This window comes from Microchirus variegatus, assembly GCF_963457635.1.
Source record: "Microchirus variegatus genome assembly, chromosome: 10".
NCBI lineage: Eukaryota > Metazoa > Chordata > Actinopteri > Pleuronectiformes > Soleidae > Microchirus > Microchirus variegatus.
In genome coordinates this window covers 22903271-23014243 of record NC_139811.1, presented here as the reverse complement: position 1 = coordinate 23014243, position 110973 = coordinate 22903271, and the positions used below count along the sequence as shown (strand labels likewise).

General features: G+C 40.8%; 6 protein-coding genes across 7 annotated transcripts; 3 read left to right on the top strand and 3 right to left on the bottom strand.

The window, feature by feature from the left end:
* The first annotated feature begins 12078 nt into the window (after positions 1-12078).
* On the top strand, positions 12079-52383 carry plekhh3 (pleckstrin homology, MyTH4 and FERM domain containing H3). The gene is made up of 13 exons (XM_083896115.1): positions 12079-12683; positions 18594-18649; positions 29775-29869; positions 33884-34066; positions 35280-35437; positions 38684-38807; positions 39586-39883; positions 43638-43845; positions 44015-44142; positions 45650-45770; positions 46568-47056; positions 47181-47372; positions 50150-52383. The coding sequence occupies exons 1-13, from the start codon at positions 12549-12551 to the stop codon at positions 50318-50320; spliced, it is 2358 nt and encodes a 785-aa protein (XP_083752241.1). The 5' UTR covers positions 12079-12548; the 3' UTR covers positions 50321-52383.
* On the bottom strand, positions 26370-26990 carry LOC310933011 (uncharacterized protein; the record flags this gene model as incomplete). The annotated part of the gene is made up of 1 exon (XM_083896434.1): positions 26370-26990. One exon carries the CDS (start codon positions 26988-26990, stop codon positions 26370-26372), a length of 621 nt encoding a protein of 206 aa, XP_083752560.1.
* Positions 52384-53240: 857 nt separating the features above from the next.
* Positions 53241-63023, bottom strand: tubg1 (tubulin, gamma 1). Its single transcript, XM_083896290.1, has 11 exons — positions 62923-63023; positions 62445-62557; positions 60706-60873; positions 60544-60616; positions 59318-59420; positions 58359-58485; positions 57395-57481; positions 56902-57051; positions 56619-56771; positions 56365-56526; positions 53241-54355 (listed from the first exon to the last, which is right to left on the bottom strand). Exons 1-11 carry the CDS (start codon positions 62969-62971, stop codon positions 54158-54160), a joined length of 1383 nt encoding a protein of 460 aa, XP_083752416.1. The 5' UTR covers positions 62972-63023; the 3' UTR covers positions 53241-54157.
* Positions 63024-63497: 474 nt separating this feature from the next.
* Positions 63498-78326, top strand: retreg3 (reticulophagy regulator family member 3). Its single transcript, XM_083896687.1, has 16 exons — positions 63498-64015; positions 67128-67234; positions 68367-68397; positions 68515-68641; positions 68755-68839; positions 69361-69498; positions 70196-70275; positions 70911-71043; positions 71140-71685; positions 74971-75071; positions 75162-75251; positions 76400-76511; positions 76750-76895; positions 76980-77033; positions 77733-77792; positions 77875-78326. The coding sequence occupies exons 1-16, from the start codon at positions 63765-63767 to the stop codon at positions 77929-77931; spliced, it is 2118 nt and encodes a 705-aa protein (XP_083752813.1). The 5' UTR covers positions 63498-63764; the 3' UTR covers positions 77932-78326.
* A 1251-nt stretch (positions 78327-79577) lies between these two features.
* On the bottom strand, positions 79578-85801 carry mlx (MAX dimerization protein MLX; the record flags this gene model as incomplete). 2 transcript variants are annotated; one of them, XM_083896263.1, is made up of 8 exons in its annotated part: positions 79578-81252; positions 81695-81896; positions 82557-82656; positions 83040-83142; positions 83251-83360; positions 84160-84249; positions 84379-84418; positions 85756-85801. In XM_083896263.1, 8 exons carry the CDS (start codon positions 85792-85794, stop codon positions 81196-81198), a joined length of 741 nt encoding a protein of 246 aa, XP_083752389.1. In that variant the 3' UTR covers positions 79578-81195. The 2 variants fall into 2 exon arrangements, with proteins under 2 accessions (XP_083752389.1, XP_083752390.1); XM_083896264.1 differs by having other exon boundaries at positions 84379-84415; positions 85756-85794.
* Positions 85802-89473: 3672 nt separating this feature from the next.
* On the top strand, positions 89474-105876 carry fmnl1a (formin-like 1a; the record flags this gene model as incomplete). The annotated part of the gene is made up of 25 exons (XM_083896622.1): positions 89474-89659; positions 93444-93527; positions 93751-93837; positions 93914-93987; positions 94793-94876; positions 94959-95108; positions 95611-95719; positions 95825-95901; positions 95999-96092; positions 97988-98062; positions 98538-98648; positions 100680-100829; positions 100923-101024; positions 101511-102084; positions 102175-102299; positions 102384-102586; positions 102724-102958; positions 103057-103125; positions 104367-104447; positions 104533-104662; positions 104750-104913; positions 104987-105088; positions 105196-105291; positions 105599-105713; positions 105812-105876. 25 exons carry the CDS (start codon positions 89474-89476, stop codon positions 105874-105876), a joined length of 3342 nt encoding a protein of 1113 aa, XP_083752748.1.
* Between the last annotated feature and the right edge of the window lie 5097 nt (positions 105877-110973).

The window sequence follows — 110973 nt, the reverse complement described above, 5'->3', positions numbered from 1 at the left end:
CAGTCCAGCCCGGGGGCTCAGCGGGCCGGACTGGAGCCACTGGCAGGCCGGATCCGGCCCGCGGGCCGTATGTTTGACACCCCTGTTCTAATCTCATTCTACTTTACCACATATTCTTCATGTTGTATTGTTGTTTCAGCCACATAAGCTCTCATCAGATTCTATTTTACTCCTTTAAAACAACCAGGTGACTCCTGCGTGTCAAGTCATCATTGGTTGTCGGCGAGCCGTCTTTACAAACACCGAGTTAATGATAATGTATAAGCGCTGGCGCATATTTTGAAAGTTGATTTCTCTTTACATAAGAGACAGAGGTGGTGTGTGCTTGATGAGAGCCACACAAAGACGACAGCACTGCCACCTGCATTAAGTTGAAATACTAACAACAGCTGTGGCCGGGTGGAGAAGTGTGGAGCTGAGACACTTTTGTTTCTCATGTTTGCTGCCAACACGAGCACACACACACACACACACACACACACACACACACACGCACACACACACACACACACACACACACACACACACACACACACGCCCAGAGAGAGAGAGAGAAAGTTCACAGAGAGCTAGTGATATAGACACACACACTCACACACACACTCACACGCACACTTGTGGGTTGTGTTATGTTCACACAGCAGACAAGCCGCAGTTATTTAGTCTGCCTCCCAGTTTGTTTGCCCACTGTCTTTTCTCCTTTGTTGCTCTGCCTTGGGCTTTGTTTGATACTAACTGTAGCAGATGACAGTTGCAGCTGGGTGGATGATGAGAGAAGACGAAAAAAAGGGCTGTGACAAAGTACAAAGGTGGTCAGGCTGGATGAACTACAGTGCTTTTTTTCAGAAAACAATTCAGCTACGCGAGAGAACACTGGGACGGCGTTTTCGTGCGTCTGCGAAAAGGTCACAAGCAGATAGAAGTTCCTCTGACCCCTCTAGTTGTGCGCTGTGCACATACACATATTAAGATATCTAGTTCGGCACGCCAAAACCGTGTCTTTCCCCCTCCCCAGCTCCATGGAAGTAGCTTTGGCAACACTGCTGCAGAACAGCTTGTCCTCTTAACGCTGGGCTCCAGTCCACTGACGGACTGCAGGTGGGGTGTGAGGTGGGACATGTGGAGGACAGCACAAACTGAACTGTACTGTAGGAGGTGTGTGAAAACAGCTTGCAGTAATATCATTGAAACATTCATTTCTGAAGACTTGAAACCTTCTGAAAACTTCTTAGGATCAGATTATTCCTCAGCATCCTCTGGTGAAAAAACGAGATAAAGATCATCGGAGTAAATATGGTTTCCAATGATTAACCATTAGTGAACAAGCCAAGCCACATGCCGAGCACATGGGGAGGGAATTTGCAGTGCACAAAGTGTGAGTGTGTGAGTGAATGAGTGTGTATGTTTGTAGTAGGGGAAGGGTGCAGAAATAAACTTGCAGCCCTCCTCCTCCTCCTCCCCCTCTTCCTCCTTGCAGGGTTCATCCTCTGCGTCCATGAATGTTGATCTTGGAGGTCACGGCACCTAGCAACAGCCTGGATCAAGCCTCCAAAGAAACATGAGACAACACACACACACACACACACACACACACATACATAGGGTCCTGCTATCCTTCCAGGACTCTCATTAACGTCCATTCATTTGGACAGCCCGAACAAAGCGTTATTCCTGTCCTCAGTCATAACCAGTTAATGCTTAACCCAAACCTGAACCTAACCACAATTCAAATCTTAGCCTTGCACATAACCTGTTCCACAACACATGCAGTGTCTATATATACTGTATATATCCTACGCACACACGGGTTAAACTAACTGTGCTGGAGAGATACATTTTCAGTCTTTAGTGCACATGTGTCTGTGTGACACGTCTAAAAGACGAAGTGCAATTTCTTGTTTTTCTACTTGTGGTCACACACAATGACCGTGTGGACGAGTGAGACATGTTGACAGTTCAATTAAAGGGCATTATGCGCACACATTTTATGCAAAAAAGCATCGGGATGAAAAATCTTGGCCAAGTTGCTTTCCTTTGAACTGCATGACAATGATGAGAACGCTTCCAGGACGTCTCCATAGTCTAATCATGTCTCGCTGTGACTGTAACTATGGATAATATACATCCATTGCGTGCAGGGCCACATTGTGCGTTTTGTGTGTGTGTGTGTGTGTGTGTGTGTGTGTGTGTGTGTGTGTGTGTGTGTGTGTGTGTGTGTGTGTGTGTGTGTGTGTGTGTGTGTGTGTGTGTTTGATGAATTTCTGGTGAATATAAATGCCAGATTGTGCTTCAACTGAAATAATTAAAGTGTAAAAAAAAAAAAAAGTTCAGAGAGGATGTGTAATTTTCCATATGAGTGGCTTTTCATTCATTGTCTCGGGAGCTTCGGTTTTCTTGATTATGTGAGTTCCTGTTTACAGTGGTGTTCCTGACTGTGCATGATTCTGCTTCAGGGTGGTTTTTTCTTTTCTCTCCCCACCCCACCCCCCCAGTAAAGACACCCAGATACACACTTGCAAATTGGCCCAAATGAATCGTTTACTCAGTTGTTCTGTGAAGGGCTGCTGCCCAGACTGAGGTAAAGCAGTGGGCACTTTTTCCATATTCAGTAATTATACTGCTTGTACTGCTGAGAGCTGCTCTCGAGGCTGATATCTAAACACAGGAAACAAGAGCGAGACTGAGCACAGGCGCACACGGCTAGACTCCTCCACAAAATAGCAAACAGTTTCCAGTGATTCTGCATCTCCTTTCTGATATGTCCATCATTCAGTCACCAATCAGCTCTCCATTATGCAGACGGAAATGCAAGCACTTCTCTGCATTTAAAGCTGGACGCATGTGTTTTCTGTGCAAATGTGTGCTTGCACATGTTACACATGGAAGTCCACAGAGACGCCACTAATCCAGCACAGGTTCAGATTTTGGCTATGTGTCATCAGTTCTTTATCCAGCCTACTTTCACACAGTCAGCATCCTAAAAATAGCCGTAGGACTCTTGCTCTCTGCTCAACCTCCCTAACTGTCAATAAGTTATCTTCTCCCTCACAGTAACACTCGCAGCCTTTTAACCCATAACCGTTAACAGCACAGCCTTCCAAACAAACGCCACCAAGTTAATCATAAGTTATTGTAATTTGGCTTGACTTGAGCATGTGATAATGCACCAAGGTTCAGTAAAACAAAGGGAGATTTAGAGAAATAAGCTAACTTTTTTTGTGTTTATAAATCTGTAACCACAGAGACTACAGTGTCTTGTTGAAAATCTGCTCTTCATTTCCTTTTTTGTGCATAAAAATACCAGACACTGAGGGCACATCTCGGCAATTTGTTTGCGTTGTCAGTTGTTGTGTCTCTTGTCCAAGTTTGAAGTCTCAGCTCTCCTGGATTTTTATCTGCCCAGGTTGACTATTCATTTTTTATCATCCCATCTTTCTTATTCTCGCACAACTCCTCCTCCTCCTCGAACCTTTGATGACAGTAAAAGATAACTTCTGGTATTGTGTCTGCTCCTATTTTTCCACATGGAATGTTTGCCTCTTTCATACAGTTTTAAGTGGATCGTGGTGTAGGACTTTTAATGATTGAAATATGTAACTATGTGAATTTAATGGACGGTCCTGACATTGTAACCACACATCTTTTGATGGATGTAAGTCACTATACCCACTTACACCAAATAAATAAAATAGAAATAGTCAAGCAACTATGTCACTGCCTTATGAAGTTTCCTGACATAAATCTGCCATTGGAGAAGTAGTTTATTATACTAATGTTTTGGGATGAAAGCTCTGTGTGGAAAGGTCTCTTCTACCAAATGAGCACGGGAAGACTTCATATGGGTCAGATGGCACGAGGCGACCTCTCCACCTCTAAAACACTACTTTGCATAGCAGCCATTTTACTTCAGCAGGTGTTACTGATCACATTAATGGTGACTCTGCTCAGTTCACGTAACTCAAGACAGTGCGCAACATGCACCCTGAAACTACGGGAGCTAAATGGAAGCATCTTTAAAGGTGCCAAATGTAAGAATGTGGCCAATAACAGTTACTACATTCAAATTCAAAATACCGAGGTCTTTTAGGTTTTGTTTTCTGACGTAACTGGCAACCCGTGGTTGCTCGGCAGCTGAGACTCTACTGACTGCATCGATTTGTAGACGGCGGTAGGTGGCGCCACATGCCAAAACATGATTTCAAAACATAAACATGATTTGCAGTCTGCAAAATATTTTTTTTAATGCAAATATTTTGTCTGTACTGTTGTTGTTGGTGAGTTCAGTTTGTTATATGAACATTATTCCTGAGTCTCTGTGACATATTAGGAGGATTTTTTTTGGCCATTTGATTTAGATTAAGAATACCTTTTTTTTGTTTGTTTCAGTTGTTGGTAATTAACTGAACTGCTCTGTGATTGGTCAAAGTCTCCAGTCATGATTTCAAAATGAGAAAAAACAGCCAAGAGCAGGTCTACTGCAGTCTACTTCTCTCAGATCACTTGATTTACATCGTAATGATAAGTTATTATGGCATTATTGATCAATAAGACCAAAACTATCCTGAAACGAACAACCAAAACATACGTGCTGAACAATAGCCAGAAGAAATGGCTGAGCCCATTTGATGCAGCTCCATGTTTTGCTCTTATGTGGAGGAAACAGAAGTTTCCCTGCATTAACCAATAAAAGAGCGAATTTTCTTGTTCATGGTTTGTCTTGTCTTCTCCTTAAGTCATTCTTGATGCAGGAGGGAATACATGAATCAAAAGGTTTGGCTCATGAAAATATTCGAGTCCCCAATCATACAGAGTCTGTACGGCCTAAAATAACTTTCAAATTGTTTTAGATTGCTTTGCGTTTTCAGTCATACTCCAACCTGTTTGCAGCGGTCTCGCTTTACTAGCGCAGCGTTGCTATTGCCTCCATCTGCTGTAACCTAAAACCACTTCCTTTGTGCAGCATGAAAATGTCAGGCGATACGGGATCGAGTGGAGCTGATGGGCATAATCAGTATTGTGTGAAATCACGGTTTGAATGTAACAAATATTTTTTAAGGTACGCACTGCATTTTTAAAAAGAAACAATTACTAGGTGCTATAATATTCTTATTGTACCAAAGAAAGATGCTCCAAATTTAGAATATCAGGAGGAGCCTCTTTGCAGTGCAATTATTCAGCATTTTTGTGTGTGTGTGTTGACAGGCTGAGCCAGCATGCAAAAGTCTGGATCAGTAAGGGTTACTGTAATGAAGCTAGGCCCAGAGGGGAAATGGAGAATGTGGGGGTTAACTGGGGCAAGAAGGTCAGAAGTTGAGCTGGGAATTTTGTTTTCCACGGCCTGGTGTTCCCTTCGTCCAGGCCCGTGTGCCACACAGGCCCCAGGAACAGATGTGCCCACTGCCAGTGTTAGAAACACCTCCCTCCCTGTGGTGTCCCTAATACTGGTAAACAATGTTCCTGAGGCATGTCAGGACAGAACAAGGATGACAGAAAGTTCTGGACAAGCTATCGATGCGAGCCCAGCTGTGCTCACAAGAGTGCTGCTGTCTCTCGTCATTTACACACCCTAAAACAATTCCTCTTTTTTTTTGTGGTTGGATATTTGTGCAGTTCAAAGATGATCTTTCCTATTTCTTTATCATTTGTTTTTCATCATCCCTCTTCCATCACGATCTCAGCGCGTTTTTCACATTTATAGCCACAGTCTGTCACAAACGATCCACATGCACAGCTGGACGTTTCACAGCTGGAGCTCGGGGTCAAGTTGTGCAGTAGTTAAAGGATCCTATCCCATTACATGGCCAACAGCCGTCAAACAGCACTCCACTGTTCACTAACCCGTAGCTCAAAACCTCTGTTGGACTTCAACACACAGAGCTGGTAGTAGAGGAGGCCATGGCACTGCAGGACGAGGGTTAAGTTCAATGCTGGACACAGCAGGGAGGACATCCTGTCTAAGTCAGGGGTGAGGGGTCACTGAGGGTCACTTCCTATCCTAAATCCTCCGTTTTGGGTTGTCCAATATACTTAAGCCCCTTTCACACAAAAATGACCTGCTATTTAAGGATGAAGGTAATTGAAAAAACCCTCACTGATAATGATAAGGTGGTAATGATGATGTTATGTTCGTCCTTTACTTTGGCCTCTCTCCATAAAACTAACGTTCAGAGGATTCGATATAACAAATGTTATAATAAAAGTTCTATCCCAAGTTTTAAAAAGTAAGGATAACTATATTGTCCTGGAAATAACACATTGCTGACAGAAATGGAGAAGAATATACTGACATTTGTGCTGACTCTGATCAGAGACCTGAGAGTGAATGGGGATTTAGCACATCCCCACTGGTAAAGAGGAAAAAAGCTGGCCATAAGCCCTGGCCATATTTTCAGAGAAAAACACCTAAAAGACATCATCCATCCATTTTCTACTGCTTAAACCTCTGTGAGGGTCACGTGGGGTGCTGTGCCAATCCCAGCTGACATAGAGCACTAGACGGGGTACACCCTGCACAGTTCGCCAGTCCACCTCAGGGACACATAAAGACAAACAACCATTCACTCTCACATTCACATCTACAGTTCATTTAGAGTGACTGATTAATCCAGATCCCCATATTGCATGTTTTTGGACTGGAGGAATCCAGAAAACCCATGCATACACAGGGAGAACATGCATACTCCTTGCAGAAAGGCCCTTGTTCCAACCGGGGATTGAACCCAGGTGTCTGAGGACATCTAGAGACCTCAGAGAATCTATAACCAGTGATAGAAATATTGTGTCTGTTACTATGCCTGAGTAAATCGGAGTAAACCAAATGAGAAAAGCGAAATTTCTATATCATCGCCTGTATATTTTTATATTTTTTTTACAGAGGATAACACCATGCTAACAATGATTCCATGATCCCCTTCAGTGTGATGATAATTCAGTAGCTTCTCCCCATCCAAAGGACTACAAAAATGGCTGCACCACGGATGGATTTATGATGATATAAATTATTGTTTTCATCGAGTTTGACATTCGAAATGAGCCCAATCAGGATTTCAAAATCTAAAGCCATTTCTAAACACTCATTTTTGCACATTCAGACTGGTTTTGTGAGAATTCGGGTCTTTAACTTTTTTTTGCAATATTTTTATAGAAGGTTAGGGTCTTGACCAGTGGGATATTTGTGGACCAGCATAAAATATTCTGAAAAAGCTGTTGTCTTAAGACTTCTTATTGAATTAGTTCCCATGTGTGCTCATAGGCCACATAAGATGCCTGATTTTTAAAATGCAACCTCAAACGCAAAAAAAACCCAAAACATTTTCTTGAAAGATTTGATCGGTCGTCACACTGAGAGAACACTATGAAGATAAACTTACATACAACCACATGCAGGGAGCCTCTTGGCAGCCCTGACTTCACATCTCCTTCTGTTGACAATCAATCTGGTTCACCAACATAAGAGTCTGGCTGTGATGCGGGCTAGAGTGAAACAAGATCCTGCAGGCAGGAACTCAAAGGGAAAAGAGAGAGAGAGAGAGAGAGAGAGAGAGAGAGAGAGAGAGAGAGAGAGAGAGAGAGAGAGAGAGAGAGGCACATAGAGAGAGGAAGACTGGAGGGAACGGTGCTCTGCTCTGTCTCAGATCATACTTGACATGTGTAACATGCGTCTACCCCACGTCTCTGTTGGAAACCCCATACGCCAGTTCCAACAAACGGTGTTGTTGAGGAGTGGAAAGGAGGAAGCGGGTGAGACCAGCATCAGTAAAAGACAGAGTTAACCAAAAGCAAAAGAATATATAAAGACATCTGGTTGAATATTTGTGCTTCCATTCAAGTCATATTTTTCTTGATGTGGAAGACAGCAGTGATGTCTCATCATCATAAAAAAAACCTTCAGCAACTTCTCGTGGACTCCTCTTCCTCTTAAAGTGTGTGGCTTATAGCTCTGTCTGGCTTGTGTTCACGCTGGGAGCGCGACCAAATCATCTGCTCTACTCCTGATCCGGTGCCTCAACCTGACACACTGTATCAGGTTATCAGTGTGTGTGTGTGTGTGTGTGTGTGTGTGTGTGTGTGTGTGTGTGTGTGTGTGTGTGTGTGTGTGTGTGTGTGTGTGTGTGTGTGTGTGTGTGTGTGTGTGTGTGTGTGTGTGTGCGTTTGTGTGCGTGTGAATGGAGAATCATGTGTCATCTCCTGGAAAGAGGGAAAGAGAAGGACAGTGTAAGAGATTGAGTTTAAAGGAAAGGAACTTGGATAATATCGACAGCATAAGGATATTGATGACTCATATTTAAGGTTCAGTGTACTGCTTATTGACAGGACATATATGTTGTAAGTGTATAATGACTTTAAAATAACAACATGTTTGGTTTTCATAGCCTCGGTTTTGCTTTTAAATGCACTTTAGGGAAAGGGCCTTGCTGTGCACCGTCTCCTTTCTCCAGCAGCCCCAAATGCACATACCAGTCAGAGCATGCGCTTTGATGCAGAAGCTTACTGCCCATATGATCTCACAAACATCTTTCTGGTATGCAAAGGCCACCGTAGTTCCTTCACATGCTCGGGAAAGTTAAGGTTTGTTTGCAGCAATCTATAGTTACTTACTGTAAGATGCAACCTCTCTGGTTCTTTAAGATTATGATGGTTTGCTTTTGCTTTAGTGCTGACTTCATCTATAGCTGAAATCCTATATGAATAGAGGGCTTTTCCTTTTCTTTTCTTTTTTCTGTGATCATAGCGTGGGCTGGCTGAGTGAGTGAGCTCTAAAAATAAAACATATGTTCCTCCAGGTCTATGGGAGCAGAGGCCCTCCTCATATTGTTTTGGGATATGAGGGAGGACAGGGAGGATCTGGCCTGCAGAGAAAGATATACTGCTGAGTGTATACAGAGCAGAGGCAGAGCGGAGGGGGAGGATACAGAGCTGAGAAAAGAGTTGAGGAGATGTTTTCCGTATGTTCAAGCTCTTTTGAAATGTACACCTACATAGTAAATGTTATTGTTCAGCCTCTACTTGGTCTTTGTGCAGAGTAAATAATATACCATTATTTGTAGGCTGTATGGAAATGGGCTCTGTTTCGTGCAGTAATAGCAGACCTAACAAATACATTGTTCCTACTGGTCACAAATCAGTTTGAAGTGATTTTTTTCAGACCCATATTAAAAACATTTTCAAAATAAAAACACCACAGAGCACAATGACAACTGTATATGGGTATGCTGTTGGCTCTTCCCTAGTGTCTTCACACAGGTTTAAGAATCCAGTGTATGTCTGTTAATTTCAGTGTGAAAGCAAGGCTTCGGGGAGCCTTTCTGTGTATACAGTGGCAGAGCAGTGTCGGGTGGGTGCATGAAGCATTTATCCCGTCAAGCTGCTGGACAACCACAGTAGAAGTCACCTCTGAGACGTGTCTTTGTGCTGACCAAAGTGGTTGCGGTCGTCTCCACATCTGTCATAAACCCACGACTTCATGTGTGTGCAGCATGGGAGTGTCATGAGATCCAAACACAACGCTATACTGACAAACACACAGCAAGTCATGAGGAGTTGGTACACTTTCGGTTCTCTTTTGTTACACGTGTCTATACTGAGGCTGAAATGTGGGGCGGTATGTTTCTGCGCGGTATTGAAAGGGTCTGTCTGAGATGAGGTGATGGGTGGTCGGGATTACTGTCCATAATGCTGAGTATACAGCCAAGCTGAAAAGGTGCATCCATGAGCCTTTTATTATCGACTCACAAAGCCCTCAGGGCACAGGAGGGGGCAAGGGTTAAAAGTATCTGAAGGGAGAGTGTGTACTTATGTGCGCACACTGAACTCACGGCGTGTATGCATCCAATCCGACGTGTGTATCCCTCAAGCTAAAGAGCTCTTTGCGGTGAGGAATGAGTTAAAGCCAGCTGACTGAGATGTGTGGGGGGAGTTTGCACAGAGCAGGGGAAATGAAGGGATATTAAGGCAGAAATAAGCATGAGCGCCGAGGGGACTGGATATATCACGTGTCTGGATTTAGCACCAGCTCTCTTACCTCCTACTGCTGTATCTTTGTCGACTGTTCAGCAAAGTGGAAGAGGAAAGAGTGGGGGAGGAGTGTGTGTATGTGTGCAAGGAAAGCATAGGAGTTGGTTACAGGGAGGGAGAGAATAAGGAATACACATGTTAAAAGAGAGCATGGAAATGTGAATAGCTACTTTGGGTATTTGATAAAACAATCTTTTTCAGTTTTGGTTTTTAAAATCAGCCATCAGTCATGTTCTGATGTTCTCTCACAGATACTGACAGCACTCCTCAACCTGAAAGGAAAAAGTAAGCAAAGAAAAGTAAACTGAGCAGTCAACTATGTTAATCTCACTCTACATTGAACAATATTTATTCACGTTTTGTTGTGAAAGGGAAATTCAGTTATTTTACTTCAGTGCAGTGTTAATACATACAACCCTTGCACTGACCTGTACATAAGCAGATCTCTGTATACATATTTAAGTTGTCTATAAGTTATATTGAGTTGTCTCATGCACTAAAGCGACAAAGCAAATTCCTTGTATGTTTATTACTTACTTGGCAATAAAACTGTTTCTGATTCTGGTTCACTATAATGTGTCTTATCAACTATCCATCCATCCATTATCTACCGCTTTATCCTCCACCAGAGGGTCGCGGGGGGTGCTGTGCCCATCTCAGCTGACATTGGGCGATAGGCGGGGTACACCCTGGACAGTTCGCCAGTCCATCGCAGGGCCACAAACAACCATTCACTCACACTCTCACACCTACGGTCAATTTAGAGTCTTATCAACTATATATATATATATATATATTTACTGCGGGTGAGTGTTTTTTTCGTCTGAAAAAAATTGCACACATACCAGACCAATCCATGCTCCCGTAACATCCAGGCTGGACTACTGTAATGTGGTTGCCCAAGAAGAGTGTCAGAGGCCTGCAGAGGGTCCAAAACGCAGCAGCTCTGTTTTGACTGGAGCAGCTAAATATGAGCATGTTGGTCCTGTGCTGACCTCTCTTCACTGGCTCCCTGTCCAGACCAGTGCTGATTTCAAAGTGCTACTCCTCACTGACTGACTGAAATTTAAAACATTCTTGCACCCTCATATTTATTGGACATTATACATGTTTATCTCAGGAGAGTGGACCGTCTGGTAGTCCTGATACTCAGAAATAAGACAGTTGGTTCTTATACATAGTGCAACAGAGTCCACTGTATTTTATCAGTCTTAAGTGGTTTGTGTGCGCTGTTTCACCCATTTTTTGCCCACTTGGTCCAGTGAAGAATATATTTAAGATGATTATGATCCTGCTGTGTTTGTTTAATTCACATTCTAATACAGAGTTGGATTAAATTTGACCTGTTTTTTTTTTTTTTTTTTTAATTAATTTTCTTTTTTTGTTATACTTGACAGAAACACAATAAAGATAACTGCAGGGCTTTTATTTTCTGTGAAGGAAGCGACTTTATTTTTTTAATTCCAACTTTCTCTGTTGTTTTTCTTTTCTCGGTTGAAATAACACTAACCTAACTGGACTAAATCATAAAAAAAAACCTGTATATTCTTTGGGTGAAGTGGCCCTTTAATGGAAAGCACTCCACAAGTGAATGTATTATTATTTTTATTAATACAATGTTACACTTCACTTCATTTATGCACTGAAAAATGATTTTTTGAGTCAAAATAAGCTTATAAAATAAATATAAATCTATGTATATAAATATAGGCTGTACTCAACCTCTACCTGTATGCATGTTATAGCTGCCAGAGTAGCTGCAAGTGCAGACTGTAGTTTGTGAGGACTTTAACTGGGACTACGTGGTGATTTGGATGCTTTGATTACTGTCATGTAGTCTACTATACAGCCTAAGCATGGGCCACATGATTACTGTCAATGTGGAGGGGGGCGTGTCCTCCCGGGGAGTGTCCGTGCTCAGCCAATCACATTTTTGTTGCGATGTCCGTGGGCGTGGCCTCCGCTCTCACACTACCCTGTTCCAGCTGCAGCGTGCTTTTGTTCAAACCCAGACAGTCGGGAGCTTCGCTTGAAGGTGCGTTTTACACACGTTACTCCAAGAAAATGTCTTCATAGCAGCAACATGGCGTGGACTCGGCTCGTTCAACTCGACGACGTACTTTTATCCTTCGCACCGTGTTTTGGGCGCCAAATAGTTGTGTTTTAAACTTCCACCGCGGGTGACGTGAAGTTGTTCAAACGGGGGAACATCAAGGTGTCGAAGCAACTGGAAGCTCGTCCTCGCGGGAAGGAAGAGGAGGATTCTCCTTTGAAGGCACGTCTCTGGACCGGAGTGCAGCTGCTACCATGCGCTGTCTCTAGACATCTGACGCTTTTCTCAGACAGAGAGGAGAGAGTGAGCCGATGCTGCCCTTCTTCATCCTCCTTCTCCACTTCGCTGGACATCTATGGGAGAGGGTGTCCTGTTCGCTCCCACGCAGCTCTTGTTGGAGTTACTCGCGCCTCAGACTCCACCGTGAATGCTGAATTCACAGACCTAGATAATAGAGAGCGACTCACGTAACCTCATTTGAATGCCTTTGCAAGGAGTTTGTTGGTTTCTGTGCTGCAGGCAGGGCTTCAGTTTGCTCGGACGGGACTATGGGGAGAAAGAGGAGGAAGAGTCTTTTGAATTGCGCAACAAGGAGGACTCGGCTCTCAACGGACGGGTAGGAACTCCCTCCACCTGCACTAGTGCATCAGCACCCATGCATTTAGATACACATGTGCATATCTAAAAGTGGTAACTGTAAAAAGAAAAGTGTTGCACATTGCACCTTGAACAATTCATAAAACGGGGTCAACTCCAGGATAATTCCAGTTTGGTAACAGATATGGCCTGAGTTCTTGATAAGAACATGATTACTCAATGATTGAACAGTAAATATGGATTGGTTTTTACAAAGGAATGGCTCATTAAATCACATGAGACGGGCTCCTCGTTCACTGATGCAGGACACAGAATGCTGCTGCTGTTTGACTGATGTTTAGAAACACACACACACACACACACACACACACACACACACACACACACACACACACACACACACACACACACACACACACACACACATTCATATATAGTCTTTTAAGGACCCTGCATTGACCTACATTCATCTGGACAGTGTAACCACATCCTTATCCACAACTTTAGCCATCAACAGTAACATCAACATCAACAGTATGGTTTTACCTACTTTTTTGGTCCCCCCTTGTCTTTCTATACTTGTGGACACAATGCATACCCTAGCCTAGCTCCTTACCTTAACCTTAAAGGTACAGTGTGCAGTATTTTTGTGGGCCATTGTTCAGTGATTACAAAGTAACATCATCTCTTAACATAGTGTAAATCAAATGATCTGAGAGAGTGACTACACTTACAACCAAAGCTAATTCTGTACCATGACAGGAGACTTTGGCCAATCACAATGTAGGCATGAGAGTGATAGAATACTTTGACCAGTCACAGGGCAGTTTGGAGAGAGTGCAAAGTAGAAGTTCGACATAAAGAACTGTAGGTTGAGTAATGCGTAAAGAGCCTACCTCAATTCAAAGCTCCCACAAGTTGCTACTTTACAAAGTGTTGGACAGTAATCGCAACAACATGTGTGTCAGTATGCTTCAGGGATGGAGAGATTGCCTCGGGGGATCTGTCGTGTGTAAAATTAGTGCATCTGTCCTGATTAGAAGAGCTGCTATACCAAACCATGCAGATGAAATTCAACAGTCAACTATGTCATGTTTCTGACAGTTTTGCTTACTGTAGCTTTAACAATCACAAGTAAATGCCTAACCTAAACCTAATTATACCCGTAATCCTAAAACCAATTCCTAACCTTTGAAAAGCTCTTTGAAGTTGTCAGGACTGACCAAAATGTCCCCTCAACCAAAGTCTAAATAATGGTCATTCTAACATAGAAACACACAAATGCCTGTTGATCTCTCTATAGCTATGAGAATAATAAGACATTTCAATGAACCCTACCCTAACCTTGACCATTGCAGCTAAATGCTAAGCTCATAACCTAACTGTAAAAGTAACCACAACCCTCGCACTGCCTTTTGGATCTGTGTGGACTGAAAATGCCTAAACATCCTGACACTGATGCTTTCCATTAAAGCATTTGTTGAAGCAGTCATAGAAAGATACACACAGTCACACACAGTGATGCAAGCTGCAAAACCCAGTTTGTTGAACTGATCCTGTGTGTCTGGCCTCTGTCCACTCAATTGCAAATAAGACTGTAGCCTTGTCTTCTCTGTAATGTTAGTCATCTGATCAGGCACAGAGAGTTCAGCATTGTCCCATCCACTTGTGAGGGTGCATTGTTGCCTTGAATTGAGGTAGGCTCTTTATGTACGACTCAACCTACAGTTCTTTATGTCGAGCTTCAATGAAAAGTCTAATTTCAATATTTATAGGGATTTGCTTGTAGTTTTCCTTGTCTTTTGCCTCATCAGTGATCTTGCTGTGATGTGATGGCTTACACTAACAGCATGGTTGTTCAGCTGAAAGTTAATAGCCTACCTGCTGGAGCCTGCCGTCTATTTATTGACCTATTTATCCGTTTGCGTACAACACCACAGCAATTTGCATGAAAACGTTGGGAACAGATGTTTTGTACAGTTATCACCTCAACAGAAGTCTAACAGAGCCAGGAGCAGCCAGATAAGAGCAACATCTGTTGCCAAATGGTATCCAGACCAGAGAGATCTTGGTTTGTACCACTCTCCTTCTTGGCAAACATCCCCATCCTAGTCATAATCTGCTCAGTGGTCAGAGGATCCCAACAGTGTTTCATTATCTGCTGTCAGTTCATAATCATAGTAACATGACTTTTAAAAGGTCGACGCACCTTTACCTGTAATTTTCCTTAAAAAAAATGCAATCATGTTCACAATTGCAAAATGATTTAGCTTGAAGAGAGTCTGCATAAAGTGAATCACCAGTTGTTACGTCTGACTAGCCCAAAACATTCCAGTCCAAGCTGAGAATCCACTTATGCCACAATTGTTTGGATAACTTTAAACAATTAATTTGTAGTTGTATGAACAAATGGATACTTGAATAGGACGAATAGTTTTCACGTACATTTAACAAAGAGAAATCACTTTCTGGTTTGCTGGTCATTAGTCACTAGTCTTTGCCTGTTGAGACAAGCTGAACTTGGTGTTGTCACTCTTAATAACATTGATTAAAGTAGAGGAAGGGATGATTTCCTGAAACATCTGTTTTAGGAAATCCCACAAAATGAATTACCAAAAGAAAGCACAGTCTTTATGTTTTAGTAACAGGTAATGTATGCTTGTCTATAGAGCTACTCTCTCTTTATTGCATCACTAAGGCTTCTGGCCTTGGTGCCATTGATTTCTTGCTCATTAATATTCATAAATATCGATTCATCCTAAACCATATGAATAATAGTCTTTTTCGATTAATCAAAGTTACATATTTGCCTTTGAGGTGCATTCAGTGTAATCTATCACATTTATTTGTATTAGCTCTGTTCGTTTCTGTGATTGGAGGAAGCCTCTGATTGACTCGTGTAACTCACCATGTTTTATAAAACTACCAAAAATACATTTTGTTCTAATAAAAGGTTTTGTGGCATTATTGATTGTTGATTTCCTGATGGTTGCAAAAAAAAAAAAATCAGTCTTCTTCCACAAATCCTGCTTTCTTTTGATCCGTGTCACTGGGTGATGCCGTGCATTGTATCTCTGTGTCAAAAGTGCATGTTGAGCCAATAATTAAGACACAGTTGAACTACGCTAAGCCAATATCATCAGCTGATCCACTGTTACACAATTTCAGTTTGTTGTACTCCCCAGATACCCTCCCTTTTAGAATAAATAGAGCTAGCTAATAGAGATACTGTTTGGCTCTCCATAGTGTCAACGTAGGGGGTTGGGTAGAGGGTTGAAGATAGTCTACCATGATTCCTGGGCAACCCCCTCGGGACTGCGTTCCATCATTTATGCAGTGAGCTCCATCCTTCCAGAGCTTGACAAGCCACATTTTCAGACAGCAGGTCAGACCTCCCTGGGTGTGTGTCTGTCTGTCTCTTGTGCCTTTTGTGATTCTGAAACACTCCATTTAGCAGGACTCTGTGCAGCTTCTGCCAGGGATGACCACAGCAACCCACGGGTCTGGTGGAGTCTCCCTCGCTGAAGACATCCAAAACCTTAGCCACAATCGGCACAGTTGTTTTCCAGCTTGCTGCCAGAGGATGCCACAATTTGTAGCATCCACAGCAACAAAGCCAGTGGCAACACACTTGTTTCTTGCCAGGATTGCGCTTACTGAGGTTGGAATCATGAGTCAGTACCGAGTTTGTGGAGGCTTGGTCTCTAAGAGCACAGAGCCGTGTCCGAACCCTTTCCTTGTATGTTTACAGTCCTCATTCAATGAAACAGCTCTCCAACAGCTGCCCAAACAGTAACACTGAGCTGAATGCCGCCAGTGTCAGAACAGAAAGACTAATTTTAGGAGAAGACATCCGTCATTCTCTCTTCTGTCCATTTTTCCACTGAAACATAATTTACATGTAGTCACGTTTACCAATGACTTACTGCCGTCCTGGACAGTTGTAAGTGTGGATCAGAGCACCACAGTGTATTTACAAATAGGCACAGTCTAGCTATGTTCAGAGTGGCTCCCATTAACCATCACTACTACTGCCCCCTGTCTTCAAAGGTGTTATGGTACGCTGGTTTATATTTGGTTTCCGTTGCATCTCTGCCTCACCACCTACAGGCCACACATCTGGTCTTCAGGCTGACACTGGCTGAGCCCAAGCATTTCCTCCTGGTTACTCAGCCTCCCAGGAGAGCTGAAGGGTGAGAGAGAGAGAGAGAGAAAGAGAGAGAGTAGACGGAGGGAAAGCGAGAGCGGAAGTCAGCCATGGAACGAACACATCACAGCATCTTTCCCTCCATGCTCTGTTCTAGTCTGGAGTGATTCATCCTCTGCCCGTCCAAAGGTAGAGCTTTTGCCAGAGCTCTGCATCGCACGCTATCCTTGTTCCTCATCCCTCAGCCAGTTAACTCCATATAAAAGCTATTTTTCTGTAAATTGTCACATTTTATTGGGAATTACATAAAACATTTTAACTTGATCAGCTGGACACTTAAGTTCATAGTTTATATCATAGATTTACAGCTTTAAACTCATTGATGTGATTGGTATTGATTTGTTATTTACAGTCATGGCAGGCTGTCTGAATTTTATTCTCTGGGACTGTTGGCTTGGCTGAATCATTTACGGTTAAAAGAGGGGCAGGGAATTACCGTACGCTTTCCTCCATTCACAGGTTGCTTTTCAGTTATTCTTGCTCGTCTGGTTTGACATTTACAGTATCGTTTCCTTAGTTAAACATTAATCCCGTCTCATTATCAAAACCCTCATCCTTTCCCCATTTTGATTCAGAGTCCATCTGTTTTGTAAATGTAACACAGATTCCACACTAGCCTATACTTCATGTTTTCGTTGTTAGTTTTGAGCCATCTAAAAAGAAGCTGTGGACAGTTTTTACAGGACATGGGCTATACTTAGGCTAGTTTGCCCAGTAGTAAAGTGTGGTGTGTGAACTCTTAGGGGCCCGGAGCTGACCTGGATAGTGTTTCAGGTAGGCCAACACCCCCAAGCTCTGCCGTGGCAGCCGCAGGAGCTGGCTCAAGGCTGTGGCTCAAAAAGTCAGGCCATGGGACACACAGTGCTGCCTCGCACAGCAGGGAATCAGTCCAGATTGCCAACAGGCTCTGATGTCTGATGGGGTTTTTCAAAGTCAGGGAATCTAAGGACTGGAGTTTACGTAAAGGAAACATCGTCCACTATTCTGGTTATTAGAGGTCCTGGAATCAAAAGTTAATCGTTTCCCCCATGAAATTAGATTTTTCATGTCTAACTGTGGTAGTTTTACTGATAGATGGAAGCATGACTTTCCGTACAAGACTGATAGCCAAGAAGGAGGGAATATGATCTGATATGATTAGCTGGCTTGCAGACATGATCTAAGTTTTATGGCCCTCAGATAATCATCACATCTACATATTTTTTTAACAACCCCCCCCCAGAGGTTTCTGTGCCCTTCTTACTTCTTTTCTTCAATTTAACAGCCTTTTGCCATCAACTCGTGCCCCTATAAACATGGATTGAAAAGATGAAGGCAGCTGGTCCCGTTATGAGAGCAATTCCAAAGACGAAGTTTATTTTTAGGTCAACTACCCTTCTAAGAGAAGTGACTGATCGCAATAAAAGCATTTTGGGGTTTGCATGCAGCTACTGCACAAAAGATTCCTCTGTTCCCCACTCCTATATTAAATGAGCCTGTTTTGCATGCCATATTTCTCCCCACCAGTTCACCCCTTGCAAGTGAGAGCCAAGCATTACAGGAACAGAGCAGCTATGTGCTGAGACTGCCAGGAGTGGCTGCATGGTCTACTGTAATATGGCCACTGAAGGCAAACCATTGAGGGACCTCTACAACCTGTGGATGTGTTGTAAGGACAGACTAGTGTTTGTGTTGCATTATCATCCATTTACCCTCTTTTCTGTGTTCTTTTTTTGTTGACAGAGTCCAGCTGAGGTGACTGTTTCACAACCAACTCGCACAGCGAATGGAACAAATGGGTAAGGAAAGAGAAGAACTGCCCCCAAATGATTTTTTAGGAACTAGTAGTTCCTTTTTTCTATACTTCCTCTCAGTGCTGGGGGGGGGGGGGGGGGTTCTGTATATATCCACAGCCTTGCTTGTGTATAAGTACAGGCCTATCATGTCATTTTTCACTTCCCTCTGCAGTATATGTAATATCATATGGCTCTTCTCATGTGCCTAGCCATTAAGCATGTGCTAATTCGCATAGCTGCACTCTCACTCACATCAGTACCCATATTAAAGTCATGTTTATATTGACAAAAGTTCTAAAATGTCCATGTTGTGATTGTATTTTAATTGCTTGTGGTCATGGCATTGGCCCTTTTTGCTCTTTAACCTCTTGACATTTTCAGTTTTTCCATTCAAAGGTCAGATTTGGCTGTTGTTAAGGCCCGCACTGGCCAATATTGTCAATCTTCAACCTAGAAGTTTTCACCCAATTAGTGTTGTGACATTCTCCAGCTGACTCTATCCAGATTCTGCATCAACAAATCCAATTACTGTGGCAGTTTGACTGTACATTCAAATGCCCAGTTACAAGGGACCACTGTGGGACTCACATAATGAAATAGTCATGTGCTTTACAAGTGAATGCTAGTGACAGTGAGAAGGAGTGATTAATGGAGGGCTTTATCCAGACCATTAGTCCAGGACTGTGATCTCAGACAGTGATGCAGCCAGGCTCCTCTGTGGTATCTCTAGTATCATGCCCTTGACACTCAAAGTCAGTGAGTCACAAACCTCCTCTTGTAGGATGATCATACATGCATGAATAAAAGCATGTCTGCAGTAACTCTCAACAAGAGGGAGAGTTGCCCCAGGAAGAGGGCTGGTGAGAAGGGAAGGGAACATGGAGAAGGAAAGTGTGGAGGGTGACTGGGTGACTCAGACCTTACAGTACCTCAGCAGCACTCCCAAAAGAGGTGTGGCTCAGAAGTGAGTGTGTACGCGTGTGTCACTTTTACAATATAGTTGTGGTGCTTTTGAAGGGAGTGTGTTAAAGGCCTGGCTGTAATCATCATGCAGAGATTAGAGAGTGCAGCACTTGTTCATTACCTGGCCAGCGAGTAGAGACGCCCAGGATTTCAGACATTTGAGGGAAAAAAAGCCATGTCATGTTATTGTTATATGGTCATGTCACACCAATGTATCTTCAGTCTCATGTAGCAGGGCCAGGCAGCTCTTTACTAGTACACACTTTTTTATTGTATCAGTGATTTAAGCTTTCCAGAAGGAGGCATGTTGACACACTGTTGGAGAGTAGGGACTGATGTGGAGGTGCTGTAGTGGGCCCCTAATTCTCACAGGTGTCTGTTTGAAGGACATAATGCAGGCAGGCAGCATAAGGTCTCCCCCATCTCGTGTTGCTCTCAGCCTGCCTCCTTGCCGTGTTCACACTCAGATCTGTCTTACATCATCACTTTTTTAAAAAATCCCCCACTGTCCTCACTCTTAGCCAGGGCATAGCAGAGTGCAAACTAAACCAAAAGGAAAGTGGACACTTAAGGATGTCTCCATCTCTTCATCATTTGTTCCATCTGCTTTCGCATTAGTCCCTGCCCCGTTTTTTTTTTTTTTTTGATGGATTTGACTGTCAAAACTTGACATCTTTTGCTATGAGCTGCCAGGCAACTCTAAGTGAAAGAGACCAGTGTTTGATAAAGTGTTTCATGTGTGTGTGGATATACAGTCGTCTGCACGAGAGAGGGGGTGAATGCATTAAACATGTGAGTGTCTGCGTGCAAAGCTTAGAAGTGGGCCTCTGGTAATTGCCTGTCTGAGTGTCGGTCAGCCTGTCTGTCAACCGTCCAAACCATCACAAATTGATCCCATTTACAGCATCAGCAAATAAAGACACTTTTAATTAATGCCTTCTTCAAGTGTGAGTTCACTATCAAGGTGACTTCATTTGTACTTTTTAACAAAACTCTATATCATAAGATTTCTTTTCTGATCAGCACAAACTCTCCTCCAGTTACAAACTCAGACTTCCTGTCTCACAACCCCCCCCCCCTCCTCCTTTCTCAAAACATGATTTTTTTTTCCCTCTCCCCTCTGCCTAGTCCAGAGTTTCTTGGCAGTGGTCTTGAGTAAACAGCGTATTTTTAGCGGGGAGGTCATATAGGCCCAGTCTTAATCACCACATTCCCATTTTCCCACCAGCCCAGCTTCAGCCAGAGGCCCAGGCAGTCAGTCCTACACACTGTGGGGGAGGGGGTCGAGACTAGAAAGCTGGATTTCTACAAAGAGAAAGTGTGATTATTCAGTAAAGGCGTGTATTTTTTTGATTAAAGCTGTTTCACATGGGGTCAAATCAGTGTAACATGATTAATGCTCGTCTTTTGTTGGCAGTATATGAGGCAGCTGGTTTGAGTTCATTTGTACTATTGCCCTTTTGGGAACCATCTGTCTGTTTCATCTATCAGATTTAGAATTTCTGTGACGTGCTACAAAGCGCAAGGGTCATCTTAGCAAATGTGCATCTTCTTGTGGTCACAAGGACTTACTTTGTTTGCTGGGACTGGGACGTGTCTCCCACTGTTGCTCCGCTGTGGTCATCCAAGCCCAGGAGCAAGGACACAGCTTTTCTGACTGTAATTAGCATCTCTGTGTTCTGATTAGGACTGAAATCAATTACTCAACACCTCTGCAGCTACAACCACACATGGTCACAAACTAATCAACCCACTATGCTGCCCCTAACTTGGTGGATTTATGTGCGCCATATTGTCAGAGCTGCAGATAATATGCTCACCAGTTGTGATGACTGAATTTCAGTATTTAGTAATAGCCCACAATCCCTAAGATCTATCATTTCCCCAGCCAATGCTTCTTTAGCCAGTTTATCAGACATTTCATTTCCTGAGTGTCCAGGGACCCACAAAAAATATCATATTACAGCCCGTTCTCAACCCTGAATAGGCAACATAAGATTTCAACAACCAGGGGGGCTGTTGCACAAAAGTAGAATTAAGAAATCCAGGATATCTGAGAATGTGAGGCTTAACCTATGCTACTGAGTTCATCCTGGCTTAGTCTGTTGCACAAATGCAAAAACCAAGATGAGAAGGCCCGGCTTGGTCAAGCCAGGTGTAACTAATCCTGGTAAATGCACATTCACAGCTTTTTGAAGTCTGGAGTTGAACTACTCCTTACAACTCTTTAACACTTACAAAAATGTGTATACTTACTAGGCTAATATGAAATAAATATTGATCAGCCAATGCCAATACTTCATGTTTTGTTCCAGTGTTGAATTTTTTAGAAAATATCGAACACAGATGAGTTGGGGTGACAGGTAGTGATGAATGTGTGAGTACTGAAAAACTTTGTTTCTCATTATTTACACAGGTCTCTCACTTTTAGATAATTTCTAGATGACATTTGCGCACAAGCAACTGTACGTGATGTTAATATTTGCTGTAGTTTTATTATAGAATACACTGTGTGAAGTTATAAAGGGAAACATTTGTTTCTTTCTCACACCACATTTCTTCTTTTCTGACTTCCTTCTGTTTGGCAATTGCAAGGTAACTTACGTAGGAGATGATCTTTGCAGACATCGTTTCAACTTCCACAAACAAATACTTGTGATGTCACTTTTAGGAAATTTTCCAGCTCTTCTCTAAGAACAGACACGGACAAACTAGTATTTCTTTTTCAAAAATAAGTCCACGTCATCAGAGAACCTAACCTCCTGAGCAGGGGTTGATTTTTATTTTATTTTAACACATTAAAAGCTTTAGCAGCAAGCAGCGTGATTTTAAAATGATGCTCCTCCCCTGCAGTCGCTGACTTTAGTCCTCAGGGGGAGGGAGAGCGAGACAGAGAGTGGGGTGCTCTATGTTGATGTCCTCTTGCTCCTTTCTCTGCGCTGCTTAATCCCCATGTCAAATTGTTTCCTGCACCCCACCGTCACAGCCTCTGCTGGGGCTTCTGGGAATCTGGGGGGTGGTAGTGTGTGTCTGTGGGGGGAGGGGGTGGTGGTGGCTGGGCTGCTGGACAGCTGTGGAGAATCAGAGCTCTCATCCTCTCATCAACAGTGCTCAAACAGTTGCTCCAGACTACATTACATATGTCCTTTTCTTTATTTGTACGCCATGTTTTTTTTTGCAGCTGGAAAGACACGATCAATTGAAACATGCCAGCACAGATGTGACTTGAGCCATACACTAGTGTTAATCGCACCAAGGTTGAGAAAGGACAATTGTGGTCCTTCTCTTTGTCTCCCCCCCCCACTCTGAGTTCACTGAAGGCATGGTCAAACGTTTGCAAGAATGAAACCTTTGACCAATGAATGATATTTAAGATAAGATAGTCCTTTATTTGTACCGTAGTGGGAACATTTACATTGTCACAGGAGCAAAGATGGTAAAGATGAAGGTAAGTATTATAATTAATGATAAACATAAGAATAGAGGTCAATCAATATTGGTTCTATGGCTGAAGCTGATACTATCCCTTATAGTCTGTCTCTACAGCCTACATTTTATGTCTACACTGCAGTGCACTGACATATTTAAAATTAAATGAAACGGGTCCATCAAATGTATTTCTGATTCATTTTTGGATAAAAAGTAATATATATAATAATAATATTCCAATGAATTAATAATAAAAGATGCCGATTATGAAATATAAAGGCCACATTATACTTCTCCGACTGTGTATGCGTTATCCGACTGCGTCACCGCGGAGACGCCTCGAGCCTTCATACTTCTGCGTCATGGTGACGGACACGCGCTGCAATTTCCCGCTCGATCAGTAGGGGTCGCTGCGCAAGGTTGTTGTGCTTCAGGCTACAGTGAGCAATGGTGTCCGAGAGAGAAAGACTGTTGTTGTTGAAACAGTGGCCGTTTCTCACTTTTCTGTGTGACGGAACGCAGTTTTAAGATAATTTGAGGCGAGAAATTGGCCATTTAGAGTCTAAGCATGTGCCATGTGTGTTAAGATATGACATATTTATAGTTTGGCAGCGGCGTTATCGGCGGGGATCAGCTCCGCCTCTGTGGACGCTCGGTGTGCACTGTGAGCCGGCACAGAGCAGCTTCGCTCGGCCTGTCCTGAGGACCAATCGCAACTCTTGCCGTCTCCGTTGTCCCTTGACGGAGTGACGGACACTTAAAAAATATTTCGTGCAGTCGGAGACGACGCAGAGGCTCTCTGACAGGCTCTGCGTCGATGCAGAGGACTCTGCGTAACCTACGCAGAGCACTTTACGCAGAAGTATAAATTGGGCTTAAGTGACAAATATCATCACATTGATCACTGTGTGCTAGTCCTAGTTCTGTGTTTATGTTCAGTAACTACAGGAACTAGTATGCAACCAGGCAATGTGTATGTTATGTGGTTTGTGTGCCTATGGTCATCTATTTATACATCTTCTGCTATCGAGTTAGTTCTTTTTTTTTTTTTTTTTTTTTTGTGGCCATAATTTTTTTTATAATGTCTCAGATATGGGGTACTTCCATCAGGAGATGATAGTTTTACTTTTGTGTTGTGGTCTCCAGCCAGTCTCCTGTTTTTGGACATTTGCCTGGCTTTTTGAACACAATGCGCACATATTGACACTGCCAACAAGGCTACACTTAAATTGAAGGTCAGACTGGTTTGTGTTACTAAAGGTCAATGCTTGGGTTTGGACCTGTGCTTTTGTCCTTGTGTATTCCCATGTGCTCCCTCTGAAGTTAAAGATGAGGATTGTTCGAAAAGTGCCAGAAAAACATGAATTCTGACTGTGCTGACATTAAAAATTATAGTGAGCAAGATTCTTCCTTTGTTTTTGGTATTTTATGGCAGTTGGCGTCCACATCTATCTCCTAAACATGTCCCTGCAGACGTCCCTAATAGTCTACAATGCTGTGCTTCTGATTCTTTGATGTTTTACAGCAGTTGGCATCCATAATGTTGCATAACTGGCCACAAACTCATCAATTTCAGTGTTATTTATTTATTTCAGCCATGTCAAGTGATGCTACAGTACTTATCCGTCTTCTTCATCTTTGGTACTATTTTGTATTATTATGTTTGAGCAAGCACATTCTTAGCCGTATGTACCACATATTCACAGTGTCCTGTGGAGTTTAAAATTATGGCTGTGTGCAGCATCAGTTGCTTAAACTTGACCTATAAAGCTCCAGACGTCACATGACTCAGTTTATTTACATGGTGGCAGAAAAGGCATCTACAAAAGTAAAAAAACGATGCCAGTGCCAGTTTCAAGCTGTCACAATTCACTGCACATTTAAAATCCAAGGAGATGGAACAGTATATCACAGAACCTGACATACTGAATAATGTCTGACCCTTATAATGGCCCCCAGTACTTTCAGGAGTATGGAAACAGCCAGAGTGGACTTTGTTCCAGACCTGTGGTATTCCAACATCTTCAACTGCCTGATATGTTTTCCCTCAGAGAACACTTTAGACATCACAATAAAGGCAATGAATCAAACAAAAATATCAAAGCTAGTAAGTGTTGGATTCTGTACCTGATATGAAGTGATACCAGCGGAATTCATTGCCTGTGAATTCCCATCACTCCGTCTTCTGTTTCCACCACTACTGCCTCCAGGGGACTTAAGGGATCAGATAAAATGTTCTCACCTTTTGCTTTTCCCCAACTGTTTTGGTATCCTGTCCTAGGGCACAACAGCTATCGACTGCCTTCACTTTTTTATGAATACACCTGACAAGGAGATGAGTTGACCCAACATAATGTCCTGGTGTATAAGTCTATGAATTTGAACAGTGACTTTTTAACCTACCTAGATGGTTTAAAGAAAATACATTTTGTTTTTTAACTGGAAATATTTTATTTTTTTTAACAATTATTAACCACATTAATGGCTACAGCAACATGTAGGCAGTTGTTTGGCAGATGGCATCTGTAATGTTGCATTGCTGCCTGCTATCCCCTCCTTTTCCTTTGGTGTTTTACAGCATTACTGCATCCTCCTCTTTCCATTACCTTTCTCTTTCTTCTTTGTGCAAATAGTCCTAATGTCCTACTAATCGTTCAGGTTTGAACTATTGGTGCTTTTCCATTAAACACTTCTTGCACTACTCGGACTAGAACTATAAAATGGAGAAGCACGTATTATGTTCTTGGCCGTTTAAAGGTTGGAAGTAGGGCTCAACAATTAATTGGTTTAAAATTGTTGCATACTTCAGATTCTTGCATTAGAAAACAGAACAGCTAATATTTTGATGGCATCTCATTTGGTAAGAATCACATTTTAAATCTATTGAAGCTTGACTTCTAATTTCTGGCAGGCTGTACACAGAGATGTAATGCTACCGTCCAGTTAAAGTTCTTAATCCAAGCTTGACTTGTGAAAAATGATTGCAAATCAAATAAAAAAAATAGATTGTTCTTCTTTCGGCTTTCATACCACTACTAGGCAGTTGCTCGTGTCTGAGCAGTAGTTCCATATCAGGTCCTTTGGGCCTCAATTGTTGCTGTTCATGGGGTGACGATGTCTGATGTTGCTGTTCAAGCCCAGGGCAAAGCGGACGAGTCGGGGACACTTTGTGCAGGGCAGGGTGGGTGGAGAGCGAGGAAGGAGAAGCTGCTCTCTGCGTTGTCTCGTTGTTGAGACAGCAAATGTCCTTTGAAAGTTGTTAGGTAAGAAAGAGGTCATCGGATGTGTTGAACTAAAGGTTCATTGACATCGACACAGAAAATACAAAACATCATGTTTGGGGGGCTGATTCTGTTTGAGGGTCTGTCTGCTTCCTGGACTGCTGATGCTCGATGGGCAGATAAATTTTAAACTCTTGCGGGAGCTCCTCCTCAGGGTACATTTGGTCCGAAAAATAAACCCTCCTGATTCGACAGTTGGCGTTGATCTGCACACGCTGTGTCTCGACATATTGAGTGCCGTATGTTTTCCTGGTGAAGTCTGCCAGGTTAAACTGTATGTGGTTCCAGCCGTCGCTCAGGTTCAAGGGCATGGTGCAGTTGAATGGGTTCACTCTTGTCGTGCTCACATAAGTGCTTGCCCGAAAACGTCTGCGGAAATTTTTATCATCAATCACCTGGACTTCAAAGGTGAAGTACCGCTCGAGGTTTTTGATGACCATCACCATGAATGGCAGTCTGATGCCCAGTGACATCTGTGGGTCCGCAGGACACGTGATGTAGGTGGTACTGATGTTGACCCCCGCGATTTCCAACACAGATGAGTTAATGTCGGCGTCTGTGATTCTCTTAATATAGCCATTTTTCACCTGTGCTTCCCAAATCTGAAGAGGTTTACTGCCGACACTGTACAAGATCGACAGAAGTCCACTTTGGAAAGTGTTCTGGAACATCTTGAAAATGTTCTTGACCAGCCAGAAATGTGCTTGTTTGCCGTTTTATGGCACTTGATATTGCAGTAATGGCGCATTACTGCCTCCCTCTGAACCGTTTGAAATGACATCATGAATTTGCTATGAACATCAAAGGAAGCACTGTCACAATTTCTGTTCCCATGACAACTGTTTTTTTTTGATACAATTTGCATTGAAATGCTGGGTAGTTTTAATTTAATTTAGTTTTAATTGTACAGCATCACAATTTTTCATTTGAATCGAATCAAATTTTGTAGTGACAAATCACAACATACATTATCTCAAGGCACTTTATATAGTAAGTATTACCATGTTTTAAAATGGAATGACTGGCAATAAGATGTGGTTCCTCATCGCTAAGAGACACAGTAAAGTCGGATAGAGCGTATTCGTAGTGCACTGACGTGCATCTGTCTACATTTCATTTGTCATACATGACATTATCTTGGTCCAATTCTGCACATGGACTAATTACTGATGGAAATAATGATAAGGCTATGAGGTTAGAGGAGGAAAGCAGTAATGCAACATTATGAATGGCTGCTAGCCATTGGCTGTTACTTTTTGTGTTCCATGTCAGTGGACCCAAGTTTGTTAGGTGTTTTTTGCTTTGTTTTTCATGGCATAACAAAGACATCTGACATTTGAGCAATATGATGCAATTTATTTAGGAATTGTAGTGGAAAAAAGGGAAAGTTACTAGGACATTATAAATGCCCCCCAATAATACTTAAGTGAAAAAAGAGTATTATTACTTTGTTGCATTACGTCACTGACTGCCCGTCTGCATGCATGTCTCTGTTATGTAGCAGGGGTTATTAACAACCTCAAATATGAGACGTCCTCACATGGCCGCGTTTATTTTAATGCTTCTAAGTGTGCTCTGTTGATGTGCAGACTGACGGAGATCCCCATACTTCAATGCTATAGCAGGCAGGGAGCATTTGTGTAGTGGCACTGCAGCATGGGCAGGAGTAGAATTAACCCCTGAAACTTTTCTTGGGTGCTTCTTTCTGCAGTGGGACATTGTCAGCTCCCGGTAGGAGAATCTCTGAGGAATGTCTGCAGGTACAGCTTCTGAGTCTAGTTCTGCTCGAGATTCTGTATTAGGACAGTCTTGTTTTCTCCACTGTCACCCAGTGACCCAAATAACATTTTAATGGAACATAATTTAATTTAATTAGAATGAGGTTATATGCACATGCAGAAAAACTGACCCTCCATATAGACTCACTGGCTACTTAATCAGGAACATCTGCACGAGTGCTTGTTAACGTTTATCAGCCACATAGATGCTCAAGAGCAATAATCCATGTAGGCATGGTTAAGAAGACCTGCTGAGGTTCAAACGGAGCATCAGAATGGGGAAGCGAAATCATTTAAGTGACTTTGAATTGTTGTTATTGCCCGATGGGCTTGATCAACAACCAAATCTTTGATTGATTGCCTTGTTTATGCCAGAAGTCAGAGGTGAATAGCCAGGTGACTGCTTCAGAAGGCCATTTTTGAATGCTAACATGTCAAACCTTGAGGCAGATGGGCTACATCAGCAGAAAACACCGGGTGTCTCTTCTGCCACTTTATTGGGTGGCATGTGTACCTAACAAAGTGACCAATGACTATATGATGCCATCAAACATTGGATTAAATCCGAGAATCCAAACCAGGATTCATAGGTTAGGTTTAATAAAGGTGCTGTTTTCGAAACCTTGTCACATGGGTGACTTGATAGGCTGTGGTGTTAGTCAGGATCAGGTCAGAGCACTCAAAAGGGAAGTGGAAAGATAAGACAACACTGATAAGGTTATATTCAGACTTATTGATTATTGCTCTCTTCCGTGAGGAGGATCCTTCCAGGAATTATCAGCTCAGTAATGACACGAATCAGCTGGTGTGGAGAGAAAAGGTGCCGAATATCCCTTTCGGGGGGGGTCGATTCATTTCCTGAGCTGTGATCCCAGGAAGAGGAGGACAGGAAGGAGAGGTTTTGTCGCTTGTACTTAACAAACATGCCAGTTAGACCCAGGAAATGCAGAAAGTAAATGAGTAATTGGGTGAATAAACTGGGGAGATAAAACCTCTGAACAATCTTACAGACTGGAAATGGACCTTGGCCTGAGATAACAAAGTCTGAATTCGATCACAGCAGCACCAGATGCCGAGGATTCACTGCAGCTGGAAGTAGCTACAGATGTTGTCGCGAGGCATTAACAAAGCAAAGGAAAGGACAGTGGTTCAGTACATTAACAGATGTTTTTGATGTCTATGGTTGTAGCTATCCAAGGCTGTGACCCCTTGAACCCCCCACCTTCCTCTGACAGGCGTGAGCTGGTTGACGGGGAATCAAGCCGGCGTCGCTCTGTCACATTTATTTTCAGTTGCCCACTCAGCTCGCCGACCACAGTGATAAAGGAGACGGGAGCTGTCCACAGTGGCGTGGTATGCATCAGTGCGTGCTGGTGCTCTTGCGTGCTGCTAGGGAGGGAAAGTGGGATAATGCTGGAGGACAGATATTTGTGGCACTTCTTCTAATCCACCCCCCCCTTGCGTGACCCCCACCTAAGAGTATCAGAGAGACTTGCTGTTGACACAGAGTCACATTTGAGAGTGGTGGTCACTGGGTGGGTGTGTTGGGGTTATTTTGCAGCCAACTGCGTGTCTCCGTGCCAATTAGCCATCCAATGGGGTAGCAGCATACAAGAGAAGACTTGAGGTGAGAGGGAAACAGAGTTATTTACACTCTCTTTCTGCTCTTCCACACAGGCACACTGTGTCAGAGGGACATGAAGAGATGAAGACCCTGATCTTTGACAAGAATAAAATGGGCTTGGAGGAGGAACCTGAGGTGCTGGTCAAAGGTGAGTCTTATTTACAAAATAAACATAACACCTTTTTGTTACACTGTTTGGCTTTGGATTGATCAGCTGATGAGGCTAGTCATATGGCTGAAACTATAAATCAGACCTTTGATCAGTACAAGTACAGCTTTGATAAAAAATATTATCTGATTACCAGTTCAAATGAAATGCCTTTTGTGTGTTGTACTATGTTTATGATCTATTATTATATTACTTTTATAATCGATAATAAAAGATACATTTTTAATGATATAATTGTAGCCCCACATTGTCCCTCACTTAATAATAAATAGGTTCATGGCACGGCCAGGCTAGGGCTGGTCATTTCATTAAGTACAATAACTGTCTTCTAATAAGTACTGTCGCAGCTCCATGCTGTGCTGTCGCCCTGTAGCCAACCTCACTTTGACCACATGTGGCCCACAGCTGCTCCCACTCTCCCGCCTCTCTCTGTGTGTTCAAGTAAGGACAGCTCCTGGCATCAAAAGCCCCCATCTTGTGTGTCTGATGCTTTTGAGGAATGATCTCATAGGATATTTCTGTGTTTTTCTTCTCTTTTTTTCTCTCTCTGTTCTTGTCCTGCTACTGAAGGGGAGCAGTAAAATGCCAGCATTTGGATAAGTTACATGCCGTTTGGAAAGGGGCAGTGATATTGCCTAATTCTGACAGCAGTTACTATGCGGCTTTAGCTTAGTGATGCAGCCCGTTTCCCCTCCAAAACAGTGGACAGCTACTTTCCTTGGGCCATTGATTGCATTGTCCCCTGGAATTCTAGCTTGTGCTCTATGCTCATCCTTTAACAACTACATCACACTATAGCAGTATGTTCTGTTTGAGTTGAATAAAGGTATGTTTTCAAGAACCCCTCCATTTGGCTCTTTCCCTTTTGTTCAGTAGGTTTTTCTTTGTTATTTTTTTCATCAGGACATCCTGAGGCTACAGGATCCAAATATAGGGCATCAACATTCAGCAGAGGGCGAGTGGACAGTTGAATGCATTGGAGACAGAAAGATGCAGATACTGGTTTATTGACAAACCTTTGTTGATTGATGGATAAAATGAACTGCAACTCACAGCTTTTCATGCTCCAATAAACCACAATTCAGTCTGTCAAAGTGTAGTGGTGTGCTGCTTGTATGTGTAGTTATGATACAGAAGACAGAAGAAGTTGACGTTACAGCTAACTGCTAAGCTAATAGAGTACGCAGATTTGTTCATTATTTTGCAAACTATGGTGAGGAACCAGAAATACTTCAAACTTGTGTCCTTCAGTTTCATAGCAAAAACAACATTAGAGTCTTAATTTTGGGCCAGGGGTGCATTTGAAGTGGATATAAGGCCATATTGCACTCTCACAGCATCCTGAGGAGGACATTGTGGTAATAACTTCACACAGTCTGATGTGCTTCTACCCTGTATTTTAAATTCAAATGGAATGGGGTTTGAAGGTTTCAATTAAAACTTTGCCACGTTTTAATGGATATCCCAATTTCAGTTGAGAAGTGACATCCTTATTCTACTGTGTCTGGTTTCTTTGTTAATTCCCAAAATATGAATTTGTCAAAGATCCAGCTGACAACAGCCAACAGCCTAAACAGGTTTCTTGTAAAATGTCAGCATGCAAAGGCCTGCAGAGCAAACACATTTTAGAGCTGAAATAAATATGTGTTTTGTTTTGTGTGGCCTTGTTTCAGCACTATTTGTTTAAAAATCCATGGTTCAAATATTCCCCTGACTCGGAAAGTGACGGGAGGTTTGCAGTAAAAAGACATGGATAGATTGTCTTCTCAGTCTGGGGGCAGGGTGTGGGTGGGGTCAGGGGTCACAAATGAAACAAATTAAGGGCGAGCCATAGCCCCCAGGGGAGGCATTAGCCCACCACAGAGATGTGATCCAGATGGGGGACCAGGGTAGGGGTACACACTGGGGCCCTGCTGCTGTGTGTTCAGTCTCATCACCCCTTTTTAAAGTTCCAAAAAAGAGCAACATCTGCGGGACGTCTCCTCTCTGTGAGAGTGGCATCTAGGTGGCAGACCTGCTTTTCTCACCCAACATGCTCAACACCCAGGCTTTTATTTATCCCTTTCACATTGGATTGTGATGGTGCCCCCCTCTGATGTGGTGTTACCTCCATGGTTTTTACATTGGGCTATTTCGGATGGGTTCGTGGTGAGTTCAAACCTGGCACTTCTATCACATATCGTATTGAAGTGTTCTCAAACAGGAAGCATAGCCTGTGAGACTGGGCCTTCGTGCCTTCCTCTTTCTTTATTTTTATTTCAGAGCAGTAGCGGGGGAGTGGAGGACTTTGCGCTCTGTTGAAAGCCACTTTTTAAGGCAAGAGGGAAAAAAAAAACTGGTCGCACAGGTGGACAGGTGGTGCACAGATTGCTAACCACAGAGGAAGTTGTGATGCTGGTGTGGCGTCATTGGCGCTTTCACATGGTCGGAAGTTGAAGGTTCATTGCCTAATTGTTCCTTTTAAAACCACTCTGAAGTATGCATGCACCAACCATATGGACTCGTATACACAGCCACCTACGCTGCACTGTATAGCAGTTGCACCTCCCAGGTAGTCCTGCTTTGACTTTGACCAGGTGGTAGGACCAAGTGCCAGTCTCTTCAGCAGCCCTCTGGATGACCGCTGAACCCCTACCAGTCATACTCTGCCCTACTCTGTCGGTTTCTCTCTGGGCAGCATCTGGACAGAGCTCTGCCAGACTCGATTATTTATCTACCCCAAGATTAAATATTTATTAGGAACAATTTGCACACATAGTTTAAGGAGGAGAGGAGGTTCACTGTTGTTTGGGAACAGTAGATCTGGGCTCAAGCAGTCTTTCCAAACCCTTAGGACTTTGGGAACACAACAGCCTGACATTGTAGAGCCAGGCCTGGCAAGATCAGCGGGCATGTCTTAACCGCTGGCTGAAGGCATGACTGCTTCACTCGCTTTGTCTTGAACTGTCACACAGTCCCAGTACCTCTCTTTCTCTTTCTCTCTCCCTCCTTTTCTCACTCTGTCAGCCCCTAAAGTGGTAATTATGTTGGCTGCATGCAGCTTTTAAAGCCTATGCCATTAACTGGCTGTATTTTTATCCCCTACTATTTACCCCAACAAGGCAGTCACATACAGTCTGCTACAAACTTTATAGATAATTACATGCCTCTGCATTTATTCTTAGTGAAGACATGGTGTGGCAGCACTGGTTTAGCAGCTCCACGACTAGCCCACCTACCATCCAGACCCTTTGAAGGGAAATTACTGTTTTGGTATGTAGTTATTGTGCACTTGAGGCTTTGTCCGTTTGCAAAAATGAAAGGAGTGGCAGAAAGTATCAACGTGATTGACGACTGCTATCAAAATTCTCCAAGCAGGGGAAAATACAAGCTATAAATCCATATACTTTGGACTATATTTCATGTGTTAATTGTTATCTTGACTGAAATAAAGTTGTAGCATATGTATTTTCATGGAAAAAAAGTTTTGTTTCGGAAACTAAAACCATAGTCTAGACATGAGTATCAAAAAATGTCTAAGAACCTAGCCTTAATGAAGAATGGAGTTTGCGCTCTTTTGTTTGCTGTGATAAATCTTGATAAATCTGCAGATTCATATTTTTTTTTTAACTTTTACTACTTTTTAACAACTACTCTTTAACAAGTGATGTTTACCATTGATTTAATAGTTTTATTTGAGTTCTGTCTTGACTGTGACACCATTTATTTAAAACAAAAAAAAACTAGAAAAATCTCTGCATTGACAATAAGAAAGGATGAATAGACGACTGTGTCTGTAATTTAAGAATAAATTCATAGATTAGATTCATTTTTAATTGACTAGTTACATCCCTAGAAAACAGTAACACAATTTACAACACTGTGTCTTCTGTCCCATCTACCAGTCAAGTAATGATTTAATGAAATTATCATGGAAGCCCTTCTCTGGGTTATTTAATTTTAAGCTTTAGCAGTCACATGATGCATGTTTTGTGTATGTGTGATTTTTGAAAGGTTGGCTGTTGCGCGAGGTGCGGGGAAACTGGATTAAGCAGCGGCGATACTGGTTTGTGCTGAGCCAGGACTCGCTGGATTATTACAGTGGACCAGAGAAAGGAGCCCGCAGACTCGGCACACTGGTCCTCACCAACCTCTGCTCTGTCATCTGGCCCGACAAGCAGACGTACAAGGAAACAGGTGAGCAATACACAAATGTAGATAACGAAACACAGACGGGGTCATGCGTGCCTGAGTCATGCCCGCTTAAACTTCCCTATAAACTCTGTAGAATCCATTTGCATGTGTTATTTCCCAGTGTGGTGAGGAGACATTTTGAAAAATTCCTCAGAGGTTGTTTTGGCTTTTTTTGTCTGTGACGTATTATGGTCCATTTCCCCTCCTAGTCATTCTGAGTAAGATTGGGAAGCCCCTGCTGGGTTTCATCCAAAGCTTGGTTCAAGGTTGGTCTTGAAACCTCATATTTGAGGAATCAGCGTGGGCATCCCCGCTTCCATTTCTCGGATAAAAGAAACAAAAGTCTATGACTTGGAAGAGAAGTGTGTTCATTGAATGGGAGGGAACACAGGAATGACTTGTCCGTTTCCTCCCCAAGTTAATGTTTAGCTCAAACACACCGTTTACTGTCTGTCTGCCTGCCTGTCCGTCAATGGAGGGGTTTATGTCCTGCTGACTTCACCAAACCACTTAAACTCTCCGAACCATTGTACAAATCCAAACATAGTTCTTACTAACTTATTATACCGTGGGACTTTTCTGGACAGAGGTGTGCTTTTCAACTGTGGCTTTGCCACGCACTTCATTGGTTGTTCCACGACTAAATAACTTTGTGTTTCCTTCTAAACCACTTCCTCTTAATAGTTCTGTCTGTGGCATCACTGACCCTTCACATGAGTGCACCAAACGGGTTCAAAATCAGCATTGACAGTAACACCATCTCATGGCATGATTGTATGTCCCCTGAAAAACCTAAACAAAGAAGGATGTGGTGTCAAGTGACTTAGCAGTATAGTCTGCTGACAGCCACGATTTTTCAGGCTGCTCTGGGTACTCTAATACTTCCTCTGCACAAGGAGGAAGCACTGCTTACACACTTATTGCAGCATGTCACGAGAGAAGAGAGGGGTTCAACACTTGTGCTCCCTCATTATGTGCAATAATTGTTCTTGTTTTGTTTTGGCGTGGCCTGAGGTTGCTCTCAACGTGACCTTTGATCCCTTGTGAAACCATGAGAAGAAGTCAGGAGGAAGGAGTCATGCCAGATATGCAGGCTTCCCCTTCCAGTGAACTTGTCATAGGCCTCTTCCCCATTTACTTAAATTACATTTAGATGCATCTTGAATTACGATTACCAGTCACGTAAACTGCCATTGTTTTTGTGTGTGTGTTTCAGGCTACTGGAGCATCACAGTGTACGGGCGGAAGCACTGCTACAGGCTATACACCAAGCACTTCAACGAAGCTGTGCACTGGGCGTGTGCCATCCAGAAGATCATCGATACCAAAGCACCAGTGGAAACGCCAACACAGCTCCTGATCCGAGATATCGAGGTAGACCACACGATGTACTTTGCCAACATACTGTACATATACACGCTGTTGCTGCCAGAGTAGCAGTAAGGGTGTCACTATACACATGCTCAACCTTTGTGTACTTCCTCACACTGACAAGTGAGTGTCGGTTGTATATACTGAACTTGGACGTAGTTTTAAGGCACAAGTTTGAACTTGAATCAGAATTTCAAATAAAAAGCTAATGCTGGACACTATTCATCTTCAAAAATAAGAGAAGGGACCATTACCATACACTCAAATGCAACTTTATTAGGTACATCTGTTCAACTGCTTGTCAAAGCAATTATCTAATCAGACAATGGCATGGCAGCAAGTCAATGAATGTAGGTGGGTTTACATTGTCAAGACACCTAATAAAGGGCTTGCTGAATGTACTTTCAAGTACCCCTAAATGTTGTGGTTACGATGGTGGGGTGAGTTCCAGGTCACATACAATGAAGGACATATTAAAGACAGCAAAGTTTAGTTTGAAGAACAAGCCTCTTTTGAAATTCACACTTTGTTAAAGAGCTACACTGTGTGTACACAGTGTAACATATGTAAATTTGCACATGGAGTATCCAAATTAACACACAGCAACTGTCATAGGGCTATATAATATTTACTCCTCTGCTTTGTTTTTGTTACCATGGAAACCATGCAACCACATTGAGCCAGGAGTCCAAAGTTTCCTGCACTTGACTTTCTCTGTAGAATGACCTCATCTTAATCCATCAAATGACAGATCTGTAGAAAGCACTCAGAGAGTGCAAACCTACACCAAGGTTGCTCCGTTTCCCCACTGTATCAGTACACTGTCCCATTTGACAAGCTTAACAATCGTTTTGAAAACAAACTGGATCTGGAGCACCACCAAAGTCTGATAATTTCCTCCTTATCCCATAAACTACATCCCCATAAAATTTCCTCTATATGTGTCCTTTACTTTTTGAGCGATGCTGCTCACAGGCAGACACATGTAGTGGAAAACATAGCCTACGTGGCCGAGGTAATGATAGCGATAGGTGAAGAACAGATACCACAAGATAACCGTATGACAAGTCATTCGTTGCGCTGGAGTTTTTAACTTCCTCCTTTACCTCCTCACACGGAGGGAGTGTTTTTATAAGTGACAGTCATATTTTTAGACCAGGGGTTGCTGGAGAACACGGCGTGCTGGAATCTCATTGAGCAGACGGATGACTTGTCTTGCATCAGTCTGTCCCTGGGGTGAAGAGAGGGGCAGCTAAGCAGTCTTGTGCCCAGCCTTCTGTCTCCATAATCTCCCAATAAGATTCTCTAATCACAAAAAAAATGGTTAATCTGCTCGCCTCCGTCTGTCTGTATGCATCGCAAAGAGGGGGAACTTGTTTTTAAAGTGCTCCTTATTTGTTGTTTCAGCATTTTCCCTCATTCTTTCACATTCCCTCCCAGCCTGTCACTTTTTCTCTCTCACTCTGATCTTCACACACAGAGGAACACCCTATCAAGGCGAGGTGTTGTCCCTCAGTAGTGTGAGATTAGAACTGCTGCTGCAGAAATCAAAGAGGGGAAAAACAGAGGAGTCTTTGTGCGAACAGAACTGCACGCTTTTCTTTAAAGTACAGATTCATGTTCCAGCCGCAGACACAAGGGAGAGAATGGGACGGCAGTTTTAGCCTTGAACTTGCAGCAAAAGGCCATGTGTGAAAGAGAGAAAGACATGGAGAGAAAAGCTGAAAAGCAGATGAGCAGGGCATAAGAGTTAAAGTCAGAGTGCAGCGACGTAAGTTGTGAGTTTGGATCATCAAACCAAGTTTGATGTCTGTTGTGAATTTTCACTAATTTTCACACAAACATCCTGGTTCAACTTTCATTCACTGCATTTACAGTAGTTGTTCTGCACTCGGGGATGGTCACATTTCAGGTGCTCTCCGTTTTAGTTTGACCTCCAAATAAAGCACTTGGATAATCTAGCTCAACTACTGGCTCATGGTTTATGACCATTGGCCTTGTTGCATCATTTGAGCTGGCTTCAAATGATAGTGTTAGTATGTCACACAATGTGAGCTCAATTCATCCGGACTTCAAATTCAAATTGGAATAAAGGTATCTATGAAAACATGCATAGCCCAGTTGCTCTGTTTAAGAACAACCTTTTCTGACTCTGGCTCTCTTAAACATGGAGTTTAAGAGACAACAATAACAATAACTATTGTTATTGTGTTCATGTCAAAAAGTATCTTTGAAAAAGCTCTATCACACCTTTCAGTCACATCATTCCAATCCAAAACAAAGTAGGTGGTGACCTTAAACGTTTAGAAATGTGTATGTTAATGTTTATATTTTATTTTCTTTGCCTTATTTTCAATAATAAGAAAATAAATTGTGAAAAAGTATGCAACGTAATTACACCCTTGTGTTTCGCTCATACAAAGCTTGGCTCTTAAGTTAGCAGGTGCTGTAGCTCTGTCTCCTCTGTACAGACATGACAACAGTGTCAATCTCCTCTTGCAGCATTTGGCAAGAGAGAGAGAATATGCTTGTTTCCTAAAGTGTAGAACTTTCTGGGAAAGACCAAAGGGAATGAGAGAGAATGAGAATGTCTGGGAGGGGACGGCGGTCTATCCATGAACATATACAGTTTTTGAATTTCCTCCTGGTTCTGTTGCTGCGTCCTGCTGGACGTGGCCCGCAGAATCTCATTCCCACAGTTCAAACAGACAAACCTGTCACCAGTGTGTACCAAACACTTCAGAGGAATGTGTCAACTTTGCCCCACTAAAGATGGGGAGGGTGGGCTTGTCTTGTAGCCAGAGTGAATGGGTTGCTGGATTGAGGTGGTGGTGGTGGTGGTGGGGGGGGGGGGGGGGGGGGTAGTGGCAATGTTACTAATGAGCAACAGGTGCTGGAAGCCATCTGTACGACTGGAAGGCATCTATCCACATCGGCAGTGAAAGACACACACACACATGAAACCCATTGACACAGGCGGATAAAATATAACGTGTCAGTCATGCTCGTGTGCTTTGCTGGGTCATCACTTGACCTTCTTGCTGCTTTGAAAGTTGCCAGAGCCGCATTGTGAGTGACCCCGGTGAGATCGACCCTGCTCAACCCCTGACAGACAAACTGCACACTCAATCACCCGCTTGCTGACTCGCCGTCAGGTCGAAGCACAGGCTCACCGAAGACGTATAAAAGTTTGTTCTTTACTGTGTCGGATGATGTTAACTTCACAATTGGTTCCCTTGTGTGCTGCAGGAGAACAAGTTCAACCCTGAGGTGGTGGAGCACATCTACCAGCACAATCCCATCTTGAAGTATACCCAGGGCCCCCTGTACGCACCGCTGCTTCCCTTCCCCTATGGCAGCCTGGAGCACACGTGTAAGTGGTTAACATCTACATGCCGTACATTAGCATATAAGTTGTGTGTGTAACTATTTACACAGCATTTTTAGGACATTCTGATTGGTCCATTGTAAGTCAGTCATGTTTAATTAGCAGGGCTGATGAGCAGTGATTTAGGATTAAGTGCAATTCATATTTTGACATGTTAAAAATGTTAATTTAAGATATCTACAAAACAATTTAAGTCGCATAAGTACAAAGAAATACAGATACCTTAATTATTTGTACTTCCTACATGATGTACACCTTTTTCCCATTTGACGAAGAACTGTTGCAAGTATCTAGAACTGAATTTCCATATGAAACAATTATGACTTTCACATATCAACAGCTATTTGACATTATTTCTGAAGTGTTTCACAATCAACAAATACATTTAGATTTTTATAAAAACGACTCCATGCTGAGATTCTAAAAAGATAAAACAAGTGCACATTTTGACTTGGGTACAATATGCAGCCACTTTATGCAACCGCAGGAATATGGGAAAATAAGCTGTGTAATATGTGATTACTGTGCAGTTTTAAATTGCTGAGGTATAGAATTAAGCACAATGCAGTGCAGGTCACTTATAATACAAGCATGCTCGGCTTGGCTGCTTCATTACAACAAGTGATTCTTGTTGTTTCGCCGGCCTGTGCTACAATTAAGTGATTATAACATGACAAAATGGAAACATCAGTATATCCTGAGGTAAAAAAAAAACCCATTCTAGTAGAAAGAAGTAAAAGCAGTATTGCTCTGCTCTCTCCAGACCACAGTGGGAAAGGCTATGGTTCAGTGCGCGAGGAGGCAGTGAAGCTCTTCAACTGCCTGCAGCAGCTGGAATCGGCACAGGAGCCGATTCCCATTATCCAGGGCGTGCTGCAGACCTGCCTGGACCTGCGGCCCCTCCGTGACGAGGTCTACTGCCAGCTGGTGAAGCAAACGAGCTACACGCCTGCCCCATACACTGCCGCTCACCTCCGCTACTGGCAGCTACTCACCTGCATGAGCTGCACCTTCCTGCCTGGGCCCACTGTGCTCAAGTACCTGCGATTCCACCTCAAGAGGTGAGATCCAACTGAGTTTGTTAATGTTAATGTTCAAAAGTACCGATGAGGATCGAGTATGAACCAGGTGAAAAGTTCACTATGAGGAGAGGTGGTGATCATTTTGGAAAATTGGAATCAAAACTTCCTCAGGAGTCTGACCCCTTAAGCTTACGTGGAACGTGGTATTTTTGTAATAGAAGTAAATGTAGCATTCAGGTTGGGTTTAGCATAAATTAATCCTGTTGACTCAAGAAAGCCGTCATCTCCGACCTGTAATTGCAAATGGAAAATGTGGATTTTTCCTTATTTATACAGGCTCCAATGTGTCTAACTGGGAAATATGACTTGAGGGAGACAAATGGAAAACAGCACAGTAAATTCATCCATGTTGACAGTTTTAGGTACTCAAAACCACAGTTGTCAGTTAACGGTAATGTTGTGGTATTATTTTATATTGATGAAAATTATATCAGAGGAGCAATAGCTAAAACAAGTCAAATTTCAAGTTATTCCAGAGTCATAAACTGCTCTCAGACATGCACTGAAGTCCGGAAATCTTCTGAACAGCTCTGTAGTCAAATGTTTGTTAACTATCGGAGTGAGCCTGTGTGAGAACACGGCAGGAAAAGCTCCATATAATTCACAGCAGGCGAGTGAGTGGGTTTCCTGCCTTCTGCATTGCTCAAGCCAGCTGCCAACCCTCGCCTAGATGTTCCTGTCATTCTCTTGCTGTTGGGAACAACTTTCAAACACTTAGGCACTTTCGAATCAAATTTACAGTTTGAAACAATCCCGAGTAGCATCATAGTAGCGGCATTTCATATCCGATTGTTTTGTTTTCTTTGGAAATTCGAAAAATGTAATGCACACATGCTGGAAACGTTTCATATCCTCAACCTTGCTTTAGGATATCGTCGTTAAGGGATCAATCAATAGCAATTTCTATTAATCATCACCTGAAAATGATCTTCTCCTCCAAGGAATCTTGGTTTCATTTAGTTGCAGTAAGGAACTTAACCCATAGACTTTAATGTTTGATTGGTAATACTCCATCAATGAGGCTGAGTTTGCCAACCAAATTGCATTCACAACACCTGTCTGAAAAATCTCAATTAAATATTTTCCCCCATTTGTTCAGCTCTAGTCCTGACTCAACAGTTTCAGACTTTTTCCACAGTTCATGTCTGAAAGCAGCTTCAGGGAAATCAGAGCATGAGTCTGACTGGGGGGTGTAGGTTGAATGCTGCAGTCGCAGGGTCTAGACTAGTGACTAAAAAGTAGGCGTCAGGATCCCGAACCACCAGTTTAGATACAGTAGTGTGATATGTCTTGATTTTGTTAGCCTGTTTCGTCAGAGAGAACCCACGTTTAAGGGCTGAATTTGCAGGTCTGAATTAGCCGTGTCTGCCATTCGTGCCGAGGTTATTAGCAGTGCTAATCTCCTGCTGCAGACTCTCTGTCCGGTGCCGTGTCATCAAAGCGCAACAGTGTTCTATCTCTATTTCTGCACTGGGACACGAGCCTTCAGCTAATGGAAGAGTTGCATGCAATAGCGATTCATAATAACACTGTGGAACTCGCTGCCTGTGTTGTGATACGTCTTGTCGCCACTCTCACGCACACTCTCTCTCGATGTGTGGATCAATGCTGAGGCTGCAGCTGGGCAGAGCTAAGACTGGAGCTGCTGGGCAAGAGGCCCAGAAACCCTCCTCCACTCCCCCAGTGCCCTGAGAAACCCCCAGGGAATGTCTGCTGTCAGAGCGAATAGGCCAGAAGAAAGAAAGCAGAGGAGGCGGAGGAAGAGGAGAAGGGGGCAAGAGAGGAGGAAAGAGCAGAGAGGGCCGAAGAGAGGAGCGTATAGGAAGGATTACACAGACTCAGTGGAACATTCCTAATTATGTTTTAGCAGGACAAATCCCACCCTGTGGCCATTTAGTTATTAGGGAGGGAGACATCGGAGGGAATGAGAGGGCCTCTCTCTGTCTCCGAGAATATTTGAGGCCCTCGTGTTTTCCTCCCTCCATCCACTGTTTTGTATATCTTGGGACGAATATCATGATATAATTGTTTCCTTCCTATTTTCCCCTCGATGTTTATGCAGGGCTGAGCTCGTGACTTCCACTGTGGTGGATTTAACACCTTTCATAACTGTGCAGAGTGTGACTGACTTCAGCCCTGTTTCCACCACGCAGTACAGTTTGGTACTTAAAGCTGCAGTTTGTAATATTTGGTGATTTTTTTTTTTGTAGTTTTTAGTATACTTGCTCCACTTCTCTTGGTCTTCATGGACAGAAACGAACAGGCTCTGCCAGGCAGCACTAACTGTGTGTACACAGCAGTGCTGCATGGATGGAGGGTTTTTCCTGTCGAACTACTTATGGACTGTTTTTTTAGCAGTAAAACTAACTTCTGAAACTTTGCGTGTCATCTTTGTGTTTTTAGTCATATTCCAACCTGTTTGCAGCCAGCTGTCTCGCTATGGTAGTGCTTACATTGCTGGTGCCTCCGTCTGTCTTTACATTAAACAAATATCTTCCTGTGTGCACCACGGGAACATCAGTTTTGTATCATATCAGCTTTTTATCCACACGGAACTGGCATTTGAGAGCCTTAAAACACTATTTTTGGAAAATGGTTCGGAGAATGAAAAAAAACATCACCCTTTCATTTTCATGTATAGAACCAATATCCAACTTTGTCATAGCACCACCTCTCTTGTTCTTGCTCTCGCTGTCGCCATCTTAGTTATCTTCTTCTTGCGTCTTGACATTTGTTCGCGGGGCACAAGCTTTAAGCACAGGCTCTGCGTCTTCTCCGTTTTTGGCGGCGTCACAACTCCACATACAGGTGTGTTGGCATAATATGCTGCAGCGTCGGGGATGGAAAAGAATAGATCGTATAGGGGAACGTTTCCTTGTGGATTAGGCCTGAACACACTTTGCTTTGTATTGTGTGAATATAATTTGCCAAAAATTTTAATGGAACTTAACATATTTGTTTATATTTAAAAGCCACACACTACAAATAACATTTATTTACATTTCATTAGTCAAAATTGTCTCTTACTGTTTGGGTACCTATCACAGTGGTCCAGTACCTAATGGGTGGAGCTACACCCAGCCAGTTTCATCGGTAATGTTTACACCGTGTCATGTCCTCCAATTTAAGTAGCCTGACGTAGCAGTCAGCATCCAGCCTACACATTACATTGCATTAGAGACGCAAGCCAGATCTTGGTTCTAAACGGCACCTTGGTGAGCTAAACTGCTTTAGCTTTAATGCTCCAGGTGGATTTTGTCATCCGCTGCCTTCTGTCCTGTCTTTTAAAACAACCCCAGACACACACACATACTCAGCTACCTCTCCTGGATGCTCCACTGGGAGGAAGTGGCAGGTCACCCCAGTTCACAGGAGCGGAAACACCTTTTCATGTGTCGTGCGCAACCCAAAGTCAAATATGTTTTCTTTGCCATTTTCCTTTTCTTTGAAGGAATGGCGGGATGCTCAGCCTTTTAAGTCCCTAACAGCTAAAGTAAGAACATTTGTCATTCCTCGCCTCATTGACTTTCGAGCATTGCCAAACCCAAAGAAAATAAAGAACATGGTTGATTTAAAGGGATGACGCAAATCCACGATGGCAACACTTTTCACACTTTGAGTCACTGTTAACATCACAAGCGTTAATATTTTTCCCATTAAAGCATTGAATATATTCATTTTGCTGGCACGCACACACACACATTTCTCAAGCCCTGACTTTTTTTTTCTACAGGATTCAGAGCCAAAGTCCAGAGTCTGAGATGGATAACTATGCGTCATTCATCAGCGAGGCTTTGGAGAAGACTAAGTGTCGGGAGTGTGTGCCATCCTGGGAAGAGATCCAAATGCTGATGAGCAGACAGGAGATGCTGTGCACTGTTCACTATCCTGGCCCTGGATCCTGCCAGCTCTACATCAGCTCACACACAACTGCCAATGAGGTTGGAGCATATTTCCCTTCATTCTACTTTTGTAGAACAACTTTTCTCACATGTTCCTGCTTAGAGTTCACTGGCCTAGTCTGGAATAGGGTGACATTACCGAGTCATGGAAAATCACACACCCTGCATTTATTACCATCTGCCTGTCTACCCTTGCTCCTTTGAACAGGTGGTTCGAAGGATACAGGAGAAGCTCGGCCTGCTAGAGAGCAAAAACACATTTGCACTTTATGAACAGAATGGACTGTGGGAGCAGCCGGTTGCAGGCGACGCTTTGATCGCAGACATCCTGACCAGGTTTGAGAAGTTTTATTTCACCTTTTTTTTCCCCACGATGAAGTCATATGAGATTTACATTTAGCAGCATTATACAGTTGGACAACCACGTTCAAGCTGCAGTGCGTAACTGTTGGAGATTTCGCTGTTATTGTTTTGCCTCAGTTTGGGCAGCGGCAAAGAAACCTTTAACCAGGTTTTCTGTGTTTTCAGTCATACTTTAACCTGTTTGTAGCCGTCACACTTTACTAGCACAATGTTACTGTTGCCTCCGTCTGTCTTGACATAAAACAAACACTTCCTGTGTGCAGAGCTGGAATGTCACCAGGCATGACAGCATGACATTTACACTCCTGTACAAAAAAACACAGAGTAGTGTAGAGCTGTTCGACTTCATCAGCATAATGTGAACTCATTTTACAGTGGTTTGAATGTAACAGACAAGTATTTATATTTAAAGGTTATGCACTACCATTTTATGCCAAATATAGAAAAATGCTTTATTCTGCATTAAAAATAATGAAATAAAAATAAAAATAAATTATACTTAATTATAAGACCTGAGGTGAGACTGATGACTCATGTGGTGATTTCTGTTTATAACATTTGAATGTACATATTTTTTAATACATTTCATGTGTTGACATGCTTTGTTTACACCTATTGCAAGTCTTTGTTTTGTTTTCCGTGCTGAGCTTATTAGACCTTAAAGGTCAGAGACGGGTTTGTTTTCGTACATTTCTAAATCACTGCCCCTAGAGGCAAATCATTATTTTACAACATGTACACTTCTCATAGCTCCACACCCATGGACTTTTAACTTTAAAACATTGACAAAAACTTTATTGGTATAAGGTGTCCAGTTTTTTTGGTAGGAAACTTGCCTGAGATAACTTTATGAATTAAAATGTGTTGGTGATGTAGCTCTGGAGTGATTGATACCAGGTTTCTAGTAACTAGTCAACTAGTAACACAGATACAGTAAATGCTGCAACAAAGCCAGACACTACATCACCAAGAAGACATGCACTATCAAAACACCTTGTCTAGTCTTTGGAATTTGAGCAATTTGTCACCAGTGGACTGTGTATATATCTCGACTTTTCCGCCTCCCATGGCGAGTGTTATCCATTGTCCTTGATGACTGAGCGACCTTGTGTGGTCTTGCTGGTCAAACATGACACCCCGCCTGCCGGGAAACTGGACCTGTGTCACTAGCCAAGGTGAAGCTGATGTCATTTGGTTTTTTACGAGACAAAGTCCAGTATGAAACGATAAGGCATCCAGCTGGAATAAAAGGACCCTGTGTTTTATTTTGTTTAACATGCTTGTGCATATGTGCACTCGCAGTGCTGAGTGACAGGGCAAACATGAAACTCCAAGTTACTAAACAACAATATTACACATTGGTGTGCGGGGGGGGGGGCAGCATCTTGTAACATATTAACATGTACACTGAAGATTCTTGTTGGAAGTATACAGTACGTGGGACTCGGCTCTCTAACCCTTTTGTCCCTCTTCTGTGCAGCTTTTCAACCAAAGAGTCCGAGTCTAAATCCCAATGGAAACTGTGTTTCAAGCTCTACTGCCTGTTGGATGCTGACAGCATATCAGTGGACAGCATAGAGTATCTCTTCCTCTTTGAACAGGTAATGGAGCGGAACACAAGAGCTGAGAGTGTTTTTATTGTGCGGAGTCTATGCTACTCAGTTTTTGTTTGAAAAACGGGCAACTTTTGCTCCAGATGCGCCTGCTGTCCACACTACGCCTGCTTTTTACAACCCCAAAACAAAAGTTAAGAAAAGGATGGCTCTGTTTTAGTTTGAAACCACCAAGCTGTGTTCTCACATTCAATTCACTTCCTGATTGTCTTATGAGCTGTGATTGACTATCAACTGTAAACGAAAAGGATTGTCACTCTCCTAAGAGAAATCCTCATTCTTACGTTTCACCACGCTCGAAAACTAAGCCAACAACGGCAGAGGATAGAACATCTTGTTTACACCAGCATGTGCAGGCCTTATGTACCCGAATGGTCAAATTTTTGTGAAATGGAGCCATGACAGATTGATTTTATCTGAATAAAAAATTTAATGAAATAGATGTAACCTCAGAGTGACCACTCTATTTCCCTGCAATTATTAATTCCCTTGCATTTCATTGGATTATTCTCTCTTTCTTTCTTTTAAACTAAACCATCATTAATGTTGGTTATAGGCTGTGATTGCAATAAAAAGCAGTGTGTAAAAAAGCACCAGTAAGAGCACTGGCTGCAGGGCAGAGGGGGCAAAAAGGCAGCCAGCACTGGCTTCGTTAGAACATTTTTCCCGAGGACTCCCATGAAAGAGTTGTGGGACGGAATAAAACTAGTTGGGGTAGAAAGGATTGATGGGGGGACTCGAGGCTATAACTGACACATTGTACCATATTTACTTGTTTTGTTCAGTGTCATGAGATGGTCGTGCGTGGCCAGCTGCCAGCCTGTGAAGATGACCTTCAAGCCTTAGCTGCCCTGAGGCTTCAGTGCCTGATGGGTGACTTCAGCACTCACTCTCCCTGCCCACCTCTGGATGAGCTTTTCCCTGGCGACATGCTTGAAACTCGGGTCCTCGTGTCCCTTTCCGCCCCACAAGCCTTGCCCACTTGTCTGGTGGCGGCTCAGGATTGCCTGGCGACACAGCGCTTCCCTAAAGGCCTCCTCACGGGGACGCTGTGGAGCCACACGGCTACAGCGGTGCACAAGCAAAAAGTGCAGCAGGACATGCGCCTGCGGAGCCGACTCAAGGAGGAGGCAACGGCCGTCATGGGAACCATTTTGGAGCGTTGGAAAGATCTGGCTGGTTACAGCCGCAGGGACAGTATGGCCGCCTACCTCGCTATTGCTCGCCAGTGGTCGGGCTTTGGTTGCACTCTTTATGAAGTGGATTTTTATATTGTGAGTACCGTGAGGTCATGCTTTGGTTTTATTGGAGCGCTCAGAGCTCAAGAGCCATTTGGACTCTTGAGGTAAAATTAGGCGATAACTGTTTTGACATCTGCTTACTGCTTCCTCCCTGCAGAGTTCAACGGGGAGTTTTTCCCAGAAGCTGTGGCTGGGTGTAGCTGCTACATCCGTGTCTATATATCGGCAGGGAGAAGCAGAGGCCCTGGAGTCGTTTCCTTATGGTCAGATCTGCTCCTACGGCGTATCTGACAGCAACACCTTCAAGATCACAGCTGGGGATCGGGATCTGCTTTTTGAAACCACCAAGGTATAGTGAATCATATCCCACACGCAAATACCTGAAACGGTTAAAGTTCGCTGAATCATACTCTGACTGTCACACGGGTGCTTGTTAGCCTTTTTTTTATGATTATGGGAAATGACAAGTTAATTTTACATCCAGGAGGAAGCAAATTTGAGCCAAATGACTACACACACACACACAGATAAACAAACACACACCTTATGAGATATCACCAGCACTTAAGAGTACAACATTTCAGACTAATCATTAACAAGCATCAGTTCTTCATCTTATCTCTTATAGAAGTTTATCGCAGATTTTCAACATCATCCAATCATTGTGGTATATATTGATGGCATCCACCATGGGCAGGTATCTGTGCTCTAGTGTAGTCAATGTGTGTCCCCGTTTTTGTTGAGGCAGAGGGGGTAGGTAGGGTAAAGTGTAAGGGCCCTGGTATATTTCCATGCATGCGGATTTCGTCATCAGCGCGCAGCCCAGATTTTTGAACCGTTTTTGAAGCGTGTTAAATGTGCGTGGACAGAGCCTGTTCAAACTGAATTTCCCGTAGCTGGAGTATAAGCCCGATCACCAAGCAGAAAAAACATTTAGACAACAGAAGAAGTAGTCGCCAAGGATAGTCATCCGAGCCTCCACCTGACGAACCTCGAACCGGCGGACACATTAAAAGTTCCACTCCAGTATTAACAGAGCTGTGTTATTGTTCAAGTGTAAGGATAGATCACGCTAAATACTTGACACCTGTAGAGGATGTTTTTTTTTTTTATAAAGGTGAAGTAAGTAGTGTATAGTGACATCTAGAGGAGAGGCTGAAATGTACAACAACAAACTGCTCCTCTGCTCACACCCTCCCTTCCCTGAGCGCTACGGTATCCTCAGCCGGTCAAATGTCGTCCTCGTCACTCCTCGAGTGGAGGCGGGACTTCTGCTACAAGTAAAGCGACGCTTGATTGGTTCTCTCGCGTTTGTCCTTACAGGCTCCCGTAGAAACATGGCGTCTCGCTGCTAACAGTGGCTATGCAACAGCGGCCCGCGACCATGTTATTTTACATGACTTTTTGAAACACTACGAAAATGAAACAAAAACTATCATACAGCGACTAGACAATGCAGGAGCACATAATATGTATAAAAAAAGTGGATTTTGGGTTATATAAACCCATAAATACTACACAGTGTCCCTTTTAACGACAAAGAAACTGCATACATATTTTCTGGATGTGTTCCAGTAAAGTGAAATAGAAATAATTATCCTCTATTGTCGTTATAGCATTGCTAAAACAACTAATCTAAGTACTGTACTTCTGCACAGTACTGTACATACCATAAACCTGGTGGACTTGTTTTTCCAGGCATTTTCTCTGCTTCAGTATAGGGCTGGGCAATATGGGGAAAAAAATCTTATCACTATATTATTAAAAATCAATATTTCTGTCTATGAAGACATAAACAAACAAGGCAAAAGCATGTCTCTGCTTTTTTTTTTTGAAACTGCTGTTGCATTTATTAGTAGGCCTACAGGAATGCAGTCATCTCAGAGGTGACATCACTCCCAGTTCTGACTTCTGTTACTCTGATGTACCGTAAATGAAGCGCACCATGAACCACTACTCCTTTTAACTCGCCTCCAGGTGGTGAAGGGTGAGGGTAAAAGTAGCACGTACATGCTGAGGGTGAAGGGGGGCAATTGTTCTTATTCAGTACAACTCTGAGGTCCGACATGATCCCCCTGAGCCACGAGTGGGGTTCAGTTTGTGTACAGTGCAGAGCCAAGTGGCCTTATCACCATGCCGTGGTTGGGCAGAGTAAGTGAAAGAAGCGCACTGTCTCCTCACGATGCGGCCCTCCCTCCAGCTCGCTGACCCTCTTTAAAAACACTCGTTAATTTGGTCTAAATGGAGAGCACACAACCTGCTGCACGCTCACCGCGAAACGTCGAACTTCCTGGCATTAAATGGCAACTGGGGGGTGAGTTTTATTGCAGCGGTTAGAATAAAATATTAGGCAAAACATTTCTCAGAAACATGGATGTTCTTCCAAACAGAGCCTTTTTTTTTCAGGAGAGAACAAGTCTTGCCTTTCACTTGGGGGGATTTGCTTGCATCTTCCCACACTGAACAAAAAACCCCTCTGTGATTTCTCACACACAGGCGACTTGAAGCACATCTCACAGAGGCTTTTTAGTACTTTTATGATCTCGAGGCCTCGTATTGCTCCGACATGATTTCGGAGGGTTTTGAGCCACTGGGCAGGCAAAAAAGAAAGTGAGCGGATTTGCAGGGGGTGATTATGGTTAGGCCTTGAGTTAATGGCGAGGGCAAGATTTAGCTGCTGATTCCAGGGTTACAGTTACAGTTGAAGTGTAGGTGAAGGTTGAAGCTGGAAGACGCTGCTCACACACCATGTTTAGGCATGCAATTGCTGGACTGGAGTAAGGGGTAACGGTCATGGTGGCTTATAGTGGGTTCAGTGGTCAAGTCCACCAAGGTTAGGTTAACGGAGAGACCGACGAACAGATGTATATGTCAAAAGTGGTGAAATGTCCACACACATGCGAGGCCTCTTTTCCTAAAACGAGGGGTGTTAGTGTGTGTCCCCAGTAGAATCTGCCAAACGGCATCATCCTCGGCTTCTGGAGGAACCAGTTTTTCTCGCAGCTGGGTGACATCATCCTTCTCCACCCTCCTGTGACAGTGCCAGACAGACACTGAGACTGCCACTCATCTGACCTACCTCCCTCCCTCTCTCTCTCTCTGTCTGTCTCTGTCTCTCTGTCACAGCTGACTGAGATCATGCAGCTGATGAACGCATATTTCAGTGCCATCCGTCGCCAGCGAGGGAAAGGGGAGGACGTGGACATCACCAAAGCAGAAAGCAGGGAGGTGGGCTTCTGTCACCTGGCCTCCATGCAGCTGCCGACACTCCTGGAGTTGCCCTCGCACCCCGTTTGATCGGGGACCCGTACCTGCACCCCCCCTCCCCCCAACTCCCACCGTCCTCCGTCCTCTACACATGGCCCCTAGGAGGCCCAGCCCCAGTGCTCGGGACCCCGCGCCTCCTCCGCTGGGAGCAGCACGGCAGCCAAAACAAAGAGAGGGCTGTTTTCACTCCCCATCCGTGAAAATAAACCCTTGCTGAGCTTTCCAGCTGAAGGAGCTGGCCAACGCAGGGCGGGAGGGTGAGAGGACGGGACGGGCTAGGGGGAAGGCGAAGGGTTCTGTTTTGCAAGTGAGGCCAGAAAACCCACAGAAACCAGTGTGGTTGCTGATGAGGTGTCGCACAACGCCACCCACCCACCCCCTCCCCCTCCTGCCCACGCTGTCACGCAACCACCTCTGTTACCCTACATGGCAACACCCTCCCACCCCGCCCTGTCAACAATGTGAGATGTTGGTGTGCTACATCGGGGAGAGTTAGTGTGAGTTATGAGGACTCCCCGCCCCCTCCATGAAGGCTCAAAGTGGGAAAACACTCTCTTCTTACCTTCTCTCTCAAAGTGTGCCATATTTGTATTGCCTTTTCCTAGAAGGCAGTCGTCCCTCATGCGCTGCTGGGATCACGGCTCTCTCACTCTGTCACCCACACACACACACACTCACACACACTCACTTTCTTACGTGCCCTTAAGCTGACATGTTCATCAGAGACAGTTAGTTTTCATAAGGTCCCTGCCCGGCTTGCGTTACCTGGAGCTGTTGATGCAGTGAGCCATGTGAACTTGGAACTGGAAACAGATGTCGGACTCCGTAAGCCAAGTCATTTTGGCTGCCAGGCCCTTATAGACTCTTACCAATGAGATTTCTTTTCTTTTCTTTTTTTTTGTTTTTGTGGTTGTGTGTATATTTGTGTGTGTGTGTGTGCATCTTCATCATGTGTCTGTTTGATCGAGAAACCCCCATTTCCTGGATGACACATTTGGGATCTGGGTGAACAGAAACCAAAGGATTGTTTTGGAGGATTTTTGGTTTATACGTCGTTTCCACCAAACGCTCTGATGTGTCCTTCGTTGTGCTGCTTGTCTTGGCTGTAATCCTTGACATGAAAACTTGGTTAATACTTGACTGATTGGATACTTTTTGCCTCTGTCAGTTACTTCTAATGCAGTGCAAACTCGGCAGGTGCTTGTTTCTTATTTTCACAATGTATATATAATTGATAAAATTGAACCTAAACCACACATACTGTAAAACGACCAGTTAATACTGTGGATCATTCAACATCTGGCCCCTGCTATTTAAACAGAAACCTTTCTAATCAGGCCATAGATGCTATTTTTTAATTATTATTATAATTGATGTGCTTTTTTTCCTTTATTTCCCCCTGTCCTTTATGTCTTAAATAGAAACCGAGGTGCATTCTGATGTTCGGTGTAACTGATGAGAGCCATGGTTGAGTTCAGATATGGAAATCCTGTGTAGCTCCTTTTGTGTTCACTGTGTAGCATTTTTGTGAAGCCAAAGTTTTGCCATGTCATGGGTTTGAGCGTGGACCAAAGATGTTTTTAATAAGCTTTTTATAAGTAGTATTTATCCTAAACGCAGACAAATCCCCCTGATTAACTTTCCGTTACACTAGAGGATCATAAAATAGGTAACACTGTTGTATACACCCCTTCACGTTTCTCTTATAGTAGTCAACTGATTTGTAATATGCAAAATAGTTAGGATTTTTTTTTTTTTTTTTTTAACAGTACTGTCTGCTACACGAACCCATTCAGTCTCAAAACTCAAGATTCCTCACTGTGGACGGCCTTGATGAGTCACAGCGCTATCTTAGCTTGTTTTTTTACTGCAGCTGCAGGCAGCTCTGAGCTCCATGTTTGAACAGAAGAAAAGAAGAAAAAAATCTAAACTGCGTTATGTCAGCGCTTTGTATTATGCTCGTTTGTATGCTGCACGGTACATTTTTATGTTATGTGTGTATAGTTACTTGCACTATTGTTTGTTTTTTAACCAACTTGGAAGTGCAATAAAAACTATAAATACTGTATGTAATTAATAAAAAAAGACACCATTTTACCACATTTTTTAGACGTTGGTGCTATTATTCAGTGTTTAATGAGATATACTGTTTAGTTTTAGAATTATTTTCTCGATTAATCAAGTAGTATGATTCACGTGAGGCTCATTTTCAGGCTGAAAAAAATGGAAAAATCACACCCCTGAAGACCTTAAAGGAAAAACTTGGTTTCCTCAGAGTGGAGAAATATCTTTATTCTTTTTCTTGTTACGCGCCCACCAGTGACCCTTGGTCACTTGGTCTGAGGCTTGAAACGGCAAGGCTAATTCCGCACTTTTTAGATCCACCCGTAGGGGAATGGACCTCATTCTCAGAATGTAAATGGTGTCCTCCATCTTTGCTTACATTTACGCTAATAGGACAAAGTGTCCCTGGTGGGCACATTTTTCTAAAATACTAATCTGTAAAGTATTCCTTTAAGTTTGGCTTAAGTTTGTCGCCAGCATCAAAGATCAGTACTGAGGGTTTTCCTGGTTTAAAAACAATAGCCGGTTAAGTGTCTTGCTAAGTGCCTTTAGGTTCCCCTTTAGCAATGAGCCTTAAGTGCGTAAGACGGCAACTGCAGAAACATTTTAAAAAAGTGCAGCTACAGCAAAAAACATGTTTATTAATCATTTTTAAACAGGTCCAACACACAAATAACATGGAACACATGAGACATTGCGACAACTAAGAGAACGCCAGTGAAGCAGCCAACTCCTTACGAGCGTATTTACAGGCACAGAGTATGAAAATAAAAATCCGTCCTTGTGCACCGGCTGTGTTCATCTGTGCAAACTTTCTCCACGTGATAAATGTCTGTGTTTTTATAGCAGATGTTTATGAACCTGCTTCCATGTTCTCACTGGTCATGTACAGTGACAAAAAAAAAAGCTAAGACTGCAACAATTTATTAGTAGTCATTTACTTAAATTGACATTATTTTCATAACTGATTGAGTTCCTGATATCGGCTTCTTAAATGTTAAGATAGCGAGCGACCAGAAAAAACACTGGGGAAAAGATGATTGGAAATTGCAGACTCAGCATTCCCAACTAATTATTTCAATTTCTGCTTCGCTAAGACCGTTAAATGAATTGAATATCTTTGGCATTTTATGGTAAATGTTTGTTTTGAGGTTTGGGAAACGTCACTTGATAATTTTCACCAATTTACATTAAATTATTACATATTATTATTTAATAGACATTTAATTGTCCCCCCAAAAGAAATTAATCAATCAAAAATAATTGACAGACTAATCAATAATAAAGATAACTGTTAGTAGCAGTCCTACAAATAACACATGGATGGTACACAGCCGCATGTTAAAAGATTGGGATTTGAGAACATAACGCCTATTGACATCACACTATTTATTCTTCCTGTAAAATCATTTTGTGGACCATAAATCAGTGCTAGAGTAAAGGGGAAAAAATAAGAACAAAACAAGGCGACATTATATATGTTTATGAAAAAGTAAAAAAAAAAAAACGCGGTCATGAGGGAACAAAGTGGACTTTAGGAGGAGTCACTGATGCAGACTGATTCTTATAAACTAGGTTTCAGAATTTGTTATTTTACATTTTTGTTGATATAATTGACATGACAATGGTTATTATTGATCATGCCCCCTCAGGCAGGAGAGGGCATTACACGCTGTATGAAGCTAATAAATAATTTTTTCAGGGAAGAAGCAAAAAACCAGATGTGTTTATTTTCAGACACGCGCCTGTGTATAAGTAAACGCAGTCAGAACGTTGTTATGTTGATTGTTGACTTGAGTCTGTTCACTGCTCTTGTGTGCCCCAGGAAATGTAATCGGGCCGCGTGGCCGCGCTGTACTCGTCCACCAGCTGCTGGACTACTTCACGCGAGTTGTCCAGCTCGTCAAAGTTGTCCTTGAATATGTCCTCTTTGCGGAACTGCTCCAGGAAGGCCTCACGCTTACGCAGTTTGTCATACTGCCGGCACGTCCGCTCAAACAGCTGCGGGACACCAACCGAGAGGAAATCACCATTAACACCAGGAAAGGGGCTTAGATAACAGGTTCTTATTGTGACTTCTCTGAGAAACACTTTCTGTTTTGCTTCTTTCGAAATAATCGGTTACAAGAAATGGAAAAACGGAATCTATGACTTCACCGAAAGCTGTAATTCCTCCTGACTTGTATTAGAGACTTGCAGTGAATTGAAAAGAAGTCAAACTGAGGCATTGTAATGAGTCCGGCTGTACAGATTATCTCAAGTCATTTCAGATTAAGCAATTTGCCAAAAAATCGCAGGATCTAAGTTTCCCCCTAAACTTCACAGCTTGTGTTTTGATCCAGCGAAAAAAAGGAAAACAAAAACTAATGTTTCCAGCTTTGAGGAAATGTCTTTGTTTGGCAGCATAACAAACCAAAACCTAATTTTTGTGGAATCTCCCTCATACTGCGGCTGCGGCAGCTCAACTTCACTCTCTAGGACAATGCACCTCCTCAAGTATTCAGAAGAAGCAAAAACTATGGGAGGTTGTTGTTGTTTTAGTCACCCCCCTCGCAGATAGCAGACACTCCCTAACTGACGAGATTAAGTGACCAAGGTCTTGTTCAGACTGGAAGAAAACACTAAATCTGATTGTCCTTCCTTATCAAGATTGGTTACGAAAAACTGGACAGCAGAAATAAAAGCCCACATGAATCAGATTTGGATTGTGGTTTGAATCATGATTCAAATTATATTGTTACAGATGTGTCTCAGTCTGAATGCTCTGGCAGATAGGAGTTCAAACATTCAAATATATACGTCCAAGTTCTGCACCGCAACTTGACAGTGGTATTGTTAGGAGAGCAAGATGATGCCAGCTCTATGCAGTACTTCCTGCCTTTGAAAGCTGCAACTCTCATGTGGCTACACTTGTGTAGTTACCAGAGGATGGTTATTTCTACACACGCCTAATTCGGTCACTTGCAATCAGCAGTGCAACAATATGAACATTTCCTGTCAATAATCTGCTCTAAATGTTGAAAACTCACACGTTTTTTTTTTTTGCAGGACAGATCAAAAACAGGAACACTTTACAGTGAATAACAACAGTGTTAAGTATATTCACTTTAAATTACAAGGTCAGGGATATTAAATGAGAATTTGTTGTTGCTGTGGTTGATCAAAACAATCGCAAATCACCAAAATAGGAGATGGTAACAGTTAACAGTATAGGTGAATATGCATCCTTTTTTTTTCGGAGATGCGTTCCGTCCACACGGAGACAGCTTTTCGTGGGAAAATCTCACAGTCTACACAGTCTCCCGTGTGGACAGAATACGCTACTTTAGCAAAACTTTGACGTCACGTTCCCATCTCTCTCTCTCTTGCGCTGTCATTCATTGTCTTGTGTTTGGAGATTGTTTGACAGAGTTACCAACTACTGTCAATGAAAAGTAGCTAAAGTCAGTGTGAAAAGACGCTAGATGTCACTAGAACGTGTCTTTGTCTTTAGAGATTTTCACACACGGGGATGAAAAAAGTGTTGAATCGTAAAAAATGAAGAGAGGAGAAAACAAAACCTATTTTTACTTGAATAAACAAAACAGATCAGTGATTGTTCCACACACAGTCGACTGCACTGAACATCCACAGCTCGTCTGTGACTCTGTTTATGTGCGCTGTGTATGCGTGTCAAACTCTCCGCCCGCAGTAGATGGATCTCACTCGTGCAGCAGAATTGTGCTTTTACTTCTTGTAAAGTATTTAGGTTTATAACAGAAAGTCGGGAGATTTGTCGCTGTTAAACGGTGTGTAACGTAAACAAACACACTATTTCCCCCTCTTTCCCCTGGCTCGGTTCATTCTGTCTCCGTTTTTGTAATGTTTACATGTCTTCTTCTCTGTTTTTGTTGTAGCGTTACAGCACAACTTACAGTCCTGGCATATGTACTGCAGCGTTTTTGAGTCGTTTCACTTTTTGAAAACTAGGTTTACGTTTCTTAGCCTTAAAGGTTAAGATGAGTACTTACAGAGGAGATGCTGGTGTGGTTGGCCATCATCAGACCGCTGACTCTGTGGGCTGAGGGCAGGTATGGAGATCTCCTGGACAGCGCAACCTGGATGCTGGCAGGACCCCATGGAATGAAACTGGCAAGTTTACGTTCTCGGATCCTTTGGAGGCTTTTGTGCACCTGTAGTGGAGTGGGTGGAGTTTAATCCTTCTTCAAAAACATGTTAGCAAACGTGAAGTGGACACCTCGTACACTCACGGGGACGCACATACCTGTGTGGGGTCCACCTCTCCCTGGATGATGTTGAGGATGGCGATGTAGCAGTGGCTCGGCTGCCTCTCTCTTCCTGTGGAAACCATCACGTTCTTGGGTTGCAGAAGCCTCCTCATCACATCCAGCACTGTGGTTTTTCTCACACTGGCAACCTGAGGCAAAATGTGATGAAAAACAGTCAATGTCTCAGAGACAATAAGTATTATACAGTAAAAATACTGACAAAATGGCACCAGAATACACTGCTGGGTGTATTCTGGTGCCATTTTGACCACAACTCACCGATTGGTCAGTAGTGAGCGGTGTGTATCCGGTCATAAGGAAGTGGAGGCGGGGTGTGGGGATGAGAGAGGCGATCAGGCCAATCAGGTCATTGTTCATGTAGCCTGGGTAGCGCAGGGTGGTCGTGCTCGCAGACATGATGGTGGAAACCTGGGGCATGAAGGCTCAGTTAGACACACAAATTAATTAAATCGGAGTTAGGGAAAGGAGCTTATCCAAATTGTTTATTTTGCATTCAGTGTAAAGTCATGAAATCTCAATGTGGGTGGCCTAAAGAGAAAAAAAAACACCTCTCTATGTGCAGACACGTGCAACTCATTTCTTGGAGAGCTGAAATCCAGTCTAACGTGCAACTGACTTGTCAAACGAGTTTCTGAATCTTGTAATATTTGTAGTAGGGAGACACACGTCTGTGGCAGTCTGTCTCCACGTATTTCTTTGTTCTCTGCCTGGTGAATTAGAACGTGAAACCTAGTGGGTGACACCAACTCACCAGTTGATTGATCTGCGAGAACGAGGGGTTCTGGATGTGCAGTCTGTCCGTGGCGATGCGATTGAGAGCCGTGTTGTCCAGCACCACCTGCAGAGAATTTATTCAGAAAAACGAAGAGAGAGTGCAGTGAAGAGTTTGCCTCCGGCGCAACAACACGCTGAAAGTCATTACGCTGCTACGAAGTTAAAGAAGGACTGAGAGGGTATCTGAGTAATGACGTAGTCAAGAAACCTTGTGAGGAGAAACACAGTGAGCTGTTGTTAGGAGAGCCGAGCATGAAAGACGCACTGTACGGCCGCAACAGGGGAGCCCAGTTCTGGGACAGATTCTATTAGCTTTCCAGCCAATTTAATCAACATGAGGGGGCTTATGCAAGACCCCAGAGGAAGTAGGTATTTGAGAGAAACCCCATTAGAGTGTCTCGGACTAATACAATCACCAATTGGAGACTGAGATTGAATAAGTTCGATTTGTAATGCCTCAGCGCTGCCACTGCATTTTGCTTCTTAATTAGTCTACGACACAAACACAGCAGCTACAGCCTAAAACCAGAGTTGTGTGGCAACTTAAAACAACTCATTAAAGTAACTTTCAAATGTTTTGAAACGTACGAGTAGTGCTGTAAATGTATCGTGATACCTCTATATTAATTCAGCGCTTCGGTACATCACACTGTTTGACATGTGACCTTTAAGAGGTTTGACTCCTGCTGTTTCTTCAGAATGTATTTTGCCATCCCACCATTTGTCATGCATTCGAACTGCTTCGCTTTTGTGCTTTATTTTAGCTTTGATTTGCTCCACTGGTTCGGCGATTAAAAGCTAACCAGCACTCGTAAAAACAAATGCAATTATTTTTGTGTCTTCCTGGGAGGGTATTTATGTAGTCCAGTGGCTGAACAGTAAAGCATAATGGAGCAATGAGATTAATCATCGGCATCAATTCGCGAGTGCTTAACGCTCACCACACAGTCTGCGTTCTGGGTGAGCCTCTTCAGTGTCAGCAGCGAGTTGTACGGCTGAACGACCACGTCGCTCATCTCGTCCTGGTTGGGGAAGACGGAGTAAGTCTGCACCAGCTTCTTTGGGTACCTGCAGTTCGCAAGACATTATTCACACAAGAATTCAAGGATTTCAAAGAAGAGTCAAGGATGAGCAAGTGCAATATCCAGTAACGATTTCTAGTTATGAGAAAAACTATACTATCCGCGAACCCTAAATATCATGTAAATCCTTCACTAAGGACATGCACCGCTGCCGGCATGTGACCAGAATATGTGTCCATGTCAGCTGTGAGGAATTACTTTAAGCCAAATAAAAGAACAAATAAGCAAAACATCTTAGTGTATTTCATCTGTGAAACAAAAAAACAGCATGATTTTAACCAAGTCATGTAGTGGAATATTGTACACAGTTGGAGAAATATGTTTTTTAGATAGCTGAATATGGTTTAGTGCCAAATGCATCAGCACAAACATCCATCCATCATTTGCCGCTTTATCCTCCACAGGAGGGTCGCTGGGGTGCTGTGCCTATCTCAGCTAACATGGGGTGATAGGCGGGTACATCCTGGACAGTTTGCCAATCCATCGCAGGGCCACACATAGAGACAAACCACCATTCACTCACACTCTCACACCTACGGTCAATTTGTCCAGTTACCCAATACCCAAATCTGCATGTTATTGACTGTGGGAGGAAGCCGGGGAACCCGGGGAAAAACACACATGGGGATAACATGCAAACTCATGCAGAAAGGCCCTTGTTCTAACCGGGGCTTGAACCTGGGTCTTCTTGCTGCAAAGGCAAGAGTACTAACCACTACACCAACCGTGTGTCCCCAGCACAGACATGACACATCAAATTACTTTGGATCAGACACAGAAAAATCTGTATTAAGAAAAATGTAGTGGTAGTTGTGGACCTGTCATTGAGTTTCTCCAGCAAATAGGATCCCAGTCCAGACCCTGTTCCACCAGCAATGGAATGACACAGGACAAAACCCTGGAAGACAAAAAAAAGGTTTACTCATTACATAGAAGCAGCTGTGCCACGTGTGAGTGTGTAAAGCTTACTGTAAATTCTGCTGATGCAGAAAGCTAAATGTGTGTGTGTGTGTGTGTGGGTGACCAAATACCTCTCTTTCTAGGCAGTTATATAAATGGGAGTGCAGCCCCACCTTACAAATAGGCTCCCTCATACCCCCCAAGACAACCCTGTAATACCTGCCTTCAACACTCGCCCGGCTATTATCACCAGACGTTCTACATGCCACACCCTGCCAACATACACACACTCACGGCAACTCGGCCCACCTTCCTATCCAATGCACACATGAGTGCACGCACTAAATAATAATGTGGGGTCATAATGTGAATGAGTTACAGAAATTGCAGACCTTAGAGGGGAAATGTGAGTGTTATTTTATGGGAGGCTGGCAGCTGAAGAAAGTCCACTGAAGGTGGGGGGGGGAGAGAGAGACAGAAAATAGAGGCTAAGAATAATAGTAAAGGTCTGGGGCTTTGCTGGTTTCAAGATGACAGGCCCTGGCTCCATTTTAACATGTTATTTCAATCAAATCATTCTCTTTTTTTTAAACATGGCTTTTAAACAACAAAGACAAAGTCAAGTCATGTTTGATTGCAATCATGTATTCCCTGATATTATTCAGACCGTGGACGGATTTCAGAACAGGCCTATTAGTCACAGGCTCGGGGCCCCAAAGGGTCAGTGGGCCACTCGTAAACACCTGCAAAATGTTACTGAAAGAGACTCTAAATTATAAAAAAGGAGATTCAAAATGGCCCACAAAAAAACAACTACAGAGACATGAAAGACTGCTATGATGTGACAGAGAAATTACCACCACAAAGTGACAAAAAACTGCCACGAAAAATCACTTGTCTGTGCCCAGAACATTAACTATGAATCAAAAAATGCTTCACTGGTTTTCTTGAATGTTTGACATTCAGGCCTCAGTAGCAAGTTGCTCTAGTGTGGTTTGAGAGTCAGTTGACAGCACCACATCATATTTCTACACACAGCCAATGCCATATGGTATCAAGTTGTTTCTTGGAAGGCAAAAAATCCAGTTTTCAAAGGGTGGATGAACACTGCCACAGTTATGTCCGCATGTCATGAACGATAAACTTGCCTCCAAACTGTCACTGCCATCTGCCTCACGGTCAATGATGTCAAAGATGTCCTCTTGGATTTTTTTGCCCTAAAAAAAATAATAGATTAAGAAAATAGATTTGAGTCAAGTCTTTTTGTGCAACAATAAAGAACGTGTAAAACAAAACCTGTGATCACCTGTGAATATCCACTGGCCCAGTTGTTGCCGGCACCTCCTCCATGCTCAGAAAGATAGATGTTCTCTGGGTTGTACAGGTTTGCATAAGGGGAGTTGAGGATGGAGTGGATCACTCGAGGCTCCAGGTCCAGGAGGACGGCACGGGGGATGTAGTGTTCATCGTCAGCCTGTGGAGTTTTAACAACAACCAGAGGTTAGTTGAACTGCCTGTATGTAGCTGTGTTTGAGTAGCATCAATTTACACTGCAATAACGCCATCTAGTGGCAAAAAAAAGGTGTAACTGCACAGAATCATCAGTGGAAGTATGCAATACAAGTTTCAACAGCTTATTGGTGCAAGCATCCAATCGTGTGCAAACTTTCTGTTAATGTTCATGTAAAAAAACACAAAAAGAGGGAAAAAAAAAAACATGTCTCCAAGTGTCAGATGAACATGGACATGGATGAGTGTGGTGAATGGAAATGGCAATGACATACATTAAGGATGTGGTAAAACAGTTCAATAATGGCTCCTTCAGTCTGGGCCATTTCAGCAGTCAAGCTTAATACAAATCACAATGTGTGACATGTATTTTAAGTTTAACTTTTAGCCTTTAACTTTTTAGCAGGCTGTAGTTGGTTGTTAAACCTTTCCCACAGTATGACAGATGTCATGACTAAAGAAATCGCCACAATTGCGTCATGTTCTTCTTTTGCCTGGGACAGCAAAAAAATCTGTACAACACAAGTATGTAGAAAAGGTCAAAACTACATGCTGAAGTTCAAACCTGGAAATGATAATGTTTTCAAATGTCTTGTTTTTGTCCACATACCAAAATGATTCAGTTTTAATGATTTGAAGAAGATGTGGAGCAAAGAATTTATTCCCATTTCAGCACGGACCTCCAAAACCGAGGGAACAGTTCAAAACAGAACTCGACAGTTCAAAATATAAGAAGTAGTAGCCAATTCTGCAACCGTTTTGAAATTACTCTCAGCTTTCAACTCTCTCCAAAAGCATGTCCTATATATCGACCCTCGCTTTGCCACAAACTTTGTCTTGGCATTTTTGACATTCATACCGAGGTCTTTTAGGTTTCGTTTTCTCTGCCATTGTAGCTCAGACGTAACTGGCAACCAGTGGTTGCTCGGCAGCTGAGACTCTACTGACTCCAATGATTGGTAGACGGCGGTAGCTGGCGCCTCATGCCAAAACATAAACATAACTTTGCAGTCCGCAAAATATATTTTTTAATGCAAATATTTTTGTTGTACTAGTTTTGTTGGTGAGTTCATTTTGTTATATGAACATTATTCCTGGTCCTCTGTGACATATTAGGAGGATTTTATGACCAGTTGCTTTAGATGTATTACATAATGCACCTTTAAGTAACTTTGACCATGGTATGGTTGTTCATGCCAGACAAGGCATGGCTTTTTTTATTTATTGAATCTTATTTCCAAAACAATTAATATGTGTCCATAATCCTCTTCCATATGAATGAACAAATAATAAGTCATGAGTAAAGATGCCTCTCCCCATAGACATATTAAAAAAATATATCACAAACACCGTATGCTGGTAAGTTAAGACAGGATTTACAAGTCACTCACGTGAAATATTGACGTTTTTCTTCATTCGTGATGAACACGATCATATTGCAAGTGCTTTTAATTTCGAAAATTGTATATTGTAGTATGCATGTGTACACAATAATGAAACTGTGATTCCTAATCAATAATAATAATGCAGTTTTACCTGATAGAAAAACACATCCTTTCTGTCGGTGCCTTCAGTTGCAAACTCCTCCACGATACCCTCTGGACTGATGCCATGCTCTGCACACAGCTGCTTCCAAAACTCAAAACCGACTGAAAAATACAAGACAAGAAGAAGGATGTTACCATAGTAACAACGATATGTCACGTTAATACGCCGTTTGTGACCTTTAATGATTTGATCACCAACATAAACACAAATAAACCAAATTAGCATAATATGCGGTGGTGGCTAACGTTGACGTACATCAGATTAGCTGTGCAGAAACCATATTACACACAAGTTTTATAGGTTCAAGTGTTTGTTTTTAGTCGAACTGTATTATTTCCTGTTATTTATATTACTTATATGACGTCGTTACGCAGACATCACCTCAGCTAACTGACTTTTGTCAGGACACGGAGTGGCTATAGAGAAGGGATGATACCAACGCTAATCAACAAAACTAGACACGTACTCTGATTTCCACACTGTCCCAGCTGAAGCGTGATTATTTCCCGCGGCATGTTTAATTCCTCGGTCGCTCCTGGTTTAAGAAACCAGCTCAAGAACACGGGAAAACCAAAACACTACACACAGGAGATGCCGCGGCAGCAGCCCGATCCTTCCCGCTTGGTATTGATGTGACGTTCTGAACAAATGAAGCACACGCCGGTGCCACATTTGTACAGCGCCACCTTCTGTGTCGGAGTACTCGACATAATATGATAAGAAAATGTAATAATTGTGCTCTCTGACAGTGATTTTCTTTTAAGAAGGACCCCAGTTTAAAATATAAATTATAAAAAACACAACATCTGACTATGTTTGTCAGTTCGGCACCACCAAAACCTTTTGATAAGTTTTGTTTCTCCCATGAAACACATCAAAGCCCTTCGAACCAAACACATATACCGAGTGCACGTGAACGCAGCATGACACAGAGGACTGTGTGCTGAGCCTGATTGGACCGTTGCTTTCTCGGATAAACAGGTTTCGCCATATTGTACCTTTCAGAGGGGAGCGAGCGTTGCGTTTCATTGCTGTAAAAATGCCAACATAGTTGGTGTCAGCTCAGTTAAAAAACCCACTCGGTGGCGTTTACGGCGAGGTTGTTTGTAACATGGCTCGGAGGTCATTTTAGACGCAGAACACGATCACTGAACTAATGTGGCTAACTGCTAGGCTAAATCCTTTAGCGCATATTTCTTAGCCCGGTGTTGTGAAGTGACTGAGCGACACTGACACGTCCACCACGCTTCTCTGCGTGTTTATATTGCAAGAAATACACATTTTTCAGGTTTCATCGTTTATTTCAAGATGGCACACGCTGGGGTATTGGAAGACACGTCCATGGAGGACTGCTCTGCCAGGCAGGGGTCTGGTGGCGTGTGCCTTCGGAGTCGACCTGGCTACAGCGAGAGAGACGGGCAGGTACGGGCTGTCAAAGCCACGCTTCAGTCCAGGTTGGGGCCCTACGAGCCCGTCCTGACCTACCTCCAGTTCGTCCTGGTGTGGGAGAGACCATTTCAGTGTGTGCTTCTCTACGCTGTGGTCAACATTGTGTTCTGGTGAGTTTTAATTTTAGACTTAGTGCGTTTTCAGTGGTGCACTGTTTACTGTAGCGTTGTCGAACTTGCTGCACGCGGGCCACATGCGGCACTCCAGTCGATTTGATAAGGCCCTCCAAGATGCAGTTATGAGTCATCTCTGTATGTTGTTTCTGTGTTTTTTTATGCTAATCCACAAAAATGTTTATTTGAAACATCAGTTAAAAAAAATGATATGCTCTAACATTGATACTTGCAACAAAAGTGATATGTATCGCCAAGAAAAATATATATATATTTTTTTTCCCCACCACCCCTATTTTTGACTGTCTTCGCTGCTTTCACACAGGAATGTTTACTAAACAATATATGTCCTCAGTGGCATGTTTTTGCACTTTTAGAAATTTGAAGTATTTTTGTAAACATTGTTTCATCAGTTTCCTCCATATCTGTAAGCTGTTAAAATGTGCACAAATACAGTACAGGTTTAGTACAGAGAGACCACCCTTTTCTGTTATATTAACAATCCCCACATAAAAATGTAATCTTGTTTTATACAATTATGAATTATCACAGTTACATTTTCACATAGTCTCATGCATTGTCGTTAAGCAAAACAAACTATGTGACTCCAAGCAGCTGGTGCTTAAGCACAGTACAAATGTTTCACCTGTCAATTCAAGATGGGACAGATGGCTGGTTAGTGGCTCTATTTATAGATGCACCCTCCAGTACAATGCCCTGTTCCTCCGTCATTGTCCAAAGGTAAATCTGCAATTTGCAGTTCCATGTGTTGTCACTATAGGACAAAAAGTCTCTTTGTGGTATTGGCACGGCAAATCTTGAATGGCGTCATGTGTCAAGCACATGTTAGTGAATAGCAGTATATTTACACATATCTGTTTTGACCTTGATGGAAATAACAATATTAAGTACAATACTTAAGTGACATGTCTTCTTAGTGTTTTTATTTATTTATTTATTTACGACACTTAACTTCCTGTGTGCAAACACAGTGAAATCAAAAATGTGTCATCCTCTATTTAAGTTGTGGACAAAAATACTTTGAAAAAAAGGATAAAATAAAGTAAATAATGAATAAAATAATGTAGTGCAGTAAGAAGTACACTATGTCTTCTTAAGAGAAATACATGTGCAAAGAATAGATATTATTGAATACTTCAGATGATGTGGTCTTGATGGCTCCTACGAACCAGGAACTCCAGAATGCGCTGGGGCGGTTTGCAGCCGAGTGTGAAGCGGCTGGGATGAGAATCAGCACCTCTAAGTCCGAGGCCATGGTTCTCGACCGGAAAAAGTTGGCTTGCTCCCTCCGGGTCAGTGGAGAGATCCTGCCTCAGGTGGAGGAGTTTAAGTATCTTGGGGTCTTGTTCACGAGTGAGGGAAGGATGGAGCGTGAGTCGTTGTATCGGTCCGTTGTGGTGAAGAAGGAGCTGAGCCGAAAGGCAAAGCTCTCGATTTACCGGTCAATCTACGTTCCTACCCTCACCTATGGTCATGAACTTTGGGTTATGACCGAAAGAACAAGATCCCGGATACAAGTGGCTGAAATGAGTTTTCTCCGCAGGGTGGCGGAGCGCTCCCTTTGAGATAGGGTGAGGAGCTCTGTCACCCGGGAGGAGCTCGGAGTAGAGCCGCTGCTCCTCCACATCGAGAGGAGCCAGCTGAGGTGGCTCGGGCATCTATATCGGATGCCCCCTGGACGCCTCAGGAGCTGTTCCGGGCACGTCCCACCGGGAGGAGACCCAGAGGAAGACCCAGGACACGCTGGAGTGACTACGTCGCCCGGCTGGCCTGGGAACGCCTTGGGGTCCCCCCAGAAGAGCTGGAGGAAGTGTCCTGCGAGAGGGAGGTCTGGGCGTCCCTTCTCGGACTGCTGTCCCCGCGACCCGGCCCCGGATAAGCGGTAGAAAATTAATGGATGGATGGATGGAATACTTCAGAAATTGAAAAACAGTTCTTGGTTCCACTTAGTTTAACGTTAGGTCAGTTTATATTCTATGAAGTGCTTAACTCTTCTGTTAGGATTTGGCATGTGCACTTCTCATTACCACAACTGCTAGACCATAATTCAAAAACAGACAAGATTCCCCAGCACGTTACACATTTGTGACGTCAGCTTCTCAGTACGGTGTTCCTAAATGGTTGAATAACTGCCAGATATTGAAAGTGAAAGTTATCTTTGAAAAACGGGCAGAAATTGGCAGAAGCACTCACTCATTGAACATTTTTTGACAATTCTACAGCCATTAAATCAAAATAAAAACAAAATAAATCCTGAATATCATGATGGTCATCATGAGGATTAAACAAAAAGATGTACTTTAACATCGCAAGAAATTACAGAAGAAATTGTGATGTAATAGTCACTGACTTGGGACACAATAGATGGACAACCAGGCTGACTTGCCTGCTGTGGTGCACAGGTACTTTGCCTTTAATCTGTGAAACCACTGGGCAAATTCATCCTGTCACCTATTTACTTGTGCTTCAGAAGACACTATATAGTGCAGGCTGCCTACAGAGACCCATTCATATCCTACACTGAAGCATTAAGGGACTGGTCAGATGGGGAGACACTGAAGGAAACTTTTGAAAACCCAATATAATAAAATCCAACACGTTTACATGATATCACAAACTGCCTTTAAAGAATGTGCTGTTGAATAAGAAGTAGCTGCTCTAAAGTCATTGTATTTTAGGTCAAGTATCTGAGTTTCTGAACTGTAGCTACTAATTGCACCGCTATCCCAAACACTATTACACATAATTCTGCCAACAAATTCTTTGGTAAGTTGATCTCTAAATCCTGCAGTGGTGTTTTTGTGGTCTTGTGATCAGTAAATGGAGCAACAATTAAGGGTTTTGTTTAAAGAATGGACACATATCCTGTAATATTACAATTTACACAAAGATGTTGCAGCGTTTTCCATTCTTGGAACTTGCTGACTTCCACCTCTCCTCTTTCTGTTTGGTCTGAAAGAGTACCTCATTAATTACTTGCTTTGTGGTTTCATCAGTCTTCCACTAAGCTGAATTATACAACTTTGTTTACTCCCGGGTTAACAGGGTTTGGATTTATTGACCGTTCATGTGTTTTGTTTTCCTTTAGGTTCTTTGCTTTGACCTCACTGCGCCTGCTTTTCCTCCTGGCTTCTGGTCTGACTGTGATCGTCTGTGTTGACACCTGGAGAAACAAGATATGGCCGGAACTTAGAGGTGCTATGAGCTCCCTCAATGGGGGATCTTCTTTATTCCGCATAGTCTGGCATGCTCTGTGTATTTTAAGTTTATTTAAAACCCTCTAGGGCCTCAAATTTCTTGTGGTTATTGTACTAGAACTAGAATTATGTCCCACTTTCTTGTGAGTGCAACAAATATTCCCCTTTTATCAGGACAGATTTGCAGCCCCATACTATGAACATTTCACAATTACACTCTCATAACATTGTATACTCGGTACATAATTTGACACCAAGTTGTGGGAACAGTGTGAATTAGGGCTGTAACGATACACAAACTCACGATTCAATTTGTATCACGATTTTTGACCCACGATTCGATACATTCCACGATTTCCTTTGTAAATTTAAAAAACATTTTATTTAAATAACATTTACTTATATAACAACTTCATGTGACTTTTAATAACAATCATTTGGAACACTGTGAACAGATTTGAACTTAAATAAATAACCTGTGAATTCTCCGCTGTTTACATAATCACGCTGACGCTCCGGTGCCGCTTTTCAATGTGTGCGCTGTAACAGGTTTTTTCCGCTCCTGCGGGTTTGATCCATCTGTGTTTTAACTGTGTTTGGTGAACATTAGAATGGTTTATATGAGCTTTTAGCTGACATGCATGTCTGTTTGTTAAAGTTAAACATGGTTTTATGACGCTTTTGTCGCTGCGTCTGACGCTGCCTCCGGTAGCGGGGACATCAGTAAAGAAGAGATTAATGCGATTAAAAAAACATAACACGTTAATGATGACTCTAATTAATTAATCACAATTAACGCCATAATTTGACACCCTTAATAAAAATAAGTTTGGTAGCACTAACAGCGCATATCATGTGGCTGACTGGAAAAATAACGGGGAGTTAGAATGAGCGTTTCGCAATTCTGTTTTCTCACGAGTATCACGATTTCGATTTCGATTTCGATACGCATATCGTTACAGCCCGAGTGTAAATAAAAGAGAACTGAATCTAACAAATGTAAAGTATAACCTGGTATGTTCCACACTTTCTGTCAGTCTTAACTATATTTAAGGCAGAAATGCCACAAAAAAATCTTCAAATATAAACAATATGTCTTATAGCAATGAATGTTCTTTTTCTCTCCACAGTCCAAAAACTGGATGAATCAGAAAATGAGAGGTATGTTATTTCATTAAGCCACAGTTTTCTGTCGTCTGTGTTTTGAGACCATTAATGATACAATAAGATGACTACTAAAAGTTCTCATAATCTGGTCATTTTTTGTTGTTGTTCCAGCTGGGGTTTGGTGCAGCCTGGCATCCTCAGTGTGCCTGAACTTTGCCACCACATTGCTGAGGCCTGGGTCAGTGTAGTGGTTCTTGCGTCCAGTGTAATTCAGTACAAACGACACAACCCTGGCATGGTGAGGACCACACCTGATACAATACCCAGAATTCATTCCATGTATAGTTATTTGTCGATACATTATTATGCACGTTCTGACTCAGTTCTCTGGCTTTTTTTTTGTTCTTCTAGTTTTGCATCTTAACCTGTGGGGTGTTCTCCTGTTTGGCTGTTGTTGGGCGCTACATTCCTGGCCTGGTGCTCTCCTACTCTGCTGGTGAGTCCCAAACTGTAGATCCAAGCCCCTTCACAAGACCACAATGACAGGGAAACTCGGCCTGACTGCTTCTATTAAAAATGCATGGATGCTGAAACAAGATCTGTGGTGCCCCAATACCGGGGCCTAGCCTGTGAGGTGATTAAAGCCAGGATGAGACACTCGGGACAGGGGTAAACAAGGGAATGGCGCCAGGCAGAAAGCTAAGGAGGTCAGACTGAGACCAAGATAATCTCCTAACATCCAACCAATGTAGGCTGTGCAGAGCTGGGAAGGTGAGACTTGCCATGGCCCTAGTCTGCTCTGACGTCTAAAAACAATCCACAGCAGCTTGTTCGTTTACCCCCTGCTGCTCCCTCTTATATCTCCATTGAATCCTTGTAGGTGTTTTTAACAGACTAGATACTGAATATATACTATTGGCAAAAAAATTCTTATCACACACACTGCACAATGCAATTAAATGACCTCTTTCTCCACAATAATAACTGTTTTTTTTTTTTTTACCCTTTGTCCTCTAGTGTTGGCTACTCTCCTGGCCCCTCTGGCAGCCTATCACAGGGTGTTTCAGCATGTGTGTGTGAAGCTGGAGCCGGTCCTGCAGCGGCTGGACTTCAGCGTTCGTGGATACATGATGTCAAAGCCCTTTGATAACCAGTGTAAGAAGCAAATCCAATTGTATCACAGTGACACAGAAATCATTTATCACTCAATTTATCTGCTGAAGTGAAACGTTTATATATATTAAAAATAAAACAAACAAAAAAACAACAAAAAAAAAAAACAGGTATTTTTACAGCTGGAGCTCGGCATTATGGTTTTTAATATTATCTCAATATTTATTGTGCTGCTCACAGGACAGAGACAATACTTTGCAAAGACTGTAATGTACTTTAATAAAGAAAAAGAACATATTCATTGCAAAAAATACAATGATCTCTCTATTGTAGCTGTTAATTATCTGTATGTAGTACCTAAAAGTTATTACAGTTATTTTTCGATTTTTTTTAATGTTTAATAAAATATGTTTACATGTTCTAAGAAACAATTAAAGTGCCTATAAATCTAGTCAAATTCTGTTGTAACACAAATAATCAGGCTTTAAACCGAATAGCTAATAGCACTGTTTTCTAATATAAATTAATAGTATTTCATGAATCAATCATTAATTTAATATCATATCAAAAATATTTGACCCACTGCATAACTATCAGTGTTTATTTAAAAACAGGAAAAGACATCACAGATGTCATATCACAATATTGATATGATAATATATTGTTCAGGCTTAGTTACGGCACATTAATTAAATGGGAGAAACACTTCTTTCGTGATTCATTTGAACATATTGTGCAGTTCTGCGGAGGCCCATCCATGGTGCAGGCTCAGGTGATGCCAGTGACAGTGAAGAGGAGCTGGCTGCTTTCTGCCCGACTGTAAGTTTCCACTCCTTTGATGTTCATGTGCACTATTGTCTGTTTCCTGTTCTGTATAATGCCATAAAACTAATTTATATTTCATGCTACATGATCTAGATTGTGCCACAATTTGTCTTCATACATCTTAATTTCACTTAACAGGAACTAATAATTCATTGTTGTCCTCCTGATGTGTAGGGACATGTTGAAACTTGTCTTCTACATACATAATGGCTTAATACCTCTGTTGTGTTTATAGGTTGTCACCATGTGCACCCTTTTGTTTATGCACTGATTAAATTGGCTGTTGGAAAATGAAGGCAACTGAAATAACGCAGATGTTCTCATTGGGAAGGTGTGACATTTTAACATTAAAATAGATAATCCAGTCACTACATTGCTGTGGCTTTGTATTCTGTCTCGGTGTCGATTGCAGTAGCGCATCTAAGACACTTCCTGTTGATGTCAGGAACTTTACATACCACGTGCAGCTATGTGCATTCTTTTGCCCTGTTGGTAATGAAGCGTGCAGAAGACATGAGAGCAAAGACGTCACACAGAGTTTGCAAACACAAAAGAAGCATTTTTAGTCGCTTAAAAGAGAAATGTGGAACAAAACTTAAAAAATGTTGAACCCTTTTCCGCCCTCTCAGTTTGATGATGCTATTGTTGCAAAGGAACTTGCACTGACAGACTCTGAGCACTCTGACGCTGAAGTGTCCTGCACTGACAATGGGACATTTAATCTGTCTCGTGGCCAGACTCCACTCACAGAAGGTTCTGAGGGTGAATATGAAGATTCATCAGGTTGACTTTTCTTTATTTTCTGGTGAGTTTTTTTGTCTCTGACCTTTTTTCTCTCTCTCTCTCTGTTTTTGACAGATCTTGACAGGCACAGTGATGCCGAGGAGTCTTTTGCTCAAGACCTCCCGGACTTCCCCTCCATAAACCCTGATGCCACTCTCATGGATGATGATGATGACACTAGCATCGGGCTGCCAAGTCTGGGCCTGTCGAGCCTTGCCAGTCACCGGGCCTCAGTGCTGGATGTGGATGCTCATCTTGACTCCGACCAGGAAGATCTGGATGCAGAACTGTCCCTCAGTGGCCTCCCACCTGCCTCCAATTTCACTGGAGACGTCGCCGGATTCCTCACCAGCAGAATACTCCAGGCGGCGTTGGAAGGGGCGTTGCAACCTCGGCCCCCTCCTGCCGCTCAGCGCAGGGAAGTACCTCCCGCAGCCAGAGCCCACCGAAGCTACCGCAAGCAGTCCAGCTCCGAGCTGGACACAGACTTGGACGGAGATGACTTTGAAATGCTGGATCAGTCTGAACTGAACCAAATGGATCCCCTTGGAGGAGGAGCAGGAGGAGGGGGCACTAGACGAGGAGAGAGCCAGGGATCTAACTTTCTATCTAGTCTGCTGGGTAAACCACAGTAATGTGTGTTTGTGTTTGTGGGCGTGCGTGTTTGTCCGTGTGTGTGCATGTCGACGACTTGTGAATGTGTGAAAGATGATTTAGGTCCCAGCAACCGTGCTTCTTTCTGATTGGCATCAGTTTATCACTGTGAAGTATTTTATTTTATTTCTATCTTTTTAAAACTAACTCCCCTACTTTTAATCCTCGATCATTATGAAAACTTTTACTTTGTAGGCTGAGCAATAGGAAATGCAGCAACAGAAATAATAAACCACTTTAATACATTAAAGAAACCAGCATTATTATTAAGCCCTCGTTGCTGTCCTGTCCTGTAACTGAAGGCACCCATATATACGTGTGCTTGAAACGAAGAACAGCGCTGCCCATCGAATATTTTCTACTTGGAGATCTCAAAAATCAGGGCTATTTAACACGGGACCAAATGTGACAGACCTGTTGGTTGATCTGAGCCTTGTTGCATTGATAGTTCTGGTTTATAACAGCTTATCCATCCACTGTTTGATGTTTCGTAATCATGTGTGGAGTAGACGGATAAATCAGCCCTCCTATTTTTCCATCACATTCTGTCCAATGAACCATGTAAATGTTAGTTCTCTGCTGTTTTTTCAACGCACACATTGTCACATTCTGAATAGAAGCTGATTTATTTTATTTTTTTTTAATCTTGCAGGTATACAGAGACTAATTTACACATTTTAAACGTAAAAGTTCAGTTTTAGTTACTTTTCCATGTTAGTTTCTTTACTTTATTCCCCTCTTTTCTGCTAACACATGAAGACATATCCATACATTATATTTTGAAGCTTACTTTATTTTCTTAAATGTCACATTTACAGTCTTAAGTTTTCTGTCTGAGCAGAGTATTTGAAGTTATCCTTGTGTCCCAGGGTGAGATATACAGCATATGTGTTTATTGATAAAAGTTCACATTATATCTTATTTTCCAGTTCTTTAATACGAGCCTGTGACATAATGTGTGGATGAGCTCTTTTTTCTGAAGTGATATTTTTACGCATTTCTCTTTTATCATGTTTAAATTTTGTAGAGTTGACTTGTGCTGAACATTTTGAGACAAGCAATGGCAATTAAATCATGGCTCTTTCACTATTTTAATGGGGAAAACATGTTTACATAAACATTTGGTATAGAAAGATGTCATCATTTTTAAAGTATTAGTTAGGGTTGAGTGTGCTGGCCAATCTGATTTCCACTCAGTTAACACACCATTATGTCAGTATGTCACCATTTTACAGTTGAAAAGGCACTTCACTTACATACTGTATAAATAAGCGACAGTTGAGATTTATTGAAATCGTATATGAAAGAGAGTAAGAAAAAATGCTGGCTTTCGATAGAGCTGTTTTATTTTAAGAAGGAAAGCTGTAGCTGTGAGAGAATTATTACAAGAGAAAGAAACGCCGTGCTGGATTCAAACTCACAGAAGTTATTATTAGACAAATTGCACACTGATGGGAAATTGCTGGGGGTTTTTTGATGCAAAGGAAGAAGTCAATATCAAGTTTGTTTTCAACAAGAGAGTTGCCCATTGCTGCTTTATGAAGAGTCATTTCCTCACAATGAGTTGCCTGTGGTCAGTTCAATGGTCATGAAATGTGCATAGTTGTGTATCTGTATTTGGTGTATCACATTTTTGATATGTTTTGATGTGCAAATCATCATTCAATAAAAATGTTTGCAGTTATGTCTTGTTTTACAGTGAGAAGTGTGATATTTCAGGTCTGACAAACAACCAACAGTTGACTTCGTTGTAGTCATCCCATAAAAAGTGTGTGTCTATAGCTATCTATCCAGATCTATAATACATAAATATATATATATATATATATATATATATACGCAGTCAGCCAGCCAAACTGTAACAGATTTTTTGGGATTTGTGTGATTGTTTACAATTTTGTTTTCATGATATTTTAAGTGTGTCTGGCTTTGAGACCAGTACAATATACAAATATCTCACTCTGACTTCGACTTAGACAGACTTTATTGTCATTCAAGTATCCACATGTTGTCTACAGAAAGACATGTCGTATGCATTTGCGCAGACAAAAAAAGACACATGTAGGTAAAGTGCAGAGGTTTTAGATATATGTGATTATGTGCATATTGGATATATTCATTTTTATATATATAAATATATATATTTATCTATACCTGGCTTGTCCTCTGAAGTGATGCATCTCAAAACAATAAACGATCTTTTCTGTGACGCACATTTCGCGCGAAACTTTGAAGGCGGAAGTTAAAGTGGAGTAATCCTAGTCTAGTTTGATCAGCGATGAGTAAAAAAGACAACGGTGAGTCGACCAACAGCGTTCTAACGACATGTTATGTCTTCACTGGTCGTAAACTTGAATACCTTGTCTGACACGGTCCGTCAGTTGTCAAAATACGTATGTATGTTTGTTTACGGGGCTAACAGCTAATAGCTAGCCGCTTTAGTTACACAGCTCGTATCCTGATAGCATGATAAGCTAACTGTTTCTGTGATGTTGCGCTCCGTTTCCTCAGCAGCTTTATCTTTCTGTAAAACACTATTTAAAAGAAGATACTTCACTCTCGGCCAGCTATAACTTATCCTGACCAGAATACAGTCTAAATATACTCAAAATACTCTGTCCACCTTTTTATTTAAACGTATCTTTCTCGATTAATCGAGTAATCATTTGGTTCATATGTAAAAACATGCTGAAAAACGTTTTTAACAAACCTGGAAATAATGATGATCTCAAGTATCTTTTGTTTTCATGATGTATTTGCTATATGGAGCAAAGAAACCAGAAAATATTCAGATTTAAGAAGCGGAAAAATCGAAAAACTTGATTTAATTCTTGAAAAAATAACAACAACAACAAAAAACACTGAAACTGATTAATCAATTATCAAAGTACTTTTAAATGCCTTGTTGAAATGTGCGTTATGAACTTGCCTTGCCAAGTAACTGATTAATAATTAATTGACTGTGTAATTGTTTCAGCAGTCAGTCAACAATTCATAATGTAAAATGAAATGGTTATCTGTACTGTTAAAAGATAAGTCCCATTAAGTCTAAAGGGATGACAAACTCTGTGTATTTGTTTATCTGTTGTGTGTTAGTGCTGGCTGTAAACCCATTTGCCCTTTTGGCCTTGTACTATTCCTGAAGTCGCCTCTCCTGAATATCGTAAAGATATTTTGAGTATGAGTAGGTGTAATGAAGTGGTTCATGTAAGAGCAGTTCATGACTTGGCCTTGTCCTGTTGTCATCTACAGGTGCCTCACTCATCCTCGCCTATCTGAACGAGAAGAACCGGCCTTACAGCGCTCAGGATGTGTTTTGTAACTTACAAAAGCAGCATGGCTTGGGCAAAACTGTAAGTTAAAACTTAGTCCATATGCAATGATGTGACTGTGTCTAGACAAATGATGAATGATTGGTGATTGTATGTCTGTGATTTCCTCAGGCCGTGGTCAAAGCCATGGAGGTTCTGGCTTTAGAGGGGAAGATAAAAGAGAAAACTTATGGCAAGCAAAAGATTTATTTTGCTGATCAGGTTAGTTTGACATGTTCTGTTTACTGTGAACTAACTGTAAAAAACGTAGATGATGCTTTATTATCAGCTATATCTGCATTTTCACACACAACATGGGCAGTAAAAGACTTCATAAAACAGATAACCACATACTACAATAAGCCACATTATGTTTGTATTTTGTCCACAAATCAAAACTAATCATTTAAAGATTTCTGGTGAGTTATACGGAGCAAGGACACCAGATATTATTCACATTAGAGCTTTATCATTTTTTATCATTAAAAAATACACTCAAACTGATCTTTGTTTTGACCTTGATTAAGTTCTAATTAAATAATCTAAATTAATTGACAATTTTGATAGTCGATTAATTACATTGAGTGGTTTTTTTTTATTATTAGTTTCAAGAAGCTTTCTGATTTTTCAGCTTGTTAAATGGTTTATTTGGTCTATACGACAAGGAAATCAATAAAACAGAGTCATTTGTGTTTGTGTACAAAACATGACATTCGAGAAACATTGACCAACATTTTATGAAACTTAAAGGACCAAATGACCAATTGATTAAATGAGAAAATAATCCTAATTTGGAGAATGTGGGTGGAAGTGGCACTTTTGTGAGTCTGAAGACGTTGCATTAATAGTGGGTCAAAATATTTATTTGTTGATATATCGGCGTCCTTCCTCCTCCTTCCTCATTTAATATGATAAACGATACGCAAGTGTCGATATTTTACTATGTAAATTAAGATGCTCTAAAGTAAACAGTCCCTGGCAGTTTCACTCGCCAGGCGTCGCTACTTCATGTCTCCTCCTGGTGGCGCTGCTTAAATGAATGAGGGAAACTTTGGCGAATGTTTCCTGGCTGAAGAACAGGGATTTTACAGCGCGATAATGGTGGAGAACACTACGTGAAGAGATTCCCCATACACGTTCAACACATAGACTTGATGCACTTTGTTCTCTATGTTATCTAAGATATCGTGATGTATCGCTATATGATTGTCTTGCAATATATTGATTATCACAAAATTGTTGTATCACGATATTATCGCTATCATGTGTGATGATGATGATGATGTGATTCCCTCCCCTTCCTTGCATTTATAGACGGTAAATAATAATAATAGTAATGCATGAAAACTGACTTCTGACTGTCTCCACAGGCTCAGTTCAAAGATGTAAACGATGCAGACCTGAAGGCGATGGACTGTCAGATCTCAGAGCTCAGTGCAGAGGCCCAATCCCTCACACAGAGCTGCAAACAGTTAGAAGCAGGTGGGAGGACTCACTTTTTGTGTCTGCAAGCTGGTGTCACAAGATAGAGCCTGGGTTATGTTTTCTTAGAGCCTCGTGGGAAGCACAATATCTGTCACTGTTTTACGTTGCAGTTTGATACACAAGTAAACAGTCAAATGTTCTGCCAAGCTTGAGAAGCAATGTTTTTATTTTGCTGTACAGTATGTCCTCGAAAAGGGGGATGTTGTGTGTAACTGTGTGAGATCTGTGATAACAGAGCTGAAGGAGCTCAACAGCTCGCTGACAACAGAGGAAATGGTGTCAGAGATCCAGCAGCTGAAAAGCGAGTGTTCTGCTCAGGGAACGCGTCTGGAGAAGATAAAGTCGGCCACAAATCACGTCACACCCGAGGAGAAGGAGAAGGTGTGTTTTCCAGTTCCCCCTTTGAGAAACTGCAATAATATAATGCCACTGTTTGTAATGAATTCATATTATTTTCATTTGCAGGTTTACAAAGAGAGGACTGTTTATGTGAAAGAGTGGAAAAAGAGGAAGAGATTGGTAAAGTACTTAAGTCTTTTTGGTATAATTATTATACTAAAATTATGTTTTCATCAGCAGAAACATACTCGACAAACATCTACTCTCTTCTTTATGTTCAGACATTTTGTGAGAGAGAGAAAAAAAATCCTTAATATCTCGTCATTTTCCCCCTTCTATTTATATATTTATTTAAAAACCAAAAAAAAATTATTTGATTATGTGGTAATACTTGTTTTTAGATGTTTGTATAGAAGTTGCTAGGGCTACAGCGATTAAGCAATTACTAAATTAACTATTTTTCTTTATAAATGAATAGGTTCAAGTGTTTTTTATTATTATTATTATTATAATAATAATAAATGCAGCTTAAATGCAATCTTTTTGGTTTCTTTGCTTCATGTGACAAATAAATAATTCAAACTAAATCATTTAGGTTTGGAAACATTTTATGGAGCATAATGATTAATAATCATAAAATAATTGACAGATTAGTTAATTATTCAGTCGTTAGTTGCTGTTGCACCCATTAATGCCACCTTTTCTTGTAATGTTTTGGTCATCAAATATTAAATGAAAACGTAGGATTTTGCTAAAAAACAACATTTTGCTCCTATTTGTTTACTAATATTCATGTACAGATGATAAAGAAGAGAGTTTCATTGATCTGTAGGCTCATGTTGAAGAGACAGCTTTAGTGTTTGTGTGTCTCTCTCTCAGGCTGCAGACATGATGAATGCCATCCTGGAGGGATATCCTAAGAGCAAAAAGGAGTTCCTGGTGAGCAAAATTAAATCTTCATTGCGCTCTCCTTCCTCCTCACTGTACAAATGAATAATGTGCCCGTGTGTTGCTCTCACAGGAGGAGGCTGGAGTAGAGACGGACGAGGACTATAAGGTGGTCGTCCCAAGTACTTGAAAGAACAAGAAAACGCTTGTTCAGGTACTTGGTCCAAATGTTCACCTGTAGGTCACAAACACACTGTAGCTGTCTGAGCCACAGCCCGTTATATTACGGCCTTTCTTTTGAATTAATAAGTCAATGATTTCAATGGAAAAGCAGCTTTTTGTAATTTGCAGACAGCACTGACGTGTGTCCTACATCACCAACGTATGATGGAGATTTATTGTAGCTTTGAGGTTTATACAATGTTCTGGTTACATGTTTAAGTTAATTTTTCTGTTATGTTTTTTGATGAATGTATAAAAGACTTGTGCCGTAATAAAGCATTAATGGTGGCTTATGACCTTAAGAATGGGATTTGTAAATTTAAAGCTCCCAGAGTGCTCCTATGTGCAAAAGTTTTAGGCACGAGCGCTGTTGTTTTTTCTCTGTCAAATTCTGTGATCATTGGAATTTGCAAAGAAGTGATGCAACTTAAAGCTGCTCTCATATATTAGCGATGTATGTAATTCTCATGCATGTCTTGTATAAACCTGGCGTAATAGACGTTTTTAACGGCAGATATTTCTTTAAATGAAATAGTAGGACAAACACAGGATTTAAGGTTCCACTCCAGTATTAACAGAGCTGTGTTATTGTTCAAGTGTAAGGGTAGATCACGCTAAATACTTTTTTTTTTTTTTTTAAATTAAAAAAACTGCATACATATTTTCTGGATGTGTTCCAGCAAATTATAGAGAAATAATTATCCTTTATTGTCGTTATAGCATTGCTAAAACAACAAATCTAAGGGTGGCTTAAGATTTCTGCACAGTACTGTACATTAACTTGTTTTTATGGCCAAAAACATCAAAATCTCTGCTCACTGAAGCTCTCATCAGCCGCGCTGTTTCAGACCCATAAATCTCACCCCCAGAAAACGGACTGTGCTGCGATTGGCCAGTCAACTACAGCTTTCCCAACTGTCTTGTGATTGGCCAATACCTGGAAGTGACGTAATTAGCATGTCAGCTCTCAGAAGCACAGCTCCCCCCTCTGGAACAGTGGACGCAATGCTACTCATTATCAAAACATTGTTTTAACAATGTTTAAAAATAGCTTTGTCACTACTCCCCGCCGCAGTCCCTTTTACGCTTTTGACTCGGAGTCGGACCCAAAGTCAGAAGACACTAATGCATGTTAAACACCGCTACAACGGACATTCTTCTTCTTCTGTGGTTCAATGTACGCAACCGGATGTGCCCGGACTAGTGCCTGAAGCAGGAGGATCTGCTGGATACGGGATCCTTACGTTACGATTCCAGGCTTTTTCGGACTGCTTGCAGAACCAGAGAATACAATAAAACCCAGTGTTCTCAGCAGTGGCTGAACTGTTTGTTTCGAAACTTTAGGGCTTCATAAACGAGGTAATGACGCAGATACACACTAAAAATGTTGTAATGTTGTCTGACTTCCTGTCCTGCTCGTCACCTGACAAAAATAGAACACAAGGATTTGGTGGAATCCCTGGGTTAAACACGCAACGCAGAGAAACGCCACGTTTTGTTTCAAGTTGATGAGTAATCATTAGAAATAATTCTGATTTTAAATGTTGACTGAAACTATTTTTTATTTTTACATAATCAAGCAGCCTTCGTTCATCGGTAGCAGAGTTGGCGACGTCCGTTTGTCCTGCTCACTTTATTTGTAAACCACATTTTGGCCATATTTTATTAACACAGACTCATTTTTCATTTACATAGGTTCATCACATCACTCTTAAGAATTGTCCCACATGTTAAAATTTACTGAAATTAAATACAACAGCTCAGCCATGAATTCTACCTTGACAAAAAAGACACTTTTAATTTACTGTTGATGTTGCACTGGATAACTTAAATGTGTCTGTGGCAGTTGGCCTCTGTAGCATTGCACCACTGCCGCCTTCTGGATTTATTCACCCAGTTCTTTAATTATTCCTCTTTTTTTGTAAATTAAAAACCTCTACATAATCAACTTAAGTTGTACTTTTTTTCTCTTGATTCTCTTGAGCTACTGTATTTAATTGCATTAGATTCGGCCAATAAGTCACCAGTGAGTGTCGGATGGCTTCTGTAAAAGAACCAAACCATAATAAAATAGTGTTATGCAACAAGACAAAGTAAAAAAAAATAGGAGAATAATTTTCCCTGTGATTAAAGCAACAACGGTAAAATGTCTCCATGGAAACAAACCTGAGACAATGAGAAATTTGTAAGTGTGATTCCAGCTATCGCACATCGTTTCTGATCACGATGTGTTCCCTAACACAAAAACAACTGAGAACAAAAATAAACAGCTTTTATGATGTTGCCATTAAAACCCACTGGCATTTAAAAGTGAAGAATTTAAAGTCACATAGATCGAGGAGGAGGAAACGCCTCCAAATAAACAATGTGTTGTAGGATTACTGCAACTTAATAACAGAACCTCTTCACAATGTGCGCTGTAGCTCAATTATTGTCAAAGTCATTAAACTGTACATGAGCAGTAATTCATACATTAAAGAGGTGCATACCTGCGATGGTTTCAGCGTCGTCGCTGGCTCATCGCGGCAGGGTTAATCAAAATTCACAGTTTTTGTCACTAAAGCTATGAATTGACAAGTCTCTGTGATACAAAAGCCTGACGGCACAGCTGAGAGAAGTGATAGTGAAGAGTAGTGGAGTATTCCGGAGTGGTGCTGTAGTTTTTAACTTCCACAGGAAAAGGCGTAATAACAATAGAACTTAGCTCGATCCTAACTTTTTCATGTCGCAGCCTTGAGTATCAACTGATATCACAGTCTGACACGCATTTATCATACCATACCATAATAACCAGCCATTAGAAAACATAACATTCCAACACTATAACAAATATTCCACTCCTATAGAGAACAAATACACGTGTGCTTGAAGCTTTTACGTGAAATTAGGCTCTTTGGATAACATCGGATTTGACTTTTTCCAATATCCAAACCGAAATGCTGAGTCAGCATTTCCGACTAAATATGAGCAGTCAGCTGAGGCCGAAGTATACCTGTGCGTGTAGCCGCTCAATCTCAAACATAAAAACTGCTCAATCCGACATGACCTTTCATCTCTGTCAACAGTTTGGGTTGAGATAATGCATTTGTGGCGGGGGAGAGGAAGGAGGGGGGGTCGCAGATGATGTGAGTAAATACTGTGGTGTGGCCTGAGGCTGACAGCAGTTTTTGCTCCACCCTGAGACGCAGAACAAGTCCAAGGCTGGGAGTTTTAGTCCAGAGGCTTCACTCCATCAGTAAAGCTGACCGCTGAGCTGCCGAAGGACTCCAACCACAAACTCCCTCATTGTCTAGGAAATGAGAAGAAGAGGAAGCGGTGAGTGACATTTACTAAACTAAGAAAGCAACACAGGATGTGTTGTGGACAGCAGTTTTTTGACAACTTTTAATCAGCCTAAGCATTACTCTAGATATTGGTTGGCCTGATTTGGGAAGATTGAGTCACTGACTTTAAGAGTTAAAAGTTGCTTAGTGTTTTGTTTTTATCAGCTATTAGTATGTTATCTATGCAATATCTTATTTTCTGTTAATTTCAATTGTGCTGCAGCCTCTCTCTCTTCTGAAATACACGATAAATGAGGTCTAAAAGTAAAATTGACAGGTAATCAACAACAACAATCATCGTTTAGTGAAAATGTAACATCATGACAACTCGTAAAACCATGCCCACAACTCTTCCTGTGTGTGAACTGATGGCTGTTCTGTTCTGGTGCATTTAAAACATCTCCTCACCTGTGGTTTGCAGTGCTCCTCGATCCAGCTAAAAACGCAGGCGGAAAGTTCCTGGAAGCTGTTCATGGACACAGAACTGCTGAAGGACTGGAACAGGGAATCCATGATGCTCTGAAATATGCTGAACTTGACCTGGTCAGAAACCTGATCTTCTCCCTGCTGTGGATTGTTCTGATGGGCGTTCACTATCTGCTCATAGTTCCTATTGGGAAAAAAAAAAAGAGAAAACAATCACTGTTGACTGTAGAGCTCTGGAACGTCACATGACTCACTTTGTATACACTGCCATGGTGACAGGAGAGGCGTTTGCATGAACAAGCAGTGCCTTTTTCAGGCTGTCAGAGCTCACTGCACATTTTAAATGTCATTTTCGATATCTGGCAGTTAATTAATCGTTTAGGAATTACGGTACTGAGAAGCTGACGTCACAAACGTGTGACGCTGGTGAATCATGTCTGTAATTGGACGGTCGTTCCGCACAAGTCCTGAGGGCTACCGTAATGACAAGAATATGGGCGCAAAGTTATACCTCCACAACAAGTGCAACAGTCACAATGGAGAACCTAAGGCAGCATGTGAAGCCTTTTCCTCATGGGAATTTCCTTCTTTTTTAGAACCTGACAGTAATTTGATGCTGTGTAAGCGCTCCTCAACTGAAGAGACTCCTCAGCATTTCTTTTAAGCTCCATGCTTTCAACTGTCTGGTTGACTTGCTGAATATTTTAAATGCAAATGGGACAAATATATTTTTCAGCATTTGCTTTGGTTTGCAAAAAGAAAAGAAAAAAGTCAAACTGTGAAGAAGATAATGGGGGGAAAATGCATATTGGCTTTTTGACAGTTTTATGAACGACTTCCTCACGCTTTCATGATCTTCAGTGCCATCACTTCTTTCCTTAATACTGACACTTCCTCCTCTTGCTTCTTCTTTTCTTTATGAAGAAAATGGATATAGTCAATTGCTGAAAAAAATAGAAATGCATCAGTCAGTCAGTGATTTATGAAATACAAGGTAAGTTTATCATCTGCTGAGACATGTTGTCCCTCCATTACCATGACCTAAATACCAGCATTTCTTAATTTCATCTTTTTTATCCTTGCACAAGATATTTGTTTACAACTTCTGGGTATATATTTACATCTACACCATTATTTGCCCTTTGTTCTTGCAAATGTGACTTAAACTAGAAATAATAGAATATAGAAAACTACTTGATAAAAATGCTATTTTTAAAGTTGAACAGAAAAATGTGATAATTTCCTGTTTGCAATACTTCAGCAAACACCTCCGTCAGCTTCACAGTTGACATATGAGCGCATCCAATACTATGACATCACATCTCACTTTTCTGCAGAACAGTAGCCTTGCTGATCTTCTGCGCTCCCACTGCAAATTCAGACTGCTGCTGGCAGGTTGGCACTATTGTCTGGAGGTCGTCGTAGCCTTTCTACAGTAAAGAAAAAGGGAAAAATAAAATGGACAACTACTGCCGAAAAATAAAACTAAACATTTCAGGTGAGTCACACAGATGAACGGTACACTTTCATAGCTTTACTTTGATTGCGTCCCTTCGCTTCTGCTCAGCCTGGGTGTGCGCTTGTCTTCGCCGATCTTTATACGAGTCCTTATACGACGCCTCGTGCCTGTAGTCGCTATCCTCATCATCTATTCAAGAACATATTTAGATGTGAAAACATGGCCAAAGGTCTTTACAAACGATTCAAATTACATTCAATAAAGGTTTATCTTGGAAACACTTCTTCAGCTAGATGCATTTCGGTTAAGTTAGTTAGGTTTTAGTGCACTTTGACCTCACCAATGTAAAATATTTATCAACAGGCAACAGTTCATTCAAACCCCTATTTAACCCCTTTTTCCACAAAACACGAATACCTGTCAAATAAAACCATTTACCATACACTGTGTTTGATGGTCACCTGCTGTACAGATTGTAAAGCCATTTAAGGCAAACTGTGTCTGACTCATTATGCAGTATATAGCCCTCTGTTAAAGTTTTATTACATCTTTTACAGCATGTTAGTGTACCTACAATCCCTTAGCGCTTTATTTCGTCAGAGCACAAACCTCAAGACAAATACTGAGTGAAAGAAGAGCGTATTCTTTCCCTTTTCATAAGTAGCAGAACCAAAGTGAATGAAACCAAACTTGTGTCAAATTACCATTTTAGATTAAATTCTGTCCCGGCCTATACTGAAGAAAACATCTTTGTTCCTCACAAATCTGCACAATTACCATACAGCAATCATTTTAAATATGTTTTGTAAAAGTTACCATTCCCTCTCATACCGTGAATAATACTGCAATCTCAATTACATACTGTATTTATATAAAATTGTTCCATCTGTAAGTACATGGATTTGAGAGAAATAATTCATTACAAAGTCAGTGCAATTCAAAAAAAGCTTGCCCCAGAGTAATATGACTGCTGTCACAAACAGAATACCTGTGTTTGGTACTGAAGAGGCACTTGTCGAACCAATGCTGTTGGCTCTGGACACAACGGATCCCTTTCTGGCAGTTTCAGCAAAGAAACCTGCAGCACAAGACAACGGTATTATCAACGATACAGGAATACAGTGACATACTGTTCTCAGCAACACATAGTTTTGAGTTTCAAATAATATGACAAACGATATGATATAAAAACCAATTGAGTACTCACTGTGGTCAAAGCCGCTGTCGCTGAAAGCACCATCTGTCTGCTGTGCCATCACCAGACAAGAGAAGATTGAAAAGAAAACAAGCTGAGAGGTTGGAACCACAAGAGGAAAGTGGTGCTGCCCTAATTCCACTGACAACAGAGCAACAGTGAGATTGTCTGACAGACTCCCTTAACCCCCGCTGAGCTTTGCCCTGGTTTATTAAATATGATGGATTAAACAGGTGAATCAATTTGCAACTTCAATCACATGCCTGATCTAGGGCACCGCAACACAATGGTGACTAAATCTGTGGCTCCCAAAAATAATGTCTACCTTTCAATGAAAGCTTGAGGGGGAGGGGGTAATCATAACAATAATAATCTCTAGGACTGTCTTTATTTTATCACACTCAAGATCAACACGTGTGCTATTGAAGGACCAAGTTAACGTTTTAATTGATAGAACAAAACTTAATTCACAAAAAATACATGAATCTCTGATGAAAGGCATCAAACTGCATAACAATCATATTTTTAAACTTTATCTTTTTTTTTACAAAGAGTGCCTGCAAATGTATAATGTGTTGATTTATTTGCCAGAAATATGTGTAATCTAATAAATTGGTCCTGCTACATAGTAAAAAACACTGGACAGGAACTGAACTGTACTAAGTGAAGTTTCTAGTCGCTGCAATTAAGATCAATGATAATCAACTATTATTTTCATAATGATTAATCCGACGATCTGTGCATTTCAAACCTAGAAATTATGATCTTCTCAAATGTCTTATTTGGTCCACAAACCAAAATGTATCCAGTCTTAATGGCGCAAAGAAACCAGAAAATATTTATTTTTTAAGAAACTGAAAACATCCTCAATCGATTAAGTGATCATCAAAACACTTGATTGATGAACTAAAACCACAATATACGGTGTATCAACTGTTTCAGTTTGTAATTGATATCAACGCCATGATTTATTCTTGAAATAAATTTTACATGATCACAGCTGATTGAGAGAGATGCACTTTACAACTGCTGGATTATAATTTAAAAACTGAATTTCCCCCAAAAAATACATCATCATTTAAAACAAGCTGAATTTAGCTGCATTGCAAACAATGTAAAGCAATGAATTCGGGTTTAAATTTTAAAGGGCACATCGAGTGCAATCAGATTAATAAGAGTATCCTCGTCGGGGCGTTTTGTTTACTTTACTAGCTACTTTACAGCTTCACAACAAGCTAACGTTAGCCGCGGAGCTAACAAAGCCCTGCTACTTAACAAAACGTCAACTTTCAGAGGAAACACTGTGTGTCACTGATGGCCGCTGTCACACAACACACGCACAAGTCATTTAGCGACATTTGGAAGTGAATTAACGGTAAACTGTTTTACTTTCCAGTGGTCTTCGGGAGACGCGGTCGGATCTGTCATGTCGGAATACTATTAGTGCAACAGCCCTGATGCATTCACGGGCATAACGTAAATTCCAGTTGCTTTGAAAACTGTCGGAAAACTGATCATCATCAACAACAGCGGAGGGAAATGTTTGCATCCTTTACTGCGAGAACAACTCCAACAACACTATTAATTCTTTATTTAATTTATTGATTCATGAAGTCATTTTGTTTTTGAGGATTTAATTGTGTGTGTAATAAAAACTGCTCCAAAGACACTGATAAATAAAAATAAAACAACGTCAGGTTAGTGTCAGTCTGTTTACTAGTCCAATAGTTAAATATCTATCAGTTCATATATTAATATTATTATATATTATTATTATGTCCACTGCACTGATATTTGACCATTTTTAAGCAACGAATCCCAGAGTGGGATATGCGCCTCATGGTGGTACATGAAAGAACTGCATGTAGGCAGCGAGAGGTCATTTACAGTTTTTCTCCATTGGTTTGGCTCATTTCTTGAAACAGAAATTACATTCTCAAAACTACATGGACAAATCTCCAAACCACTTCGCAGTTGTCCACAACAGAATTGCATTTCTCATTCATTTATCAAATTGCAATTGTCTTAGACATCTAAGCAAATGATTAAGAACAGGTAGCACACAGTTAGCACAGTTTCCAAGTGAATAGATCTTGTTGATCTAAACTGATTGTCGAAGTCTCAGTCTAATGGTTGTTATCTGCAAAACATGTTAGCATAATTTCATTGTGTAAGTCATCACATGTTGTCTCTTCCCTCATTGCATCACAATGGAGAATATAGTCTGTGATGTGGATGAGAATCTGTGGCCAAACAGACAGCATGTGTGTGGATGGCCAGGAGGGCAAGGGGGAGGACAGAAATGTCCTCAAGAAATGTTAGTTTTGAATCTCCAGCTTTATTTTGTTTATGTGTTTATATGACAGTATATTGTATATATACTATATATATTTTTACACTGATGTATGGACGTTAGTTTATATCTGTGAATAAAAATGGTTACAATTTCCTCGGCAGTATGAGTGCCATGTGTGATGTCAAACCTTGGATGGTACTCTTACCATAAAATCCTAAAAAGAAATCAGTATTCTACACAATTGTATTCTGTTAGCTGGACAAAAAAACTAGTACAGTAACCATTGAAGGACTGGGCTAAGACTGAGAGGTGGACATGAGGGATATTTCAATGTTCCTCTGCCACAGTGACAAAACATCTAAACATTTTGACTTGCAGTGTTTACACAATGCCAAAGGGACAACGCATTTTGGGGGCACTGACTATTTATATGAGAAAGAAATGTGGTTTTGACACATGAATTAACTGTTTTGGGAGAGATATGAGGTTTTGCAGGTGAACCATGGTGTTGTGCTGAATCATCCAGTTTATTTTGTCAAAAGCACCAAGAGTGTGGAGATCGTCCGGTCTGGTTCGAGAAATGAGCCAAACCAATTGAGAAGGATCTCTTGCATTTTGGTGACACTGACTATTTATATGGGAAAGGAATTTAGTTTTGAAGCATGAATGAACAGTTTTGGGAAAGATATGAGCTTTTGCAAGTGAACTATGGTGTTGTGCTGAACTGTAAGACTGTTGTGCCAAACGACCTTAGAGTTTTGAGAATGTAATTTCAGTTTCAAAAAATGAGCCAAACCAATGGAGAAAAACTTTAACAAAAAATAATGTTTTCATGTACTTTTTCACTTATTCATCAATTAATTGTGTTTTATATATTGTTTTGTGGATGGATTATTTTGGAAAATATCTGAATAATTTATCAAGTGGCATTGGCTTATTTAGTTCGTTTTTTAAATACCATTTTATGAATTATATTTTATGTAGACTAAATTTTTTACGTTTCCTGACGTTTGTTATTTTGTCTTGTCTGTAACCCTGTTAAATGTGCTGCTGTCTTTTAGCCTTGGCACTCTTGTATGGAGGACCATACCTGACATATCAATAAATAAATAAATACATGAATAAATGCATAAATAAATAAATAAATACATGAATAAATGCATAAATAAATAAATAAATACAGGAATAAATAAAATAAATAAATAAATGAATACACAAATAAATGCATGAATGAATGAATAAATAAATAAATAAATAAATACAGAAATAAATAAATACAGAAATAAATAAATATAGAAATGCATAAATAAATAAATAAATGCTTTATATTTATTTCTACATTTCTGTTCACCTACATTTATTTATCTGTATATATTTATACATTTTAAGCATTTATTTGTGTATTTATTTATGCATTTACTGGTGCATTTATTTATATATTCCTGTTTTTTTTTTTTTTATACATTAATGTATGTATTGATTTATTTATGCATTTATTTATTCCTGTATTTATTTATTTATTGACATGTCAGGTATGGTCCTCCATACTCTTGTAAACAGTATTTTCTTTGAAATTATATTCTCTGCATTCAAACCATTCAACTGTCAAATTAGTTCACACAATGCTGATTAAGACTATAAGTGACTGGTATTGTGTCAGACAGACAGAGGCAACAGCAATATCGCTCTAGTAAAGTGAGATAGATGCAAACAGGTATACTGTATACATGACTGAAAACACAAAAAGTGCCCTTAAAAGGCTTCAGAAGTGACTTGCTCAAAAATAACCTGATCATTCAGCAGATCAGGGCTGATATTATTGATTGGCAGAGTCAAAGGTTACACACTGACTGTCTGGGAATGGCTGAGCTACAAAATTATAACTCGGCCACAAATACAGGGAACCCTACACGCAGTATGTAATTTTCAACACAGAGTGGCGCTGTTGGACAATGCTGAGTACCTGAATGCCACAAACAAACAACATGCTGGCCTCACTTGAAGGGAAATGAGCCAAACAAATGTGACCCCAGGATCCATGTAAGTGAAGTTAAAGTGTCTTCAGGAGAACATAAGGTTCCAGTGTGCTGCAGTGAACTGAAAGTGTGGGTTTAGAATAACTTTTTCTGTGCTTTCTCTGCACCTGCTTGGTGAGCATGTGTTTCCTCTAACCCTGCGTGTCCTCTCTACTCTCTTACATACCTTATCACACTCATCACCATCACCGTCCACCTACTGCATGCATGGCACGCCTAACGGTTACCATGTTTACTTTCCACCCTGTCCTCCACCCCAGGTTCTGTTGCTGTCATGCACAGGAAGTTACTCTTCTGCTTTTGTGCTTCTGCGGTTTCTGTGTTGTGTTGCATAGAGTGTCACAGTCCCCTCTCCTTCCTCTCACACAGGCACCACTCCGTTCTAACCTCGACAGAGCACTTCTCGGTCAACTGTTGTGAAGAAGTGCTACGAGACTTTAGTGTCTGTTTTGTTTTTAATTGTTGTTTTAGAGCCTGGGACGTTCGGACAAGTCACCTGTTTCTGACCAGAGAGTGTCAGGTTGATGAGGGGACAGACATGAGGACAGAGTACCTCATTTCATCTACCAACCTGTCCTCAGGACCAAGACAGAGGCAGTAACCCAGCAGCTGCATGTTCTTCTCTCTGAAGACCCGCACACTTGAAACACTTTAGGCCTGCTCACTGGTGTAGTCGTCTGGAGTGGCCGCTTTTGTTGTTTTTTTGGGATACACTAATTTCTTAGGAGAGTTTTTGTAAAAAGCTGTCCCCCTGGATTACTTGTGGAGATTAGTGATGGGGAATGCGGCTGCAGGGGGCTCAGAGCAGGAACCGGCTGAGGGCCGAGAGGCCAGGAACTCGGTCGGGGCAGCTTCAGGAATGAGTGACCCCACGCCAACCTTGCAGAAGAAGCAGCCAGCTCCCCCCAAACAACCCATGCCCCCAGAGGAGGAGCTGGAGGAGCGATTTAACGTGGTGCTGGTGAGTAGACGGAGCAAGAGGGTGCACGACAAAAACTCACAGATTATGCTTTTGTAGTATTACCATCACACACACAGGAGGAAGCAAAGAAAAAACAAACCAAGTCCAATTTACTGTCTCTAATTTGTTGTGTCATCATCATCTTTTAGAATATCTAAATCTAGAATCCCATTTGTCTTAACTAAACAAATTCCTTTCAATTTTCCCGAAAACAAAAGCCATTTAATGAGCAATTTAGCCAAATTATATTTGAATAAATGTCATCAGCTGTTCCATTCACTGTAAACACAATACAGTTAACGGCTTCTTTCCCTCGCTGTTTCATTTGAAGTTGTCAGACAAGGAAAGGGTGATAAGTGCACACGCAGGCATCTGGCCTCAAGGGGAAGTTGAGCAACACGTTTACACGAGAGAGACCAAAAGACCGGAAAGCAAAAAAAAAAAACAGTTTTCAACAACACTCTTAAATCAATTCTGACATCATAAAACACAAGGTGTGAAAACAAGTGTTTGGTAGCAGAGACAAACAAAGCTTTTAAATCTCACTGCATCTAATTTATCTATCTTGTTTTTAGTAGAACTTCATTGAATGGATTTTGTGTTTTAGGTTTGTCTTAATCAGTCTCCACATGCGGCCCGCTACTTAATATCAAGTTATCAAGTTATTTATGTATGTTTTTGAGTCATTTTGCATCATAAATATGTTTATATTGTGAACCAATTATCATTCCATATCAAATCAAACACTTTTATTTTGAAATTATGTGAAATCATAAATTATTATTTCGAAATCCTCAGTGATTTCTTTTGTGGTCAAACCAGAATTGCTCAGTTTTCTTTGGTCCTACAGGATCACAAGAAACCAGAACATAATTCATAATTAAAGGACTAATGTCTAAAAAACAGTGACACCTAATGGTGAGACATTAAATTGTAACGCATGAACGTCCTCTGCTCACCCCCCCTAAGCACATTTGGAAACTACAGTATGTTGTACTCAGAAAGGATGTTGTACTTAGTTTGCATAATCTTCCTCCTCAAAATGCAAAACTGGTTAGTTTGTCCATGCAGGCTCCTGTAGAGAAATACAAGGCCCCTGCAGTACTGTGCATGTGTAGATTTACATAAATGTTACACAATGGACCTTAACGAAGCTGAAATCAGAAACATTTAAATAACCCTTAAAAGAAACAGTCAATTATGAATTAGCTATTAAAATAGTTGACACTTTTGATTAGTATTTTAATCAGAACTTCCTTATTTTAATACCACTTTTTGTTACATTTTAAAATGGTACTAACCTTAACATCTTATTTATTTTATTTTTATCAGTGTGTTCATTACAGTGACATTTAATAAAAAACAAATTAGTCAGTAGACTACAGACTTAATGTGTGAATCTGACAATATAAATGTCATAATGCTTGAGCGCATAGGGTGACTTAAATGTGTCTGTCTGACGTTTTTTTTTTTTTTTTTGAAAGTGTACTATGTTGTTTTATCACTATGTTCTTTTACGAAAGTATGATGTCACTTCCTCTTTGGCGAAAATACCTCCAATCTAAATGTCAGAGAAACGTTTGATTCTTCAACGACACACATCTCGCGCTGCAAGGAAACGAGGGCTGGACGTCCTTGTTCATGTACTGAATATTACCATACACGCATTATAGCAAAGGTGTGGTACCACGAAAACCCACAGTGTGACCCCACCCTGCCTCGCCAAGGATTGAGCCTCTAAAGTCGACAGCAGCAAAGCGACAGAGACATTTCCGTTATTACTTCTCCTTTTTGTGTAAAGAAGTGTGAAATGACAAACCTCTGCTTGAATGCTCTCTGTTAGATTTATGATCGGTGGAAGTTGAAATGATGAAATCCTGAGGACGTATGTAGGACATATATTCATATACAGTGCTTAAATGTATTAGATCACCTGTACTGAAAATGTGGGGAAAAAAAACTAGATGAAATGAGAAAACAAATATTTTATGAATCTTTTAAAACCTTGTATAAAACTAAAAATCTTATTTTCATTTATTTGGCAAATCAAAAACTGAATTCACCCTTTCATAACCAAATTTGACTCGGGTCACTGGGCTTCTTCTGTGAGAAGAAGTCAGAAGTCAGAAATGAATGAAGCGTAACATTAAACCACTTAAACAATGATTTCTGTTCAGGAATGCAAGTAAATATGCAAAACTATAATTTGACATTTTTCATCAAGAAATAATAATGTGCTTTACTATTTGGATTTTTTTGTAAAATAATAATATTATGATTATAATTATTATTATTATTATTATTGACAATAATAATAATAATAATAATAATAATAATAATAATAATAATAATATTTTAGAATTAAACATATAATTTTGGTTAAAGAGCTACACACTGGTGTAATATTCATGACAGAAACATACAAAATTATTTGGATATTTAACAATATGTAGCATAAACCACTATACATACTATATAGATAGAGCAACTGAACTCATAAAACCAAACCAGTGTATGTAAACTATAGAATTGATACATGTTGTGCTATCTACTGCCTCTCTGGTCAAACAACACAAGCATTAAAATTTTGCCAGCGTTTTTCTTGGTCCAGTCTCATTGACCCAGACTCCTCTACCTTTAAAAATAATTAAAAAAAACTAGCGATGTCTCTTCCAGACCACACCCCCTGCACTGCTCCCCACTCCCCCCTCCTCATTTTTCAAAATAAGGCATTGGGCGGATTTGTGTCAGAAGACGAAGGTTTCCAGGCTAGAAGATTTCAACAAACAACAAAAAAATAACATTAAGTTTTTATTTTTACCTTAGTATTATTATTTTTTTAATCTTATTATGTCTCTCTTTGTGCTGTTTTTAAGTGTTAAAGTGTAAAACACCTTTAATCTGCCTTTATGTATACAAAAAGCTTTATGCACAAAACAAACCTAGCCCCCTAACATTTGCAATACATATCTTTAATAAATGAATCACAACTCTATTTGTATACGTTATTGACAACATAAACATGCCTGGGAAAAAGTTGATTTGCAAACGTATTCCCCCTTAAACCACTTTAAACTACTCCGTTCTTAATTGCCAGTTGACTTTCAGAGTAATACTAATACAAGGTGACAACTCAAACTGAAAGAATGAACTGTCGAAGTGGTGGCAGATGTTCTTCATCTGTTCTTCATCCTCCACGCAGCCAACAGGATTATAGTGCATTCTATTCAGATTGTGTTAGAAAGATGTTGTCATGTACTTTGTTTAAACATCTTGATTAATTTAAGAATAATATCTTACCTGTATATGATAATCTTTAGATCTCTTAAATCAAAAATAAAATTATAAAAAATAATAATAAATTACAACCAATAACGACCAGATTTTGAATAACCCACAGTAAAGAAATTCAAGTGGAATCGGGAAGATTTAAAAGTGATAATTAAAAGGAAATTAAATTTAAATAAATTTGAATACGCAATGGTACATGGTATCCCTTAGCAACCAATTGAGACATACACATAAACACTGAGTCATCCGCACTTCCTGCTGCAGGTAGTGAACACCCTTTTACTTTATACCGAAAGTGCATTTGTGGTTTTGAAGACTTTAATATTGTTGCATCTGATAGAAAGGTGAATAATTATTATGTACTGTACATACATGACATAAACACACTGTTAATCTTACATTTGTCTTCTTGTATTCTATTTAGGTCTAATTTAATCGAATCTCTAGATTCCTTGTGTTAAATCAATGTGTTATTTTCCTTTAACCCTTTCAGAGCTACATGAATTTGCCTCCAGACAAACTGAAGCTCTTGAGTCAATACGACAATGAGAAGAAGTGGGAGCTGGTCTGTGATCAGGTGAGAGCATTTGATATAAGATACGTAAAACTCTCAAAGTGGGTGATATGACACGGCGCTGAGTGCTGTGTGAGAAAAACCACCAGCTTTTCTGTGGTTTGAGGCGTCGACATGGAGACGGAAAGACGTTTGACGTCCGCTCTGTTTACACAGTCAATAATAACAACAGTTTGGGGTTGATTTTTTTTAAAAAGTGACTCATCTGCAAATGTTTATTTCCCAGGAGCGTTTCCAGGTGAAGAGTCCTCCATCCACGTACCTGACCAAGATCAGGAGCTTTTACCAGGATCAAGGAGGCGTGTCTCGAAGGGTCAGTGTCACACCGCACCGTCCATCCTGACCTATCTCCACCTAAAATCTTACAATAACATTGTTTGCTTGTTCAGGGGAAGAAAAGGATCCAAGATGCCACTAAGGTTCTTAAAGATCTGGAGATTTCCCTTCGCACCAATCACATTGGGTGAGCTTGTTGAGTTGAGATGAGTCTTACTTCATGATTTATGTAGTTTTTAATGAGGCACTTAACCCTTAGAACACAGAGCATTTAGGATGTTTTTTTTCCCCCCCATAACGATGTTGAAACTTATGTTTTCATTTTCACCAACTATATAAACACACCGGAGCAAAAAGTACACAACATTTAATAAAAATCAGATTGAATTTGAACACATAACATAAGATTTTGTAAAGCCTAAAGATGTGACCTACTGCCCTGCCAAAATGTGTTTCAATCCAGTGAACTCAATAATGAACGTGATAAAGTTCAGATGAATTAAGATTGATTTTAGCTCCTGATTTAAAATAAAAAATTTTTAAGCTTCTTTCAGCCAGAAATATTGAAAAAGAATATAAAATATTGTCTTTTAACAATTTCCGAGTCTCAGTTTTTGGTTCCAATATTTTTTGCTCTATAGAAAAATTAAAGTTGAAGTAAAATTTAGTTTACATTTATTTTTCCTCACTTTTTCTTCATTGGAGCGCATTGGAAACACTATTTAGCCTTCAGTTAGCATCAAAACTCAAAAGTTGTTTAATATGTCCTTTGTGGGCTACTGTTAAATCACTTCCATAGAGCTGACCTCAATCTGGGGTCATGAAAAACAACAATCTGTGTAGATTGTTGTTATTTACTGTAAAATATAAATCATTTTACAAACTGGACCTTTAAATTATAAACATTACAAATTCAACAATTGAGTCTTCTGTTCTTTTTGTGGGTTTTACATTGTGTTTGTAAAATGTCTTTGGTGTGTGTTTTCGTGTAGATGGGCTCAGGAGTTTCTTGATGAACAGAACAATGGTCTGGATGTTCTGGTGGAATATCTGTCCTACGCACAAAGTCATGCCTCGTGAGTCACATATTCAGGGCTTTTACAGTCAAATAATTCTGTCTCGAGTAGATGTTTACTTTGTGTGTGTGTCCCTCTGTAGGTTTGATTTGGAGAATAGTGTTGAAAATGGCGGCACCCTGTCCGACAGAGGAAAGCCGGCGGAGAGGTCGATGGAAGATTTGACCAAGAGTCCCAGCAGCAGCTCACATTCACACGGGATGACCAGAGCTGCTCGGGCTCTCACTGTGAGGTAAGTAAGCTCGAGAAATATGATATATTATTTACAGAAGAGGTCAAGCAATATCTGGTAAAAAAAAAAAGACACTGCTATTTGGAAAATCATTCTGACACAGTGCTGACTCGTAGAATGTCTATATTATCAATTACATACATCATATATTTTCATTATTGATTGATCTGACATACATTGAGAGAAAAAGAGAGGGAGAAACATGTAAAATACACACAACTACAAACCTTTACATGTAATTAATCGATAAAGAACAAAACTTCAACTTTATTTGGAAATTCTGTTTTTATCGTCACAAATATTGTTTTATGCAATATTATGATGAAATATCGCTTTGGTTAAATTTGACTTTTTTTCATTTGTGTAGCCCTTTCCTGACCAAACTAGATGCTCAGTGACCCCCAGGTCCACCCAAGAGTTTGAGACTCCTGCTCTAAACCCTCTGCACATAATATATCCACAGTGCAGTAACTGTGGCCCTTCATTTGTCCTCCTTCTACAGGATAAGCTCCACTCTGGTGAACAAGATGCACAAAAAGCCCCACTCGTCCCACCAGAGAGATGACGTGCATGTGTGCATCATGTGTCTGCGAGCCATCATGAACTACCAGGTAGAGTCTGAAACATCGCCTGCTTCCGCTGCCGCTTCAGTTTCTCATCAAAACCGAACACATTTACCCACATCAGCTCCGTTTTTATCTCCCCTCTGCTTTTAGTCTGGTTTTAACCAGGTGATGACACACCCACGCTGTGTGAACGAGATCACCCTCAGTCTGAACAGCAGGAACCCCAGGTGAGTGGGGTTTTTTTTTGTGTGTAAAGACAATAAAGTGTGATGTGATGATCTTTCTCTGTGTGTGTCAACACTGAGTTATCTTCTGCTGTGACAGAACCAAAGCTCTGGTGCTGGAGCTGCTGGCTGCCGTGTGTCTGGTCAGAGGAGGACACGACATCATCCTCTCTGCGTTTGACAACTTCAAAGAGGTGAGCTGGAACCACATAAGGTGATATAAAGGTGATAAACAGACACCTTTGGCATATAAAACTTCCCTTCCCAATCCCACTTAATTAAAAAATATTGCAGGAGATTCTCTGAGAATACGTTGATTGACTTATGATCCAGTGTTTACGGAAAAACATACTATGTTATAACACTGAACCCTTTTGGCTTCATTTTCATGCGTCAGTAAGAGGTTGAGATTGAAATTGAAAGTGTGTGTCTGCTATAACAGACTGTAAAAGTATTACATATGTTCAATATCAACCAACAAAGTATCTGAGAGAGAGGGAGAGAGAGAGTGTGTCACAGTCTGTGATCAACTTCCTATTCACCCATTTACCTTTTTATAGTATTTTTTCGATATTGTACATTCACAACTGTGGAAATGTGTGTTTATTATTTATTACCCCTTTCCTTGCTGTCTTTGCTGCTATGACACTGTCAATTTCCCCATTGCGGGACTAATAACGAACTCTCTTATCTTATACCTAATTTAAAGCCACGGTTCTCAAACTGAGGTACGTGTACCACCAGTGGTACGCAAGCTTCCTCTGGTGGTACTTGGAGGAATATCAGAAATATACACCAGGGTATGAGACCTGAGTGGTAGAAAATGAAACAAATAACCAAAACAATTATAATAAATTAAATAATAATTATTAAAGTCACCTTATCTGTCGCTCCAGCTTGTCACTATACCAGTGTGTGAGGTATATCTGAGGAAGAGGAGGATGACGATGAGAGAGCAAATTATCTTATTGGGAACAAATCTGCCTCCTGTGAAAAGTCCGTAGCTGTCTTTGCTCGACCTATTTACACTACTGTATTTTAGCGATAATGGTGTTACTTCAAGTGCTCAATATTTACTTTGTATAAAAAAGTTTGAGAACCACTGATTTCATGCACATCCTTGTATTTTTTCTCATCTGGTCAAAACCTTTTTTGAGAGGGGTACCGAGGCTTTTTAGCTTCAGTATCGTTCAGTATTTCAGCCTCTGTTCTCACTCTGCTCACATCCCATGCATTGAAGTGCTACGATGAACCGTGTTATTGGAAGGCGGTGGGTGGTGGTGAGTTCACCACACAGTGATGGCCTCATTTAACTCTGAGTGTCATACATATGTTTTAGACTTCCCCTCCTGCATTACTCACCCTGTGACTGACTCACTCCACCCCTCACATGCACCATGCTCATCGTTTGGCACATCATGTGCACAGAAAAAAGAGCAGTCATGTCTGTGTGTGTATTATTAAAAGTATAGAGAAGAGTTGAGAATATTTTACTTAAATGAACCAGTGATTATTTAAGTAAGGGCCCCCTGGTGGCTCTTGGTGGTGCTGCAGTTGGGCAGCAAGAGCTCGTAAAAATGAGTTTTGTCATTAAGCTGTTATGTTCATGTGGACAGAGTTTAACAATTTATTCATCATTTATAGAACACTTTGTTTTTTGTCCCTTAACTTAGAAAAACCAACTGCTAGAAAAAACTAGTAAAACTACTAAGTAAATTCAACTCAATCTTAGCAAACAGAACTTAAGTATTTACTCATCTTGTGTTGTAGATTTTTTTTGGGGGTAAAATTAATATATCAATATAAAATATAAAATATATTACACATATTATAGTTTCCATATGCAGAGATTCAGACTGATTCAAATGTCAAATGTTATTTTCAGACTGTTTATGATTTTTTTTTCTGTCATAGAGGATTTCCTCAGTTTGAAATTTAAAACAACCCTGAGTTTGGAAATGGCAAATTAAACTGTCAGAAATGAACTTGTCTTGTCCTCCTACTTCCCCTTGTGGACAACGGTTGAAATGCATTCACAGAAGTTATTCAAGTAAAAATATCAATAAATAATATCTTTTTTTTCAAAAAGGTGAGCAAGGAAAAGAACCGCTTTGAGAAGCTGATGGAGTACTTCATCCATGAAGACAGCAACATTGACTTCATGGTGAGTCTGTAATTTATGGTGATACTGTTAGAGTTTTACAAATCTGTTTATTGTTTCATAATGTAATCATTTTATTGGTATAGTACTTTTAAAAACACAAGTTTATAAAGTGCTTTGTTAGAACAAGATTATTCACTCTCATAATTATTTATTTTATTTATCTTTTTACCTGATTAGGTTTCATTCAACATTTATTATTGATATTGACACCATTTTATCTACAACTTTGACTCTCTGAACGTTCTTATGTTGTTGTATTTTCTATTATTGATACCTTTTGAATGCATTAGTCTCAAAGTTAATTTTTATTCGATATCAACCACCTATAAAACCCTTTGAATTTCACGTGAATCATTTGGAAAATAACTGTATAAATACATTCTCATTGGTTGACAGATATACATTTATTATAAATGAAATAATCTGTTGAGGTATAGATTCAAACTATGAGCGATTGTGTGGTGTCTGTTTCCAGGTGGCCTGCATGCAGTTCATAAACATTGTGGTTCATTCAGTGGAAAACATGAACTTCCGTGTCCATCTACAGTACGAGTTCACTCACCTGGGACTTGACAAGTACCTGGAGGTCAGTATATGCAGGGGCGCAGCTTGTGAACAGGCAAGGCAGGCAACTGCTTGGGGCCCCGAGCTGATAGTGGGCCCCCAACACTCGGAGTCGGAGGGCAGTTTTAATGAAATGTGCAGTGACCAGCCACATCCCAGTCCCCCTTAAAAAAACAATAGGGATAGGGAGGAAACCTCCCTAAAGGGGCCCCACCTCACGTTAACCTCTGTGAAGTTATCGTTCTACAGTGTAATGCATATCTTTTTTACTAAGTTTATATTGGTTTTTTAAAAGCTATTTGCAGTATTTTATTGTTCTTTACATCTATATTTTCACATACTTTTTAATTACAAGATTTTTCCATGTCCATGTCCATGTCCATTTCATTCGTTTCGGAAAAAAAAAATTTGTTTTAACTCATACATTTTTCGTTGGTGTGGTGAACACTGGTTGGAAGGAAGGGCCCCCTGGGAATTTTTGCTTAGGGCCCCTACAGACTCTAGAATCGCCTCTGAATATATGCAAAATAATGCTCAGCCGAAACCATAATTTACCTGTAAGACCAAAATGGCTGAAATTCATTCACAACTCAGTATTAAGAAACAGTGAAGGCTAACATGAGAAAAAGTGAAAGAGCCTCCACAGTCGGTGTAGACAAAAAGAAAACAAAAGGTATAAAATAAAAATACCATTAATTTAGGTTGTTTTGTACTAATGTCAAAAAATGGTTGAGTATTCCCCAAATGTCAGACATCCACACATTCAATTTATTCATGTCATAGAGCATATTTCAATTTAAGAAACATAAATTATGAGAGAAAACAAATATTCAAACCAATTAAGTCATTTAAAGAAACAGAAATTGAAGCCCATATAAAGAAGCAAACATTCAGTCTTTTTTTCCAAAGAACAACAAGCAACATTTCGAAATGTTCTTGTCATCCGGTGACTGCACAGAAACCTGTGGTGTCTAGCAGGTCTTTTTTCTGCCCACTCTCTTCCTCATTCTGTCAGATGTCACTGTTGCTACACACTTGTTTCACTTTATTTATATCTGAATACAACTTGATAAGCTCATATCACACACCATCTTATCATCTGGTTGTGAGAGAATTTCTGAACTTGTCTTACAGTCTCTCCGTCAGTGTTTTTGACTACTTCATACCGCTCAGTTTACAGATATCTTTTATTCTAAAAGGGCAAGTGTGTAAGAATGAATAATCTAATCTAATGATCAGACAGCAACAAAGTCACTCCTCCCCTCAGTTCTCCCTTTCCCAAGCATATCAGGGAACTGCATGTTTTTTCTTCTTCGTTTGTATCATAAGCTTCCGATTTAAAATGTGAAATGCAAAGTGTTTGCATACAGGCAGCTTTAGAAACCTAGCAAGTCACGTCCTACAGGTAAAAGTCCAGAAGATGAGTGTGCATCATTCGGGCAAAAAAAGAGCAGAAATAGAAAAGATTAGATTCTTTTCATTTTAATGCAAATATACATTTGTACAAACATACTTACGGGTAGTAACTAAATGTTACTTACTGGACCTTTAAATAAAATATATATAAAGTGTTCAAACTTAAAGGTGCATTATGTAATAAATCTAAATCAACTGGCCATAAAATCCTCCTAATATGTCACAGAGACTCATGAATAATTTTCATGTAACAAACTGAACTCACCAACAACAAAAGTACAGACAAAATATTTGCATTAAAAAATATATTTTACAGACTGCAAATCATGTTTATGTTTTGAAATCATGTTTTTTGCATGTGGCGCCACCTACCGCCGTCTACCAATCATTGCAGTCAGTAGAGTCTCATCTGCCGAGCAACCACGGGTTGCCAGTTAGGTCAGAAAACGAAACCTAAAAGACCTTGGTATTTTGAATTTGAATGTAGTAACCGTTTTTGGCCACATTCTTACATATGGCACCTTTAAAACACAGACCAAACGGTATGAATTGTAATGCTCAGTAAATTCAGTATGCATATTATTCTGTAAACATGCAACACAATCATTAACGATTATGTACACCCTTTCTGCGCCAGAGTCTGAAACAAACAGAGAGTGAGAAGCTGCAGGTCCAGATCCAGGCCTACCTGGACAACGTGTTAGATGTGGGCGCTCTGCTGGAGGATGCTGAGAACAGAGGAGGGGTTCTGGATCACGTGGACGACCTGCAGGAACACAACGTACAGGTGAAAATAAAGAGAATCTCAGTGGGAGGGAGATTAGAGAGAGATCTCTTCTGTTGGGATGATAAATCACTGATTTCCTGCGTTGTGTTGCAGCTCAGCGCTCGGCTTCAAGAGTATGAAAATCAGACGACGGAGCGAATATCTGAGCTCGAGGCTCAGCTCATGCAGGCGACCAAAGAGACGGAGCTGCTCAAAGTAAGTGCTGCTGTGTGAGTTGTACAATGTTTAATAGGGACAACTAGACAGGCAGGAGTGTGTCTGTATCAGTCTGCGGTTATAATGAGGTCAGAAGGTCAAACTCACATTATTCTAAAAGTCCTAATTTAAAGGATGCAGTCTGACTGTTAGCCAGGAAACCACTTTGGCCCAGACTGAAATATCTCAAAGGTTATTTGATGGATGGATGCATTTTTGTTAGTCGGTGGTGTCCACTCATGGTGCCGTGCTTTATCATCTATTTTTCTCTAAGTGGGAACATTACTGACTCAAAAAGTTTTCCTTTTACCGTCAGACCCTTGAAATTGAGAGACTTGTGTCTTTTAGAGTAGTTTGCGTCTATAATGTTGCAATACAACCTCCTTCTCTTAAGACCGAAACACTCTAGATTAGAGATTATTTAACTTGAATTTGAACCTAATGATTTCACGGACAGCAACTTTATGTTTTGTTTTTACCTCACAGGAAAGCCTGCGAGATTCCTGTTCTCAGGTCAGTGCTCTGCAGCAAAGAGAAAGAGAGCGGGAGATTGACCGGGAGCGGGAGAAGGACAGGGAGCGTCTGATCGCCTCTGGCCCTCAGACCTCCTCAGAGCTGGAGGAGAAGATCCATGAGCTGCAGGAAAAGGGGCTGATCCGTCTCGGGCGCAGCGCCTCAGGAGGTCTGGACGTCCAGGTTGTGCCGGTCACAGTGGTCGAATACATCCAAGCTCCACCCTCGTCCTCAGTCACTCAGCCCTCTAGAGATTCAGCATCCACCCTCCATGCCTCTGCTTCTCCTCCACCTCCACCTCCACCTCCACCTCCTCCTCCACTTGGAGGAGGTCCACCACCTCCGCCTCCGCCTCCGCCTCCCCAACCTTGTGCTGCACCACCACCTCCGCCTCCTCTGCCTGGTGCTGGGCCACCACCTCCACCTCCTATTCCTGGTGCTGGACCACCACCTCCACCTCCTATTCCTGGTGCTGGACCACCACCTCCACCTCCCCCACCAGGTGCTGGTCCTCCACCTCCTCCTGGAGCTCCAAACACTCAATCAGGTGAGGAGTTTGACGGAGAAAAGAAGCAGAAAATGATAAGAGAGGATCATTATTTGTTTATCGAGTCATCTTCACTCTTGTTTTCCTCAGGTATAAAGAGCAAGAAACCCATTCACACAAAGTTCAGAATGCCGTTGTTGAACTGGCAGGCCTTAAAACCAAACCAGGTGACGGGCACCGTCTTCAATGAGTTGGACGATGAGCAGGTCTTGGGGGTAAGAACATGCTTCCTCCATCTTTCATTTGTACTGATAAGAATGTTCTCAGAGGTTCATTTCCCATCTTTGCTGTTTTATCAGGAGCTCAACATGGAGATTTTTGAGGAACACTTCAAGACTCGGGCCCAGGGAAGTCAAACAGATTTCTCTAATGTGAAGAAGAAGTCGGTGAAGAAAAGTCCCAGCAAGACTTCGCTGATGGAGGCAAACAAAGCCAGGAATCTGGCCATCACTCTCCGCAAGGGAGCGATGTCTCCATCTGACATCTGCACTGCCATAGAGATGTACGTGCCCTTGTTGCGTTTTCTGACATAACTTCCTCAATAACGTTCCTCTCGTACACTAATTACTATACCTGGTGACCTGTACCAAGTGACAATGAATGAATGTAGTAATTACTATGCTTCTGTTTCTTGGACAGGTATGACCAGCAAGCTTTGTCCTTAGACTTCCTGGAATTGCTTGAGCACTTCATACCCTCAGACTTTGAGATGAAGCTGCTGGTGAACTATGAGAAAGATGGCCGCCCACTGGAGGACTTGACGAGCGAGGACCAGTTCATGCTACGCTTCGGGAAGATCCCTCGTCTTAACCAGCGGATAAAGACTCTCACTTTCATGGGCAACTTCCCAGAGACCGTGAAGCGCCTGCAGCCGGTCAGTTTGTCTCATACATTATGGTTTGGGTTTGGTAGGAGAATGAGATTTTCACCAGACAGTGTTGATTTTGTTTGTTTTTTTTGCTTCATCCACAGCAACTGAACTCCATCATTGCTGCATCCATGTCCATCAAGTCTTCAGTGAAGCTGAAAAAGATTTTGGAGGTGAGTAAAAGACACTACAGCACTTACAAAATGTGTGATTTTGCAATACAGGTCTTTTTTTTTAACACACAGGAAAATATTGTAAAATCCATTGACGGTTGTTGACTAGATTACAGTTTGACTGCCAACCACCAGCAGTTGTCAGGGATCACCAACATGTTTTTCACTTGGAATTCGATCACATTTACAAGTGAGACCTCGCTAAGACAGCTTCACACACACAGCTGTGCAATGACATTACAATATGAAAAAATACAAAAATTAGTCGTATTCAGTAGAGAAAAAAACATAACAGTATTGATTTACCCAAATTTGGAATCAGAGATATTTATCTTTGTGGCATGGCATTTTAAATAGTTATATAGCAGTTTCTGTCCTGTCCTGTCTTTATCCCATTGTCTCTCTCTGTCTGTGTGTGTCAAACATTACGTTACAGTTGCAGTTGCTGCTGTAGCAGATTGCGGCACTGGTCATGTATTATAAAACTTATTTCTGCTTGAAGGGATAGTTTGGGATAGGTCTGAACTGCCCTGCAGGGGTCATTGGATGTTCTGTTCCTCTGTGCTGTTTGGGCCTGCTGCCTGAATCTATGTGGTGGGGTTGTGGTGTCTCAGTCTCACTTATCGTACACCAAGTGGCAGACTTACATACACACACATAGTTACACACATACATATATTCTCACTAACATTAACACGCACCACACCTATAGCTACAGATATAAATTACACACAAGTAAACTTAGAGGCATATTTGGGCTGCAGTATCACACGAATGAAAGGTTAGCTATGTCGCTACAAGGTTGATTTAGTTAATTGTGGTTGTTTGGTTTCAGTGTTGCTGTGGTCTGAATGTGTTTATACTTAACATCATGTTCCATGAAATGATATTTTATATTATATATAAAATAGCGTACATATATAGAGGTAAGTATATTCATGTCTGCGGGTTTATATGTGCAGATAGTATGTATATGTGTATATGGGTTATATATTGTTGATCTGTACCGATGTCTATTATTTTAATTTTTTTCCATATTGTTTGTTGTATTGTATTGTATTGTTTTTTTTTGTCGTTGTTTGTATTGTATTGTACTGAAAATGGATTTTGCATCATAGTGTGTTTCATCCTTGTAATCACGAGGCTTTCACAGGCTTTATCAAACCTGCTCCCTGTTCCCAACATCTCTGAGTACAGTTTGGGTCTTTCGCAGAGTTTACATCTAATGTGTTCACCCGCAGATTGTCCTTGCCTTTGGCAACTACATGAACAGCAGTAAGAGAGGTGCGGCGTACGGTTTCAGGCTGCAGAGTCTGGACCTTGTGAGTAGCTTTTCTCAGTAGATTTACTTTCTCACTTAAAAAAAAAGAGAGTCTATCACCAAAATCTGATATCTGTACTTTTTAGCTGTTGGAGACCAAGTCAACCGATCGCTCACAGACGCTTCTGCACTTCATCACGAACATCATTCAGGAAAAATACTCAGACTTGGCCAATTTCCACACGGATCTACACTTTGTGGACAAAGCCGCTCTTGGTACGTGCATGTGCACTCCTGTCACAGAGTTTGTTTTATACAAAAAATCAGGGAAAGGTATTCACTTCTTTTTTTTTTTTTTGCCAGTGTCCCTGGACAGCATTCTTCAGGACATCCGCTCATTAGAGCGAGGAATGGAAATGACTAAGAAGGAGTTCCTGGTGCAGGACGACAGCCCTGTGTTGAAGGAGTTCATCAAAACCAACTGTGAGCAGCTGGAAGCTCTGATCAAAGACAGCAAGACGGCACAGGTGAGCCCTCACTTCCTGCCAAACGTGTCACCAAACACCATCACATGCTCACACATACATGCATCTGCTGCAGGAGGCGTACGGCTCAGTGGTGGAGTATTTCGGAGAGAACCCCAAAACCACGCAGCCCTCCATGTTTTTCCCGATGTTCGCACGTTTCATTAAAGCCTACAAGGTAAGGATGGATCTTGCTGTGTGTGTATGTGTGACATTTATCCATCCATCATGTCATGTTGATTGAATGTTAATGGGATTTTTTTCTTCCCTGGATTAAACACACAGACGGCACAACAAGAGCTTGAGCAGAAAAAGAAAATGGAGAGCGAGAGGAGCGAGGAAAAACAGTCGCCATCTCCCAACAAAGCTGGGACGCCAAAGGTGCAACATTTGAAATATGTATCAGAGTTTTTTAAAGGCTGGGAATCTGTAAACCCTTCTGGGTTTATCATTCTTATTATATATATATATATATATATATATATATATCTTTTTTTTTTTTTTTTTAATCTGAGATTCTGAAATTCACCAATGTTGAATTGATTATTAGGGCCTTTTGGAAAAATGTCCAAAAAAAAGCATGAATTCTGAGATTAAAGTTTGAATTGAAGAACAAGTCAGTCAAAAAGTCTCTTTACTCTGACTTTAATCTTAAATTTTTAATGATTTTGACTCTAAACTTTCTTAGGGACCTGTGACACCCAAATTGCCGCAGATGGACCTGATCGCAGAGCTGAAGAAGAGGCAGGTGAAACCACAGGTACGCGAAGGGAAGGACGGCGCTCTGGAGGATATCATCACAGGTAACATTGTCATTCTGCAATTATGTAATATGTTGGCTATTCAATTTTGGGTAAAATACAGCTTTAATCTCAGTGCATTTGTTCGTATTCTGCCTCAGATTTGAGAAACACACCGTACAGGAGGACAGAAGGTCGACGGACGACACCGCGTCAGGACACTTGAACCACCTCTGGTCCAATGTTTTTCTTTTTTTTGTACCTAGAATAATAGTCATGCATACAAAATACAAAAAAAAAACAACAACAAAAAATACTTAAAGTGTTCTGTATGTACAGTATATCAAGATGTAAAACTTGCAATATGACATTGTGTATTGTTGTTAACATTTTATTGCTTTTGTTATGTAAATATACTTAAGTGAGAAACTATTTCATAATTATAACGCAACAGTCAAGCAAATTTGATTTCTGCATTTTGCTAAGATGAACAAAATGTTTCTGTAATGCCTCATGTCTTAATTAAAAATTAAAATCAATATTTTATTTCAAAATAAAGCTATTTTAACCAACTGTTTGCTTATTTGTATTTTGTCAAGTTTTGGACATACTAGCCTATAACGATTTTGTCAAATGTTTAGCGACATACTAAAGTATGACTTTTTTGTCAAATTTTGGACAACCTACTATAATATGACGTTTTTGGTCAAATCTTGGACCAACAATTTTTTTTCTAAAAAGTGGTCAAATTTTGGAAGACAAACAGTGCCATGACTTTTTAGTCAAATTTTTGGACAACATACAAAAATACGATTTTTTGGTCAAATTTTGGACGACATACTATACTATGACTTTTTGGTCAAATACTGAACGACATAGTATAGTATGACATTTAATATAGTATGACATTTTTTTAAATTTTCAAGGACAAAGTATAGTATGACGTTTTTGGCAAATTTTGGACGACAATGGATAGTATGACATTTAATATAGTATGACAAAAATGTTTTCAAATTTTGGAGGACATACTATACTATGACGTTTTTGTCAAATTTTGGACAACATACTATACTATGACTTTTTGGTCAAATATTGAACGACATAGTATAGTATGACATTTAATATAGTATGACATTTAATATAGTATGACAAAAAAATTGTCAAATTTTGGAGGACATACTATACAATGGATTTTTGGTCATATTTTGGACGACATCCTGTAGTATGACATTTTGGTCAAATTTTGGATAACATGCTATAGTATGAATTTTTGGTTAAATTTTGGACGACAAAGTATAATATGACAATTTTGTCAAATTTTGGACAAACATTTTTTCTTTTAAAAAAGTCAAATTTTGGAAGACATAATGTTATATGACGTGTTTGTCAAATTTTGGATAACAGTATAGTAAGCCGTTTTTGCCAAACTTTGGACATAAAAAAAAGAAATTCTACAAATTGTCACATTTTGGATGACATTGACTTTTTGGTCAAATTTTGGACGACATAGTATAGGATGATGTTTTTTTCAAATTTTGGACCAAAATTTTTATTCGAAAATTTTTTCACAATTTGGACGACATACTATACTATGACTTTTTGGTCAAATACTGAACGACATAGTATAGTATGACATTTAATATAGTATGACAAATTTTTTTTCAAATTTTGGAGGACATACTATACTATGACGTTTTTGTCAAATTTTGGACGACATACTATACCATAACTTTTTGGTCAAATACTGAAAGACAGTATAGTATGACATTCAATATAGTATGACAAAAAAAATTGTCGCATTTTGGAGGACATACTGTGCTATGACGTTTGTGTAATTTTAGACAACATACTAAACTATGGCTTATTTTTCAAAGTTTGTAAACGACATTATATACTATGACTTTTGGTCAAATTTTGGAATACATTTTTGTTTTCAAAAAATTGTCCAATTTTTGTACGACCTACTATAATATGACGGTTTTGGTCTAATTTTGGACCGACAATAAAAAAATAATAAAAAAGTGGTCAAATTTTGGACTACATACAGTATAACTTTTTGGTCAAATTTTAGACGGCATACTACATTATGACTTTTTTGGCAAATGACGTTTTTGTCAAATTTTCTATGACATAGTATAGGATGACGTTTTTGTCAAATTTTGGACGACATAGTATAGTTTGACGTTTTTGTCAAATTTTGGATGACATACTAAACATTGTTTTTCAAAAATATTGTCAAATTTTGGACGACATAGTACAGTATGACGTTTTTGTAAAATTTCGGACGACATAGTATCGTATGAAGTTTTTGTCATATTTTGGACGGCATGTTATGATGTTTTTGTCAATTGTTGGACAAAAAATGTTTTTTCAAAAAAATGGTAAAAAAAAAAAAAAAATTTTAAATTGTCAAAATATGACTTTTTTGTCAAATTTTCTATGACAATACACTATGAAATTTTTGTCAAATTTTGGACCAAAAATATGCATTTTTTTTAATATATATATATATATAAAGGCCAACTTTTGGACGACATAGTTTAGTATGATGTTTTTGTATTGTCATTATCGTTTGAAAAATTAGTTTTATATGTTTAATCAACTAACATTCCATTTCTGCCATGTTATTGTCAATGTCACACACTGGACCTTTAAGCAAATCTGTGTGAATGAAAGTGAGGCGGACGCCACACATGTACAAGAGAGCTGCACTTTATTAGACACACAATCACAGCAAGTTATGTACAAAAGAAGGCAGGTTGGACTGCCCGCTGTCTTCTCACAGGAAAAACACACACATTTCTCACAGAATATCATGGCATCCACACTGATAAATTAGTATCTTCAGTATCAGTAGGCTTTTTAAATTTATATATCATCATATAATAGATCTATTTTCTGTGTTATTTTTAGTTCTTATGTCACACTACTCTACAAATGGGAGAATCGCTCTGTGGTAAGGTGACTTCTCTGGTTGGGGTGCGTTCAAGCTTCCAAACCCTCGAGACATTCAGCACTCTCGGTCACTATCATCATCATCATCATCACCATCGTCATCACAAAACATCACAGTAAGACTGAAACATGCCTGTGTCACAGATAACCAGAAATAAAACACATCTTCTTTCCATAGAACAGCTTCCCTTCTTCTGTCTCTTTCTCATTTTTTTTGAGAAAACACGTAGACAACAAAGGTTTTTTTTTTCATTATTTTTTTTCAACTGCACCGTGCGATTGCTTGAAACTATACATGCATTGTTTTTCTATATAACTTTGTTCCCATCGTCGTCATAACAGGTGATTCATAAAACATCTTTTTGGACATAACAATTTTGCTAAACTCACTAGGAATGACTCGGCGGCCTATTTACAAAGTCACCTTTGTTTTTTTCCTCTGTTTTTGATGCCAGGATTTTTGCACATCCACACACTCATGTAAAAATCTCATCATGTACATACGACAGAAAGTAGGTTCATTATATATATGTACATATAAAAAAAGATACAATGGCAAAAGGAAGATAGCAAAAACGGCACACAAATCAACATAAGATTCCCTTATTGATCCGTCACGGTGGTTTTAGCTTCACTGCTACTTTAAAGTCACTTGGGACAGTGAACCGGAGCAGCATAAGCACAAAAATAAAGTACATCCACCTGTTGAAATGATTCAGAGCGTGTTGTTTCTGAATGCGCTCACTTTGCTACTGTTCCTGTCGGCATGGAAACCTGACACGGAGGAAAATGAAAGCCTTTTATCTTGTGTCAAAGCAGCGAGGCTCCACGTGAAGCCTTCAGGCATAATAATGGTTCTTTCACAGTAGTAGCAACACTGAGGGTTCTTTTTTTCACCATCTCCTCTATTAGTAATACCATTTTTAAGTACAAACACAAGATGGGGGTGAAGAAATAAAATTATTCATTAAAAAAAACACACACACACACACACAAAATAAAAAAGAAAAACTCGTAGCAAAATAAGCCTCTAAAGCACAGGCACTAGTCCAGCGTCGAACACCTTCAAGTTTACCTTTCGCGTCAGAAACGACCAGGACAAGCATTTTTCTTTGTTTGGGAAAGTACATTTTTTGTAAAATTAAATTACACAGACATACATAAAATAAAGAAAGTCCTAGAACTTCAGAGTATATTACAGAGGCTCTAACAGGTATCTATACAGATATTCTTAAACAAATATAAAAATGTTCTGCATATGAATAAATAATCTCCATGTGAAATGTTATTATCTCTCTCAATGACTCTTAAAAAAGAAAACATCTGTACAAAAATGGTCACTAATATATAAAACTGAAGAGATGATGACATTTTACAGTATATCATTTTTATTCTAGGCTTATATTTATATTTTTATATATGTATATTTGCCACACTTATAATGTCATACACACAAACATCGCACTTGGATATATTTATATATGTAAATGTGTTCTATGTTTCGTTTCAAGTTTGCATGAGTTTTTCTGCCATGTCGGAAAAAATCACAGCTCGCTAACACTTCTCTTGAAAAGAAAAGAAAAAACGAATTTCCAGAGAGCACCGTCACGCAATTCTCGCAGGGTTTCGTCTCAGGTGTCACTTGGGTTGGGGTGGGTTGGTGTTGTGGGAGAGTGGGGGGGGACGCGGCCAAGCATGAATACTTCCTCGCCAGCGCTCACCAGACGCCTATGCAGCAAATTTAACTCTGAGAGTTATGGATTTGAGTGTGGAACAGCATGAGTAAGTGAATTCCTTTCATTTGACTTCACTCAGTATGAAACTCGGGGCTTGAACCTGCCTGGCAGAGCTACAGTACAGAGCACCTGGGGCGAGGCTTAATTCGCTATGCTTTGGACTTGCAGTTTTTGCACGTTCTCGGAGCCGAGGAAGCGTTTATAGTCAAATGTCGCCGGTGCAGCCACACACACTCTGCATTTCAAGTGCTGGAAAAAATAACATGGTGTATAACCATCTTTATTTTTGCAGCCTCTTCTTTGGATATTACGTGTTGTTTTGTCATTGCTGTCGATCCAATACTGTGAATGACGAGATCAACTCAGGACTTAAGAAAACAAATATTTAGAGGCACTGGAAAACAAAAAAAAACACATACTAATACAGGTCGAAACAAAACACACACACGAACACAATCAGGCAGGAGTTTCTCAAATGTCTTAGTAAACCTGAACAGTCCGGTTCAGACCTGACATTAACATCCGTCCTCAGTGATCTGATCTAAAACTCCTGTGATCAAATATGATCCGGCTTCAAACACACACTCAGTGCGTTTAGCTGGATTAAACTGTGCACGTAAACGTACTGTGTG

What these genes read in the sequence shown, in the direction of transcription:
- tubg1 (XM_083896290.1), bottom strand. Translation starts at nt 62,971, where the DNA reads ATGCCGCGGGAAATAATCACGCTTCAGCTGGGACAGTGTGGAAATCAG. An exon ending in AGGATGTGTTTTTCTATCAG is followed by an intron (nt 60,874 to 62,444) that starts GTAAAACTGCAT and finishes AAAACTCCACAG; the next exon opens with GCTGACGATGAACACTACAT. An exon ending in ACCACACCAGCATCTCCTCT is followed by an intron (nt 54,356 to 56,364) that starts GTAAGTACTCAT and finishes GGTGTCCCGCAG; the next exon opens with CTGTTTGAGCGGACGTGCCG.
- retreg3 (XM_083896687.1), top strand. Translation starts at nt 63,765, where the DNA reads ATGGCACACGCTGGGGTATTGGAAGACACGTCCATGGAGGACTGCTCT. An exon ending in ACTCACAGAAGGTTCTGAGG is followed by an intron (nt 71,044 to 71,139) that starts GTGAATATGAAG and finishes TGTTTTTGACAG; the next exon opens with ATCTTGACAGGCACAGTGAT. An exon ending in CTTTCTATCTAGTCTGCTGG is followed by an intron (nt 71,686 to 74,970) that starts GTAAACCACAGT and finishes TGTCATCTACAG; the next exon opens with GTGCCTCACTCATCCTCGCC.
- plekhh3 (XM_083896115.1), top strand. Translation starts at nt 12,549, where the DNA reads ATGCCTTTGCAAGGAGTTTGTTGGTTTCTGTGCTGCAGGCAGGGCTTC. An exon ending in TCCTGATCCGAGATATCGAG is followed by an intron (nt 35,438 to 38,683) that starts GTAGACCACACG and finishes TGTGTGCTGCAG; the next exon opens with GAGAACAAGTTCAACCCTGA. An exon ending in TGGCAGCCTGGAGCACACGT is followed by an intron (nt 38,808 to 39,585) that starts GTAAGTGGTTAA and finishes TGCTCTCTCCAG; the next exon opens with ACCACAGTGGGAAAGGCTAT.